Raw genomic sequence first — 108,793 nt, 5'->3', positions numbered from 1 at the left:
TTCCTATGTCTTCTGTCTGTCTATTCCTCCCTACGACTTTGTGGCCTCCACTCTATGGATCGCCACTACACTGGTGTCAGGTGTGGTCCATTTTGGTTTACCTTGCTATATATTTGCCAAACCATGCACATGGTGATTTTTGGCTACAAAAATCATCTCACCTGCTCTTTTAGAATCCTGTTTAAAAACTTTCTATTGACTTCAAGACACTAGAATTTTAAAGATTGTTCTTTTAAAATTTTTGCTTTTTAGTGTGTGTGAGAGATAGAGAAACACACATACCAGAGAGAGAGAGAGAGAGAGAGAGAGAGAGAGAGAGAGAGAGAGAGAGAAAGAAGAAGAAGGAGGAGGAGGAGGAGGAGGAGGAGGAGGAGGAGGAGGAGGAGGAGGAGGAGGAGGAGGAGGAGAAGGAGAAGGAGAAGAAGAAGAAGAAGAAGAAGAAGAAGAAGAAGAAGAAGAAGAAGAAGAAGAAGAAGAAGAAGAAGAAGAAGAAGAAGAAGAAGGAGAAAGGAGGAGGAGGAAGAAGGAAGAGGAAGAGGGGGAAGAATAAAGTAGGGAGGGAGGGAGAGAGGAGGAAGGGGGAGAGAGAGAGAGAGAGAGAGAGAGAGAGAGAGAGAGAGAGAGAGAGAGAAGAGCAGTCAACTGCCCTTAACCACTGTACCATTTCTCTAGCCCTGTTGTTAATATTTTATAATAAGTCACTTCCCTTTGTTTGTTGTAGCCAGGAACAGCCTCATTTGTTTCTCCTGTACATTTGTCAACCTCAAATACTGGAAGTGACATAAACAATCCATGTTTATTATCTATGATTTGAGATTTTTTTTCTTATCATGTTTCTGGAACTTCTTTATAGCCTAGCTTCTTTGTATAACCTGTGTAATAAGTGTAGTGATTATTATGTATTTTCCTTAGAAAATTCACTCTAAGTGTCTGTTTTGGTTAGATATTTTACCACTATCCACTGGTAAAGTAGCTACATGTCTTAGCAGCCTTAGAAAAGAACCAGAAGGGCTTAGATGCTGATGGTATATTTAGGAGATACAAAGCTAGTGTAGTAAAAAGATGGACTCACACAGTGGACAATTTTCAAGCAAATGAAAACTGAAGATAAATAAAGTTTGTATGTATAGTTGGACCATTGTATTGATTTAAAAAATAAGCATATCTTTAATTCCATCATTCTGTAGGAGGATCTCTATTAGTTCAAGGCCAGACTAGTCTGCAGAGTGAGTTTCAGAACCTCCAAAGATACACAGAGAAACCCCATCTTAAAGCAAAGCAAAACAAAACAAAACAAAAAACAAAACAAAAAACCTCCCAAACCAAACAGCAACAAAACAAAAAAGCACAACAAAACAATAAAAACAACCAAACTATGAACCAGCCACAGGTGTCACATTTAGCTATTGAAAACTGAATGTCTTTTCCCTAGATCAGGGAAGAGCAAATATGTTTATTTTTTGCAATTTCTATTCAGCATCTCGCCAGAGAAATAACTCATTAAATAAGATAAGAGAAAGAAATAAAGTAACACAGATTGAAAAGGAAGAAATAAGTGGTTGGTAAAGTGATTATGTATGTGCAAAAAACTTGACAAATCTGTTAAAAAAAAAAAAACTCTACTAGAACTAGTAAAAATAATTTAACAAGGTTCCAAGATATGACCAATCTGCAGAAATAAGTGTAGTGTAAATAGAAGTCTATGTAAGACAGACTTGGAAATATCATGCAAAATTGAGTTCCCTTTAATTCAAATATGTTTTTAGTTGATAATGTAATTTTAACTTACAGTGTTTTTTGAAAAGCAGACATTTGAATTCGTAAGATTAACGAAGAACCGTTTGTTAGTTGTATATATAATGTTTGGTGTAATTTTATCTTCTAATTAATCTCTCTCTACTTTAAAATACTAAAGAATTCTATTCTACGAGTTCTAGAAGGTTCAGAGTTTTAGATTTGGGTTGAAGTCTTCCATGCATCTTGTTCTAGCATCTGTGCATGGTGAGAGGAAGGCCATCCCTGTATGAAGGCCAGATAGCTTCAGCATCTTTCAAGAAGAGTACCTTCCTATAGTTAAATATTGACTTCTTTGCTAAAAATCACTTTGATGTATGGTTTTGGCTATGTTTCTTATATACTGCATGTCTATAAATATGTTACTCAAGTATTATCTATATTACTTTTCTAATAATTTTTTAAAAGCAGCAACATATTGTCTTCATCTTTGCTGTTCTATTTTGAGCTTGTTTTGTGCTGTGCTTGGTCCTTGAGCTTCGGCAGACATTGTCTAATCAGATTTCTACTTTTCTTTATATTTTTCCATCTCCCTTTCATGACCCCCCGTAACCCACTACATTCAGTGATTGCTTTCTGTTTGAATGATGATTGAGCTTGTCAGCTTAGTCTTGTGCAGGTGGCCATAGATACAGCAATCACAATGGCTATGTGAGCGTTTCCCAGAACCCTTCACTTTCCTCTGGCTCTTACATTCCTTCTGCCTCTTCTTTCACACTAGTCTTTACACCTTAGGTGTGGGTTGATGTGGATGTCCATTCATGGCTGAGAACTCTGATGACTTTCTCAGCACTCTGACCGATTATGAGTCTTACTATGAACTACTGATCACTGCAGAGAGAACGTTTTCTGGCCAAGGTCAAGGGCAGCACTAACCTTTGGATACAAACATAAACATTTAGAAGGTGGTTTGAAAACATGGCAGTTTAGTAAAGCAACAGTAAAAGGTCCTTCCCTCAGGTCTATCACATGCAGAGGCATAGACTTTTGGGCAGGTTTACAGTACTGGGCATGTATTTCCTCCTGTGGAGCAGGCCCCAAACTCAATTCAAAAGCAGTTGGTTATCTCCATAGTCTTCTTGCCGCTATTGTACTATTGAACAGAGCTTGCCTGACTGGTTAGTGTTAGAGAGTAACACGTCACTGATGAGGAATACCATGAATTGGCCACCCCATCCCCATTCCACTTGGAAGCCTGAGTAAGTACCTTCCAGCACCATGAAAGGTAGCCAACATGAAGGAAGGAAATCTTTAGGTTAGTTCTACCTTGATTTCTCTATATCTTGCAATCAGATGTATTGGAATGTACAGCTGTAGGGTTTGGGCAACTCAGGAACAAAAAATATAGTAATAAAAATACCCCCAAAACAGTTACAGCCTGTAGTGTGTTTTGGGAGTGTGGGGGTGTGTGGTGAGTTGGTGAGTGGGAGGTTCTGGTGTTTTTCTAACTAACAACTCATAGGGAGGTATATCTGGTGCTAATTTTAGTTTAATAAATCATATCTTCTAGGGGCAGACATATATGTGGGATGTCTCTGTTTAAACTCTGTTCTTTGTTATATTTTAAAATTAGTTTACAAAGTAATAGTTTTCTGTAGTGTTTTTCATATATTCTTAGTTTTGGTTAACCTAGCCTAACCCCTACACTCAGATTTAAATTTTCTACAAAAACAAAAAAACAAAAAACAAAAAAAAAAAAACAAAAAAAAAAAAAACCTTGAGCTACTTTGACTGATGCCATGGTTCAATTTGGAGAAAATGGCTTTTTTGAAACTATAAGGACATTTAATTACTGTATTTCTTCATTTTTTGTGATTTCTTTAATTTCTCTCAGGAATGTTTTAGGGGTTTTTCCTCTGTTATTCTTGCACCTATTTTGTTTAACTTTTCTCACTGTGTTAATATTCGGAAATGTAATTAATTTCACTAGATAAGTTCCTCAAAGGCTGCAAAAGTCTTTCATTTACTGCAGTTCCCAGTATGGCAAGAAGTCCTGGGATAGTTAAATTTCAATAACATTCTTTGTTTTATCATGAGAAAGCCGTGCCTAGTGTTATGTCACTGGGAAACTTCTAATGAGTGCTTCAATTTCACTAGGGGTTATATAGGTCTGTTAAAATTGCTTATCTGATCTTGATTTAACTTTGGTAGGTCTTATATATCAAGATAATTTGCTGTTTCTTTCAGGTTTTCCAATTTGGCGGAGTGCAGGTTTTTAAAGTATGCCCTTAAAATTCCCTGGATTATTTCAGTGTTGACTATTATGTCTCCCTTTTCACTTCTAAATTTGTTAATTTGGATCTTCTCCCTCAGCTCTTTAGGTAAGAGTTTGCCAATCATATTGATTATCAGAAACCCAACTCTTTGTTTGATCAATTCTTTGTATTATTTTTTCTGTTGGTGTTGGTACTTTATTGATTTCAGCACTGAGACTGAGTATTTCTTTCACTAAGGTCCATTTGAGTGTGATTTTCTTTTCTTTTTCTTTCTTTTTCTTTCTTTCTTTCCTTTCTTTCTTTCTTTCTTTCTTTCTTTCTTTCTTTCTTTCTTTCTTTCTTTCTTTCTTTCTATTTCCTTGTTGGAGTAGGTGTGCCATGGTGGGTGTGGGCTTTAATACCCTAGTCCTAGCTGCCTGAAAGTGAGTCTTCCACTAGCAGCCTTCAGATAAAGATATAGAACTCTCTGCTTTGCCTGTACCATGCCTGCCTAGATGCTGCTATGCTCTCATCTTGATGATAATGGATGGAACCTCTGAACTTGTAAGGCAGTCCCAAATATATGTTGGTCATGGTATCTGTTCACAGCAGTGAAACCTCAACTAAGACATTCATATTCTTGTGTGCATGTGTGTGTGCATACACATACTCATATGCCACAATGCTCTACTCTGTGTATGTAGGGGTCAAAGGATAAGTTTTAAGAGTTTCTTCTTTTTTTACCATATGGGATCTAGGGACTAAACTTAAGTCACAAGATTTAGCTACAAAAGCCTTTACCCACTGAACTATGTGGCTGACTCCTCTTTGTGTACTAGCTAATCTGATATTCCTTCCAGGAGAATTGTATTCTAGATGTGACCATTATGGGGTAAAATGGTATCTAGAAATATCTAGAAATATCATTTGGCTCTTGATCTTTAATTGTGTCCACTCATTTCTCCACTTATTCTTGTACTAAAACATACAGTATTGTCATCTGTCTTGGTCTTTCTCTATGTCTGCCCTTCATAACCGTTCTTTCTGTTCCTGTAGATCATAACTGTATTCTCTGTGTGTCTAGTAATGTCTTACTTGATGATGACAATGTAAAATCTGCATCATCAGGTGTACAACTTTCATTGGTGTCCTTTCTGAAATGTTAAGCTTTAATTTGTAAGCGTTTTAAGGGTAATGGAGAATAGTTTGTTCTTTTCACGTCTGATTTTTTACGTCTTGTTGTGAAAAGTGCAGTGCAACTATTAATCTAAACCAGCTTAATAACCAATTGAGTTGTGGCCCTCCTGAGATTTCAACTGGATTTCCAATTCCAATAAGTCATGGATTTGCTGCCTGCCAGAACTACACCTCCTCAGTGCAATGTGAACTCCAAAAGTTGTCACATCTGTAGCTTCACAGTGATTGTCCTCTGCCATAAAACTAATGGTAACCTAAGCTTGTACCATGTAGCATTTAGGAAAAGACTGAGGGATACTGTCATATAGACTCCAGAAGCTGTTTTTCTGTGAAGCACTCTCTTGTTCTTTAAACACCAGGTTTCTTCATCTTCTCAATATCTGTCCTTGTAATTTAGCAAGATAGCGAAGCTCAACATGCTTCTTCCACTCTTGTCTTCATCTTCCAGGAGGTGCCTCTGGGAAAGCAAGCTGACAGTGCTTTGTGCTTTATTTAGATGCTGTGACTCTGCTGCTCCCTGTCATTGTTTCCTGAAGAAGTTTATGATCTTTGTGTCTATCTATGCACAGCACAGCACACGTGCACATGCACACGCACACACTTACATGTCCTTCACTGCTATATTTCACATGTATGTGACATATATTTACATCATATATGTTCCTGCCCAACTTTTTTTTAGGTGTTTATAATAGAAGGGCAATCATAGTGCCAGATAGCCTATCAGGATAGAAGCAGAAATCTGTTTTGACTTTTACAGTTGTTATCATACTGGATATATTTTATTTACCCAAATGCTAATCCAGTCCATTCCATTATACTAGATTTCCTTATATTATATCAAGTCAAATGCTACAGATAAGCACCTAAAATACAATTTAAACACATTCAAATCATTAAAGTGTGTTTATATTACTGAGATATGAAAGAAATAGGGGTGATATTGAAACAGACAAACAAACAAACAAAAAACACCATGAGAGCATCAAACCATTTCTCCATGCTGAAGGGCTGGAATAGACAGATAATGGGAGATGATTAATGATCACTTTTGAGAATGGACCTCACATAAGCAAGGTAAACACCGTCACAATTATCTTTGTCATGTTCAAGCCTGTAGGCATTGCTCGAAGGTAATATTTTGTTCTGTACCTACATTCTTTGGCTCTTTTTGCATTCATTCTTAACTAAATTTCCAGATTTATAGCCCACCAGAACAAAACCACCGATTATTATTCTAAAAGAATGTAGGTAATTATATATACTTTTGACACTTCCATCTTATTTCTGACAGCTACACCTTTCCTTTCTAGAAGGCTGGGGGCTGGAGTGGCAGGTGCCTGGCATGCCCTCAGTGTGACATCTCTGTTCCCTTACTTACTCCCTTTCCTTGTTTCTTTGTCTTTCTAATGTTGAGTAGTCTTCCTTCCCTGGACTTCCTCTAGATGCCTTAGAGTGGAGGAAGGGTTACAGCAGTCTGGATCCATTTACATGGGCACAGACTTCTATTTCATTCCTTTCTTCTTCCAAAGGCTTAACCTTCTCTGAGTCATTAGCCATATAAAACCTAGCACATAGCCCTTTGAGGCTAGCTTCATTAAACCTCAGCTTACTTATCCAAAGTTGAGAAAGACAGCTTTAGGGACAGTTTGACCATGCCCAGAAAATTTCAGTTCTAGAACAATGTGACTTTTTGGTACACATTCTAATGTACTCTGAAATACTGCAAATTGACTTCAGTTTCCATTGAGATGTCTGAAGGAAAGATGGGATATACAGGGGGGATGTGCTTGCTTGTATATGTACAACAGTATTTATTGGCTAATGGCAATTGAATAAATGTTAACATTTTCTCATATCAATATCCTCACCCTCCTGCTAAATTCTCTGACACAAACATCTTCAAAGTTTATTGTCAACATTACAGAAACTGGATACTCTCACCAAAGTTATATTTTAAAAATGTTTTCAAAAATAAAATGCCCACCAATAATTACTCCCCCCAAACCCCTGTTACTGGTATTTTAAGAATCAAATGAGTTCTTTTAACATCACCGAAAATTTCATATGCGTATCTACCTGTTAGTGTTTCCATTCAGTTCAAAGGTCTTTAAAGACTACCCGTAGCTTCTACACAAAAGAAATATTTTGGGAGAAGAAATGCAAACTTTTCTTGAGGAAGGGAACAACAGACGTGCACTGTGCATCTATTTTGATGTGTTTTTCCTTTGTAGTAAAGTGTATTTTCTACAAATGGTGGCAACAACAATTTTGATCTCATATGGTCCTCCAGAACTGTGCCATTTGCTGACCTGAGGAATCTATGTTCTTTCACTTGAGTATTGGGACTTGTACCATTTTTTTTAAATTGAAAAAGCACAAGGCAAAAGTCACTAAAATGTGAATACAGTCTTTGTTTTTTGAGCTTCCTTTGAGTTGAGCATAGACAGACAACTCTCATGGAATTTTCCCCAAACTGCATATTTTGAAGGAAAATCAATGTCGATTCTTTATGGCATTAGGTTTAGGTGGTTTTATGGGAAACAGTAAATAGCTGGAACACACTTTGGCTTCAGGAGTGAAGTATAGCCCAAGCAGCTTAATCTAGGTGGTAGTGGATCTAGGATTGATGCAGGTGAGATGGGCAGTGTCTTTACAAGGATGCTAGCAAAAGCCCATAGAAATTCAGGGAGCATCAGAGCAAATCTAAGAGAGTTTGAGAAGCCTCCTGTTGATGACTGAAAGGAGTGAGTAAGATGCCACAGGAAGCAGGAGGGAAGGAACTCTCATACACACTGGCACAAAGTTTAGCAACAGTATCTCCTGTAGTGAGGTGAAAATAGGAAATGTACCTATTTCCCCAGCTAAAAGGCATTGCAGAAAGAGGCTCGAAAGTGGCTTGCCTACCGTCTGCTTCTAACTGCCTGGAGTAAAATCCAAGGAAGAGAGATGAGCTAAAGAAAGAAATGTTATATATAAAGTCTCCAGGGCTTGCTGGGTTGGAAAAGAAAACTGTATCTCATTCCCAGCCTCTCCAGATGGCAAATGATGCTAAATTAAGATGTGGCTTCTGAGCAGAGATCAAATCCAGGGTGCTGTCAAGAGAACATGAACGAAAGAGAAATACCTTTTGTTAAGGCTTCATAGAGTTCTGAGCCAGTGTGTTATAGGTCATTTTGAACAGACAAAAAATTACCACGTGACAATTTTGTGATGCTTCTCCCAGATTTCTTCCGAGAAATAATGAGGTTTCTGAGAATCTTAAGAGTGGTATTCTTAAAGCAAGCTTATGGTTTTTTTTTTTTTTTTTTTTTTTTTTTTTTTTTTTAGGTTTAACTTAATGAGGCTCATGCATGTGGCTTTTGTCTAAAGGGAGATATTATAAATTGATTCATAAGAAATCCACAAATGTTTAAAGAAATTTCACCACCTAGTACTGATAAGAATAGAGATGGTATCTCTGCAAGAGAGAAGCAGACGAGAGCATGATTCAACTACAAGAATGACCTACATCTTATGGCATAGTAAGAATGGGTTAGTAGATCGAGAGCAAAAGGCCATGTTGAATTCCTTGGTGGTGGGTTTGAGTCCTAATCAAGGAGCTAGGAACACGCATCTGGCTATAGTTGAGAATGATTATGAACCAATGCCTACTGTGTTTTGTCTGTTGGCTCCTTTTTAAGTGAGCACATTTCTTGCCTCACGATCTACCACACCATTATTTGTTAGGCATATGCAGAGTAGAGAAATCATCTTTTCAGTTCAAATATCTTCACATCAACAGGATTAGCATCCAGGGTGGAAACCTCAAGGAGCCTTGCTCTAAAGCAGTGATTTTCAGTCTCCCGAACTCTGGGGATACATTAATGCAGTTCTCCATGTTGTGGTGACCTGCCCTCCCCAACCATTAAATTATTTTTGTTGCTACTTCATAACTGTAATTTTGCTATGGTTATAAATAATAATGTTAATCTTTGTGTTTTCCAATGACCAAGGAAGTCACCAGGCAACTACTGTTAAAGGGTCATATGACTCCCACAGGGGGCTGTACCTCACAGGTTGGGAACTGCTGTCTAAAAGACTTTTTCAGATTTAGTGACTAAGGCCCCAGATTGTAATTCTAAGCTTGATGAGTTTGGGAAGTGTTCTGGATAAAGGAGTGAGAGTATTTTACTTGTGGAAAAATGGAAATTGTGGCCTGAAAGTGACATTGTATCAGATTTCCCCCAGTAGGTACCATAATGGTTTTGTGTCAAATGTTCTGCTAGAGCCTTCACACATCTGTACTAATAAACCCTTGCCCCATTTCCTGAAACAGGATAAGTCTTTACAGCTAGAATAGAATCCTAACAAAACTAGGTGGTGTGCTCTTGAGGCTAAATTCTAGAAAGAAACAGATCCTCTGCCCCTTCCTCTTGAAATGTTTGCCTCTGGAATTCAGGATCTATAGTGTGTGAGGTGCAAGAGGTCAAGTTTGGATGTTTTGTTGGAGGACACTAGCTCTGAATTCAGACAAGGACCAGAATCAGTTATTCAGTATGTGATCAATACATGAGCCAGCTCACAGCCTTTTGGTAGAGTAGAGATGAGCTATCCCTAATACTCTTTGGATGTTTGAAGGATAACTATCCCCTAGAGTCTCAGACACTTATATACTTGGCTGCTAGTTGGTAAAAATAGTTTGGGAAGGATTAGGAGGTGTGGTCTTATTGGAAATGGCATGTTGACTAGAGTTATAAGCTTTGGAGAATTGGAGTTTCCTCTTCTCTCTGCTTTGTTCTTTCAGATAATAATGTGATCCCCAGCCTCTGTTCCAGTCATCTGTCTCTTACTGCCTCCACTTCAACATTATAAATTTTATTCCTCTAGAAATGTAAGCCCAAATAAACTCTTCTCTCTATACATTGCCTTGCTCTTGGTATTTTATCACAGCAATAGAAAAGTCACTAATACAGATTACAGGTGTGGTGGTTTGAATGAAACAGCCCCCCCCATAGGGCCATATATGTAAAAGCTTGATCCCCAGTTGGTATAAGTGTTTTGAGAAGGATTAGGATTGTGATTTTGTTGAAGGAGGTGTATCCCTGGGGGTTGGCTTTGGGATTTGAAAAGCTGACACCATTCCTAGTCTCTATTTCTCTCTGCCTCATGCTGGTAGATAAGATGTAAGCTCTTAGTTATTGTCTCAACACTATGCCTGCCTGCCAGCTGCCATGTACCACCAGGATGGTCATGGACTCTAACCCTCTGGAACTCCCAATTAGATGTCTTGGTCATGGTATTTTCTATTCCTAGCAATAGAAAAGTAACTAAGATACCAGGATTATGAGCAAAATGATAGTTTTAATGACCTATCTGTTTACTAATGAGGAGATAGGCTGGCAGTCATGTGATCTGTTAGAGACAAAGCTGAGCTTAGACCACAGTATATATGAGAATTGAGATTCTTTCATTCTTCATGCTACTCTTCAATGAGGACATAAGATGACCAGAAAGACATCCATTCGAACTAGAAAGTCCATCAAGCTTTAGCTTAAGAAGAGTGAGCTCAGTAGCATAAGGACAAGTCTTGCATCTTGCACAGGTGGAGAACTGTCTTGAAAAGAAGAGAAACATGTTTTGTTCTCATTAAAACATGTGGTCATTAAGCCTGTGAGATGGCTTAGCAGGTAAACGTGCTTTGCACTAAACCTGATGACATGGTAAAAGGAGAAAACTGATGTCTGAAAGTTCTCTCTTGACATCCACAAGAATTCAACGGCACCTGAACACACACACACACGCACACACACACACACACACACATGCATATACACTAAAATAATTTTCAAATGTATACTCACTGTAAGTGATTAATTTACTTCCATTTGAAGAAGTGATTTCACTGTAGGTGGCTTTCCATTCAAGCACAAGCATTTCTCTGTGCTGATCCATGAAGAAACGTGATGCAAAAACTGCACAGAATAAAGCATAAAATTAGAAGGACTCTGGGAAAGCCGTTTGGTTCACTTGTTAAGAAACATGCATGGGCAATTTTCACAGCTCAGAATTATCAGGGAGAGGAAAAAAGGGAACAGGAGTGGATACAGCTTGTGTTGTATCACACATTTTTATTCATTAATATTGTCCCCAAAATATATGAAATGAAATGTAAAATACATTTCAATTTAATAAAACCATAAACATATTTTGTACAAACAATATTGAACAGCCCCTACCAGAATTTTTGGCTCTATTTATAGGTAATCTACAGTTGCCTGACACATGATATCCTTTTGGGAGCAATGAATCCACCTCCTGATATTTCAGAGACCAGCACAGAGAAGCACTTTGTGTTTGGGTGAGACAGTACTTGGAATGAAGCCACTTCTTCAAATAGCAGTCAAATAATTATGTGCATCTTCCTTTTGGTTAAGTTTCTTGTCTTAGGATATTTATTTTCCCCACTTTCTCTAGCTTCTGTCCTCCCTCTTCACCACAAATCTCTGTACAGGGGTCAGGACTTTCTGTACTTTTGGTACAGATGTCACCATCTGATGTCGGCACACATCACTCTCAAACTTTCCATGTTTGGTTGTACACAAGAATTTTCTGGAAAGCTTGGGAAAGTTACAAATTTCAAGGGCCCATTCTGAGCTACTGAACAAAGTGTTTTTGATATCTGCTCTTTCTTTTCATTCTCAATAATATTGTTCAATTTAAAAGCTTTTTTCTCCAGTATTTTGGAATTACATATTAACTGGTATCAAATCACTCTTCCAAGAATGCTTTTACCAAATTAATCTTTCTAAATGTCTACATCCTATATGTTGTCCCAGCATTAAGTAACCATTAATGAACCACTATTGCTCGTGAGAATACAACCAATTATCTGTAGTCTAGAATCCAGCACTGCCATCCTTGGCCATTAATGACTTTTCCAATATATCTTGATTATTCTATAATTTCACACCAGTAACTAAAGTAAGAATTTCTAGTTTCTTTGGAGACTTAATTGTGTCATTTGATTTTTTTTTTCTGGAAACTCTCTTATGAGAGGATATTTTGCTAAAGTAGACACATGAGAGGATTCTTTGCTGAGAACAAACATGTGGTGTTTTCCTGGAATCTGTCTTGTGAGAGGGCATGTGATATTTTGCTAAAACAGATACTTGAAAGGGCACATGATGTTTAGAAAGAATATAAATATAACTCCACAGACAATGAGAAGGTGCTCCTGCCATTGGTATGCCTTGCAACACTTTGCTTATCTTTTCTTGTTGTGTCTTCATAGACATGAACCTTGTGGTATTCCAGCTGCTTCTTGCTGCTTCTGTGGACTCATGCTGATTTGTCAGAGCCTCAAGGTTTCTTCTGGATTGAGGCACTAATACTGATTTGTGTTTGAGGTTTGCAGATTGGATGGACTGCTGCTACTGATTGCATTTAGTGTTTTGGACTGGATAACCTGATAATGAAGATTGGAATCAGCCCAAAGAACTATTTCTAAACAGGTCCACATTCTCCTTGTCTTATAAACCATCTTTTTTCTGTTATCTGTGGTCTGTGGGCTAAAAGAGAGGTTGAAGCATGTAAGAATCCTAATTAATGTAGTTTTAAAAAAAATATAAGTCTACAAATATCAGTTGACTAACAGACCTTTCTGTTTTGTTCCAGGATGTTGCCATAAAGCATTGTAGACTGTATAGTTCAAACAGTAAATATTATTTCTCACAGTTCCAGAGGGTAGCAGGAGACACATTTTCTGCTTTGAATCTTATTCCTGTTTCATATTAATTATAACAGAAGACCAGTAGGAGAGGTAGATATGGAAAAAATTGACATATGACACTTTCAGAAGACACAGTTTCTTAGATTTAAGAATATTGGGACCATGACTGGTCCTTGAGGTGCAAGGGAGGACATTAGACAGAAATAATACAACCTATAGAGAACTAAGCATGATAGAGCCTTAAAGGGAAGGAGGCTTCCCTTTAAAACTTGAAGAGATGATTCATTAATTGCAAGGATAAGGGTGCTGGAATGGGAGATTATCTGGCAGCTATGACAGGATGATGTTAGCAGAGTCCAGAGGGACCTCTTTGAAGAGCAGCCTTCCTTCAGCAAACCTCCTTGAGCAGATCTCCCCTAGGAGTCTTTGGACCAGACATGAGAACAAAGGGGAAAAAATGGACTTTTAATAACCTCTTTGTCGTTGCTAGAAGTTTCATATCACATGATTTGGTTCAACAGCGATAAAAGCATGAAAGAACAAGGCAATGTAAATTGATGCCTGTTGACTCCCAACACAGACTACTTCGTAATTCTCTATTCTATACAGAGCCAGGGTAGGCATATGGTTTGATTCTTTCAGGTTGTGAGATCTGAAGGCAGATCAGATATAGAGGTCTGGGTTCTAATAGATTGCTCAGAGAGTTTAGTACTCAAGCTCTGTCTCTCTCTCTCTCTCTCTCTCTCTCTCTCTCTCTCTCTCTCTTCATCGTTGTCTCTGTCTCACTCTTCTTCACTTCTATTTCAGTAAATATCTCTTAAATTCAGAGGCATACTATTTAAGATATATAGTGAAATTACCAAATAAGAAATAAACATGCACATAACATTGTCATCTGATCCACAAAACATGGAAAGAAAAATATATTAGATGAGGGATGACATAGGCAAAGTGCATACCTGTAAAGGCCTTGCATTCTTAATGTAAAATAATTATCAGCTCAGTTATAAGAGGACAAATACCATTTTCTGATTTGGACCAAAGACTGGAACAGGAAAAAATTAACAGATAATATACACAGCAAAGGATACTTAGTGTAGTGGTTTGAATGAAAACATCACCTATAGACACTGGCATTTGAATATTTGGTTTCTGGTTAGTGGCACTGTTAGGGAAGGTTTAGGAGGCATAGCCTTGCTAGAGGACATAAGTCACTGGGGGTGGACTTTGAGAATTCAAAGACTCTACTATTTTGAGTTCACTCTCTCTGTTTCCTACTTGTGGTTTAGTACGTGACCACTCAGCAGATCCATCTGCCATGCCTGGTGCTTGTTGCCACATGCATATTTCTCTGGAACCCTAAGCCAAATAAACCCTTTCTTTCATATGTGGCCTTGTTCATTGGACTTTCTGACAGTAACAGAAAAACAAAGACAGTTAGTGATAAAAATGCAAGTAAAAACCAAGAGGATAAACCTATATACATTCAAGAAGGTGTTGAAATTATGAAGACAATTTAATACTCCAAGAAGCTGGAAAAATACAGAACAATTTGATCTTTCATACATGAATTAGAGAACTATTCAACCACTTTGAAAAATTTCTTGCCTAATTCTTATAGTGACATATTTATATTTTGTCTATGACCAATTAATTCTATTCTTCTTTAATCACATAAAAATGTGAAAATGTACTTCCACATAATGATACCTTGATGTTTTTGTAGATGTAAACTAATAATTAGGATTCTCACAAATACCCATGATCTTGATGACTTATGTTCATATTGTAGAGCAAATACATGCAGTAAAGGGAGATAGTTCACAAAAATTGTGTCATATATTCCAGAGAAATGATGCTGAATGCAAAAGCATGGTACAAAGAGTAAAGGTTGAAACTGGACAAAAATAATTTATGGTTAAAAACGTAATAATTTATAGAAATAAAAGTCAGGCCAGTGGTGCATATCTTAACTGGGACATGAGATTTTCTAGATAAATATATTGGTAGGGTTTTAATCATGCCACATGTCATTTATACATTAAGAATAAATGTAAAACAAAAGCTGTGCATGGGATATATATGCAAGAATCTTAGTGCACCAGGATATCAGGCTACTAATATCTCCAGACAGGAAATGCTCAGGTAGTAGTAGGGTCCCAAAATTCAGAAGGACAGTGAGACCACTATACAAGCCTCATTTCCCTTCCATTAAGGGAAAAACATTTTAAACATGTATTTACTTTTATTTTGAGTGATGAATGTTGACCTGAATGCTTATCTGTGCTCTGTTTGCATGTAGAGCCCCTGGAGGCCAGATGAAAGCAATTGATACCCTGGAACTAGATTTATACAGTTCTTGTAGGTGATAGAAACAAATCTGGGTCCTCTGCATCAGGAAGAGCTCCCAACTACTGAAGAATCTTGCAATTCTTTGAGGCAATTCTTTTTCTGTTTGTTTGCTTCTTGAGACATGAGGGAAGTACAGGAATTCCCTTTATAGACCAGGTTATCCCCAAACTTATAATCTGGTTGCTTCTGCTCCACTGAGTGCTGGGATTAAAGGTGTGCATCATCACATTTAGCTAGCAAAGACAACTTGTAACAAAATCATGAGGACAGACTCAGTGAAGCAAATATCCAGAACTCAATTCTCTTCTTAGCATATTCTTTTATTTTTCCATGTTCATGAATAGACTCACAGCCATGTACTTACTAGACAAGGACTCTGCTGTTGACACATACCTCAGACCTTTGCTGTTTTGTATATAACTCCCCAAAGCACTATTTAGATATAATAATGGTGGCTTGGCTAAGAAAGTCTACACACCAAGAGTGACTTACAAGAAAGGAAATGAATATAGTTATTGAATTATACTTCATGCTGCCTGGTTGCAAATTAGGATATGATGGCAGCAAGGCTGGTGGAATTTCAGTAGAATCAGTGAAACATGAGGCCTGGAAGAAATAAAGGATTCATGGAGTTGTGCATTAGAAAAGGTGTCCTGCCCATGAAATTACAGAGGGCTTTCAATTAGTGATAGCAAAGTGTCAAGTGTATATCTAAAGATATACACACAGATATACACATATATCACATATATGTGTACACATGGAGTACAAAATGATTAAAGACGCCAAACTCAAAGAACTGAATAACTAGAATGATTAAAGGACACATCTGCGTATTATATAATATGTAGAATCTATTACACACACACACACACACATATATATAATATATATATATAATACATTATAATAAATAATTATTTATGGAAAGGGTTGAGAATGTAGCTCTTTGGTGGGAAGTTTGCCTAGATTCTGTAACACTGGATTTAATCCCTTGTACTAAAAAAATTCAGCAGTGATTCAAAAAGAATTATGACGATAGCTCAGTAGTAAAAGAGAATGCCATGAAAGTATGGTGATCTGAGTTTGGTCCCCAGCACTCACTTAAAAAGCGAGAACTGCTGGCTTTGCTTGTAAATGCAGTGCTGGGGAAATAGAGGTACAGATCCCTGGGACCACCTGGCCAGTCAGCCCAATTATGGAACTCTAAGTCCCAGTGAGTGCCACTCAAAAAGCCAAGTGAGTATCACTTAAGGATGATACTTAAAGTTGACCTCTGGCCTTCACACATAATCATGCATGTGCATATATCCAAACACTGATGTGCACATAAAACTGTGTACATATGCACCAAGATGAGAGACAGAGCTGGACTTTTTGACATTTGTAAACAAATGTGGCTAGTGTTCTGGAGAGAGTCCTAAGGAACCTGAAAGAGCAGTGGAGAGAACCATCTGCTGTTAGTGTGAACCACTGGTACAAGTTGGTCTGCTTCTTCTTCCCAGCCCCGTGCTTTCAGAAATAAGACTCCGACTCAGTATAGCTAAGCTCTTCTCTGACTAGCTCATAATTTAAAACAACCCATTTATTCTAATCTAAATTCTACCTCATGGCTGATTACCTGTGCTCACGTACCATGTGCCATATCTTCCTCGGGGGAATCTCCAGCACGTGGCACTCTCCCAACATCCTTTCTGTCTCTTGGATCTTTCACTTTCTATTTCCTGCCTAAGCCATAGGCCATCAAATTTATTATTGATAGGTGCCGTATCCATACAGACACAAGGTATTTTCTCTACAGCCATCCTTTATGCCTTTGTCTCTCTTGGCCCCACTAGTCAACGAGTGCTGAGTTCTGTCAATCTGTTCCTTTTCTCCTCTCTCAACATTAGTTCCACTTTAATTGCCAGTGGAGTTTTTTTTTTTTTTTCAAATCATCTTTCCCTGATTTAGAACATTAGTTTTCTAATTGGTTTCACAGTATCTTTTCTTGTCAGTCTAGAATCTTCATTGCTGCTACTGAACTTTCCTCAATAAATTTTAACATGTCTTTTAATCCACTTATCTTCTTTTTTTTTTAGATATTTTATTTACACTTCAGATGCCATCCCCTTTCCCCATTTTCCCCCTTAGAAAACCCCTATCCCATGCCCCCTTTTTCTTTTTGCATTTATACATTTTTTTAAAATGTTAATCATAGGCTTTATAAGTTTGGTATTGCTCAATCAGAGGTGTAACCCACTACCCAACCTAGATATATCAACTATCTTTGACTTGTGGAGATACATGAACATCTGCCTCCCTGTCTCCCCCCTCTTTCTCTCTTTCATCACCTAGCTTCTCCTCTCCTTCTTCTCCTCCTCTTCTTACTCCTTCTCCTCCTCTCAGTACTCCTCCCACCTTAGCTCCTCCTACATATCACCCTTCCTGTTAAAATGAAACTTTTCTTTCAAAATACAATTAGAGCATAATTATGCCAATTTGTACCCGTGAGGTACAAGATAGTCCTCATACCCAGTCCAACATTTTGTTGACTAACCAGAACCTCTGTCATCTCTCCTAACTAAAACACTTAGTTCTGAACCTGGCTTTTTCCTTGGCTTTAGGATGAATGTCAGCTGACGACCATGCACTCAAATCTTTTCTCTCAAGGTAAATAGCCAGAATTGGCTATGAGGCTATAAGTTTTCAACCCCGTCAGAAATCCAGAATGACTGAGTTAACTATAATTGTGGGAAGAACAAAGCATAGCTTCTAAAACTTAGCCAATTTATAGAGACCTCTGAACACCTGGACACTCCCTCTACTACATAACGTTGGAGCATCTATTCTTCCGCCTTCTGGCCCAGGATCATCTGACAGACCTTAGTGCTACAACCTAGAAAAAGCAAGAAAGTAATCTTCCAAAAGCCGTAAAAGAAGGTAGCTACACAAACATATTTCCACTGCCAATAACAAAAATAACAGGAAACAACATTCATTTCTCCTTAATATCTCTTAATATCAATGGACTCAATTCTCCAATAAAAAGACATAGACTATCAGACTAGATATGTAAGCAGGACCCAACATTTTGCGCATTCAGGAAACTCACCTTTGTGAAAAAGACAGACACTACCTCAGAGTAAAAGGTTAGAAAACAATCTTCCAAGCAAATGGTCCCAAGAAACAAGCTGGAGTAGCAATTCTAATATCAAATAAAATCATTTTTCAACCAGAAGTAATCAAAAAAGATAAAGAAGGACACTTCATATTTATCAAAGGAAAAATGTACCAAGAGGAACTTGCAATTCTGAACATCTATGCCCCAAATGCAAGGGCACCCACACAGATAAAAGAAACTTTACTAAAGCTTAAAGCATACATTGCACCCTACACAATAATAGTGGGAGATTTCAACACCCCACTCTCAGCTATGGACAGATCATGGAAACAGAAACTAAACCGAGACACAATGAAACTAACAGAAGTTATGAACCAATTGGACTTAACTGACATCTATAGAACATTTCATCCTAAAACAAAAGAATATACCTTCTTCTCAGCACCTCATGGTACCTTCTCGAAAATAGACCATATAATTGGTCACAAAACAGGCCTCAACAGATAAAAAAAGATTGAAATAATCCCTAGTACCTTATCAGACCACCATGGACTAAGACTCGTCTTTGACATGGACAAAAACAACAGAAAGCCCACATACACTTGGAAACTGAACAATGCTCTACTCAATGATAACTTGGTCAAGGAAGAAATAAAGAAAGAAATTAAAGACTTTTTAGAATTAAATGAAAATGAGGACACATCATATCAAAACTTGTGGGACTCACTGAAAGCAGTACTAAGAGGAAAAATCATAGCTCTAAGTGCTCACAAAAAGAAATTGGAAAGAGCATACATTAACAACTTGACAGCAAACCTGAAAGCGTTAAAACAAAAAGAAGCGAATATTCCCAAGAGGAGTAGACGGCAGGAAATAATCAAACTCAGGGCTGAAATCAACCAAGCTGAAACAAAAAGAACTATACAAAATATCAACAAAACCAGGAGCTGGTTCTTTGAGAAAATCAACAAGATAGACAAACCCTTAGCCAGACTAACCAAAGGGCGTAGAGACAGCATTCAAATTAGTAAAATCAGCACTTATCTTCTACAAAGCCACTACTTAACCATTTCTACAGCCCGGATGATCTGGACTTGGGTCTCCCATTTCAGTCCCATCTAACAGTAATTCCCATCCTCACATTGCTGTGCTCCAAACCTAAAGCCTTTTCACTCACTCTTCAGGGTCATTGTCTGTATAGTACACTTCTCTTGAACATCCTCTCCTCTAATATCTTGCTTTGTACAATTTATTCATAGTCTTCAGTTAAAGCTCAGGTAAAAAATAACCAGCCTGAGAAAGCTAGGTCCATTGCTTTTCAGACTGGGTTTGTATATGCATGTGTCTGCACACACCCATACATAGTTATACATGAAGGAGTTTTTAGATTGGCTTACACATGTGGGGGCTGAATAGTCCCATAATAACTATCTACAGACAGGAGAGACAGGAAAATTAGGACTTGCTCATTCTGTGAAGTTAGACATCTTAGAAAAAGAGGATTCAATGATGGAGCAGCAGAGCATAAATACACAGAAGCTCCTTGGAGATATGCTAGTGTAAGTCACAGAGAGAGCTGAAGAGGCAAGAGTCTAATAACTATAGGTGGTGGCAGCAGCAGCAAAAACAAGAACAGATATCAGTTCAATAACAGGTAATCACTACATGGCTGAAAGCTTCTCTTTTCTGAATTTTGCTTCATCTAGGTATATGTATGTGTTGTATACTATTTATATGTATCCATACATGCATGTCTCATCTATCTATCATTTATCATCTATCTATCATCTATCTATTTATCATCTATCTATTATCTATCTGTCTATTATCATCTATTTATCATGTATCTCTATCATCTATATATTAATCATCTATCTATCTATCTATCTATCTATCTATCTATCTATCTATCTATCTATCTATCTAATCTATCTATCTATCTGTCACCAATCTATCTATCTGCCATCATCATTACCTGTCACTGGTCTAGCATCTATATAATTATCTATAATTCCCCCTCTAGATTATGTCTTTAAGTGAAGAAAACACACAAGTTTATCTACAGCGTGGTATGAGTGGTACTGTTAGTTACAAAATGAGATATAAGAAAATCTACTTATCTTTGCTTATCTGTGAAAAACAAACTATGGGAGTGATTAGAGCATGAAGTGATGTGGCTGGTGACTGCCTGGGGTAGAAGGAATGAGGAGGAAATAATAAGGGACTGAAAATGGGTACAGGGGATGAAGTGGGACCCTTTTCTAATGCTGTTTGTCTTTCTTATATTGATAAATGAGAATCATCTCAATTCTTATAAAAATACCATTAATTAGTACGCAGGAGACACCAAAATAGAATGAAAACAATATCCAATGATCTAGTTGAACGAAAAATGAATAGCCTGACTATGACAAATGAGCCAAAAGAATAAATACAAAAAGTAATGGAAGAAAATATAAAAAGTTTGTGATGAGTAACTTTTTACTGAAGTGTCTTGTTCTTTGAAAAAAACCAAAGGAGCAAACACTATTAGCTTTCATACCAGGGCACAAGAGATACGTTCAGTACATTGTTTAAAACCCAAATTAAAGAACTGCACTGTACACCCTTTCTGAGCAAAGATATTTTTCACAGGGGTGTGTGCTAACAATCTTGACACAGTTGTGTATGTGTTCTAAGACTGCAAATGAGTGTGTTAGACAGTGAAAGCCAGTTTCTCAGTTCCTGAGAATACAGTAACAATGTTTGAAAGTAGAAAACTTCACTGAAGGCAATGGGTTATACTGAAGCATCCCTGTAATTCTTGTACATTTTCTCTAGGTACATTTGTGTGCATGTAGTCAGTAGAAAAGTAGGCACAGAAGCATGAGTATTGTGTATGCCTCCATGCACTGCTTTCCTCCTAGCTTTGTCACTTTGAAAGGCATCCCAGGTGAAAAGGATTTATCCATAGTTTGGGTTCTATCTACCAATTTTCAATGTAGGTTTGAAACTAGGCCAGAGTGCAGGCACACACAAGTGCACGTGCACACACACACACACTCAATCCCCCAAACAAGCAAGCAAGCAAACAAACAAACAAACAAGAACGTAAGATAAACTTAGATTGAGTTATGGTGCCAGAGTTCGTACTCAAAATGATGGCAGCAGATTAAAAAGACTAGAAGTCTATTTGAAAGACCACTTTGATGGCCAAACCACAGAAAGAGAGGACAACAACAACGTCAACAACAGTAACAACACAGCAACAATGGACTATTACTCATAGAAGGCAAGTATTCATGAGTTTTTAATGACACAAGAATATAATTGAATAAATAAGGAAACATGGGATAAAGAACAGGAAAACTTTGGAATTACAGTAGAATTCCAAAGAATAAGTTTGGAAGGAGTGGCAGAGGTACAACATTGTCATTTGATGATGCCAGAGAAATAACTGTTTTTAGGGAAGGCTAAAACATTGGTGGATGCTAAAACTAATGTGCAATAATGTAACTCAAAACGAGATGTTGTGTGATCTCAGGCCACATCATTTGTGGAGAAACTCGACGAACACTGGCATGACCATTTAGCATTTAGCATCATCAAGAATGTACACATGGACACCCTATTCTTCCTGATGTGATGTTCCAAGAAACTGTGCTTGTTTCTGTGATGTTCTTTCCACATATTTGCAACTCTCATCTAACCATGATTAATCATTGGATAAACTCAAATTAAAGAGTGTTTAACACAACAACTGAGTATGCTTTTCAAAATTGTCAAGGTTACTAATGAATGTGCCTGAGGAATGTTCAGTGTCTCTCTGTGTGTGTGTTTGCATCTCCCATGTTTTCTTGCTTATTCAATTATCTGCCTGTGTCAGTAGAAACTCATGCATATTTGTTTTCTATGAGTACTAGTTTACCTTTGTTGTTGTTGGTGGTGGTGTGTGTGTGTGTGTGTGTGTGTGTGTGTCAGCATTTCAGCAGACTATGTAGACCAGACAATTGAACTCAGTGTAGAGGACAGGGAAGGGCCAAAAATGCAGGCTACACTCTGGTTTTAGAGCAACAGATGGAATGGTTAATTGAACATAAGCTGGTGAGTAATCTAGGGGCCTTTATTGATCATAGAGCTTAAGGGTCTTCCCCAGTACTCTCTATTTATTTGACATGACATTTGTCAAGACATAATTTATGTCTGTTTTTCCTAGAATGTAAGCTCTATGAACACAGGTAAGTGTCACATCTATCTTGTTTACAACACCGTGAAAGTGCTCACTACACTGCCTTCTACATAGTAGTATTCAATAAGCATGCTTTGAGAAATATGCCCTTAACCTTCTGCTGACCAAGCCTTTCGGGAACTGCAGTATGCCTTGTCTTTGCTCTGGACAGCTGTGCTGCTTGGCTGCTGTGCCCGCAGGTGACCGAGAGCTCCATGTCTTTATAGTATGTGTCTCCCTCCTCTAAGCTGAACACAGGTCATTATTTTATTTTATTTTATTTTATTTTATTTTATTTTATTTTATTTTATTTTATTTATTTACTTTACATCTTCATCCCTGTTCCCCGCTCATAGTTCCCGCAGTCTCTACCCCTCCCCAACCTTTTCTCCTCTGAGAAAACGGAAGCCCTGGCTACTGCATATTCCCCCATGCTGGCACATCAAGTCTTTACAGGGCTAAGTGCTTCTCCCACTGAGGCCAGACAAGACAACCAAGTTAGGGGAACAGATTCCAAAGATAGGCAGGCAACAGCTTTAGGGATAGCTTTCGCTCTAGGTGTTTCGGACCCACATGAAGACCCAGCTGCACATTTGCTACATATGAGGACTGGGACTAGGTACAGCTGATGTGTGACCTTTGGTTGGTGGTTCAGTCTGCGAGAGCCCCCAAGAGTCCAGGTTAGTTGACTCTGTTGGTTTTTCTGTGGAGTTCTTATCCCATTTGGGGCCCTAAATCTCACCGCCAGATCTTCCATTAGAGTGCCCAGACTCCATTCACTGTTTGGCAGGTGGGTCTCTGCATTTATCTGAGTCACCTGGGTGGAGCCTCTCAGAGGATAGCCATGCTAGACTCACGTTTGAAAGCATAACAGAGTATCATTAGTAGTGTTAGAAACTGGTGCTTGCCTATGGGATGGGTCTCTAGTTGGGCTGGTTATTTGTTAGCCTTTCCCTCAGACTCTGCTCCATCTTCCTTCCCTGCATTTTTTGCAGACAAGAAAAATTTTGAGTTAAAATTTTGTGGGTAGGTTGGGATTCCTGTTGCATCAGTGAGGTTCCTGCCTAGCTACTAGAAGTGGCCTCTTCAGATTCTATACCCCCACTGCTGTGAGTCTCAGCTAAGGTCACTCCCATTGATTCTTTGGAGCCACCTTTCTCCTGGGTCTCTGGCACATCCTCGAGATGCCCCCACCCTGCTCCCTGAACCTGACAGCTGCAGATTTCCATTCATTCTTAGAAATATCTAGCTATCTCACCTGTCTCCCCAAGCCTGATCCTGAACCCCCTTCCTCTTTCTATCCCCTCTTCCACCCAGATCCCTCCCTCCATTTGCCTCCTACAACTATTATATTCCACCTTCTAAATGAGATTCAAGCATCCTTGCTTGGGCCTTCCTTCTTGTTTAGCTTCTTGGGTCTGTGGTTATCCTGTAATATCCTGTAATTATGGCTAATATTCCCTTATAAGTGAGTACATACCATGTATGTCCTTTTGGGTTTAAGTGAGGTCTGAGTTACCTCACTCAGGATATTCCTAAGTTCCATTCTTTTTCCTACGAAATACAAGGTATCTTTCTTTTTAAATAGACCAATAGTAATCCATTGTGTAGATGTACCACATTTTCTTTATCCATTCTTCAGCTGAGGGACATCTAGGTTGATTCCAGTGTCTAGCTATTATGAATAAATCTGCTAGGAACATTGAGCAAGTGCCTTTGGAGTATACTGAGGTATCTTTTGGGTATACACCCAGGCATGTTATGGCTGGGTCTTGAGATAGAATTATTTATAGTTTTTTTTTTTTTTTTTTTTTTTGAGAAAGTACCAAATTGATTTTCAAAGTGGCTGTATAAGTTTGCACTCCCACCAGCAATGGAGGAGTGTTTCCCTTGCTCCACATCCTTGCCAGCATGTGCTATTACTTGAGATTTTGACCTTAGCCATTCTGATGGGTGTAAGATGGAATCTCAGAATCATTTTGATTTCCATTTCCTTGATGACTAAGGACTTTGAACATTTCTTTAAGTATTTCTCAGCCATTTGAGGTTCCTCTGTTGAGAATTTTCTGTTTTGCTCTGTGCCCCATATTTTAACTTGTGTTGTTTGTCAAACTTCTTGAGCTCTATATAAATTTTAGATATTAGCCCTCTGTCAGATGTAGGGTTGATGAAGATCCTTTCCCAATCTGTAGGTTTCTAATGACGGTGGCCTTTGCCAAACAGAAGCTTTTTAGTTTCATGAGGTCCCACTTATCAATTATTGATTTTAGAGTCTGAGCCATTGGTGCTCTGTTCAGAAATTTGTCTCCTGTACCAACAAGCTCAAGGCTATTCCTCACTTTCTCTTCTATTAGATTTTGTTGATCCACTTGGACTTGAGTTTTCTGCAAAGAGATAAACATGGGTCTATTTGCATTCTTCTACCCAGAGACATCTAGTTAGACCAGCACCATTTGTTGAAGATACTTCTTTCTTCCATTGTATGGTATTGCCCTCTTTGTTAAAAATCAAGTATCCATATTTATTTCAGGGTCTTTAATTTGATTCCATTGACCAACCTGTCTGTTTGTATACCAATACCTTGCTTTAAATAGTTTTTATTACTATTGCTCTGTAGTACAGCTTGAAGTCAGGGATGGTGATACCCCCTGGAAGTTCTTTTATTGTTCAGAATTGTTTTATTCTGGGTTTTTTTGTTTTTCCATATTAAGTTGAGAATTTCTCTGTCAAGGTCTGTGAAGTATTGTATTGGAATTTTGATGGGAATTGCTTTGAACGTGTGAATTGTTTTTGTTAAGATAGACATTTTCACCATCCTATGTATCCATGAGCATGGGAAATTTTCCATTTTCTGATATCTTCCTCAATTTCTTTCTTCAGTGACTTGAAGTTCTTGTCATATTGTTTTTTCACTTTCTTGCTTAGAGTTACAAAAACCTATTTTATGTTATTTGTGGCTATTGTAAAGGGTGTTGTTTCCCTAATTTCTTTCTTAGCCCATTTATCATTTGTATAAGGGAGGCTACTGATTTTTTGAGTTAATTTTTTATCCAGTCACTTTGCTGAAGGTGTTTATTAGCTGTAGGAGTTCTCTGGTAGAATTTTTGGGTTCACTTATGTATACTATCATACCTGCAAATCACAATACTGTGGCTTCTTCCTTTCCAGTTTGTATCCACTTGATCTCTTTTAGTTTTTTCATTTGCTCTAGCTAGAACTTTAAGTACTATATTGAGGAGATAGAGATACAGAGATACAGAGATAGAGAGATAGAGAGATAGATTAAATAAATAGGACAATGTTGTCTTGTTCCTTAGTTTAGTGAAATTGATTTAATTTTTTATTTACTTTGATGTTAGCTATTGACTTGCTGTGTATTGCTTTTGTTATATTTAGGTATGTGCCTTGTATCGCTGATCTCTCCAAGAATTTTAACATGAAGTGGTATTGGGTTTCTCCAAAGGCTTTTTCAGCATCTAGTGAGGTGATAATGTGTTTTTGCTTTCACTTTTTTACATGGTTGATTACATTCATAGTCTTTTGTAAATTGAACTACCCCTGAATCACTGGGATGAAGCTAACTCAATCATGGTGGATGATGTCTTTGATGTGTTCTTGGATTCCATTTACAAGAATTTTATTGAGTATTTTGCTTCAATTTTCATTATAGAGATTGGTCTGAAATTCAATTTGTTGAATCTTTGTGTGGTTTACATATCATGGTTATGGTGGACTCATAGAATGAGTTTGGCAATGTTCCTTCAGGGTGTGTGTGTGTGTGTGTGTGTAATAGTTTGAGGAGTATTGGTATTAGCTCTCTTTTGAAAGTCTGTTAGAATTCTTCACTAAAACCTTCTGGTCCTGGTCTATTTTGCTTGGGAGACTTTTAATGACTACTTCTATTTCCTTAGGTGTAATACAATTAATAACAGCATTTACCTGACTTTGATTTAACTTTGGTAATTGGTATCTGTCTAGAAAAGTCTTCCATTTCATTTAGATTTTTCCAATTTTGTGAAGGAAAGGCTCTTGAATAAAACATGACGATTCCCTTTTAGTTTCTGATTAATTTGGGTACTGTCTCTCTGCCTTCTAGTTAGTATGGCTAAGCGTTTATCTTTCTTGTTTATTTTCTCAAAAAACTAACTCTAGGTTTTGTTGATTCTTTGTATTGTTGGGTTTTTTTCTGATTAATTTATTTCAGTCCTGAGTTTGATTATTTCCTGCTTTCTACTCTTCTTTGCTGTGTTTGCTTCCTTTTCCTCTTTTCTAGAGCTTTTACGTATACTCTTAACTATCTAGTGTGAGAATTCTCCAATTTCTTTATGAGGGCACTTAATGGTATGAACTTTTCTCTTAGCACTGCTTTCACTGTGTCCCATAAGTTTGGGTATGTTCTGCCCTCATTTTTTTTTTTTTAGATTGTAGACTGTCTTTCATTTCTTTATTTCTTCTTTCATCCAATGATCATTCAGTTGAGAGCTGTTCAGTTTCCATGAGTATGGTGGCTTTCTATTGTTTCTGTTGTTGAACTCTAGCTTTTGTTTATGGTGATCTGATAGGATGCAAGGCATTATTTTAATCTTTTTGTATCTGTTGAGGTTTTCTTTGTATCCAATTATATATGCAATTTTGAAGAAAAAGGTGCTGAGAAACAGGTATACCCTTATGTGTTTGGGTGAAATATTCTGTAGAGGTCTGTTAGGTCCATTTGTTTTATAATGTTTGTTAGGTTTTTTTGTTTTGTTTTTTGAGACAGGGTTTCTCTATGTATCCCTGACTGTCCTGGAACTCACTCTGTAGACCAGGCTGGTGTCAAACTCAGAAATCTGCCTCTCAAAATTTCTTGTTTTCTACATCCATGGTAATTGAGAGTTTTGCTGGATGACATCTGTGGTTTTTTAGAGGTTGCAAGGTATCTGTCCAGGCCTGTTTAGCTTTTAGAGTCGTTCTTGAGAAGTTGGGTCTGATAGCTCTGCTTTTGTATTCTACTTGGTCTTTTTCCCTTTCTGCTTTTAATATCGTTGTCATGTAGACTTTGTGTTTTGATTATTATATATTGGGAGAATTTTCTTTTCTATTCCAGGCTAATTGGTGTTTTGTAATCTTACTATATGTTTATAGGCATCTTTTCCTTTAGGTAGGAAAGGTTTTCTTCTATGATTTTGTTGAAAATATTTTCTGATCCTTAGAGCTGTGAACTATCCACCTTCTTCTATTCCTATTATTCTTAGGTTAGATTTTCTCATGGTATCCTAGATTTCTTGTATTTTTTTGTGTCAGGAAATTTTTAGATATAACATTTTCATTGACTAATGTATAAATTTCTTCTACTGTACCGTCTATGACTGAGATTCTTTCTTCCATCTCTTCTATTCTGTTGGTGATGCTTATGTCTGTTGTTCCTATTCTCTTCCTTATTTATTCAATTGTTTGTTAATATTGGAATATATATATATACATATATATATATACATATATATATGCGTGTGTGTGCATTTGTGTATATGTGCATATATGTATATATATATGCATAAAAGCAATAAAGGATCCTGAAGATTTTTATTTATTTATTCCCATCATCTGATTGTTTTGTATTATCCTGTATTTTTTCTTTTTTTTAATATTTTATTTACATTTTAGATGCCATCCCCTTTCCCCATTTTCCCTTCCTAGAAACCCCCTATACCATGCCCCCTTTTCCTTTTTGCTTTTATACATTTTTTTAAAATGTTAATCAAAGGCTTTATAAGTTTGGTATTGCTCAATCAGAAGTGTAACCCAATACCCAACCTAGATATATAAACTATCTTTGACTGGTGGAGACATGTGAACATCTGCCTCCATGCCCCCCCCTTCTCTCTCTCATCACCTAGCTTCACTCTTCCTGTTAAAATAAAACTTTTCTCTCAAAATGCAATTAGAGCATAGTTATTCCTAATTGTACCAGTGAGGTACAAGATAGTCCTAATACCCAGTCCATCATTTTGTTGACTAACCAGAACCTCTGTCATCTCTCCTAACTAAAGCACTTAGTTTTGAACCTGGCTTTTTTTTTCTTGACTTTAGAATAAATGTCAGCTGAAAACCATCCACTCAGATCTTTTCTCTCAAAGTAAATAGCCAGGATTGGCTATGAGACTATAGGTCTTCAACCCCGTCAGAAATCCAGAATGACTGAGTTAACTGAAATTATGGGAAGCACTAAGCATAGCTTCCAAAACTTAGCCAATTTATAGAGACCGCTGAACACCTGGAAAGCCCCTATACTACCAAACGTTGGAGCATCAAATCTTCAGCCTTCTGGTCCAGAATCATCTGACAGACCTTAGTGATGCAGAATTATTAAGGGCTGATTACTCTGTCTAGGCAGATATAATCAGCCGACTATTCTGCAAGTGTGTCCTTTTCTGGACAGTAATTTGTCTGTAGATGGAAAGAGGCAATTCTTGCCTAGTGGCTGTTACCTCACAACTGGAGTAACTCCAAGGATGCTCAATTTCTTTTTAGAATCCACGACAGGGAGCTGCCAGAAGCAGACAGGTCTCTAATCAAAATGAACATTAATATATAAATATTTGTAACATCAATTCTATGGACTTCTGACGTTTTGAAAACCAACTATTCATGTAAGGTAACCTAGACTGTTGTCTGTTAACTCCTCTCAGCTATTTCTAAGTAAAATATGGAAAACACCCTAACAATAAACTCAAAGCCATGAATTTGCTATAGTCCGTTAACTCATAGGCTAACCATATCCTGCATTTTTTAAGGGATTTATTTGTTTCCTTTTAAAGGCCTCAACCTGTTCGTTTGTATTTTCCTGTATCCCTTTATTCATTTCCTCTTTAAAGGCTTCTGTCATCTTTACAAGTTTTAATTTAAGGTCATTTTCCTGTGCTTTGGTTGTGTTGGGATATCCAGGGCATGTTGTAGTAGATCTGTGTTCTGAATGTGTCCTTTTTGCTTTTGCTGATTCTGTTCTTTTGAGGGCCTTTAGCCTTCTGGATGGCTTTTCCCCTGAATGTTCTTGTTGTAGTAAATATTGGGAGGGGGTATAACCTTCGTGATCCTGGTCTGACAGGTCTCTGATGCGTAGTTATCCTTGGGCTGCATGGTTTCCAGTCAGCAGGTCTGATGAAGGTGGGATGAGAGGTGGCAAGAAAATGGGAGTCCAGCTGGAATAGCAGGCAGTTAGGGCAGGTGGGGGTGCCCCAGAAATCTCAGTGGGCAGGGAAGATACGTGTGGGAAGGGAGTCTAAACTGCTTGGTTCTGGATAACAGGTCTGGTAAAGGTGGGTAGAGAGGTGGTGGGATAATGAAGGCCCACAGGGGTAGCAGGTGGCTCTGAGCAGCTGGGCACAAGGTCAAACTTATAGTGTCTGTGCCTTGGGGTTTAAAGGCTAACTAGATCTCTAAGTTCACTTCCTTCCCTTGCAAGTCTGTATTCTGGACCTGTACTCTCTCTTCAGGCTTGATCTCCATATTACTGATGGTAAAAATGGCTAGCTGATAATCAGGTCATATCAAAGATTGACAAGATGGCAGAGGTCTTTACCTTTGCTACCTCTGAGTTCTAGAAGCTTCGATTTCCATATCCAGATGCTCATGATCCTAAACTTTTACAAGTAAAGTCTTCTTGGTCTGAGCTAGAGGCTTATTGATCCAATTTATCTTCCTTATATATTCAATCATTTGTTAATATTGGAACACACACACACACACACACACACACACACACACACACACACACACCTCGATGTATAATCCAGAATTGTTACTATTTTGTTGTCCTCTACTTTCCCAGGCCTGGCCACTGGGAGGTCTTTCAGGCTGACTTCTTTTCTTTTCTGGGAGTGTGTTGCTCTTGACAGCAGCAAACTTGATAGCCTCTGAGCCTAAGTGTCAGGACCCTTGGCTTTTGAAGCCCACAGAGTTCTCTTGAACTCTTCCAGTGAACGAAGCTTTCAGGCCTTGTAGCCTTGGCTGTGATATCTGGTTTGTCACAGCCTCTCCTTCCACACGCTCTTTTCAGTTTCATCTCCTAATTACAACCATGATCACAGTACTTTATAGTGGAAGTGGAGGAATTCTTCCATCTTCTCCTGCTGCTACCTTCAGAGCTGAAAGGTGACAGTCTTGTCTTTTTTGTAACTAGCTCAGCCTCCTCTGCCTCTAAGTTTCACAAATAGGCAAATGGCCATTAGAGAGAAGTCTTTGTTAGGGTCTAAAGGTCAATATTTGGGATAGTACATAGAAGTGTAGCCTCTATTCTAAGACCAATGAAAAAAGACAGGAGGATTTTTACATAGCCAGAGGAGTGGCTGTACATAGATTACAATTTCACCGATCATAGTAGAACATTTACTTCCACCAGTACAAACTTTATATCAGGGCCAATCACAGGTTCCTATAGGCATAGCCTCTTCTGACAATCTCAGCTATGTTGCTGAGCCACTAAAAGCAAGTGCTGTTCTTCTTTCTGACATAATGAAGGAGTGTGATAGGGTCTGGAGCATCCAGAGCTGGGGCTTTCTGGAGGCGCAGCAGCTGGAAGTATCTGTAACGGGTTCTTAAGGCTTGGTGCTAGCTGGGACATTTAGGTTGGATTAAGACATTCTGCCAAGAGGATTGAGGCTTCCTCATGGCATCCAAGAGGTGTTCAAAACATTCTGTATGGTGTGTTGATAATCCAGCCAATGGTCAGAGAGGTTGGTCAATTACCACCTTCCTGTTAAAAGTTGGGCCTGGGCACAAAAGATGGATTCTGACAGTTGTCAAAATGCCACATATTACTCTGGCCCCAACATTTTAGCTCATTTAAGAAATGGTGAATATTAAGGGGGTGATTATAATAAACACTCAGCAGTAATGGAAATATTCTTAACAGAATGTAATAGTGTTTTGCTCCTAGATGTACCCTTGGGGAGAGCTGCTTGCTCTGATTTTTCTTACAAACATATTTTAGGTCAATGGTTTTCAACTTCTATTTAAATTTTTTTTGTTGCCATTGTGGTTTTTGGTGACTAAAGGGCCTATTTTTGCATCAAGTTTTTTAATTAAAGAAAGTTTTCAGTACTCAAAGTATACAGAAATAGTACAGTTGAAAGTAAATTTGCTTCCATCTTCCTGGAAAGATGGGAGAGAATGTCTTGGGAGGATGAAAATCCTCTCCAATTACCTAGTCCATCCACACACCACCCTATCCAAAAGTGTATACAGTACTAATAAGGAACTTCTAGTTCGTGATTTGACATCTGTGTTGTCTTATATTTTGCATCTACCTAGAATAGAATAAATACTCAAAACCTTGTGGGACTCAAGACCTGGTACAAAATGTCTCCCTAGTGGTCTGTATCACAAACATGGGAAAGAACCACTCATGTCCTCATGCCTGAGTTATATTTGTTAAGAGAGGGGGATTTGAGTTAGTGGTGAGTTTGTGTCCTATCTAAGGGGGTTGTGAAGGTGCGGCAGACAAGAAGCCAGTGGGAAGCTGCTGAGTTTCCAAGGGCGCCGTTACTGTAGGGTAACTGTAGCAGTAGGACTGAGGCAGGACATGTGTCTAGAATAACTCAGGTTTGACAAAGGCAGCAGTTAGAACCCCTAAATCAATTCTCTATATACCTTCTGTAGCAAGACAGAAATTGGCTACTTTCCAAGTTTTTTAAAGATGATATTTCCAAACAGAATGAGTGTATGCTCCAAAGCAAACTTCTCCTCACATCTCCAAGTCTATGACTGACAACTTCTGTTTTCAAGTTGATGGCAGATTTACTCAAATTCTTACAAGAAATTGAGGACTGTCCTGAGATCAGGAAAACGTTCTTTCCTTTGACTGAGTTGCAGTGTTCTGACTAGAGGCTGTAGTCAGCTGGCCCTTGGTGGAAGCATCCTGCCCTCTGCTGGATGTGGCTAGCAAAATGAGCCTGCTTTACCTTATAAAGAATTAATTAAAGTAGGAAGCATTTAGATTTATCTGAAAATAAATATTTGCTTGCATGCTGATGAGGTTTTAATTAGCCAGGGAATGCATTCCTTCCGTGATGCCTTCCTTCTCAGAGGATTGCAGGGTATCTGAGAAGAACATCTCTGTGGATCAAATGCATCCCCCCCCCCCCCCCGCATGATAAACAGTTTATGGCATCATTTCTAAAGAAATGTACACAATCAAAACTGAATCTATAATAGGTTTTTAAAGTGTTTTGATGTGATAGGAAAAAATCCCAGGAGATCCTGGGCTGATGAACTAATTCTCCAAGGTGTTAAAGCTCCCAGGCTCAGTCTGTCTGGAATAAGAAGTAGAGCTGCTGTGGGGCCTCAGGAAGCACCTCAGCATTTTCCCCTCCTCAATAAAAGTGTGGAGTTTAAGAACTCCCACAATGCACTGTTCACACATAATGGTAAGTGATCCATGTTGGTAACATTGTGGAATTAGTGATACCCTGAAATTCAGTTTGGGTAAAACAGAGACTCTGATACTAGTGTAAACCTAGAGAATAAAACAACTCTCCTAAACATAGATAAAGAAAGCAGGATGCCCTAACAATAACTGTTTGGTAAAGGTTGAGGAGACAGAAAGCCTTGCTATTCAGTGTTGATTGTGGTGTGCTCTGTTCAATGTATACGCATGTCTATACGTCTCACTTTCATTAAAAATTTGGCGAAATCAATTCCAAGAATAATATTTTTACAGCAGCCAATCCCTTTCCTCCTATGTTTCTCTTGAGCTTTCCTAATTTCCTTTAAAAGCAGAAAGAAGTGGTTTCAGCTGACACTCTCAGAGCTTTGGGGCCCTGAGCTATTCCTCACCTTCCAACCTCAGCACCACAGCTTCGGTGCTCCAGTGCTGTTGTTCTAATGAGAGCAGACAGCATATTATCCAGCTTCGGAGCTGCTGGCCACCTTAGGGGTGATGAATGACTGACAGTGACCATGGTATGAATATAGTCATTCTTTAATAACAGCAACAGACCTGCTTGTAACTTAATTTGTTTAATTGATTTTGTTGTCTTCATTAGCACTTCTCGCTAATGAAAGCTCTCTTAAACTCCCATCTGGATGTCCAACTGAGGAGTCAAGTATAATCGATCCCCTTGCCAGCCTCAGCAAGTGCTATATTGATGTGGTCACAAAGTTTTAGCAGTAGGTTGCTGAAGACACAAAGAAATGATATTCTCTCAACACATAAAATATTGGGCACTCATGTAATATGCCTAAATAAATAAAAATACAATAGGCATATTCAGGGAGTTGGGAAGGGAATAAGCAGAACGTGGCTTCTGAATTTTTTTCTTCTGAATTCTGTTTCCACTATTTATGCATATATATTTATTTATGCAGAGTACAAATTTATGAGATGCAGTGTAGGAGTTTAATATATCTTTACTATGTTTAATGATCTGATTGGAATGACTCACTTGTTCATCCATTCATATATAATTTTTTTTTGGGTGGGGTACCATTCAGAATCCTTTCCATTAGCTATTTTGAATGATGGATTTAGATGTCATCAACTGGCTACCCTGCTGTGGTATAAAACATTCCAAGTTATTCCTTCTGTCCAGCTGAACCCTTGTACCCATTTACCCCCTGCCTCTGTCCCAGGCTTGCTCCAATTTCCAGGCTCTAGTGTCCACAGATGTTTTTGTAGTTTTTTCTTTTTTCTTTTTTCTTTCAGATTTGAGATTTTACATATAATCACAAATACACTTGCCATCTGTCTATGGCCTATTTCCCCAATATAATGTTCCCCAGTTTCATCAGTGTTCTTTGAAAATGACAGAGCTTTGTTCTTGGTATTATCTAATAGCATTTCATGGTGTGTACATGCCACACTTTGTCTCTTCATTCATCTGTTGATGGCAACTGTGGCTGCTTCCATGTCTTGGCTCTTTGGCAGGCCGATTTCATTTCCTTATTTTCTTTGGGGCTATATCCAGTAGTGCAGTTGCTGGGTCATGCGAGAGTGCCATTTCTGGCTATTCTGAAGAAGTTTCACAATGTTTTCCACAATAGCTGTACAAATTTACATACCCATCAACAGTGTTGGAGGGTTCCCTTCTCTCCTCTCCAAGACCAGGATTTGTTCTTACAATCTTTTTGGTATGTCAATTGAAATTGAATAATAATGGTTTCTATGTTAACCAAGTTGTGTGTGTGTGTGTGTGTGTGTGTGTGTGTGTGTGTGTGTGATGTGTCAAATGACAGAATGATATTTTACTCCCGTGGTATGTTATGGAGTCAAACAACAAGTGTTTACTAAGTAGAAAAGATCAAAATCTTCTCGGTATGTCAATCGAACTTGAATAATGATGGTTTCTATGTCAACAATCTCTCTCTTTGTGAGTGTGTGTGAGTGTGTCTTAAATGACAGATTGATATTTTACTCCACTGGTATGTTATACAGTCAAGGAAGTGTTTACCAGGGAGAAAGATAAGTTGTAAGTGGTATTATACTTTCTTTTGACTTTTAAAATATGTATAAGTTTCTATCAGAGACTTGCAGGAGCTTCTGTGGTTGCTGAAAATTGGGCTGTGCTCTTGATTCCCTGAACACAAGAGAAATTTAGCCTGTGTTGCGCAGTAGAAGACAGCAGGGTGAATCCCTTTTGATTCATTAGAAAGTCATGTATCCTAAAAAGGAACTACCTACACCCTTTGTTCTGCTCCTCTTGCATCACTATATACTCTGTGTGCCGTTTGTTGTCCGAGGAAGATTTAGAAATGGTCTCAATAATTTTCTATATCTAGCTTGCCATTTTATAAGATAAAACAGCTGGGAAAGTCCCAAGGACAAAGGCCAGGCTTCACCAGCCATATTGGCTCAACTAGTTCAACATAAATATAGATTATTTATATAAACAGTTCAGCATGGCAACAGTGACCTTAATTGTCTCCTATAGCAATTCCACAAGCATTGAAAAAAACAGAGTATCCATACTAAACCTTTGTTTATGGCTTCTCGAAAGGAAGCACTTTGAATTTATATTTTTCAATTTCTGTAGCTGTAATAAGATTTATAGGTAATTTAAATTTTTTTCTCTTGTGCTTGCTCAGCGCTCAGCACATTAGGAACATTCTAAAGAATGAAGCATATTGCATTGAACAACTTGGCCAAAATAAAATGGAAATAAGTGTAATAAGTAGTTGTAGCTTGTTACTGAGTGACTCAGGCAGAAAAGCAAAATAACCAGGAGTTACGTGAAAGTCCCACAGGGGTCCACTTACCTCTAGCACTCTGCACACAGTAGGTACTCAGTAAATACTAACAAGTAAGGAAATAATAGTGTGGCCTTTTTAACGATTTGGCTTGCAGTCGTTATCTTAAGGGTGTATTCAAGTAACAGTTACCTCATGACTACTTAGCCTCATGAGTTAATGTTTACAAAGTGCTTTGAACTGCTTAGAAAAAAAAGAATGTTTTTGTTGGCACTGTGGCATACCTGCCAAGGTACATAAATTCTTCCAGCTTCTATCCTCCAGCTGCCAGGGCTGTGCTCTGCCTCCATGCAAGGCTTGGCTCTGCCATTTGTCCAGTCGTTTCTGCCTCTTCTAACCTGCTCCAGCACAGGTAGGGATGAACTGGGAATGGAACAAGCTTTGAACAGACTTCCTTAAGGACTCCAGGGAAAGTCTGGGAAAGTAACAATAGAGTCTGTATTAATGCCTCTTGGAACAATTTATGTTAAGAAGGGTTCAGGAGCCTGGTCAGCCATGGGGGAAATTATGGGGTACACACTCTTCAATGAGGCAGCATCAGACTCGATCCTAATGCTTATACAGAGGTGTAGAGACTGGAGTATTTGTTGAAGTTGGGTTTATGGATTTTTTAAAGTGGATTATACACATACTTTGACTAGTGTCAGGCTTCTAGTTCTGTTATAAAGTACTCATAAGACAGATATCCCTTAGATGGGCAGGACTTGTATTTATTATATTTCTCTTCTTGTAGTTTGTTTTTTTCTTTTTCATGTTTCATGATTGCGAACAGCAGTCTTCACGTCCACATGCAGTGAGTCAATGCTGGGCTGGTTTCTAACCTGCTTGTCACCGTCTCCAAACACACTGCCTTTAGGTTTAGGAATGTAGTGAGTAAACAGGCACACAGTGGTCTGAAGACCATACACTGTGGTTTCAATGGAGAATGGATGTCCACCGGAGTGAATTCAAACAAGAGCTTTTAGTTTGCAGGTTACAACAGATTAACTTTCAGCTAATCGTACACAATAAAGCTTTCAGAGCAATAAAGTAGCAGGCTGCAAATAAACAGAATGTTTCCCGTGGAAGAACTTACTTTAAAGGTAGCAACAACGCCTATTTTCTGCACTGAAGTCACTTGTTTTCTAACGCACACCGTGAGGTTTTCTGTGTGGGTGAAAATTTTCCATAATACATATTTATACCATAGCTGCTGTCCATGTGGCACATTTGCTGTCTCAAAACTGTTTCTAGGGACTCGAAATGAATGTCATGTGGGCAAAACCCAACATGGTGTTCTGTTAAAGCGATAGACCACAAAAAAAAAAAGAGAGAGAGATTTCTGTTCTGCTTCAAAGAAAACCTCAGGTATGCGTGGCTATAATTGAACGCTAGGAAGTTAACCAAAAGTAGGTCTTTAGATTTGTCAAACAAAAAATACAGACAGAAACTTCCTTCTATCTCAGATGCATTCATTATATACCTTAAAAAAAAAAAAAAAAAAAAAAAACAAGCAAAACAAAATTTGTAGTTAGAGGATAATACTCAGCTTTTGGCATTCCAAAAGCTCACAGTCCGCATGAAAGCAAGCCATAAGGAAAACACCTCTTTGGAAGGGGCTCCAGATACAAAATGTTTTCTTCCCCCTCCTCTTGGTTCACCAGTGAATGAATTTCCCTTTTGGATAGGGCTGTGGACTCACATAAGAAGCATTGAATTATATATATATATGTATATGTATATGTATATGTATATGTATATGTATATGTATATGTATATGTATATGTATATGTATATGTATATATCTGTCTATGTATAACTTTCAGAACTAGGGCCACACTGTGTTTCCTTTTCTGACGGTGTCTTGTGGCCTTGCAGGGGGCAGTGAACTCCCATGAGTGGAACAGACAAGACCTCATTTGCTCTAGGTTGGAGAGCAGATGTTCACTGACATTTGCCAGCTACAGTCCTATGGTAAGGTTGAGTGGGTCAAGCGGGGGTTGATTCTCATCATGTATTACTCTAGCTGATTTAAGGGAGGGGAGAAAGGGAACACATTTTAACCGAATGTTGTATATTAAAATAAATAAATTATTGCTTGGATTTCTTTCATTTGTGTGCTTAGTGAGTGAGGTGATTAGATCTTTGGGGTTTATTTTCTAAATATTTTGGACTTCTACGCTTTGTTTGAAGATCTGTTTATATATATGAACACATATACACGCATGTATATATGTAATAGAGTATGGTCAGTGGATTTGCTGGTGGATTTATTTTCTATCAAGGGAATGCTGAGCTTATGATATGTAGATAATGTTTTTTTTTCCACTGTCAAAAAGGCTTAATGAACATGAGAGTGTAGCATCATTGCAAGGAGAAGGGCAAAGATAAGAGACAGGTCTAGAAAGTGGATACGAAGTCACGTTTAAACTGACTGCACACTAGAACTCAAAAATGACATTCTGATGATTTAGACAGCACAAGGCAACTCGTGTGAATTCACTGTATGTGCATATGTGCACATGTATGTGTGTGTTTGTGTAAATTGGACTCCAACTCTTTTTGTTCTTTCAGCTCTGTATAATCTGCAAGGAACAGATAATTAAACATTTTAATTGACAAACTATCACTTTTGTGGCTGCTAAAAGAACAAGTAGGTGAATTTCTGACTGAGGTGGTCAGAGCTCAGGCAGGAATAACTGACAGTCAAGTCATCACCAGCAAAAAGATGAGCTTTGAGACAGACACAAAGTATTCCCTTAAGCCCTGTTGTGTCTGCATTGCTCTTTAGGGTTAGACTATCATAGGTCAGGCCATTGTGTCCAGAGAGCCTTTGTCAAGTACTCTTTGGTGTCTTAGAAGAAAGAAACAGCACAGTGGATCTCAAACTTTGATGCCTGTAGGCTCCTGAAGAGCATTTAAATAAGCATAGGCCTGAGATCTCAGTCCTGGTAATTCTGAGTTTTCAAATCTGAGTTGGATGATTTATGCCTTTAAAAAAATTTCGTAATGGATACAGGTATTAGAGAGAATGTGCCTCTTTTTCACTGTAGTCTCTGTCTGTCTGTCCCTCTCTCTCTGGCTCTGCCTCTCTCTTTCTCTCTGTCTCTGTCTCTCTCTGGCTCTTCCTTTCTTTGTTGGTTCGCTCTGTCTCTCTGTCTCTCTGGCTCTTCCTTTCTTTGTTGGTTCGCTCTGTCTCTCTGTCTCTGTCTCTCTGTGTGTATTCATGCACATACAAGTGTGTCTGGATGTGCTTACATATATAGAAACACACGGAGGCAAAAGATTTATGTAGGAATGTCTTTCTAAAGGACTTCTCCACTTTATTATTCTTGAGACAAGGTCTTGAACCTAATCGGAGCTTTCCATTTTAGATAGACTGTCCTAGGGAGAGTGCGATCTAGGGACCCATCTGTGCCGCAGCACTAGGCTACAATCATGCATTGCCACACCTAGATTTTATGTAATTATTGGGATAAGAATTCAGTTCCTCATACTTGTGCAATGATTACTTTATACACTGAGCTGTCACACTGAGCTGTCTCCCCAGAGGGTTTTTTTTTTTTTTTTGCAGGGGGGTTCATTTGTCTGAGATAGACTTAGACTCTCATTCTGTAGTACAGGTTAGCTTGCCCCTGCTGATCCTCCTGTTTCTGCTGCCAAAGAACTGAGAATGAACTACTGCACACTCAGATAGCTTGGCTTTGAAGGGAAGTTCCCCAGGTTCTCTAGCCATTCAATGTTAGAGGAGGAATGTCAGGTGTATCCTGTTTGTCAGGAAAATGTCACAGATACGGATGGTAACAATAACTAGGGGACTGGGTCTTAGGTCATGAAGGTCGAAGGGTAATGTACACTGGTAGGTTTTATACTGGACAGTGAATAAGGATAACCCTGGGGATGTAACTCACTGTTGGCATTCTTGCTTACCATACTTGAGTTCCTGGGTTAGATCTACTGCAAACCATGATTTAGATAGGAGGCACATTTCCTCACCGCTACATGATTTTTTTTTTCTCTAAGACTAATAGTAAGTAACCAAGACAGGACCAGTAATTACAATTATAATTGATCCCACAATGGCATGTCAGTCAATAGTTCAATTGATTTTCCTTGGGAAGATCATTATGAGAACCTCTAAAAGAGAAGAAAATGTAGTACATCCGATTCTGTGATTTGTTCACACCTACCACTCACCATGTACGGAGGTGGTGCATGGAGAGAAACGTGGTAAGATAAGGAATGGTACATGGATCAAGTTAAGTACTGTGTTGTGCACAGTAGGGTCTATGGAACCAGCTGCCCAAGTGCATGGTCCCATGTACTCTCTCCAAATTGCAGCTCTGGAAATAAAACAAACAACACTGATATATCTCATGTGCTCTTCTTAAAGACAAAAATGAAATTGGGGGAACTCATATGACCTAATCAGAAAAGAAACTGATACGTGCAGAACCAAGAGGACGATGGGGTGAAGGGTGCCTGTCATAGCTTCTCATCACTCAGACTAATCTTTGGTCTTCTCTTCCACTCTTCATTTACTGCAACATGGCATATTTGGTCATATTCAACATCTTAGTTTATATTTTTCCACTGACAGAATAGTTCTTGAACTACTAGCTAGCTATTTTAAGAAATTTTGTTTCCATTATTAATTTTTTAGTTTCTTTCTCCACAAACAAAATATTTAACTTAAATATAGTTCTTAGACAGCACATTGCCAGTCCCATTTTATCTCTGGATATTATTAGTATATTCTCATTTTCACAAAATCATTGAATGTAATGAAGAAAAAGGGGATACAACAGTAGCCACTGTTTTGAACCCCTGTCATGTGCTGGCTTACACTGCAGTAATAACCCCACTAGGAGGTACTGCTGTGGCTGTTTCTACAATGAATTATGAAATATCACATGGCTAGAAAATATTTAAGTATTTTAGATGAATAATTTTAATGCACCACTAATTTATCTGCCCCAAATGATTTCTAGAGAACCCTAAAATATAATGAAAAGGCAGTGCAATAGAAATTCCATCTAGGTTTGACTCTCTGTGTATAGTTTGTAGTCACTGATAAGCAAGACAGTTTCATTTCAGTTTGCCCCAGTTAACTTCATTAGTAAAAACAAATTTATATAATTATGCCATACTGTGTTCTTAGCTTATAATATTTCTGAAAGCATTTGAAAATCTGGATGGTATTCTTTAGTCATCCTGTGTCCCTGTTTCCTAGGTGTTTCTAACCCAGGTCCATTGCCTGTTGGATAGAAAGCTATGGACTTCTTAGGGAGCACATCTCCTTATGTCAAATCCTGCCTGGAAAACTAGAAGCCAGTCTTAGGATTAGACATCATTAGGGTTTGCCAGAGCCTTGCTGTTCTATGAATCATATTATTGTACTAGTGTGAATGTATGTGTTAATATATAGTAATATGTACACATTTATATATATAATCAGTATATCTACTGATATATATATATATATATATATATATATATATATATATATATTAGTTTTTCTCTACCTCAAATTAGAGTGAAAATTTGAATCCATTGCTTTCCTATTCTATAACCTGTTTTCCCTCCTATGGTACATCGTGAGTCTGCTTTTTTGAGCCCCATCATTGTTACATGATGGTTAAAGGACGTGGTTCTATTTTTCCCTGCAATTCTTCAATTGAAGAGATAGATATCTCATGTCGTTTCTACTTTTATTAATGAGATTATTATATAGTCAACTTGCCAGGAGCACAGGTATTGGAAGTAACATTTTCTATTCCAATCATTTAAACTTTGCCAAGTTTATCTTTTCCTTTGGCAGATACTTGAGGTGCTGTCTTTCTATAATTAAACAAAAACACAACACAATTCAGTACTATGAACGTTTCAATGTCAACCCATCTAAAGGTATCCACTCCAAAATTGTGAATCAAACACAAGGTTCTGGGTGGAAGACAGTGGTGTGTACCCCGTCTGGGATACAAACATGTGGTTAGCTCAGGGCTCTCCTTCCCAAGTCTTTTTCTTCCCTCAGAGATGTGAAGGAGGATTGTCCAGGTTATTTTAGGTGCATATGTGGAAGCTAGTACTGGCTCTTTTCCTTACAGGTTTAAGAATGCTTTTCTTATTGGCTTAGCGGTGAGAGGTTTGCCCCTGAGCAGCACTTCCTTCCTGTCTCCACCCAGGCTGCCTTGTTCTTTTCTCTTCTCAGTCTTCTTTTAGATTTTACTAATAAATGGAAGGGCACAATTTGGGGTGGTAGTTGAGATCAGAAAAGCCATTGGTCTGTGCTTTGGAGAAGGTGCCTTGCTCTGGGTACTCTCGTTTGCCCATTATTTCAATCCTGATACCAGGAACTCATGTGCTCAAGTGCATTTATGAGCTGGAGGTGTAGGGGGTTTTGACTGATATGAAATTGGACCTTTCTGGTTTTTATAAGACATTGTCAAGAGAACAACAATGCAGATGAATATGAGTGTGCACGTTTATACTTCCAGCATGTGGAGACAGAAACAGGAGGATTTAAATGGTGAGACATTCCTGGGCTACATAATGAGAACTTGTCCCCAAAATAAGAAAAGGAAGAAAAAGTCAGTTACATGCTGAAATATATTCTGAGAACCTATAGAACTCAATAATAAGAATACAACTTGGTGCTCAAGAGGATGAAAAACACATCCCCCAACAAGACATGAATGGAAAACACTCAACATCACACAATTGCCTTTAAACACTACACCCTCCCACACACAGTGTTATAATCCCCAAACACTGATCCAAAACATCCTCAGGCAGTGGGCTAGAACAACAGAAACCTTCACTGATTACTGGTGGCAATTCACAATAGCACAGCCACCTTGGAGGTGTCTGGCAGCTTGTTGCAGAACTAGATATAGTCTTAGTATAAAATCTAACAACTTGTTGCTTGGTGTTTTTCAAATCAGTTGAAAATCATGCCCTCCGCACACTTACATGTGCATGCACACTTGCACATGTTTGAGGAGTTTGGTTCAGAATTGGAAAACACAGAAGAGACTAGAGTATCCTTAAGCAAGTTAATGAATAGACAAATTATGATGCACACACTCATGGAAATATTATCTAGAGATAAAATGAACAGCTATTTCTTATTAGGGTGGGAAAAATACAGAGGTGACTTAGCATATCACTAGATAAAAGAGACAATATGAAAATGTTTTGCACACACATACACACACAGCAATATGACATTGTGGCAGAGATAATACTAGGGCACAGTAAAGGTCAGGGGTTAGGCAGGAGACAGAAATCAATGAGATGGAACTTAGGACTTTTAGAGTAGTAAAATCATTTTGTACAATGCTACAATGCTGGTTGTCTGTAATTATATATTTGTCAAATCTATAGAAGCTGGAACATTAGGAGTGAAAGGTAATGTGAACTCTGGACTTGGAGTGATCACAGTGTGTCAGGTGCACCCTCGACACCACTGTGATGGAGGATGCTGGAAATGGCAGCAGCTGCCTGCCAATAGTGGCTAAACACATGAGAACTCTCTGAACTTTTCAGTAATTATCTTTTTGTAAATCTAAGTCTGACTTAAAAAGTATATTACAACTTATTTGATATAGATAAGACTATTATAGTTAGCCAGACATAGCCGACTTCATCTTTTGTGTGAGACAGAAAGATGTTATATGACTCCATTCCTCGGATAGGCTTGACTATAAAATCATAGGCATTATTTGATCCTATACCTTCTACCAATATTTTATTTACTTTTTTGTTTGTTAGAAATGCTGTCTCATTGTGTAGACTGCACTGGCTTTGCACTCACAGAGATCTATCTGCCTCTGCCCACGGAGTGCTGGGATTAATGATGACCACCACTATACCCAGCTCTGACTGTGTTTCATTCTGAGGTGACTGGCCAGGAGCTCAGAGGGTGCAGAGAGCCCATCCCTTCCTGGAAACCTGATCCTAGACAGAAAGCACACTGTACCTTCCATGTTACAAAGAACTGTACATCACATTTACCCATTCCGAGTGATGCAATTCTACAATGACTGTTACTTAGAAAGAAAAAAAAAAAGGCAGTCCCTGGAATTCCGTTTTCTTAGAAAACTTCTTCTGTGTTCATAACTTGATTTGGCTTTTAAAGTAGGTTAGGAGAACCAGAAGCAACCTGAAATTGAAGCTGGCAAGTTAGACAGAGTGCTGGTGGGATCTTGTGTATTTTGCAAAATGTTTATAGCGAACACAGAGATAACCACGGGAGGTAGGGCTTGTTTAAGATAAGGGTGGGAGGAGAAATGGGGAAGTGAGTCAGATAGAGAAGAAAGGTCAGATTGGCAGGCATGGTGAGAAGTGCAGCAGGCGATCATACATCTAAAGCCAAGACAGAGCTAGGCAGGGTGCTTAGAGTGAATAAGCTCCTCAGAACATTGCTAGCTGCTCAAAGAAGGGCAGCACACAGCAGGACTGCAGGAGTGGCCAACACACAGCATGACTGTATAATTAACCAGTACACAACATAACTTCAGGAATGACCAGCACACAGAATGACTGCAGAAATGCCCAGCACAGGGCTGTGCACGGCATCTCTGCAGCAATGACCAGCACACAGTATGACTGCAGAAATTACCAGCACAGAACATGACTGCAGAAATGACCAACACACAGTATGGCTGCAGAAATGTCCAGTACAGGTCTGCACACAGTATCACTGCAGCAATGACCAGCACTTCTCTATGTGGGGAGTATGTTGAGAAAAGAAAGAGTGTTTCTAAAACAATTCAGTTCTCAGACAAACGTGTTTTTAATTGGTTATATAATTTTTCAGCTTTGTCTCTAAAATACTCTATTTTAGATGTTTTCAAAGGAATGAGTCTTGGGATTCAGTCTAGCATTTTTGCTCTGTTTTTGTCATTGACAAACTTTCTCATTTATGGTAAGTTATAAATTAGGGACTGGGGTAAACAGCAAAAGCAAATGTAACTTGTCGATTTGCTATTGCCTTACTTTCCAAAGCTTAAATGTGGAAGTTTTCAACTTTGTTTTCAGTTGGACTTTCTAAAACGTCTTACAGGACTTTAAGAGCCTAGCTATTCCATTCAAACATTTCCTTCCCCAGGAGCACGGATGCACTCTCCTCTTCTTGCCAACAGGCATTGCTCCATGCCTGGGAGAATTTATGGTCTTTATTATTATTTTTTGTTTTGTTTTTTTTAAAAAAATTTAAGATTTATTTATTATATATACAACATTCTGCCTGCATGTTTACCTGCAGTCCAGAAGAGGGCACCAGATCTCATTATGGATGATTGTAAGCCACCATGGAGTAGCTGAGAATTGAACTCAGGACCTCTAGAAGAGCAGCCAGTGGACTTAACCTCTGAGCCATCTCTCCAGCCCATGGTCTTTATTTTTGCTTTCATATGCTTATCTAGTTCTCAGCAAACGTTTCCAGAGTCAGGTCCTTATATACATGTTCTTATTAGAACACATCCACGATCGATACACTGAAGTTTCTACCTTTGGTTTCTACTTATCTTTTCAAATTACTCTGGGGCACAATCCCATTCCTTTATAAGAACCTACTTGCCACACTCAAAAGCACAAAGGCCAACAGAGAGTGAATGCTTAAATAGGTCACATGGAGAAGAATGATGTTTTCTTTTAGAAGACATCTACACACTTTTGAAAATTAAAACATAAACAATTATTTACACCTAATAAATTTGTATGGGAACAAACTATTTAAATTCTATTTTCCATTGAGTTATTGATTGCTGAATTATTGTTATAGAAAGAACATTTTCTTTCCACTCAGTCTCAGGAGACTGTGTTGGGTCCCCCAGTCAGGATGAGAAGTTGGCCTATGCAAACAAGCTGTCATTGAGTTCCGGGGCATTAATCATCACAGCACACACATTGCTCTGCTTTGCTGTGTTGAGCCAAAGAGATGATGCCTCTGGCTTCACACTCCTCCACTCCCATCTTCTCTCCTCTCTTCCTTTTCTCTGAAGGCAGTTTTGGTTGCCACCGTAAAATTATCACTAATGCCATATTTTCAAATGCAAATGGTGTTGTTTTTATTTCGGGGACCTTCACATCCCTCAGGTCATCAGGGCATATCCCTACTGGAATTTTGTTTGGAATTTTATAAGTATCAAAGTTACTGTCATGATTAAACAATGCTAATTAAAACTGAAATACGATGGGATGGACTCGAGGTGTTTCTCAAGTCATTAAGTGTTCATAAGCCTGGAGCTGTACCAGCCTCACATACTCTTTTACCATGTCTTCTACCTGCCTTTTACTTATCTTTTACCTTTTGGCAATTCATGCTGCTATTAATTTCTGATGTGTACACTGTCACCACTGCCTCTAGCTCTAGCATTAATATATTCATTTAGCAGAGAGCGTCAGAGGGTTTGAGAGCTGGGGAGTACAAGCAACCATTAGTGGTCACTCTCTTTAGAGAGCTAAGACTGAAAACCAAGAAAAAGATTTTTTGACCCTCAAAGAGTAGAAAACTTGTGTAAATAGACAGAGAGCCAACCTATCATAATAGGAGAGCTATCTGTGCTATGACATCATAGCATATAAGAAAGATAGTTCAGGTGCCTTTTGGAAAGAGTAGTCAGGGAGCATCCCTTGGAGCAGTGATCTAGAAGGAGAAGAGTTTAAAACCGAGAGGCATTCTGCTTCTAGGCCCCCCTCCATGGGATGCACTGGGATTCCAGAAACATGCAGACCACAGAACAGCTATCACCCGAAGTAACCAAGCCAAGTTTTGGCAAACAATGGAGAAATGAACGCCTTAAATTTCTATTATCTTGCTGACAATGTGCAGCATTTACAATCCCCCTGCCTCAGGAAGCTTGCAAGACCAGCTGAAGTTAGGACACGACTTTGGTAGTCTCGAGTCATAGAAGAGAAGAGGCAGCTGTAACACCTCCGTGATCTGAGAGGCTAAGAACACAAGAGGTGTTTAACCACAATGTAGGCGATGGGGGCTTTATTTCTTGATTTACTGAAGTAACGCCACACTTGGTGGCCTTCCTGTTGAAGTGGCCTTGAACTGATGACCTATGATTAAATGGTGCTTCAAGAATATCATGGTACTTGGCTCTCTGTTTCCTGGCATGGTTTCCTCTTCCAAATGAGAAGAAAATGACTGGGAAGCCTGGGGCTGATGGTGTATCATACAAATTCTATGAACAGTTTATCTACTGATGGAATTAACTGCTTTCCAAGTATCACAGAATCCTTGTAGGTGATTTCTCCCCTTCAATAACTTCATATAGGGCTAATTAAGGACTCTTCACGCCCTATGCAATCATTCCCCTGTGTCATTTAGAATGTTGAGTGTGTGATTTGCATGGCCCTCTCCATAGTTCTTATAATTCCCACACACATTCATTTATATTCACTACACAGAGACAGGCCAGAGAGATTTTGTTACTAGTACGTCTCTTTGTTTACTTAATATCACCTCCATTTTATACCAAAGGGGATTTCAGAGGCTAAGCTAATGAAATTCAGAAAGCAATCCCTTGACCACACTCTGCACAATTCCCCTGTCTTTTAGAAAGTTTTCACATGAAAATATTTATTGTGACGACAATTATGTTACAGCTGAGGAGCTGGGATCAGTTAGAGAATGAAGCCACAGATATATTTGCATGAGATGAAACACTCGGGTCACCAGGCACAAAGTCAAGGCAAGCCACACTGAGAGGACCAAAATAATGTTGCATGTGTTTCTAAGCTACACGGGTAGGTTATATCAAACAGGAAATAACAGGAGTAGCTGGAGTCACAAAGGAACTTCACTCTGAGTGTACAAACAGTGCTGTTATGCTACTGACCTGAAATAATAAAATTCAAGTGGCCTTCAGTGATGTAGTTACCATGGTTTCATTCTCATATTGGGCAATGTCCTGGGTAACTCCCCTGTTTCCTCTCCCTTAAACTCCAACACTTCATATTTCTAGGTAGAACATGGTTTTTCCCCTTTGCTTTTGGTTTTTGTTTTTTTTTAAACAAAATTTTTAAAAAACAGAAGATACTTTGTGTAAGAAGATAAATGACCCCACTCTGTCTTTTAAGCGACCTTTCCTACCCTTTAGAGTTTGGCAGGGGAAAACTACATGTAGAAAGAAATGAGAAGATCTGTGCTCTTTTGACACACTTGAAACTACTGAGTTTTTTTTTTTTAACTTGGGGGAAAGGTAAGTGTTAGGCTCACAGTTATTGTAAACACAGATCTCCTTGGTCTGTGGTTGACCAGTCATCTGTAATACGCAGACAACATTGTCACGCCCAATGGAAACAGTGAAGAAAGGGAAGCAACCTGGGGAAGTGGGAAGGCTGGCTGAGTGCACTGCTCACAGTGGTCTTTTGGCATTTGGAAAATGCAGAAGTTAGCATATTATTTTCAAAACCTGACTTGCCTCCCTTTGCAGGGACACCTGCGAATGCTGTTGGTCTTTAGATCTTTGCTCTAAGGATGCAAAAGGATGTCTTTCTTCCTAAAGCAAGTCTGATTCTGTCCACGTCAATAATCTGTACCTCTGGGTTACTTGAGGATTTCTACTAACATTTTTTTTGTGTGCTTGTTATTGTCTCAAGTATTTCAATAATCATTTAAATCAAACAATACCTGGAAACATTATTATTTTCATACAGACATAAAATGGAGGCATACAGAAACTGTATCTCCATTGCATGCTGCCCTAATAGGAAACTTATAGCATTATTTAGTCTTGTCCTTTATCTCACCATATACATTCTGTTTATCCCAGTGTCCATGTATCATATACATTTATTTTCTGCTTATGGTTTTCTCAAGACACTTAAGTTATTTCTTGCCATCTAATGGTCATTTGTGAATATGCTTATCTCCTTGAATTGACCTTAAGTTGTTGGAAGTATAGGAGATTGTTTTTTAATACCGGTCTGGTCATATGCTTATTAAGAAATGAGCTCAAGGGTTAACAGCTTACATGACCAACAATATTCATTTTGCCCACAGATCTGTAGGTTAGCCTGGGCTCAGTGAACACACATTGTCTTCACTATGGGATAGCTGAGGTGGTTCAGAGGCTAAGGGTGGCATTATTTAACAGGTCTATTGCTCACATGGTGTACTCGATCTTGTTCTCAGTTGGGACCTCAGGAAGGGCTAGAGCTGGGATCTTTATGCAGTATTTCTGGCTTTCTCAGAACACAGTGATTGGGCATCCAAAGATCCTAAAAGAATCAGAGAAAAATCTTTTATTTGCCTGTGAACTTCAAAATGTTTCCTTACTGTGGGCTTGGCCAGATTTCAGTGGAGAGAATGTCTCAAAACCCACCATGTAAGGATGGCAAGTGGAATAGGATATAATGATGGTACTGTCTTTGAAATATATCTTAAGACCAAGTAGACTTTCATCTCAGAATCATCTCTCCATGCTTTAGACTTTCATTTCTCAGTTTTATCAATAGTACATTTCAATTAATGTTTAGCAAATATAAGTGTTGAATAAAAATTTAAAGGAGGCAGCTTTCTGCTCTGGCTGGCTTAAAACAGAAGATGTGTAGCTCTTAGAGAAATCCTTGTGCAGAGTCTAAGATCCCACTAGGGACAACTGGTAGGGCTTGCCAGGAAAGGCATATATAGTTATGTCTTCATCTCAAAACTTCTTGGGGCAATGAAAGGATGTGCTAGTTTGAACTTCTAAAGAACACACACGTTCGGAATCTCAGTGAGTGAGACCATCCATAAACCTTTCTACAGAAGCATTCCTAAATTGCCCAGTGCCCTGATGTTTGAAAGTCATTACATCAGCAGAACAGAAAAAGTAGAAAAGATGAAAACCAAAATGTAAACATTAGTTTTGTGTTGACAATAAAGTTGGCCTTACTCATCATAGGTGCTTCTCGAAGTAGAGCAAGAAGAACTGCTATCACTGTTGGTCTTCTCACATCATGAGTAGGTCTGCAGCACCAGGTAAGGCTTCCCGTTAAAGAGCATCTCCTGCACCAGCCTTGCAGCATCAGTTGAGAGTGGGGAAAGTATATAGGTAGATGAAAGGGCATAGTCACATACCTGTTCCAGAACTTATCTCTGTTATGGCTTACCTTGTCTTTCTTATCCTTCTGACTTCTCTGCAAAGTTCTTCATCCTCTCTTTCATTGGATCTTCTAGACTATGCCAATTTTTGCTTCTTTCAGGGCATTGGTACAGTTGCTCATTCCTGGTACCCCATCACTTAAAATGATAACCTGCACATCAGCCTGGCTCCTGAAAAATCTCTCCACAATACACTTGTGTGTGTGTGTGTGTGTGTGTGTGTGTGTGTGTGTGTGTGTGTAAAACACTCTCTGTCTTCCTTCTTCAGAGTCTTAATTTGAACATGCCAATTCCATGGGCTGTTCTCATGTTTCTATTTCGGCTTAAGTAGAGTTAAGGCTAGCAACCAGTAAGCACCTGTAATAAGGACTTGAGTCAGATGTAAAGCTGAAAAAGAACTTAATATGTTCATGTTTAACTATATTTGGAAAAATCTGTCATATCAACAAAGACAATATCATTTCCTCACTTTCTCTGCCTAGGTGTGCACACAACTACAGCCAGGAGTCTGTTTTCTGGTTACTTGTAGCAGTGGGCTGTGGTGTAGTGTATGTTAGTTCCTCACTCAGATGGGCTGTCAGGGTGATGTTTGTTCCTGGCGTTTGTGGCTCTTTTAGTTTTTTGAAGCATTACCTTTGAATATACCTTAAAAGTAAATTTTACATACACATCCATCATTGTTTGCTTTGGTCTTCAAGAAATTATATTCAGCAGTAGAGTATGACTTCATGGTAGTTACTGGAAATTTCTTCAGATACAAAGAAGCAGCAGCTCAAACATGAGTGTCATAATATCATAATGTCATGAGAACCTTTGAATATTTGGGTCAGATTCCCTGCTAGAAAATTAATCTAGAGGGCTGTTTGGATTCTCAGTTCTCTAGCACAGTTCAAGTTGTGGCTTCAAGAATGATTAATTTTGGAAAGCTACAAGATCTTGGTACTTACTGACTTTTCATTGCCAATGGCTTCAGTAGGGTAAGAGGGAAAGAAAATTAAATTTCCCAGTGTGGCAAGGTTTTGTGGTTTAATTTCAGCTCTTGGAGCTGAATCCTGTTTGTTGGAGTTTTGTGGCAATGCTGGTAATAAAAAATTGAGGTCAGACAGCGAAGCATCTTCTTCAGACACATTGCCATTGTCATTGCTGATGATATCATTTTCCCAGTCCCTGATGATGAGTCAGAATTCTCGAGTCCCTCTCTTATGTCTCCTTAATTGCCAACATCACAAAGTGCTAACATCCCATTGCGTGTGTTTTGGAGGCACATCTCACTGCTACTCTCAACAGCCCACCATTGGTGTAATTCAAGTGATTATCACCCATTTTTAATCTTACATAGCAGAAGCTGAGCTGCCTTTAGCATCCCCTCCTTGCTATAGATCCACCACTAAATCAGTTATCCCAAAATTAGTTTACTTCTATTAAAAAAAAAAGTAATTTTTACTTTAATGGTAGAATCAAGTCCAAAGTACCTAACATGGAGATATGGACCTCATCCGCAATCCCCAGTAAGGTACTTAGTTGTAATCATGTACATACCACACTCAATGAATACCAAGTTGCATATGTTTCTGGTCCTTTCATTCAGTTTTCTCCTCTTGTCAGCTTCCCTGACAGCCCTCACTCTGGCCACTGTTCCTCACTGTTAAAACTGTCCTCTCTCAAAGACAACTTCTGTTCCTGTCTAGAGCCTTGGAAAGAAATTCTTTTGTCCTCCTCCTGCTCTGTCCAGGTAAACAGCAGAGACATTTTCCTAGATGGCCTCAAGCTTCTACATCCTTAGTGTCACTTTCTTAGAGTTGGAGGGTAGGCATCAGCCTTAACTCAGTGGAGTTCTTTGGAATTGAGTTTTCACAGATTCTTCTTGAGAAGAGGTTAAGTTTAATACAGCAAATGCTGTACAAATGTATAGTCGGATTGCTATCCAATTACTCAAATTACATTTTTAAAGAAAAAAATCCCTCAGAGTGTGATTTCATAAAGGCCGTTTAAAACATAGTAGACTATGAAGTTAGGTCATTAGGATCACATAACAAGCACCTTGTTATCTACTGAGCCATGTTGCTGGCCCATAACTAATAACCCAAATCTTCCCTCTACTCGAGGGTATAGCTTTCATAGCTGGCTTTCTTTGTACATTGAAACTGTCAGTTTCCTGCTTCAGTTTTGAATGGTGTATCATTTTCCCATCAGTACCTTTGAGTATTTCATAATGTTTTGGGTAATGCTATTCATAACAGCCCCGCTATTTGGCCTCTACAACATATGTAGCTAATGTATTGGGCACAGCTCTTCCTTTGAAGCTGGTGGGAGCTTTGTGTGCACAAGATGAAACATGCAGCAGGGAGGCGGGGCGTGTCTACCTTCACCTCTACTGGACTCTTTCATCACCATGGAAAAAAAAGTGTTCCACCCTTCTGTAGATAAGAATCTCTTTTTGTACATTTCCTATATTTAACACTGAGACTAAATGTAGTAAAGCAACAACAGCCTTTCTCACCACATCCATGCAGATAAGTGAGTCAGGCAATTAGGACATCATGGTAGAAATTGTGACCTGCAAACTGATAAATTTTGATAGTGTCTTTTAGCATGTTCTTGATGGTAAATGCAAGGAGACAGATTAAGGCAATTTCCTTTGCTCCTCAACCCCTCTTACAGAAGGAGGACAAACTCTATTTCATATTGGCCATTTTCTTGGTTCTTTGCTTGTTAGGACTTGAGATATGGAGGCTTTGGCTCAGCCACATGGCTTAGTTCTTCTGTTTGGTCACTGGATCATTTTCAGTCTTTTTCCTCTGACATCTTGTGTGGAGTTTCTGATGGTCTGTAAATTGCCTTGGAAGTCCTTGTCAATATTTAATGGACTTCTCTTTCAGCAAAGAGCCACCTCACCTTACCTGATTGCTCACCATCACTGCAAGTTTGTCCTTGTTTGGATTCTGAGAGCTTACTTCCTCTAAAAGGATGTATAACAGAAGGTCCTGTGAAAATCTGACCACTTTGGACCCCTGTCACTGAGGTAATAGTTTCTTCACAGTTTCACAGACCAGACCTCTACAACATGGGACAGGCTAAAGTGACTGAAGTTTTTATACTAAAGTTCTCCTAAGTGCTCTAGACTTACTGGGCAAAGTTGGATTTTTCCCTCATCCAGATCAGCTCCAGTTGCTCTGTTTAAGAAACTAACTAATCTGGAGCTAGGTAGTGGTGGTGCATGCCTATAATCCCAGAACTCAGTGGTGGATGCAAGTGGATCTCTGTGAGTATGAGGCCAGGCTGGTCTACAGAGAGAGTTCTAGGATAGGCAAGGCTGCACAAAGAATCCAAAATAAATAAATGAATACATACATACATACATACATACATACATACATACATACTCAATCTGGAAGGGATGCTCCAAAGACAGGTGTTTTTGTTGTGGGTTTGTTTTGTTTGTTTGTTTGTTGTTTTACTATAATAAGTTGCCATCAGATATGGTGGTGTATACTCGGAATCCTGCACTCAGAACAGAGGCAGGAGAATCATCAGTTCCAGGCCAGCCTGGAACACCTCAAAAAATTAAAAACAAACAAATAAAATGAACTCTGAGAATAGTAGTCTTCCAACACAATCTGCAGAGGACTGACCACTGGGAATAGATAGGAAGTGCCTTCTAAATACTCAGTTCTGTTGTAAGTATGGGATAAATCTAAAGGATGCTTCATAACCAAGACATTTTTATTGTGGAATATATTTATGCTTTCTAATTGATTTAAAATTATTTTCTACGTATTGTTGAATATACTTTCTTTAAAAAGACAGCTTTTGGGGGGGGAATGCAAATAGAAAGTTTTTGTAAAGATTACCCACAAATTCTTTCTTTTAAATAGACCAATGCTGAGCAGAAAGACTGTGTCAATGCTATATGTGCTTTAAAAAACTTAACATTATAACAAAATAACCTTACATTTTTTTCTCAGCTTCCCACCCTAGAAATCAAGAGTTCAGGATGGGGAAATATCCATTAGTGCATAAGAGCTCTTTCATAGCCGCGTGGTTCCTCAGAAAGGGTATGCTAATTCATGTGTGCATATTGACTATGATCAATTCTATTTCTTTGGTGTGTTTATCTTATTATTTTAGTTTTAAGTAAAAATTTACTAACCATGATTAAATATATTTCCAATCTTCTGTTAATCATTCCAAGTAGTTGAGTTAAAAAAAAATCAAAGCTCTAGATTTATTTAAATCCAAAGGACATGGAAGGGGGAAACCTGGATTTCATTTAAGGCTATTTTCAATGGGCTTCTTCCATGTACCTGAAGAATGAAGCGATTTCCCCTTGCTCTTCTATAATTAGATTTTAGCATGGAAGACTTTTTTTTTTGTCAGAATAGATGTCAAGTAATTTGGTAGATGTTGTAAAATCAATCAGAGTCTTTAAAAATTTTGTCCTGCCAAGACTGTGAAATACATTTGTACATATTCATTTTTGAATTGATGGATGGGTGACAGGCAGTAGGCAGCAAGACGGAGCACTAAACGCTCCTTGTGTCAGGCTTCAGCAGTCTCAGCAGTCGGATCTGCACCACATGAAAAGGCATAGGAAAAGAGCGAAACCAGAAATATGTATGAGAATTTGGTCTTAAGTCAGGAAATAGCAGCAAAGAATTATTTTTACTGGGAGATACAGAAAAATAGTAAAGCTAGAAGGCTGAGACTTTTGATGAATAAATGAACCGATTATTTTATGTTTTATTGAAAAGTTACATTATCTCATGCCATGTTGAAGTCTTAGAGATGAGCTGAAAGAGAATAAAAATGAGTGAAGGGCTGGAAGGCTGATTTCATGAGGCAAAATGAAAAATAGGCCAAGCTCAATTGATGATCTTCCAGTAGACGGCGGAATGTTTCTGTGGGAAGAGTGGTATTCTGGGAGGTCGAGGGCTGATCCTCACTGGACAGCTCCTTCCAGTGGCCTATTGTATCTTCATGCAAGTGGCTGTTTCTTTGTCAAACTGTCCATTTCAGTCAAATGTGGTGTTGCATAAGGCAAATGTCCTGTCTTCTCAGCTTCTAATTTCATCAAAATAATACAAAGCAAGCAGAGGTGCGGAGTGCCTGGAGTCCACCTTGCTAGAGAAATGCATCATTTGTACAGCTGGGGATGGATGCACGTAGGTGTTATGGAGCATCTTCAACCTGCGCTGTCGGCATGTGTGCAGTACTCATTTCTTTCCTTCTCACTACAGAATCCCTTGTGTCTTTTGTATTTGCAGTCATGTCCAAACATCAACTCTGAAACAGAAAGAATGAAAATAGAAAAATTAATGCCAGTTCAGTTCCTTCTGTGGCATCTCATCCTGTCCTACTTTTCTCTCAAACCTGGCTTGCATACCAATTTGGTGTGTTTCTTTGCAAATCTTGTTAGAGTTTCTGCAAGAAATAACATGTTTGTTTGTTTGTTTGATTTTTTTTAAGGAAAAAGAATTGCAGTTATAAACCTTTATAAAACTTACAGACTACAGTGCTTAAAGCAAACCACACTTAAATGTATTTCTCTCTGCACCCAAGTCCTTCAGGAGCCCCTGGAACAAGTAAATAATTAACCATCTACTGCTTGCTTGGAAAATGGTGCAAAGCTCTTCAGGGCACTGAGGCAGCACTAGATAACTAGATGATCTTGTGTTCTCTATAGTTCACAAATTTCATTGTATCATTTCTTCTCTCAGCGACATCACATTTCAAAACTGGAGGAAGGGGAAGCCTAGATTAAACCAAGGTGTTTCAATTGAAAACAACAGAAGTCACTCTACCTCCACCCTGTTTGTATGTCCCTAAACACTCCCAACATTCACAACAGACAAATTACACTTTATTTTTCAACCCGAGGGGTTCACCTGTTTAGGTGGTTTGGTTTTTCAGTTTCCTGGAACAGCGAGCCACCTTCCAACAGTGAGACTAAGAAGCAAAGTGTGGCAAGTGGCCAGCAAGGGACACGCTGAGGGGCTGAAAAACATCCAGAATGAAACTCATGAACTATTTATAATTTAAAGGGAACACTGATCTTTTTGGAAAAGTCAAATGAGATATACAGGCAATAAAACAGTGAAGGAGGAAATTTCAGATATAAAACAGGCAAGGCTACTTCAAAGGAAAGACTGGTGGTCCTAAGTCCACATGGACTTCAGTCATCCAGGGGAGTATACTCAGAAAAGCTTAGTGCTTCATGCAAATTTGAGAAAGGTGAGGACTATGTTAATGACATCACCTCAGTCTCTTTTGTTTACTCTCTTGGAGCCAGGCCACAAGGAAGTCATGGCACACTGTCAGGCCTCGCTGTCTCTTCCCCTTAATAAACTACCTGGGTTCTTATCTGTGTGTCTCTACAGACTTCTAAAGTACACAGGGACACGGAACCTTCAGTGTCTGACCTCTAGACTTACATCTGTATCCATGAGAGGATCAGTAGTTGCGAAATACATAAAGTTAATTATAGTATGTGTTGATTGATTAGAGCTATCCCTACATCTAAGAGAAGATTCCTAACACAGCTCTTCAAAGCATTAGTGAGCAGACTGTCTATGGTAAGGGAGTCCACAGGGTAGCAAAAGCCCACCTTGCAGTCCCTGGATTTGCAGGTGAAAACTTGGAGTGAATAGAAGAAGAGACACCCCTTTGTGGTTAAGCATATAGCATGCTGTATATAGAAAGATTTTTGTTGTATGTTATGAGCTAGAAAACATATGTGGCATGAACACAGAGGTCTTGAGACAGCTACCATTTAGAGAGATGTACAGCAGCATAAGAAAGACTGGGGAATATTAGCAAGCCTCTTCCTCGTTAGTGAGTAGTGTTGTCTTACACACTGACTGTGGAGCTGAATGCCATCTCCCAGAGAGGAGCGACAGATCGATACAATCTGGCTGCTTCTTCATTCAGTTTCTTAGCTCGTGGCTAAGAGCCAGGGATATATTTTGCCGTCTTTGTTCCTTACTGCACACGTGCTCTGGCAAGCAGCTGCTATGCCTTCTTTCACTGCTCAGCCCTGATCAGAGTCCTTCAAGAGGTCCTAGCAAGAATTTACATCAGCCCTGGCCAGTAATTACTGTCTCTTTCCAGACACAACTCTTACACGTTCTGCATTTTAATGCTCCAGTGCTGTAGAGTAAGCAGGGTGAGGCTAAAATGCTTACTGTCATAATTGTTACTGCCAGCAGCAAACAGTGCATCCTCTCAGCCAGGTATAGGGTGCATGACTGTAATCCTAGCTATAGGATGCACATACAGGAAGATCTGGAACTCAAGGTCAGCCTGGGCTATAGTACATCATGTCTCAAAATATCTAAAAGAAAGGGGTCAAAAGGCATCTTTTCTGTATGTAAAATGGTCAAGGACATCTTTTTCAGATGGTGCTAAGATAAGTTGCTGGCATTTAAATGATTATACCTGGCCTAGACTGTTATTTACTGGCATCCCAAGTATTTAATAATCACATCCACTTTCCACTTGTTCAGCTGTGTTTAAACAACATGAATTTCTAGGGGAGATATGATATCCCCGTGTTTCCCCAAACATGCCTATCTTTCATCCACCAAGCTGCTGAGTGTCCTACCAAAGGAGCATGAGATACAGTCTGAAATAAAATTCTTCAGTTTAGTCTCTTTTATCTGCTCCGTGTCCTTCCTCATCTCCCCAGAAGCCCCCTTGTGAGGTTTAATTAAATCAACTATTAAAAACTTAAAATAGTTTTATTTTTCCATTTATCATCTGGTCATCCAGATTTTATCACAACATTGCTTAAGGCAGTGGGGAGGTGTCACAAAAATATATAAAGTGAGGTCACTATCTCTGAATGGTGATGTGAGTAAGGAAGTGGGTATGCGTCAGAGGCTGTGTGTGTATAACTGAGGCAAATGGAGAATTGTTTAGGAGTCCAGGAGTGGTAAAGACACATAACCTGCTGCTAGTATAGACAGATACTTCAGAGGAGGGAGCATCTGAGGTGAGCCATGTAGCGTGCCTGCAATTCAATGATGAGTGATAAGAAAATAGCTTAAAGATACTGAGGTGTGCTTCTCCTAAGTGAGCCGTCAGAAGGAAGGTCATTACATCTTGCCACAACAAGCCCATGTGTTTAGATTAAAATTAGTAACTGAAAAAACATGTAAAACTACATTGTAGATGGGCTTGAATGTAAAGACTGGGAATTAAGACTTAATTTGGTAGGTATGTCACAATATGTTCAGGTAACAACATTAGAAAATAGATAGCTGGGGACACTAAATAGAGGAAGACCATTTTATGTTTGGTGTATGTGTGTGTGTTGTGCTGAGGACAGCCTTGAGTTCAAGACAAGAAGGAGCTAGATGGGACTGTGGGACATTCAGAGGAAGAGGTGATAAAATATGAGGTCCTATCATATAAAAAGAGACTCTGAGAAAGATGGGCTGGCAGATTGTATCTGTCACACAGCACTGCCCCAGATAGTCTGCTTCCATCTATAGCTTAGCGTATGAACATCTCGTGGCAAGGCGAAGGCTGTAAACTATACTTCCTCAACTGTGTTGCACATCTTCTGAACTTTATATTTGAGATATTAAGATACTTCTTATTACCTTTAAACATACTCAGTGCAATATTTTTTCTTCTTTGAATAGCAGTTAGTAAATCAATGGTACTTATTTATTACTGTATTTTAGATTTGCCTTAAAATAGTCATATTCATTGCAATTAAGACAAATGGTCCAGAGTATAAATTACATTTAAATATTAAAAACACCATGAATATTATTCAGCAAGAACATACATTGCCCTAAGTAAATAATCACAGGAAATATATCAACCTCCAGAGCTTAAAGCAAATTATGAATGCATTCATCACTACTTCCTGAGATCTCTGATGAATGTGTTTCTCTTTTAAGTGCTGGGAGGACACAAATAAAAAAGAGCAATTTCTTGGACCGGGGATACATGGCTGGAGTTCAGAAGAAGACAAGATAGACACACTTCACTTGAATAAGGCAGAATGTGATGAATCATGGGAGGTGTTTTGGAGTGTCTGTGGAAAGAGGCTTATTGCTTCTTGGGACATCAAGTGGAGCTTGGAGAGAGATAAGAAATTTAAGATGAGCCTGGGAAGATAAGTACCAATGTTGATAAAAATGTATGAATTCCAGTTAACCATGTGTTGTAAACAAAAGTGAGAAACTGGAAAAAACCCTGTGTGTTCATGAACAGAGTCAGGGTAGTGTCACTGGAAGAAAGGCTGTGGGTAATAGCCAGGGTAACGATCCTGGGAAACTTGGAGCAGTTATATGTACTGGACATTGTGTGCCCCACATGATGATACATAGCACCACTGGTCCTGATGTAGAAGCTGAGCTGAGCACAGTGAAGCTCAGATCAATGAAGTAGTTTGGTCAGCAGTGTAAGGACCTGTGTTTCACTCATTGACCTTCCTTATTCCTTTTCTAAGAAGGCATGTGAAAGGGTACAAGCACAGGGACATATGGCTGGGAAAGAATGCTGGCCAAAGGCCAGAGGAGTTACAAAACACGTGAAGAAATCTGAATTTAATTCTGCTGCTAAAATTATGTAATTTTCTGGACTTGAAAAATCATGTGTTCCCACTATTGTTAGTATAGTAAAATTATATCACAATGGTCTTAGTAATATGGTGTCAGGGAAACGTAGGTTGTTTAGTCTAGGGAACCTCTAAACCCTTGATTTTATATTTTACACTGTCTAAGACTTTCCTACCCAGTGTTATTTGATACTCATAGTAATGTGGCATTTCTCTATCCATTGGGTATATGGAGAAATATTCCAAATGACACTGGTCTTGAAAAAGTCCTTCAGATAGTGGGTGGTCCAGCTAGGGAAGCAGGAACTTCAGAAGCCTAGATAACTGTTGTTATCTCTTCGTTCTTGAGTTCACGTTTTTATCTCATCAAATTTCTCTTTGCTGTCAGTCATACAAATGGGTATGTATATGGCTTGGTTTGCTCTGGGAATAAAACTCCAGTGCAGAAAATGATGTCCTTATTAAGTGAAAAAAAAAATGGGCCACTCTGACTGGCCCCTTGATCCCTAGTATCCAAAGTACATGGACATTTCCCTAGACTTCATTGTTCATTACACAAATGTTTTGCTTCTCCCACCTAAGCCCCTCTTATTTTAAAGTCAAATGTTTATCATTGCTTGACTAAAGAGAAAGGGTCACTCACATGTCTGCATTGACTACAATTCACTATGTACTGTTTGTAACATTTCAATACCTTCCATTGTGTTTTGAGTCAATGCCTGGCATAGGCTATACCAGGAGTGAAGCACATGTTTCACTTTTAATACCATCTTGTCTTTAAAGAGTAGTAATGGATAGTATACTATGCTGCACATTAATCAAATGTAGTGGCTGAACCCAACAGAAAATCAATCTCTCATGGTCTTGAGGCTGGGAGTTTGAAGGCATTACTTTCTTGAGACTGGACAAAATCCTTTCATGGCTCTCCCTACTTCATGAAGGTGAGAATCCATCCTCAGTGTTCCTTGGTGTGCAAGTGCAAAGCTTCAATTTCAAAATCTGCTTCTGTGGTCACATTGGATTCTTCTGAACTGATAAAATCATTAGACCCACTAAACTAAAGCCTGTTCTAACCATGTCATCTTATCATGATTCCATCTTCAAAGGCTTATTTTAAACATATCCAGTCTTACAGGTACTAAGGTTAGGACTTCAGTCTTTACAAATAAACTTTTATATTTTCACTGGAGTCATAAACTTATGAGGACAAGGGCCTTATTTCCCATCTTCTCAAGGTTAGCACAAATGTTGGGTAACAGAATCGTAGCATAGTTTACTTGATCACCTTGGCTATACTAGGTCTTGGTTGTGTATCCTTGAGCAAGCTTGTTAGATCCTTTTCTGGAGAAGGAGCAATATAGTACTATCCTTGCAGTTAGTATGAGATTAAGAATATCTGGCAGATGCCTACCTGTTGCTGTGTCTATTCAAGTAGGAAATGCTTATTGAGTTCTGTTGAAGGAGACTGTGTGATACACGGAGGTGTTTACCACTAAACCATTGTCTTTGGCTTTCACCTCAAAGTAAAAGATGTTATGTGAGGTAACTCTGAAGTTTCTTCTACTCTGCATTTTGTAAATTTATTTTCTTGTTCCTTTAAGTAACAGAGGGCAAGAGAATGAGAGCAAGCAAGTGAGAGATTACTGATTGTATATATTTTTTTGAGTTTCTAATATGGATTCATGGAAAGACACATTGTTTGTTTATGTCTTATGTATAATACTTTGTACTATATCTATTTAACTTACTATTTTTAGTTATTAAAATTTAAGAACTATTTCTTGTTTCCTTAAGTCGGGCTTTGTGTTAGCTAAGGAATGACTAGAAATGAAGAATATACTGTTTTCATTGTATTGTATTTAAATCTCAAAGCAACTGAGACTTTATATCTACTTAAAATTGTAAATAGGCTCGGGTAGAAATAAAATAAAAGATTCTGGGTTTCTTAGAAGTTACCTTATTGCCCATCTGTAGCTCCTTCTGCTACACACACACACACACACACACACACACACACACACACTTCTAGATTATGAAAACAAAAATGGAGAACCCGATGCACATTCCATCAGTTTTTATGTGCTGACCCTCTTTGCTGATTCACTTCCCATGTTCAAAGACATCCTCTACAGGTGGCAGAATGACTCCCAGCAGCAGATGGAGAGCAGATTGGAGGGAGGACTATTTGGAGAACTCTAAGGGAAAGCTTCCTGGGAGCTGTTCCTTTTGGATGTGGTTTAACATCTTCCTCCATCCAATTGGGTTGAACTGATGCCTCTTCAGTTTCTTTTGAGCTGGAATTTGAATGGAGAGAAAAGATAAGTGAACTAGGCTTTGGGGAACAACCTTGAGGAACAAAGAAGGAGTACATAAGCTCCCTAAAGGAACTTTCTTCTGTAGAAAGGACAGAAGGAAGGTCACTATGACTGGCTGAGATATGATATGACGTCAGGTATCTACCAGAACAAGCAGGGGCAGGAAGAGTGGACTAAGGGGGAAACCACCCAGGCTTCACAAAAGTATTTTATTATTCCAAATGTCTTGTACAATTTCAGTTCCTAAGCAGGCCTCTAGCTTTCTAAGAAAGACTTTCCCAATTCTGTAGGGTTAACTGCCCACACCCAAGTAAAAGGGTGAGGTTATGTGAAAGGTGAGTCTTAGGGGGAGAGATAGGGGAAGAGGTAAGAACCACCCTCATTTGTTTATCTTGAATTCTTATGAAAGACTTGGTTTTGAAATGTAACTGCCTGAATGTGGTAAGGGAGGAAAAGGGTACAAGGTGACTTAAGGTAGACACACACACACACACACACACACACACACACACACACATACACACACACACACACACACACAATCTAGCTGGCTCCTTAAAATTATCTGTGGATTATTGAAATTTCAAAAGCTAACCTAACAATGTGCAGATGAACACATACAGGAAAGGTTAAAACCCTCTACAATAGAGGTTTTGATAGTCATCTTTCTTTCTTTTTCTTCTCCAGGCCTATCACCAATTGTTAATCCTACCAGTCTAGAGTAAGATCACTACCATAATTGAGAGGCAAATTTGAAGCAAGCTTTAATTAAATACTGGCCAGGTTGATGGACTTTCTGGCCAGGTCCATCTCTGGGTTTCCAGAAAATGGACCCAGTCACAGGGGCTTAAAAAGGCAAAACCTACAATTCACCACATTTTTTTCATCAGGTCCCATCAGGGGAAAGCATACATCCTGATGTGTTTTCTGCCTAGGTACCTTCCACTTACATCCAATCAGGGCAAGCATGCATCCTGATCCTGATCTTATTTCTTGCCCAAATGTAATCAAGCATATATGATGCAGATGGGTCAAAGAAACTTGATTAGGACAGTGAAAACATATTGCTTCTATCTGTCATAAACAATAGCTTCAGGAAGTATTGGTCCTTACACCAGGGGTTTACAGCTTAGAGGTATTTTTGCTTCATGAGTCTTTTAGGCACAGTAATTAAAGTAACTTTGGCTCTCACATGGTAACAGGGATTAATGGGTCAGTTTTATTTATTTTTTAATCTTTTCTTTATGTCTGCCTACATTAGTATTCATACATGTATTATTTTAAAAATAAAAGCAGTTCATACCACATACATTGCTCTTCTGTCTTTGACTCAGAAGTCTTGATCACCACAGGGATACTTGTTTTACACCTTCCAACTAGTGCAATGCATCCCATAGAATTAAAACATCACAAATCATTTAACAGCAGCCTGCATGATGCACAATTAAACCTGTTTTGGAGTTTCAAACAGTCCTCCTAGAATCATTCTTAGATTATTTGCAGATAGAGGGGTTTTCCAGGACTCTTAAAGTTAGAAATAGTAGTCACACACTCAATTTGATACTGTCAAATGACATCACTAACAAGGTTTATAGATCTATCTTCCTACCCTGATTAACTAACTGCCCATTTGTTTGCAACTTGGCCAGTACTATAAGTCATCAAACTCTTCCAGGCAATAGTCAGGTTTTTTTTTTCCTTCCCGTTTCACTAAGAAGATTGAACACTGAAAGGTGTACTGGTGATTCATATTTCTTCTCTAAATATTTGTTTGTGGCTTTGTAGTTTGAAAAACAGTTCTCTAAAAAATACAATTTGGAGCACTCTGTTTACTGTTTTCCTCTTCATCATCATTGTCCTCTTCCTCTTCCTGCTGCTGCTGCTCCTCCTTCTCCTCCTCCCCCTTCTCCTCCTCCTCCTCTTCCAATTGTATGGACTAAACCCATGGCCTTGCACTCATCAGCCTAAGCATTCCATTTATCATAACCACAAAGTAAGTGCTTCTGTCAAGTAATACCTAGCTGGCTCTTTATTTCATCTTGTCCACTGGAGATTTTCCTAGACAGATTTTTCTCATCTTCATGCTGTTGATACTGTCTGAGTTTTTATGAATTACTTAGGAAACTATTCGTGACCTTATCTTATTGAAATATTCTATATTTTCTGTTTACCATATATTCTAAATGTGTGCATGTCACTGCTTAAATATCAGGAGTTTATTCAATTCTGGTAAAAGGATATTACTTAATACTCCCCCAGTAGGTCTTGGTTTTGTTTATTCTTTTCCTAATGGATTAAAATTACTTGATTATATAAATATGTGCACATGCTTGGATATTGGGGGATTTTGGTATTCATTCGACAGTATTCAATAGTATATTTTTCCTTTATTTTTTTAAAATTAAATTATTTTTTATTCTCTCATATATTACATTGTGACTGCAGGCTTCTGTTCCTCCTCTGCTCCCCTTCCCTTCCCTATCACTTCTCCTCTCCCCCAGTTTTGCTCCTCTTCCATTTCCTTTCAGAAAAAGAGGTCTCCCAGGGATAGCCACTGAACATGCAGCTCTGAGTTACACTGCACAATGTAACACAGATATGAGTACACAATACTATTGAGAACAGTTTCACAATGCCTCACCACACCTCCACACACACAATCATTATTTTACAGTTTGTGTTGACTAGTCTTATGCCTTTTTTTCTTTCAGATAACTGTAAGAATTCTCGTTAAACATAAACAAAACTATGGATTTTGATTTGTAGACCACTGAATGTTTTAGAGCATTTGAGGATAGCAAGCATGGTAATCAGATAGCCTTTGCATATGGGGTCTATGCTTCCCTCCATCTAGATTTTAGAAAAAGTTGTCAAAATGCTTTCTTGAGTCATGCTTGGTTATGATGTTATAGCTGTTTTTGATAATGGTACTTTTACCCAGTATTTTAAGTCTCTTTGTAATATTGCAATATAAAAATGAAATAATTTTAATGATTAAGTATATTTATAACAAGAGCTATAAATTATCATAAATAACAGATGCTGTTGTTAAAGCAACTTACTTATTTTGTATTTTATTTTTGCATTTTACACTCTGGAAAACTATTTGCTAAGTTTGTTCTTTCCTCTTTTGAAAGTAGTTATTCTTGAAATTCATAAGCTCCCTATGTATCGTTAAAACATCCTGAGAGGTGATAGAATTATGCTAAATATACTGCCCATGTCATTAAACTTCTTCTTAATTATAATGACTACCACTGTAAATTATAGAACTAACATAAATCCAATGGTATTTGGCAAGACACTCAAGATGGCTCCTTACCCTTCAAATTCAGAACCTCCTTCCAGTAATTTGAATAGGATAAATCTTTTAACGATAGATAGGGAGCTTATGAATTTCAAGAATGCTGCTCTGTTGAGTGTTGATGTGGTAGATACTGCAGATAAAATTACCCATGGCCTGAGGTCGGTATTTTTATTTTGGTCAAGCTTCAAAAATGGCATATATAGCTTGATCATGCTAGCCCTTTTTGTCCTGGGAATACTTTTATTCCTGCTCATCATGTTAAAGCTTGTCTTTAACAACATCAACGTGTTGGCAGCCAAAGTACATGGTTTGAACCTGAAAATGGACCCCCAGATAGAGTTATTAATTTAACAGGCTGGCAAGCCAAGGACGGGTAAGATTCTATACAAAGCTTTACCAACCTAAGACAGAAGTGCATTGCTTTTGATAATGCATATTCCATGATGGGCAAGGAAGGCATTCTTGTCAGAATGACCTAAGACAGGCTCAGTCTTGTTAATGAATTAAAAAAGAGTGAGAGGTGGAGAGCCTTTGGGGCTGCTTGGCAAGAATCTGACATTGGCTAAGGACAAGGAAATGTGCTGCTTGGCAGGAATATGACATTGGCCAAGGACAAGGAAATAGGCTTCAGGCAGGAATCTGACATTAGGCTAGTAAAAAAAAAGTAATTTCAGACAGGAATCCAAATTTTAGGCTAGAACAAGGAAGTAGGCTTCAGACATGAAAATGACCTTGGAGTATGACAGGGAAGTAGGCTCAGATATGTTGGTCATCCTGATAAGCTCTTAGAAACAGTGATCACAGGAGTGTTCATGGAATTGAGTTTAATGCCTTGCTTTTTTTTTTTTTTTACTATTTGTGTTTATTGTATTGTTTGTTCCTTGACTATTTGCATCTATTGTATTGCTAGATCCTCAACCTAGAACTGACTTTAATACATGCATGCAATCAAAATGGTATAAAAGCATAAAGGAGGAGGGGGGTTGCGAGGGGGTTCTAGGGAGGGAAAATGGGGAAAGGGGATGACATTTCTGTTGTCAATAAATAAAATATCCAATAAAAAAAGAAAGTAGTCATAGTATGTTGACCAGGCTGGCTTTAACTCCTAGATCAAAGAATATACCTGTGTTAGTTGTCCTGAGAAGCTGAAATCCCAGGACTCTACCACTGTGCTCTGTTAACTTTTAGATCTATATTGAGCTTTCTATCATGGGGAGTCTAGCCATGGAAGTCTAGAATCATTAAATTATTTGTGGATATGGAGAAGCCTTTCAATATTTTGCATGCATTTGGGGGTATTTCTTTTTAAACTTGATTATATTATTTGTTTTTAATGAAACTTGCTTGAAAGTTTTAAAAGTAAAATGAATATCGGTAGTGCCTCAGTCTCTACTGAAAGGCAGCTCTGCACCACAAGGTTGTCTTTGCGAAGCAAATGTGGTTCCAATCCTGCTCAGATCAACTTGGTAAATGCATGAAAACGAATGGTTCTAGAAAGTTTTAGAGACACTCCAATAGGTTTCCTTTAACTGATGGTGACACTATTTGCTTTGTCTTTCTTACTGAAAGAAACTTTTTTCTGACCCAAGCCTTATCGCTCCAAAAGAGAACCATGTCTATGGAAACTGGGGGAGCTAGTCCTGGCCCGGACACTTTGCTGCAGAGGAGTCAATAGGCTATTGTTCTCTGGACACTGTGCAGCCTCCTTTCTGTCTTCTGTTTCCACTTGGCTTTTATTTTTATCACCTAAGTGAATTGGGCAGAATGGGAGGAACACAGCACAAGGGACGAATAGCCCAGCTACTGCAGGTCACAGCCAGAACTTCTGTTACTCTATCTTTCTCTTCACTAGGATGGGTAATTTAAGGACTTCCTTTCATCTGGAAGGGCACAACTTCAAAACTATTGCCTTGATGGGCTCTAAAATTCTGGAGAACACTTGTGCACTGCCAGATAATTTTGGGTAACTGGAGCTGTGTACAGGCCATGGTGGCTTTCAAAACATACACATATCTCTGTCTCCAAGTGACACACATACCACTTTACACTGACAGCATAATGTCTTGCAGACATATTTCTGCCACACTCCTTTCCACAGCTGAAGCAGGGAGAAATGCGAATGCAACTATTATGAAGGCGTCAGTGATGTTTCTCTGTGATAAGCAAGTGAATGGACGTGGAAGAACATCTATTTTTACACTTGAAGAAGAAAGAGTTAGCTTACCAGATTACTTCAAGAAGAGTTGATCTTGATAAGGCTACATGCCACAGGTGAATTTAGGGCCCTCTTTGGCGTGATCTTATGGTTCACTCATAGCTTCATGAGCAAGTGAATTGAACATGAATAGGTTAGAAAATTGTTTCCTTACCTGTAATATTAAAAGTAGTGTTCATTACTATTTATGTTAGGGTTAAAGTTTTTCTCTTTTTTACTTTAATAGGAGAAACTCCAGTCATTTGCTTGGCGCTTCTTCATACTGCAGTTGCAAAGAGCTTTAATGAGCTGCCTCGGTTATTCCTCTTCCTTGAACTACTCTCTAAAGAGAGCCTTTCTCTATAATTTTAGGTTGCCTTTTTCTGAAGATGAATACTCTCTTTTGGAGAGTGGTATCTAATTCCCATTGATTTAGGGAAAATGGAAATGCCCAAGCCAGTCACTAGGACAAGCATTGGAGACTTGGCTTAGTGAGAAAGAGCCATAGCCACCTTTCTAGACTATTGGAGTTCAGATCTCAGCACCCATGATTGGCCATTCACAACCTTCAGTTCCAGGAGATTTGACACCTTCTTCTGAAACCTGCATAAAATCATGTGTATACACGGACACTAGTGCACTTTCTCACACTCGCGTGAACCATATCTTAGTACGAATTTTAAAAGAAACATTAAAGGCATTTAGATGACCTTTATATTTAAAAAAGAAACTAAGTAACTTTCTGAAATTAAATGTGCCTTCTAAAGATTCAAATACACAATAGTCCACTTTCACCTAAGTATCTCTGACTCATTTCTCATGTCCAGAGAGTCAAATAAACGATTTTTATACAAATAAAGGGCAAAAGGGCAAAATATGTATATATATATATATATATATATATATATATATATATATATATGAGCCAACAAAATGAAACCAAATGCTATGGTAGTCTAGAATGCCAAGCAAAACCTAGAACAAATAATGTCGCCAAGCCAGAATGAAAACCTAACTAGATTGTTGCAGAAATGTCTGTCAGTGAACACACTCTTATTCCATGTTCATGTGAAAGACTAGAATTTTTTTTTTTTAAGCTAAGAGGTGTGGCTCCCTGGAGGAGCAAACTTGGATCAAATGTGGGGTCAAGGCAGGACCCAACCTCAGAAATGTCATTGTGAGATTGGCAGGAGTAGGATCTTGTCCTCCCCAGCCCTGCTTCATACCTGCCTGCCCTGGTGCATGTAGCCCTGTGCTCTCCCTCCCACACCCTCATTTGCCTCACCAGAGGAGGTCACGTACCTGGTTAAACTTCCTTTACTTTTATAGGCTCATATCCAGCAGCACCTGGAATTCCTCCTCATGCGAAGGAGGCATTCCCAGCCCCCAGTTCCAGCCTATGATGTTCACTCACCCTGATAGCCCCTCCTTTCCCTCTCAAAGGTTTAAGAAGCCCCCTTTCCAATAAACCAAAACAGCTCTTCAAAGCTGTTGGTACCCTGCACACTCACCACTGAAGACCATGATCTTGCCTGTACCCACAGGCCAGATTAAGTTTCCTTCCCTCCAGTCTAGCCCGGTGTACAATAGGCCTGGTTACACAGAAGGGGAAGCAGACACAATGTAGCAAAGAGGAGCATGGACATCTTACAGGAACTGGCTCTAACATTGCTTTGTGAGTACATCTTGTTGAGTCACTACAGGGACTGAGCATTTTCTAGTTTTACAGTCTGTGAGGGTGATAAGGGCCTCTGCTGTACATGTGGACACTGGGTAGCTGACAGGATCAGTGGTTCATTTGAAGAGTTCCCTTTCGAATTCTTACTTCTTAAAACAAAATTCACTAGTAATAACTTATTTTGTACTGTGTGTTAAACATGGACTCTTACATCTGTTCCTTCTAAATGCTGTGTTTGTATATGTGGAAAATGAGAGTATATGAATCCTATGTAGAGAGTATATGAATCAGTTCGGCATGCTGGAAATAGACATAGTATAACAAGTTCCATAGCGTAAGACATACCATTGAGTGGTTGGCTGTACACACTAGGAATTTTTGTTTTCAAGATCCTGGAGGCTTCCAAGTCCAAGATCAAGGTGCTGAATGATAAATCTGGGATTGCTTCCTCCCTTTAGATGGCTGCTTCCTTGTGTCCTCATAGGCAAAGAGACCTTTCCGATGTCTGTTCTTACAAGGATATGGTCCCTTAGATCAGGGCTCCATCCATTTGACCTCAGCTAACCTTGATTACCTCTTTATCCAATGGCAGTTGACACCAGAAGTTAGGTTTTGTTATCTAACAAAATATTTTATATAAGAGGGTTACTTGCCTCAAACAATGGAAAATCAGTTTTTGGAGCACACGGCACACAATCTTTTAAAGAAATCTGTTCTCACACTCAGATCACCCTTGAGGAACATCTCTCTCTCTCTCTCTCTCTCTCTCTCTCTCTCTCTGACTCTCTCCCACTTCCCTGCTTCTCTCCCTCCTTTTCATCTATCCTTTCTCTTTCTTTCTCTCTCTCTCTCTTTCTCTTCCTCTCTCTCTCTCCCTCCCTCCCTCCCTTCCTTCCTTCCTTCCTTCCTTTTCACTAGGGTGTTTTTACTTCTATGATGAATCAGCAAATTACAGTTTAAATAATTTTTAAAATATAACTTTTTAAACTAACCTTTCATTCTCACAGACAGGCATTTCTTTTACAGTTTGTACATTTAAGACAAAATGTAAACTTAAAGTTAAAAGTTGTCTCCTGGTCTCTCAAAAAATGAGAGGATGGGTACATTGATGTAGAAACGGTCATGAGTGTATCTAACTATGACCCACATGTGGTATTTCGATCTTAAAGAGATTATCGGAAGAAGTGTGACAGGCTCCTTCAGAGAGTAGAGTACAGAAAGACCTTTGAATCTGTTTCTTCTGTCCTGTGGACACTGAATTACATCTCAGACCTACATGGTAGACAGTGGGAGAGGATCATCTGCATCCCCTTCTCACAGTAACATAGAGGCTACAAGGGAACGACAACCAGGCCCTTAGCATTCTCTGAAGGTAAATCCTAGATGATAAAAAAAAGCACACAACTTCTAAAAATCTACATAGCTACACACCCATGTAAGCCAACAATTTGGTGTCAGAAAGCTACCTTGTCATTAAAGATGAGTCACTTTATCACAAATGACACTTCTGATGGGGATATTATTTAAAGCATGTAGTAAGTGGCATGATGCAGGCCTCAATCATTAGAACAGAGAGCTGGACCATCGGGATTGGCCAATTCATAAATCCATTCGTGGGTGTGACCTGACTGATGTGTATGGGCAGGGGTCAGACCCACTATTGATTTTATATTAATGGAATATAAAAGTAAATGTACTTATTGAGAGATTCAGCTTGTTAAGTGCAATTTACAACATATAGTGAAACATGCTTCCTCATTTTTCCAGTTAATCATTAATGTCTGCCATCTACAGACTGACACCTTATAACACGGAATTCATAGAATTACCACTTTCATCTATAGAACTTGGCTTGATTCAATGTTTAGAAGTATTAACACATTTACCTGATGGTAAAATTCCTAGAAGAAAAAAATGATGTTATTCATTAATTGTGTTACATGTTTCATGTTTCTCTAATATCTCTATCATACACACACACACACACACACACACACACACACACACACACACACATACATTTATATTATATGCATGCGTAGATACACAGGGACTATGGGAGCATCTTTATGATCCATTTTTTGTTAAGCTACCAAAGTCAGCGACACTTTCTTTCGAATTACACATACCTGTCCCCTAAAAGAATGTGTGCTTGTAATGTCCGGCTTCGACTTTATGTTTTAGGGGTCACCATTTTGTTTCTATCTTAATTCAGTTCTGACAGTAAGGAGTCAGGCTATGGTTGAGCTTCACTGTTCTCTGGTCTCGCTTCCTCTTTTCATTAATTCTGAGGACTTTATGACTCACACCTGGCCAGTTCTGCTTGAGCTGAACTCAGCTCGACTTCTAGTACACACGTTCCATTCTAGCCTGAAGCTTTGCTAATTCTTGTAAACTCTAGTAGTGACCTTCCAAGTGACTTTTAAGTACACGTTTGACTTCTGTGCTATTTAAAACTTCTCCCTTTTATTTTTTGCTTTGCTTCTGCCTTCTTCTTTACTGCTTCTCTGTGAAACCCGTTATCTTCAATGACTTGAAAAAAAAATACAAGATTGAAAAAAATTTAAAAAGCAACTGTTTTCAAGCACCCCGTGATGGCACACTGCCCCAATGGAGCCATCCTGTGTTATCTTAGCTTGAATATCTAGTCCCTTCTTTCCCATGGCTTTCCTTCCCCCAACGCTGCAGCTATGTTTAGTCCCAGATATGAACAACACTCTGCACTAAATACGCTGCCTTTTCTTTCCCTCCCTATTATGTTCTTATAGAGATGATGGATAATTTAAGTGAGAATAAAGCGGCAGAAAGGCAATTAGGTGAATGTCAAATGGCTACAGCTCTAGGGACAGAATGCATTTTTGATGAACTTTAATGAGCTAGGGTGTACTTCAGGGAGGAACACTACAAGGACTTTACCGGAGGACAACCTGGCCAGCACCTGTGACATTTACAGCCCAAAGAGTGAGCGAGGGCACAGTCTGTCTAGTGCACGGAGGTGCCGATATTAAAAAAAGCTCATGGGTAGGAAGCAAATGAGCAAACTCGAGCGAGGTTGTTTTCTTTTCTTTCTTTTAAGAACTTAAAAATTCTGTTTTGAGTACCTGTAGCCATAGTGTGTCAAACTCTATGTTCCGGCTGTGTGAGGGAGGAAAAGTACATTGATTTTTCTTTTCTTTTCTTTTCTTTTCTTTTTTTAATTGTAGGAAAGGAGCACTCGCAAGAGCACTGGGGAGTAGGAGTGAACTCCTAGCTAGGCTTTGTGTAACAGTGCCTCCAACCACAGCCGTCACATGGGTTCTTTCTGCTTTGCTACTTTTTTGACTGCGTGTCAGAGGGCTGTGCATTTCACTTCCCCCCTTCCTGCAAGGCCACTGAACCATGTGTCGGCGGGATTAATCTTTGTCCACAATGTCTCTGCAAAGGCTTCTGCAGCAGCAGAGCAGCAATGGCAATTTGGAATACTGTACTGACCCTGCCTATGGCTCCTACTCCACACTCACAGGCCCGCTCACGATGGAAGACAACCGAAGGATTCAAATGCTGGCAGACACTGTGGCTACTTTGCCCCGGGGACGAAAACAGGTATGGTTGCAGTGCTGTCTGGAGTGTTCATGTTTGTCTCCCTTCTGCTGAAAGTGGTACCGACTCCTGTGTGTCTCTGTTAAGTATATGACTCTTAGCCTCACTCCCCATTCTTAAGAGTCATTTTGGTTCTTATTCAAAGGAGAGTTCTTTTCCCTGAGGAGAACTCTGTCTACTATGCCAATTAACTTAGGAGTTAATGACTGAGAGTACGAGTGAGGGCAGAGGTGACATTTCTACCAGAGATAGTGTCATAGTGGAAAGATGGAAAAGCAGTCACATTCAAAAAAAAAAAAAAAAGTAAGACACATATATTTCTCTTTATTTAATGATGTGCTTAGGTAAAATGAAAGTTCTTGAGCCCAGTGAACATGATGGTTGTTTACAGGTACACACCGGCATGGTCAGCCCTTCTTCATTTGTGTACCTGTTGATTCTCTCCCTCTAGGCTCCCCTTCAGGCCTTATCAGTTCACAATCAAGAGAAGACTGCTCCTTGAACATGAAATTTGTAAATCAAGTAAATTCTTCAGTCCCAGAACATAATACAACCTTGGGCCATTAGGAAATGGGACTTTTGTGGGGAGGTGAATGTTGACTAGAAACCTAGCTGTGGCATCTGGAGTGAGTTGGTAGCTGCCATTACATTATGTCCTCCTTAAAGGGAAGCTATCAGACTAAATTCCCTTCACTTGATTAGGTAACAGCAGAAACAACCTCCTTGAACCCTATGCCCTTTAAGTAAGGAGATGTACAGGGTGCTTGGCACTCAGTAAAGGCTGTTTGAAAAATTTTATTTCGTAATATTTCTTTAGAGATTAAAAACTCACTTGGGAAAATCTGTCTAGTGAATTTGTTCTGAATTTTTGGGCTTTCATTTTTAATACATAAAAATTAACTATCTACCTCCTTATGTATTTTGATCATATAACTTGCTATAAGGTCCAAAGTGTGTATTTGAATTTACATAAGCCACTGTGCACAAAATGTTTAGAACTCATAGAGAGCACGGCTTTGTGGCCTACTACATTATGTATACCATCTTCTCCTCTGAGCGCGTCTAACTTCAGCATTACAAAGTTCAAGCTTAAAGGAGAGTCAGGACCTGATGTGCTGAACTGATTCCTTGGAGTTTTCTGCAGTGATGAAGATCATAGCATTATTTACTGGTATTTGCTTATCATTCTCAATCCAAAGTGCTTTCATGATACAAAGTTTGGTGAACATCTGTATCAATTCATAAATGAGCAACACAGGAAATGCCAACAGGTTTGCTCAGATTCTAAATAGAGAGCAGTCAGTTTCTCTTTCTCTTTGCTACAAAGCCATTAAACCAAACTCTGGTCATTTGTTATTCTACAATTTTTTTCTCTGCATACATTACTTACCAGAAAAAAATACTTGTAATATTTGCACCAAGGAGGGATCTTTCCAGATCTCTTTTTCCACTCAGGCCTTACCTTGTGCCGGACCCCTGCAAGGAGAATCAAACTAGCAATACCTTTCTTTCCTGGAGAAGGGTTACAGCGAGGGGACAGTTTGAACAGGTGTTGTATAGCATACATGTAACATGTCCCTGAAATTCATCTTGCAGGCTGTAAGGTATTACTAAGTATGGGAATCCCTAAATGTGGGGGCACAGACTCTGATGTATGAGGAAAATCCAGTGTGCCTGTGAGAGGTGAGAGGAAGGACAGACATGTGGGCAAATTTCCTTGAGAAAATAGTGCAATTAGCTCTTGCTATCCACAAAGCATTGGTTCCAAAACCACCATCTTTGGAAAATCAAAGATCAGAGATGTTGGAGTCCCTGATATAAAGTGGCAGCATATTTGCCTATAAACTACTAAGATCATGTCTAATACCTAAGACAATACCATTGTCTATGTGAGTAGCTGTCCCACTATAGCATTTAGAGACTTAGGGCAGAGAAGAAACTTACACATGTTCAGTACAGATGTCATATGTTTTGTTCCTATAGAGTATTTTCATTGTCAGCTGATTGGATGGACAGATTCAGGGCTGACTATGATTTGACCAGCACCTAGAGCCACTGAATAATAGGTCTGAGATGTTGTGGATTTGGGGAACTTCATTCTAGAAGTGCTGCAGGTAGGTAGCAGGACTTCTACTGTAGCTGACAGAAGAGTAGACGAAGCAATGGAGATAAAGGGTAAAGACTTGGTGATCAGTGGCACTGAGGACCAAAAAGGGTCAGCTGGCTTTTAAGCCTGAGCTAAGATAATACAAATTGGAAAAGGACAGTAAGAAGGCCTGGATGGATATTAAAGGGGACAATAGAGGGACTTACGCATATAAAATGTGTGAGCACACAGACTTCCTATACTATCCACTTATGTATGTGTCCTTCTGTATATCTTCTCCTCTCATTCTTTTTAACACACTGTGTGATGTACTTCTCCTATCTTTAAAACCTTTTCTTACTTTTCTATTTCCTTAAGGAAAAAATAAAAAGCAAGTCTAAACCAAACCTTTGGGCATAGATTCCCGTAATCCTTGTCAGTGAAACTTCACACAGGTATATGTCAAGATTTTATAATTTTCCATGAGGATATTTGGCTCCTATTAATTTTTTTCTTAGAAAAACAAACAAACAAACAAACAAACAAAGAACAATAACAAAAACAAAAGCCCACCCCTCTGGGACTGTGTGAATGGTCTACACCAGGATCCCTGTGAGGCAATTGTGGTAACAGGTGTTTCTCTGTCTGCTGTTATTCTTGCCACTCTGAGGGTGACGTCAGTGTTCATACTTCTTGTTGTTGTGGCTTTGGTTTCTGCAAAGCTATATCTGGCTAGCTTCTAGCTTCAGCTTAATCTTCAGACTCCACTGGTTGTTTGCACTCAGAGTTGTTTAAAATTAGATTTCTCTGTGTGTGTGTGTGTGTATTATTTCGGTACCTGCATTTATAGGAAGTGCCAGACACACCAGGAATGCTTCTAATTTTGAACCTTGTTTCTTGGGAGGCAAAGTCCCTGCAACATAAACTCCTGAGGGAGGGTGATGGAAGGGAAGGGAAGTTTTACAACCATGCCATTCCCCAGGAGTAGATACTGTGCCTGACTGCCTCTCCCACAAGACTGTAATGAAGGCGGCTCTTACCTAGTGCTTCAGTGACAACCAGGAGTCTGGCACACAGGTACATTTGACTATGTATTAGATCCAAACAGATCATCATTGTCTAATTTTCTTTTAGTGATGAAATTATTTCTAAATAGGAAGCTTCTAGATGGCTGGTTTCACATACAATTTTGGTTACAGATGGTACTAAATGCTTGTAATGGGTATAGTTCTGGGTTAGGTTTTGCCCACAGGGACTTTCTTTGTATTAGTACCTCATCAATAGACAATATCAATACTGCAGGGTAATGTTTGGGCTAATACCCAAGCATTCTTTAAAAGAGGTATGGGGCTGTAATCAGACCCTCCTCGAAGCTGAAACATGCTATTCATCTCCCACATGGGTATAATAATTTAGGGCATTAATTTTACTTTCATTATTTTGTTATGTCTTTGGATAGTTTGATAATCCTTTCTGTCTTAGAGGTCTGACTTTCAAAAGTTGGGGAGAGCTGTATTCATGAAACAGTTGGGAGTAAAAGTGAGATAGGCAGGCAATTGGAGAGAGCCAAGGACATAATTTGAAACAAAATACTTAAAAACAAACAAAGAAAAGGAAAAAGTCCACTTCTGAATCTGTACCCTCTCTTTACCACACCCACATCTTTTCGTGTATAGGGGAAGTAAATCCACAGAGCCGGGGCAAGAGCATAACAGTCTAACCTAGCAGCAAAAGTGGCTTCAGTGTTAGTCTCTAAGCTGCTCTGAGGCAGGTTATCCATCAAGCTGTGTTTTTGATTTCCTCTCTACTCTGCACACTGACAGCTGCTGTATTTGGTCTTGATTTTGCACTAAAGAGAGACCCGTGAATCACACTGCATAGCAGGAGACATTGTGCGTGGAATATTAATGCCTTGTCTCTTAAGTCATCTCACTGAAAGCAGAGGAGCCTCCCTCAGATCAGCCCCAGACAACACTAGGCTCCTGGCGAGTGAGGAGCTAAGGAGCCTCCTCTACTGCAGTCAGGGCTGAATGTGTAGCTTTCCTGCCAAATTGCTAAGCCTAGACTTCTCATATTAGATAATGTGTAATAAAAGACAGCTGTTGTCAGCATATGCTGTAAATTGCACACCAGTTCTTCATTCATGAATTTGGGGGAGGGGTTGAGACATCATTACAACTCAGAAAATCTCTGGCTGGGAGGGCAATCTGGGGAACATCTACTCCATCCAAGTCTACATCTTTAAATAGGGCTAGTGCACACTAGGGAGAGGGAGACAAAGAAAACTTGATTCAGAAGACTCTGGCTAAAGCCTTGGGCACGCTCCAAGTAACACAGGCAGTTTAGCAGGTGAGCAAGGTAGAAACTTGGGAGTTTCTTTTATGTGATTCTTTAGGTTAGCCCAGATCAAAATTAAGAAGATGCTGTGTCAAGATGTAGCTGTTTCCTCCCGCACCCACCAGAGAGTATGATGGTAGCTATCATGTTTAAATTGCTTTTTTATTTATATGGTCACTGCTTAAAATAGCCTCTTTACTAACCCATAATGGAAGATAATTTATAATCTGATTTAGTTTGAACTTTTTGTGTCACTGATAACCTCAACAAATCAACTGCAGGAGGGCTCCCATGTGGCCTTATCCAGAGAGCTACACAGAACTGTTAAAAAGAGGGAGACAAGGGACACCCTCTTCTGTATAGAGAACGCTGATTGGTTTGGTAGACTTAAAAGACTATAGACTTGAATCTATGAACAATAACCAGTCACTTAAAAGGCACACTGAGAAAATCTTGAGGCTCTCAACAATTCTATGAATACTGGGCTAGGAAAGGACATTTAACATTATGGTAGCCAGACATTTAATTAATTCTTGCAAACATTTGATTTGTGAGGAGTGATTACGTCTCGCCAAAAACCATTCATTTAGCATTAGTATTAAGGTATCCCCATTTATTTTGTTTTTCATAGCTCTCTTTCTATACTGCTTGATTTTTGAGTAGTTAGTTCCTTAGCATTCTGTTTGTTTCTTTTGGCTTTTTCAATCCTATATTGGAGATTTTCATTTTTTTTCTTTTAAAAATTACCTTTGGAGTTTTTCCACAAACATTTAATTCCATGAAGAACAAAGTTAGAGAGGGATCTTAGCACATCACTTTGATCTGAATGTCTCACCATCATTCACTTGCAGATGGCATCTGAGGCTTAGCTGTCTGTCTGATTTACTATTTTTAAAGTCATAATCTACCCTTGGCCTCCCGTGAAGCACTGGGGTGGAAAGTGAAACGGTGTATTTCCCCAGAGTCTCAACACATACAGACGGTTACCTGCAGAAGTGAAGCACTTCTTCAAATATGCTCTATGCTCTTCATATCCACGCCCTTGTGTAGACTTGTGTAAGCCTCTAGGTGAATGATAAACGGAATGATGTGACGAACCAAAATGGCAAGAGCAACGTTTTAAAAACATAAAGCCCTTAGTTGTGGTTATAGTTAACAGAATTAAAGATAGCTGAAACAAGTACCTGACAATATGAATTAAGTGTGAGATACAAGGAAATGTTCAATAATGAAAACAGATCAAGAAAGTCTGAGCACACTGCAAGGGTGAGATGGACAACACCTGAAAATATTACCCTTTTAGAAATGCCTTTCACAAGGATGGAGCCTTCTGATGGAGCCTTCTGTCATATGACATAATTGAAAGTTACCATTCTTGTTAATCTCTCTCTCTCTCTCTCTCTCTCTCTCTCTCTCTCTCTCTCTCTCTCTCTCTCTCTCTGTGTGTGTGTGTGTGTGTGTGTGTGTGTGTGTGTGTGTATACATTTGCACATTTAATATTTTAGGCACATAACCAGATTATAACAAACCATTCAAATTGCTGTAGGTATAATTACATAATCCCATAATTACTCCGTATAAGTCAAAAGTCAAAATTTATTATAAGCCTAGATGATAATTTTAGGTCTGAGCCCTTCTGCTTGAGATTCCAGGTATAACTGACAAAGGAACACAGAGCAATTGTCACATATAAAATCTGTGGATGACCTTTCTGTTATGTATCGTGACTGGTCACTGAATTCCTAACACTGAGGCATTCCAGAAAATTGTGCAATTTTTGGCATTTAGTGTCTGGCAATTTGAGTAATGCAGGATTCTGTGGAACTTGTTCTGTATATATTAATTTCTCCTATACATTTTCCATGTGTGTTTTTATTCCTACATCATTTTTATTTATCTGTACCAACAGCTTGAATCTACTATTTTATTTATTTGCTTATGAATGACAATTACAGGATGTTGGCATTTAAATGCCAGGGCTTATTGGTAGAAAATATGGCCCCTCATTAAAATCACTTGTGCTGTTGTAGAGAATCTAGGTTCAATTTCCAATGCGCTTATGGAAGCTTACAACAGGTAGGCCTTAATTCCAGTTCTAAGTATCTGGTGACCCCTTCTAACCTTGCATATATCAGTCACCACAGAGACAGTGTGTGTGTGTGTGTGTGTGTGTGTAACAAGACCTTCAAAAATATAATTAGGGGCAAAAGTTATATTTTGTCCTTGGAACAATATTTAAGAAAGGATTAATTAATAAGTAACATTTATTAAATATTTCTTTAACAAAACTACAACAATGTTAGTAATTGACCACAGTCCTTACAATTGAGGTCTTCCCTTTTTCTGAACCCCTCTCTTTATAAGAGGGTCTGACCCAGAAGCTTATGCTTATATGACTTTCCCCAATATGTGCAGAGGAGTGAATGTTATGTTATTTATAGCATTATGAAGTTTCTTCCCATTTTTGGCAGGAAAGCTTACTATATTCTTCCAAAACTATTGTGAAATAAATCATATTTAGGATTGAGGTTTGGAGTCCCTCCCTCGTCTTTCTGAATCTATTTTTAATTTTCTAACCTAACTATTTGTGCGTGGGTGGTGGTGTTGGGGACTGAGAGTCAATGTGTGTGCACGCGCATGCAATGCTGTGCGTGTGGAAGTTAGAGCACGAACTACAGCTCATTCTTCCCTCTCACCAATCAAACCTGGGGGGGGGGGGTGAGCATCCACTGAGCCATCTTGCCAGTCATCGTCAACCATGTTTTTGTATGTAAGCTTTTCTTTGCCTATAAAGAGTAACACACTGGACTGTTATAAACATAAGCATTTCACCAGCGTAGGAGAAAATATGGACTTTGTGGTTTTCATGCTATTCTATGGAGGTGTTTCAGTGTGGTTGTAAATTGCTAATTTTGAGAAGTTGACATAAATGCAATTTAGGCGTAAAGCCATCCCTGGAAGTTTGAGGTCTGCTACAAGATATGAACACCCAACCCACCAGTATCTTACTGTTTAGCTTCTCCTCATCTTCTCAACAGAATGTCTGGGAGTCCCTGGTCTCTCAGACTCTCCTTTGCTATTAAGAGAGAATGGGCATTACTAATCTTATCTAACAAGGTTTCCAGGATGTTGAGAAAGAATAAAGTCCTTTGTAATCCAGAGCATTTGCAGACACATCTTAAGGACCTTGCTTTTAATATTTTTCAGCTTGCGTTGGCCAGATCAAGCTCTCTAGGTGACTTTTCCTGGTCTCAAAGGTAAAGAGATTCCTTTCCTCTTCCCTCCCCTCCCCTCCCTCCCCTCCCTCCCCTCCCCTGCCCTCCTCTCCTCTCTTCCCCTCTCCTCCTCTCCCCTCCCCTTCTCCTCCCGTCCTCCCTCCTTCCCTCCCTCCCTCCCTCCCTCTCTCCCTTCCTTCCTTCCTTTCTTCCTTCCTCCCTTCCTTCTTTCCTTTCTTTCTTCCTTACTTTCTTTGCTCTTTTTGAGTCTCTGCCTGAGATAGTGCTACCCCCCACACACACTCACCCACTCACATGTTGCTAACCCATATAACATTTGTAGAAATTAAAACTAATTTTCATTGTGACAGTTATTGTTAATGTTAAATATATGCTAAATATGATATTTTGATATTTATGCAGTTTATTTATTTATTTTTACTTACAGGAAGGTTGTTACTGTGGAAAAGCAGGACAATGGAACATTTGGATTTGAAATTCAGGTGGGCAGTTTTTAAACATTCTAGATTTCCAAGAGAAAAACAAGAATTCCATCAAGAAAAACACTAATTCCATCATGCTATTTGTGAAGAACAATAAAGTCAGGACAGGGTTAGAAGGACCGTGGAGACTAGATTTTATTTAGTATGTGGATGTTTTCCAGTGTGTTGAGTATTATGGGGAGAGAAAATGTTGAATTTCTAGGGAAATGTTTATTTCCCTAGAGATACACCTTGCTCCTTATGTATCACTATGATTCTTCCTTAAGGAGAACTCCCCACAAAGGTGCTTGATATTTTATGCCCTTAAATAAGAAAGCAAAAGACATTTACAGAAGTTTATTTTCATCTTATTATATTCTTGTATGTATGTAAATCAGATTCTAAATACTTGAATTGGGCATGATGGGTCATGGCTTTATCGCCAGCACTTGGGAGGCAGAGGCAGGGAGTTCTAAGCTAACCAAGAGTACACTGTGAGACTTTGTTTCAAAAAATAAAGATGAAAATAAAAAAATGCTTGCCAGATGGTATCTCTGTGTATATAGAATCCATACATGTTACAATTGAAACCAATATTTTGGAGAGTATAGTGAGAAATTTATAACACACACACACACACACACACACACACACACACACACACACATCATAATAATAACACTTAGAAACCGCTGGTGAAAATCAGTACTGGTCTTCATAGGTTTCGATGTGGCTGTCCAAGAATATTTATTGCCTGTCTTTCATAATTCTATTTGAGAAGATAGAGAATGGAGTCACGTGGACTGTAGTCTAATTTGAGTAGAGCAACTTAAGTCTCATTTCCCCCACTCCATTTCTGCATTTTTCCCCTCGTGCTTTGCATAATCATATTCTTATGCTATATGTCAGAGTTTAGATCTTCGCTTCAGTGAATGCTGCTTTCAGAAAACTTTGCGATGATAGCAACCCCATAAAAGGGAACTCAGTCGTATTTTAAGATCAGGAGCAGGAAGCTGCTACATTAAACATGTTTTGTGAGTGAAGAAACAACATGGAATGAATGGGGAAGCCGTGGGAGCAGAGGTTTCTGCTTTCTGAGCTCCACTTCTTTAAAATTTGGTGAAATCTGTAATTTACCATAAATTGTTGAGACATAATTTTCTACAAAAATGTGCTAAATCTATCAGATTTTAGAAGTACAAGCCCCTCACATGAGCTATTCAACTTTCTCTGAAGAGATACTGCCTCTGCATCACCACCTCTTCAAGGTTGCCTATTGGTCGTAACTGGACACCCATCACTGCTTCCTTCTGTTTCTCTCTCACCACAAGGATGCGCGCGCGCGCGCGCGTGTGTGTGTGTGTGTGTGTGTGTGTGTGTGTGTGTGTGTGTGTGGTGTGTGTGTGTGTGTGTGTGTAGAACCAAAGTCAAAATCATTTTTACTAGATGACAAGCCACAAAAAACATGAAATCTGTGGAGCTCAATGAGACCTGATGGCTTCACCTCTACAGCACATACATGCCACCTCAGAAGTCAACACTTCACAGGGACTCTAGTGACAATTTCTTTGTGAGCCAACAGAACACAAGGATGGGAGATGTAGGTGGGCCTACATTATTTGACCACATACTCTTTTCTGTGCCTTCATGGCTTCTGGTTTTTCCTTTCTATCTCTAATCCTCAAGTTCACAGCTGGTATGGATTGCGAATTTGCACATGAATCCAAGTTCTTATTCTGCTCTGTGCTCACTTTGAAACCTAGGGATGGAAGGCGGGTCTTCCTGTTGACATGGTTGTTGTAACAGTGACTTCTAAAAGGTTTATCAATCAGTTTGTGGCTCCTGCAGCACTTGAATTAGGCTGGCTTCCATTTCTACAAGGAGCTGAGCTCTGGTGTGGTCTGAGGCAGGACACTTTCACAAAAGGTTTCTGACACAGGTGGGACACTCGTTATAGGCCACTTAAAGCTCCTCTGCTTTTCAGATAGAGGATTCTAAATGTACTATATTTCAGTGAAAAATCAGCATTTAACAAAACCAAGTGGCTAGCTCTAAGAGTGACCTGATTATGGTGCCTCCGGTGTGGATTCCTCTTGACGAAAACAATACTCTGGAGTGGCTGAGTTTTTAGCAAGCAGATTTTAAAGGACAACTCAAAACACTGATTTATTTCAGAGTTACAAAATTGCTATACAGAGCACATTTTTTTCCTAGTTTTTTATGCAGTTTTAAGTAAAAAGCAAAACCACAAGCAATAGAACCCACTGAATTCTTTGTGTCAAACTGAGGCATCTGGGAAAGCTTGTCTCTTTTTTATTTAGTTGAATGACTGAGAAACTGGTGAGAATTCAGGGCAGGAGGGGTGTGTGTGCTCAGAAAGGAAATTGATTAAGTCAATTAGAACAAACCCAGGGCAGATTGTCACTATTTGCAGAATTCTGACTTAATATAATTACTGTTGGTCGGCCTCCCTGCTGAATATTTTGTATCTCATACTCTCTCCCTCACTGCCTGCTTTAGCCTGAAACACCCATAAGGATCTTTCTCTTTCACTTGGCTATGGTTGTTTCACCCCACTGAGAACTAAGACTCTCAATATTTTTCTTAATAAATATACAATGATAACATCAGATGGTCTCTGGTCTCTTAGGCTGAAAACAGAACATTTGGAGACACTCACATCTCACTTTCTTTCTCATGCCAGATGTTCTATGAATGGAACTGGCTGCTGCTGATCTGGTAGAATTGCAAAATTGGTACCTTCCATTCAGTGTACAGTGAGAAAAGCTTTTCCAAAGTTGTCCTTTGCATTTACCTATTATGCCACTTAATGCTCTTGGCATGGTTTTATGTTTTGATAAATATTTGTTGACCTTTTGGGAAAGTTACTATGTATCCACTTATATTTTTTAGACTTACAGACTCCAGAACCAGAACATATGTTCCTCAGAAGTATGCACTATGATCTGCAAAGTGCAGGAAGACAGCCCTGCTCACTGTGCTGGCCTGCAAGTTGGTAATGTAGCTCTGCTCATGCTAGAAGCCATTTAAATAGCAAGAAACTCTTTGAAAGTGAAGGTTAGGAAGCAGTTGGTGTTTTGAGTTTTCTTGAGTGACATTGTGGTTTGGGAGCTTGCTTGTTTTGCTTCATTTCCATGTTGGGGGGATTGTTTACATAACTAATAAAATACTCATTTTTTTCTGGGCATCTCACAGGTGACATCTTTGCAAATGTCAATGGCGTGAGCACAGAAGGCTTTACTCACAAACAAGTGGTTGACCTGATCCGATCATCAGGAAATCTGCTAACGTAAATATCCACTTAGTTGCTGTGGGGTTTCAAAGATGTTTTGGTGTCTGAGAATACCTGACAAGTGGGTAGCTTGTCTGGTTTTTGTAGACACTATTTGTCTGTGGCACACAAGAAGGAATGCAGCATACACAGCTTTGGTGTGTGGACATTTTTATAGGCCTCTTTTGTTTCCCGAGGTTTCATGAGTCAACATCTGAAGTCAGGGGATGACACTAGACAAAAGTCCTTGTGGGAGAGACATCAATTACTAATGTATTTTTAATGTCAATTCAATAAAACTGGCACACATTTCTTTGAGCCAAGAAAAATGGTCCTGTTCCCACAGTTCATGAAGTCTTTTAGCTACAATATTTTTTTCTCTCTCTCATATGCCTCAAACCTCTTGTTTTTTTTTTTTATCTCTGTCACTGTTTCATAAGAAATAATGAAATGATCCCACCTTGAAGTATATATAGTCATATGTACAAATGTTCAATTTATCATAAAGACCCTGGTTTTCTCAGCTACTCAATGAATTTAATCTTGGAGACTGCTTTTAACAATCTCAAGGAGATATATCTACAAACACACCCATTACTATCTGAAAAGTCATAACTATTTAAGAAAGTAGACAATATTGGGCTTGCCTTCACTGTCCCAAGGACCCAATAGGACTTTAATTATCAGTTATAGAGGAATTCATTATTGTATAAAAATCATGTATACTGAACAAAGATTAAGGTTTTAATCTCTATGTGTGGAGAGGCAAAAGTAAACACTGTAGGACTCTAAAAATTATAGCTTTCTAAGAAAAGCCTGAATTTTTAAAAAATTACATTTATTGATAACCACTATAGGAACAGCAGAATAGTGTAAGAAGGGAGTCCATTGAGGAAGACGGTGGCCAGTTGAACTTAGATGTTCAAAGTGCTCCATTCACTCTGAGAAAGTACTGTTGGAGCTGAGACTAAACAGAGGGAAGAAATGGTTGTTTGAAGTCCTGGTAGGAGCATGTAGGCAAGAAAGATGTCTTTGAGCCCTGGAAATGGATTTGGCATATCCTAAGGATGAACTGAAATTGGCGGCTGGTGGATTAGGGAGACTGTATGAGTGGTGAAGTCACCGTTGGCCAAGCATCAGATCATGAGATGCATTGCTGTGCCAGGGCATTTGTATTTTGTTCTGAGTTGGGTGGTTTCAACATTACCTAATTCATTTTTCTTTGCAGCCTCTTTGCCAGTCCAGGTTCACTCCTTTAAATAGATGAAGTGCCTGGGGCTAAAGAGGGGTTAGTTGAGTTCAAACCAGGCAGTGAGTGACACTGGGACCCAGTGTGCTGAGGATATCAGAACTGGCTCATTCCAGTTACAGCTGTGCATAGTGAGCTGCTAGTAGAATCTACTATATTCTTCATGGTACTTCAAAGAAAGTGTTGGGTGGGTATGTTGAGGCAAATTTTAAAGATGACTGATGATGGTAGAGCTGAGTCCTTTGAGTTTTAAGGAGTAAAAGTTAGGAAAGCTTTGTCTCAAAGAAGCCATGTGGTATCCAAGAGAAAACACTAATGGTTAGAGTCTGAAAAATATGTCCCATGTAGGTGAAGCAAGAAGACCATGGGTAAATAAGGGTAGAGATAGTTCCTAGAAGCTCACAAAAAGATAAAGTGTGAGAGAAGGAGGTAGACAAATACTGAAGGAAGGGCCCATCTTTACAGTTGTGTGAATCATTGCTTAGACAGCATAGAACAGCATTAAGAGTCTTACGCAGCTTCTTAGTGAGTCTACTTTCCCAAAACCAGACATTGTCTCAATCAGAAATCACACAGATTTGCTGTACTACCTCTTATTCTGTTGGATCTGAGACTGGAAGAAAAGAGAAAATGTGATTTCACATTTAGAACTCCTACCATATCTTTAAATTTTTCTTACGCTTTCATAAATATAACTATAATTTACTTGTCAAAAAGACTTAGAACAAATACTTCGAAATGTTTAAGAGTATGATTCCAAGGTGAAATTAACTATCATCCTCTGGCGGGGAGAATTTGTCGTCAAAACAATGCTCAAAAAAACCAACTCCAGAGAGAATAAACCTACTATTTTTAGAAAATCTTTGATGTAGGAAGAGAAGAACATTGTCAAACCAGTTATTCTAGATGGCCATTTGTAAACTAAAGGTTTTGAGATAAAATAGTCATACACTGTTGCAGAAAATCTTCCCTATTTCAAGAAATAACACAATGAGTCTACTGTCGTTCATATCCTGTGCTCTGTTTTTTATTGCTGTACTAGCTGGTTCATAGTAGATGCCCAGTGAATGTTCACCAAATAACTGAGATTGATGATCCTGTCCAGGCAAGAATAGATTCTGGTGGAGAGCAACATTGAATCTCAGTGCCTTAGTGCCATTAGCACATTATGCCTTCTAGAAAATGAACTATTGTTTATAATCAGCCAGGATCTTTCCCTCTACTCTTTGCCAGGCATTTGATTTCCTTTGTCCCTTTTCTTTCCCGCATTGTTGTTCTGAAATTTGGCTTAGGTCCAGATATTCAAGTATCCATACTCCATAGTCAAGAGCCTCAAAAAGGGTGTCATTTATGTTGCATTTCTGGTATAGTCTGCTCTCCACTTGTAGCTCTTCTTAAGGATGGTACCTCTTTGAAGGGATAGCTCTGTTATTTAACCCACCTTTCCCTCCTCTTCAAACAGGATAGAGACTCTTAATGGAACAATGATTCACAGAAGAGCAGAACTTGAAGCAAAGCTGCAGACTTTAAAGGTAACTTGACTTAACAGAGCACGACATTTTTCATCCATGAATTTGTGAGTAGAATAATGATCTATCTTGGGAACCAAGATAGTCCTTGAAAGGGAAATATCAGGATGCAGGTAAACTACTGATGGGTCAAGGACCACACAATTACCTTTGCAGGAATATCTGAGACTGTGAATATGTGTAAATCACCCTCTTCCTTCCCCATTCAGAGTCTATGAGTCTCAGAAAGCCAGCGGGAAGGCATATTACCTGAAGAACTAGTCATTGATGCACCTGTGATCACTCTTGATTTACATTTTGTTTAAGGAGGAAAACAGGAGTAGTTAGCATTGAGTGCTGCTGAGTGCTAGCGGGCCCACACTTCTGCTTTCCCAGGCTTCTTCTTTGCCTCTTTCCCTTCTGCGATGTTTGAAACCGGACTATCTACCACTAATGCTGTGGCTGTCCTTGAATCGGCCTTCACGTGAAAGCACACTATGGCCTTGAAAGAAAAAAAAAAAGGAAAAAAAAAAAAAAAAAGGTCACAAGGGTCAGTGCCTAATGCTCAATCCTCTGGCATGGCACTTTGAAGGTTTTCAAAATTTCAGTTCTCTAGGTTGGTAAACCTTCCAGGCTATGAACTCCAGACACTTCTGGAGTGAGTTTAAAGGTACTCTGAATCCTCCCAGGTCCCGGTACTGCTCCCATGCAGGACACTGGAGCTGCCAGCTACTAAGGGATAGCTTGGCTACAGGCAAACTACTTAACTTATATTTTGTAATAATCTGAATTTCTTACTTTTTCTCATGAAGTACACTTATAAACTACTAATTTCAAGAGGACAGTTCCCTGTATTTACATTTTATCGAGAACCTTTCCCTCCTACTCTATTTATTTATTCGCAAGCTTCACTAAGATTACCTTTGATACTTTTGACATCGTGCCCATTCCCCATGATTTTTCAGATCTATTATAAAATAAAATAATAAAGAGTCCCTTCTAACCAGACTTTGATAGGAATTGAAGTTTGTTCATAAAATAAGTGAGAACAGTTGAAATCTTTGTGGCTTTCATTTGTCTCATTTTGAATATGTTTTTTAATTTTTATTTAGCACTTCATATACTCTAGAATAATTTTCTTCATGGGTTTTCAAATACATTCTCTAGCTAAAAATGAATTATCTTTTTTATTCTAAGTTTTGCCTTTAGCTCAGTTATTCAACTAGTTTACTTTTCTTCTCTTATAGCTTTGGCTAGGATCTCAAGTCTGTAAACTGTTGTATTATTCTTGAGTTAAAGGACTGCTTCTGGAATTTATATAAAATTTCAATATCTATATTCTCTTCTAGAATATAAGTAGTTTCTCAATATACTTTGAACATTTACTTAAGAACTCATCTTCCTGACTCTAATTTACTTTAGAGCATTTCATCAAATCAAACATACATAACAAGAGATTTTATTATAAACAGCATGAAACAAAAAACATATACTAATGTGTTCCACTGATGTGCGTGTGTTGCTCCTTCATTCTACTCTTCTCTGTGGGTTTTTGTCATCCCTGCATATTATTTCATTAAATGATCATTCTGGAAAGATCTAGATCTTTCTAGAACAGTCCTCATATTTCTTTGCTACTTTTGAAGAACTGTTTTCTAGGTAATTGAAAATATTCTAGGCTTATGAGATCCAAGTTTTGTTTTCCTACTTTTGTGGAAATCTTTTAGATATTGTCCTTAAAAGAGCTTCTAAATGTTGATTAGTTGTCAGTCATCTACATTAAAAATTTTCCTAAAAATTTAGTTTTCCCCTTTTTGCATATTGAAGTCTTTAATTCATTCAGAGATACTTTCACCATATACTATAAAGTATGAGATAATTTGAATTTTTCCATATGCATAGTCAGTTTTCTCAATATAGTTTCTTTTGAACTTTGCTTTTCTTCTCACCCCAATTGCTGTGAAACTTCTATTTTAACAAAGTCTCCAGGTAAGTCCACATTTACTTACAAGCTCTCTAATGTGGTCATTTTGAATTTTATGTCCAACTAAGTTTGTAATAGAGAGTGATACCTAACAGAATAATGTTCTTAGTCTGTTGATCATCTGTCAAGTTGTCAAATTCCGTGAGTAAATGCAAAAGATTTGACTGACATTTCATTTTGTATAGATAACTCAGTGCCAAGGGTATTAAATATTACATGGTATTTCATTTTATTGTTGCTAGGTTTTCTTAACCATTTTGCTGTTTTTCTTTCCATCTTTCATAAAACCTGATAACTTACACATATGGGTCATATAGTTTTTTGTTGTATTGTCTTTTGTACTTTAGAATTTTATTATAATTTTTTTCTATAAAAATAAATTTTACGGTTAGTGAATAGATATACATAGATAATTTTATGCTGTTGTTAATAGTCAAGCACTTTGTTAAAGCACATAATCTCTACTAAGTTGTTTGTATATTTTTTGGTGTGCTTTACAAGGATAATAACTGTACAAAATGAATCTAGTTCCCTTCTCCTCTGGATTGTCTTTGTGAGGATTTTTGCTTAAGGTGAGGGGAATAACCTTGGCATCCTTACTTTGTCCTTTAAGGGTGGGTCTTCAGGCTCTTTCACTTTCTGAAAAACTGCCATAGTGATTTCCAGAGTTGTTGTACTAGTTTGCAATCCCAGCAGCAATGGAGGAGTGTTCCTCTTTCTCTATGACCTCATCACCATGTGCTGTCACCTGAGTTTTTGATCTTAGCCATTCTGATTGGTGTGAGGTGGAATCCAGGGTCATTTGCATTTGCATTTCTCTGATGACTAAGGACTTTGAACATTTCTTTAATGGCCATTCGAGATTCTTCTGTTCTGAATTCTCTTTTTAGCTTTCTACCACATTTTTTAATTGGGTTATTTGGATTTTTTTTTTTTTTTTTGAGTTTAACTTCTTGAGTTCTTTATACATTTTGGATATTAGCCTTTTGTCAGATGTAGGGTTAGTGAAGTTTTTTTCTAATCTGTAGGTTGCCCATTTGTCCTATTGATGGTGTCTTTTGCCTTACAGAAGTTTTTCAGTTTCATGAGGTTCCATTTATCAATTGTTATCAATTAGATCTTAGAGTCTGGGCCATTGGTGTTCTATTCAGGAATTATGAGTTCAAGGCTCATTTCTACTTTCTCTTCTATTATATTCAGTATATCTTGTTTTAATGTTGAGGTCCTTGACCCACTTGGGTCAAGGAATGAGTTGTGAGAAAGTAGGACTTGAGCTTTGTGCAAGGTGATAAATATGAATCTATTTTCATTGTTCTACATCCAGACCAGCAGTTAGACTGGTACCATTTATTGCAGATGCTTTCTTTTTTTCCACTGTATGTTTTTGGCTTCTTTGTCAAAGATCAGGTGTCCATAGATGTATGAAAATAGCCTTGAATGCGCTACATTTTTTCCCTAAGGCTCCTTTTTAGGTTTAGTGTTAAAATTACTAAGTTTATGACATGAGCTGGGTTGTTCCTCTTTTTTAAACTCTAGTAGAATTTTTGTGATGCCATCTGAATCATCAGGACTTGGGGTTCTTTCTGGAGAAAATATTTTCAAACCATGGATTCATTTTTTTTTTTTATTATTAGTAGAGTTACTCAGATGTCTTTGTGGAACAATTTTAGTAAGATCTGTGTTCATCAATAAAGTACTATAATTTTCAAATATATAATGGGGCTTGTCTGATTGCCTGACAAAACTTCCATTCTTAACCTTTAATCCCTGCTATAGCTGTGATTTCTATCCTCATTTTTACTTACTCTATTCATGCTGTCTTTTTACCTTCTTGGTAAATTGTTTCTCTAGCAGACTTTCTAACTACATTTTCCTTACTCGTATGCGTTTGTCTGTCTGTGTGTGTGTGTGTGTGTGTGTGTGTGTGTGTTTATATATATGTGCCTATGTGCTTTTCCCTCTGTTTCCTGACTACTTTTCACTACAACTTAATTAGGTCCAGACTCATACCTCAATTCATACTGTTTAAAATTGGCTCTGATCTTTATATCTATAGACATGTGACTCTAGCTCTGTGTACTGTCTTTATTACTTCCCACATTATCTTGTGGAATTCCATTAGAGATGTATTAGGGACTTTTGATTTACCTTCCCTAATAATGACTTCAGCAGTAGCCTTGTTATCTGTATTCCATATAGAATGTGTTCTTTCTAAGGAGCTTTTAAATGTGATTTATATTTTTGACATGAAACTCTTTTTTTGTACCTGTCTTTTCTTGTTTCTCTCAACTTTTTTTTGCTTATGAATATTGATTTTATCTTACCATTAGAACTTATAGCATTCTTATTTTGGTGTCTGTTTTGAATTCTTCCTGTTTCTATGTTTCTGGGAGCGATCCATGTCCTGATAGCAGCTTACTGCTTTTCTTGTCATTGAGCACCTGAGAATGCTGTGGGCTTGAGAGTTAGCTTCATCTCCATGGAATGGCTGTGCAGTTTCCTCCACACAAGGCTTCAAAGCTCCCCTCCCAGGTTCAGGTCCAGTAGCTGGGCTGCCTCTCTGAAAGAGTAAATTCCCCCTGTGGCTCGGGTCATGAAGAGTTGCTGTGTTTCTGTCTTAAAGGTGCCTCCAGCTTCAAGCAACTTTTATCAGTCTTTTTTTTTTTTTTTTAGTACCTAATATTCAGCCAGGGTTTATTTCTCAAGAAGGACATTTAACTGAGTTCTTAGTGTTGAAAAGACACGTTGAAGCCACATATTACCTCAGGATCTAAATTCCTAACTACTAGTTGATGCTTCTACTTGATGGCTCTTGAAGTTCCATTCTGTTTCCAACCTCACATTTATGTCTCACAACCAATCTTGAATTTATGAGATATATACTTAATTCCTCAGGGCAGAAATGACTGGGTCTGGCATATAACTAAAGGCAGGCTGGCTTCCTTTTTGCATGATGACATTTATTTTGCATCTTATATATGTGAGCATTCTATTCGCAAAGACTGTACAGAGCCCTAATCTCTTCATTGGAAGAATTTTGTCAGTTCTGACTCACATCTTCAGAGATTCCCTCTATCTTATCCTGTGCTTCAGATACTTAGCATAGATAGTGAACTAGTTAAAAGAGCTATTTTTAAATGTATCTCTGCTACTTGCTAGGCCTATTATATGCCTTGAGAAATATTTTGCCTCAATAAAATTTCATTTTCCAGCCTATAACAAAATTATAAAATTAAGTGACATATTATCTTAAGAGCAAAATAAAAATATTAGGTGCTGGGGAAGTTGATATTTGGCTTATCTAGAATGAAAATACTGGGGCCATACCTGGAACCAGTTTGCCTTGTGATAGCTTAGGGTTGTTTAAGGAAGCTGCTTTTTGCATATTCATTCAACAATATTCAGTCATTCCTTCAGCTGCCATGTATGGGCCCAGTGTCAATGTGGTGTCATGAGGCCAGATTCATATACACTTTTAACACTCATCTGATAGAAAACATTTAGATGTGACTAAATGTTTGACTTTCTTGAGGAAAATAGAAAAATGTCTCAGATGTAAGACAGTCACTTTGTTACCTCTGCTCTTTATATTGAAGTCTTCTTGGTGTAAGTCATAGCACACTTAGATGACTAGGCTAGACCAGCAAATCAGGGATCGTAAAACCTGCAGACACTAGATATGAACTATTTGGAAAGCTCTGTTCATGAACTTTTGAAAACCAAAGTCAGAAAGATAATATTTTTTGTCTTTGTGTCTTTCATGTTGGCAAACAACCTACCTTTTTCCTTTACTTGTTCTCTTGTAGGAGATAAATATCTTTAGCAAAGAAGAAATGTGTAAGTCCATATGCTAGCTCTGGCTAGTCCTGTGCTCCACAGGCCTCTGGTCTTGGTCTTCACATAACCACAGACTTATAAGACGATAAAAGTAGTCACTAATGCAGTCACTCATTCTATGACCACTATAGAGTATTTCAGAAAAACAAAAACAAAAATAACAACAAACAAATGAACAAAATACCCAGAAAAACAAAACAAAATGCAACAAAAATGAGCTGAGTTAAGCTATTCACTGCTTTCATTGTTCAACTGAATATTGACAACCACGAAAAGGATGCTCACAGATGCTGCTGTGAGCCTTAGTGTTTTGTAGACTAAGGAACAATCTGTACTCCTAATACTCATTCAATGACGTTCTTGAGATTTTATTTTCTTCCCTTTCTTCTATTTCCTTTTAAATTCACATTAAAAATAATCTTTCTATTTTAATCATCATATACTCCCTCCAGGTGGTGATGTACAGAGGATTGCTCTTTTCCAACTAGGCCATCTTTCTTGTGGATAAATGTCCTTGGCAAGCCTGAGCTATGGCCACATGGTGGCCTTGCTATTGGGACCTAAAATAGCAAAGGCAAGGTGAATCAGGGGGCAGGAAGCCGGAAGGAGAGTGAACAAATAACACCTGCCTTTCCAGATGGCTTCTTCTCAGTTGGCTTTGGCTTCCATTGACTTGGCTAGCCTGTGGACTGGACCAAGCCAGGCCTTCTGTGCTGAGTGACTGTTCTTACAGTCAATTCTTTCTCATGCTGGTCACATTCTTTTCATTTGCTATAGTAACCAAGGGAAGAAGCATTTTTGAAGTCAAGGGGTGGGCTGGAGATACAGCTCAGTTCGTAGAGAGCTTGCTCGGGCATGCATCTTGTCTTAGGATTGCTCCCCAGAACCTCATAAATGACACAGTGGAGCATGTACTTGGGAATTGAAAGTAGGAGAATCCAAAGTTCAATATCGTCTTCAACTGCCTAGTGAGATCAAGAGTCCAGGTTAGCCTGAGCTACATGAGATGACATTTCAAAACAAGCAAATAAACAAAGTTAGGGTGCTTAAGTGTATTCTAGATAGATGTCAAATAAAATTTTGTTTCTGAGCCCAGACTCATTGGTTGGTAATGATATTTATTAAGCATTTACTAACCTCTAGTTGATGGTCCAAAATTTTCCATCTGTTAACTTTCTAGCCCCCAAACACTAGGATTTCTATCCAGTGTTATCTGTATCACTCATGTAGAAATGGCTAGTAAGCACTTTAAACCTAAACTGACATGAACTTTATCAACTTTCTTCTTTTTTTAAAGAGAAGGTTTGTGGATCCTTGAGAAATCAGTATTCCTAATATCCTCCATAATTCAGCCAAAGTCTCTAAAGAATGGGAGTGGGTCTGGCGATGCTGGCAGTCTCCCGTGCTTTGCCCACTTGGATTTCCTAAGACTCAGAACCTTTCCCCCTTATCTCTCTCACAGCAAACCTTGAAGAAAAAATGGGTGGAGCTCAGATCTCTGCACTTACAGGAACAGCGCCTGCTACATGGTAAGTTCAATTTCCTGCCAGGAAACCACATTCTCGTTACACCCTCTCAGCATTTCTGCCTCCAAATATTTTCAGAGCATCACTATTACAGTAAAAGTTTGCTTAGTACTAATGAAGGCTACTGGTCTGTGTTTTGCTGGGATGAACGCTGGGGTAACTCTACTTGGAGGAGGTTGAGTCATATTACACTCTTCTCCATACACACTACATATGCATATGAAAACACGCATGGACACAGGATTGTATACATTTTGGAAGAAGTGACCAAAGGTTGTAGAAGAGCCAGAGGCTACATAGCCTGCCATTTGTACCACATCAGCCAGTGAATTAGACTCCTGAGAACGAGTCTGGCTGGAGCTATTCACACTTGAATAACTGTGTACTTTCTAGGTAGAGCAACAACAGTTTTCCAGATTCCATTATTTATATATGCAGAGAATCTCAGGACCAAGACAGAATGCAAGATGATTATGTTAAGATGCATTTGCTCTCTTTGCATTCTGAAGCAAGGAGTTGAATCTAGTCAGCTGGCTTGCTCTCTGCTATGTCACTTGAGGTGTGAACTTCTTTTTTAAGTCAGTTGAGACAGTGTCCTGCTATATGGCCCTGCCTGTTCTGATGCTTACTAAGTAGTCCAAGGGAAACTCCTTATGCCTTACCCTTCCAAGTACTGAAGTGTCAGGCATGCACCACCATAGCTGGCAGGATGGAACGCTATGCACAAATAATTTACCTGAGTCATTAGCTGTGTGGGCTGGAATGTAGGTCATCTCTTCTTTAGGTAACACTCAGCTAACCTCTATTTAGCAACTGGAGTAAGAGTCAACTTAAAAATCATTTAAAATTGAGTCATGAAACCATGAAAACTGTACAAATTCATGAATATCATTATATATGTGTGTGTATCTATGTATATATACATATCACATCACAATATATGTATATATTGTGATGTGATGTGGGCATTGTATAATGTTTAAGTCAAGATAAACTGGCTCCTCCGACATTTATTTATTTATTTATTTTGATGGTAAAGGCTTTTACAATATCTTCCTTTTAGCTTTTTGAAGTTACAGTAGATTCTTGTGAGCTGTGATCACCCTACCATCTAACCCACCACACTGGTATCTAATTGTAACCAGTGCCCATGGATCAAAGTTTCAGGAACCCTCTCTCCTTGCTGCCCAGCCTCTGGTAACCATCATTCTATCCTCAATAACCATCAGAACATTTGTAGATGGCACCCATAATGAGATGATTTCATATTTGTGTTCTTGTACTTTTTTTTTCATTTAAGACATCCATGTTTATACATGTTATCACAAATATGATTTTTTTCTTTTTTGTGGGTGAATGGTATTCTACTATGCATGTACAGTATTTTTTCCCTCCATTTATCAGTTGATAGATGTTTTTGCAGATTCCATGTTTTTGCTACTGTGAATATGATGTGCATGTGAGCACAGGTTTTGTTGAAACACTGATTCTGTTTCCTACGGATATACATACACTAGTGACAGTATTGAATTATATGGCGGTATGTTGTTTAGTGTTTTGTGGAGCCTCCATACTGTTTTCCATGGCAGCTGAACTGTGTGAGGTTGTTTTTTCTCCACACCATCGCCACTGCTTTTATCATGTGTCTATTTGTTGTAAGCATCTCATAGGGGTGAGAGGACTCTCACTGTGTTTTTATTTGTGCTTGTCAGTTGATTAATGATGCCAGACATTTTTTTGTATACCTGTTGGCCAACTTCATGTCTTCTTCTGACAAATATCTCCCCAAGTCGATTCAACTTTGTATCTTATAGTCTTTTATTTTTTTCTGAAGTTTCTTTAGCTTCTTAATTAGCATTTAGGCATTGATTAACTGTTTAGAGACTTGATTTTCATTTTTTACTAGACAAGTTTGAAACTTGGACAAGTTAATTTCTTTTTTTAATTATTTATTTATTCTATCTGTACACACACACACACACACACACACACACATACACACACAGAGAGAGAGAGAGAGAGAGAGAGAGAGAGAGAGAGAGAGAGATTCTTGAAGCCTTGTTCAACTTCCTACTTTTCATAGACAAGGAGTGTTTTAGAAGACCTTGCTGAACTACCAAAGGTTCCTGAGCAGCACAGCATACAGTTCCACATGTACAAGAACAGTCTTCAGTAGATCTAATATCAGGAGCTATATTGTTGCACATTTTTTTTGAGGGACTAGAGGTGTTCTTTAGTCTTCTTTTTTCTAGAACTAGAGGAAGTACCCAGAACATTAGGGTCTAGAAAGCAATTGCTCTTCCATCCAGATTTGTCAGCTCATTGTAAGATGAAACAACCCAGTTGTAGCAGAAAGGAAACATTATCTAGACTGGCTGTGCTTGGCTTCATAGGTCAAACGGAGACAGAAAAGAGTCTCTTTCTACATTGTCAACCAAAGCTACAGGAGAGCGGAGTAAAGAGAACTAACACAGGACGCATTTTGGAGGGCTTGAAACCCTGTGCCTCTTTTTTTGAAACAGACTCACATTCTCAGTTATGGTTTTCTGAACACAGTAGCTGGCCAAGCAATGAGAAGCAGGTGGGCAGGAGAGAATGTGACTCATAACTTAGTTTGGGGAACCCATTTGTGGGTTATGAAGCACTGACAAAAAATAAACTTGGCCAAGCAACTAGAATTCTGAGAACAGAGATGCTTTCTAAGCACAGCACCATCCTAGAATGTTCAGCCATTCTAAGATGAAATTTGGAATAGTGAGGCTGGAGGGTAAAATTGATTTCATAAGCCTTTTATAAGCACGTGTTCTGATTTGTAGCTGATTTCCCCATGTAAGTTAGATAGCTTTATAATAAACTTCCGATTTTTTACAGTGACAGATAATAAGAACCAGCATAGAATTTTCTGAGCATTCGTTTTGACCTCACTTCTGTGAACATTTTCTGGGGTTACACAATTTAAGACATTAGCAATTGGGGGTTTCACAAAGTCACATTGTCTCAGTGTCATTTGCATTGAACTGATTTCAAGTCAAGTACACTGCTATCTGCCACTAATACAAGTCAGCTTACAAAAGTAGAAGTTTTATTTGTCTCAGCGTTCAAAGGTTTCAGTCCATAGTAAATGGCTTTGGCCTGTGACTGTACATCGTGGCAGAAACACTCAGCAAACTAAAATTGCTCTGTTAGTGGCTAGAGAGTGAGGGGGGAAAATGGAGCAGGACACAGTTTTAATCCAAGACTGTGTCCCCAGTGACCTAAATTTTCCCTGGATGTAGCATCTTTTAAAGTTTTCACCATCTCCCAGTAGCATCTCCATGTGAGCCTCCTGGATCTAAGCTACGGGCATGAATTATCTTGTTTAAATGTATTCTAAATTATAATTTTCATGACCTTTCCCTTAATAGCTAGTCCATGAATGCTAGTTTGGATAACCCTCCTAACCATATTTGTGCAAGTGAAAACTTGGGCCAAAGTATTTGTCCTTCCTCTCCTGCGGTCTTCAAAGTTGGGTGTGCTTTCTTGTAGGGACTGGTAGTTGTATCCATCTCCCAATAGACTCTTCTCTGTATTGTAGGAGACGCAGCGAACTCCCCGAATTTGGAAAACATGGACCTCGATGAGTCGTCATTGTTTGGAAATCTGCTGGGGCCGAGTCCAGCCCTCCTGGACCGACACCGACTGTCCAGTGAGAGCAGCTGTAAGAGCTGGATGAGTTCCCTCACAGTGGACAGTGAGGACGGCTACGGGACAAGTGTGTCTGAGGACTCTATCCGGGGCGCCTTCAGCCGACAGACCAGCACCGACGATGAGTGCTTTCACTCTAAGGATGGAGATGAGATTCTGAGGAATGCTTCTTCCAGAAGAAACCGAAGCATCAGTGTCACTAGCAGTGGGTCCTTTTCTCCCTTGTGGGAGAGCAATTATTCAAGTGTGTTTGGGACTCTGCCCCGGAAAAGCAGACGGGGAAGTGTCCGGAAACAAATTTTGAAATTCATCCCTGGTCTTCATCGTGCAGTGGAAGAGGAAGAGAGTCGCTTTTGATGGGCTGCAGAGACCTTTTGAATAGGCTTGTTTCACAATTCTCTCTCCACCCGCTAAGATGAACTCCTGGCTTAGTGGGAAAGTACAGATAGACTGCAAAGCTCACATCCCATTTCACAGCAGCGTTGACCTTTAAGTTCTTCTATTGTTATTTTCGGGTCTTAAAACAGTGGTTTTTTTTTTTTTTTTTTTTTTTTTTTTTTTCAATCAATAGAGCTCAGGTTCTAAGCAGACATCAGGAGAGGAAAGTAGTAGGTTAAATAATGTAATAATATGTCTGTTCATTCTAATGCTGGCCACGAAAGAACAAAAATATTTATTATATTGACTATGTATGTAAAATGTAGAGAAATCTTAGAGTCAAGTGTGAATATAGACTGACAGAATATAATCATTGGGTTGCTTTTCATATGTTAATTTGATAGACTACAAATCTTTATATTTGCTTAATTTACTCTGTAGCCTCTGGGGGAACTTCCACAAGAGGAATTAAAGTTGTTTTTAAACCATTAAAAGATTATAAAAAATATGACTGTCAGCATCTTCTCACTTCAACAGTGACAGTGGGGCAGGAGAGAAGCATGGTGTCTGGTACAGAGGGAGCACTTGGGACTGGTACCCTAAGCTACTCCCCCTTTCATCTCTAAACAAAATGAGTGAGACTCTTTGCTCAATTCGATTTTTATTATCTGCCTGAACATGGATGACAAGTCCAGAAATCTCAAGATCCTAAAGATCTGTGATTATATTTTGCTGCAAATGTCTAAAATTCTAAAAATGAGAATGGGGAAAGAACTTTTCTACTGTATGTTTTTCTCCTCCTACACCTTATTAAACATTCCACATAGGTATCGCCTCAGCTCTCAGTTCCTCGTTAGCTGTGCTTATATTGTATTCTCACCTGTCAATCATGCTCTATGTTATTTCAACATCCATTAAATTCTTTGTTCTGGTGATAAAGTTGGTCATTACCTATATGCTCAAGTAAATAGTCTGAGCCATGTGATAAAAAACTTATGTTGATTTTAATCTCTCTCTCTCTCTGTGTGTGTGTGTGTGTGTTTGTGTGTGTGTATGTGTGTGTGTGTTCAACAGAGCTGATAAATTTAAGTGAGTTTCTAGTTGGTCTATTGAAAGCAATTTTGAAATTTTGATTTTAAAAAGTGAGGTAAGGTTTGTAGGATAATATGTAGTAAAAGATGTCTAGGTGAGACCTGCTGCCTATAAACTTTTGGAACTAAGTCACATTTATTTGTGTCTGTCATGGCTCATACTTCTCAGGTATACCAGCAGTACCGCCTCCCAGATATGGACTGTCAGCAGTCTAAAAGCACCTTACATGTGAACAGGGAACAATTGGAGACAAAACACACACACACACACACACACACACACACACACACACACATACACACACACACACACACACACACACACACACACACACACACACACACACACACACGGAAATCAGGGATGCAAAGCCTGTGGCTACATGCAGAGTCTTGGCTAGAAATGGAAGCCATTTCTTCTTGGATCTACCCAATACTCTTGTCCTCTTTAGAAATCTTTACTCTTGCTGGTTCTGGTGGAGTTATAGTAGGACAACTGGAGCTTTCTCATCGTGGTTGTGCATGATACAGGGACTTAGAAAGTCAGAAACTTAACTCTCACCAAAAAAAATCAACAGTGGCTCTTGAGTTGTCTCAGATGAATAGGAATGACACAGACACATGTGGGAGTAGGACAAAAAAGAAGCTTTACCGTGGGAAGATGGAGAAAAGTGACAAATTAAAGGGTGGAACTCCTGAAAATGGGAGGGGTTCCAAAGAGTGAAAAATCCCTAGAAAGGCCTTGTCTATAAGTGTTTTTATTTTTATTTTTGTTTATAGGATTTACAGCAGAAATTGACAAAGCCTGAGATCATTTCTATTGAGATCTGTCAGTTCTCTAGGGTATCAGTGCCCATGGTAATAGAGAAATAAAACACTGAGGATACCCTTCTGCTCCAACCACAGGGATGATCATGCCCTGTTTGCAAGCTGCCCACTCATCCAGAATACTTGTGGAGATACTGCTTTGTTCATCTTTGAGTTCTGTTAGAGGTCTGCCTTGACCTCTGTCTGTTAGCTGAGAGCTCTCTAGTAGCTGATATTGTAGGTATATTGGCAGCTGCTAATTAAATTACAGTCTTTATCTGACCAGCATGCACCTTTATCTTTTCAGAGGAATAACTCAATCAAAGCCACAAAGGTGCAGCTGCGGTTGTCCCTATTATTTCAGTTTTAGGTTTTTGCTTACGGGTGGTCTCCCTTCTGAACTAGATGGAAGCTTCTTATTAGATGTCCTTATCCACAATTCAGTCTGTCACCTGAATAACAAAGCAAGAGTATGGGAATGGGAAACTGCTTTGTTTATGTTCCCCCAGTGGTGCAACCAGCAAGAGACTGACCTGACTCGGAGAAACTGGAATAAAGTAACAACAGACACATGTACAGAAAAGCTGGATGGAACAGGTCATATGCTTTGACAAAGATGCACCAGCATCCAGGAAACTCAGCAGGCTTGAGACACAGCTCAACAAGGATGTGTGTTAGCTAATCTTGGTAAGAGGTCTCTGCAGGGGAACAGTCTAAGGCTGCAGGAATCCCAGAGGAGAAAACTTTACCATTTGTATTCTGACCTTGCCATTCCTGTGGGTCTTTTTACATGGCAGCATTCATGTCAACAATATGCATCAGTTCTAGACTTTATCCATTCCCCAGGACGTTGGCTGTTTCGCCTGCCAGTACTGACCTTGCTATCTAGAATTTGTGTTTTTTTGTGTCTAGTCAATAGGGTTGTCTCATGATCAGTTCTCAGCTGTCTTCATCTTCCTTGTCACTTTTGACCACATTGTTTTAACCCCAACCTTTATTTTAACCCCGGTATCTCTTTTGACCTTCCTCTTTGTGATTAACAAGGAATTTTCTCATGAGCCCCTTTCCCTTACTACCTTCAGAGTGATAGCTCCAGCCTCAGCTCTAGCACTGCTCACTGTAATACTTTTAATTCACATTCCAGAAAATATTGAAATATAAACTATAGAGGCAATACAGAAGAAATATCACATTGTCTCTGGAGAGTTGGAAAACCAAACATTTAGGGTGATTTTTTTCTTAGCTTTCATTAGCAAGCTTTCACATAGAGTACATAAGTACTTAAATTCTACAATACATTGCATTTTCCTTATAATACATTAATCAATTACAAGACATTAATGTAAAACAGTTTGTAAGAGTTTGTAAGACAGTTACCATTGAGTTAATACAGCATTTTCCTTTCATCTTTTAGGACTATTGTGTTAAAGATCAGCTTACATGAATACAGTATCTTAATCTTCCCTCATGACGTACAGGGAAGAAACATGCATTTATATGGGTCAAAGCTTCCCAAAAGTGAGAACCTGTTTCAGTGTCACTTCAGATCATCTGGGAAAGCAGAGCGTAGGTTACCAGGCTTCTCTTGTGGCTTTAATGCAGAAGTGCAAACTTCTGTTAGTAAATGTCAAATGCAAAGTGGGGACAAGGAAGGGACAGAGCAAGTATCAAGTTCATCTGTGTTGAGAAGAATTAGCATCAAAAGGTAGATCTGTGTTCTTGGGGTTGGGGGAAAGGAAGCAAAGCTGGTTAGCCAGAGGACAGGAAGGAAGGCTGTGCCATACACTTAGTGTTCGCAAGCAGTTTAATAGAAATGTGGGGGGATTTCACACCATGTTTTAGTCTGCATCTGATCTGAGTGGGGCATTAGAAGAAGCGTCTGTGGCACTGTGTCCCAGTTGGATGTAATTTACTGAGAAAATACCTTAAAAGCCATTTTACTTTTTTTTTTAATTCTGAAGTTATCAAATATGTAATTTTGCTGCATTGCATTAATTGACAAATGGTTATAAAGATACTGTTTTCTAGGTCGGTGTCTGATAAACCAATTCTGAGTCATATTCTCAACTGCATAATCATTGAACTGAAAGAATATGGCAACAAACAAGTAGGAAAGGAAAGATTTTCTCTGTTAGATTTTGTCATTTTATGGGTCTGGGTGTGGTACCTGCACCATGTGTGTACTGAGTGCTAGCAGAGATTAGGAGGCATCAGAATCCTATAGAACTAGAGGTACAGATGACTGTTAGCCTCTGTGTGGGAACTGAGCCTAGTCCTCTGCAAGGGCAGCCAGTACTCTTAACCACTAAGCCATCTCTTCAGCTCACATTCGGAAACACATTTTTTTTTTTTAAAAAATAAACTTTAACTCAAAAGATTCTACTTTTAATCTTATATATCTTAGGTACATGACACAAATGGTAACAGAAATATCAATTTGAGTCAAAGAGACTAAACTTGGACGTAGTTCATATGCACTCTTCATGAAATGTGTTCCTGCATGTAAAGAAAGTAGAATAACCAATATGAAAGTAGATTGAGCCCTTCAAGTCACAAACACTGTTGCTTGATGTCTACTTACATACAGAATTATGGACTACAAAATGAAAGTATTTACATTTTGAAATAATGAATGCTTTTGTTGGGTATCAGCATGTTCCCTTCTTTTTCTCCTTGTCCTTCCCTATTGGAAGTGAAAAGTTCCTTTTAAAAGCAGATTTAAAGATATCTGTGTGACTGCCTTGAGACTTCTGTGATGTCATTTGTGGTAGTCTGAATGAGAGTGGCCCCCATTGGCTCCTCAGCTTGTGGAACTATTCAGGAAAGATTAGGAAATGTGTCCTTGTTGGAGGAGGCATGTCACTGGGAGTAAGATTTGAAATTTCAGAACACTCAATCCTTCCATAATGTTTTCTGTTTTTTTTTTTGTTTTTTGGTTTTTTTTGTTTTTTGTTGTTGTTGTTGTTGTTGTTGTTGTTGTTGTTGTTGTTGTTGTCTTTCAAGACATGAGCCCTTAGCTACTGTTCCAGAGACAGGACTGGATGTGTGCTGCCACAGTCCTCAACAAGTTAGTCATAAATTCTAACCCTCTGAAACCATAAGTACCAAATTAAATGCTTTCTTTTATAAGTTACCTTGTTCATGGTGTTTTAATAGAAAAGTAACCAAGACAATATTAAAGGCATCACAGCTGTAGGGGTATAGATCAGAGGAAATCCATTGCCTAGTGTGTACAAATCTATTGCCTAGCGTGCTCAATCTTATTTCTGTAAATAACCAAATCAAACCAAATGTTACCTACTTTTTGAAAGCTTGCGATCATTAATTTTTAACCATGACTCAAAAAAAAATTCTGACAAATGTGGAGACTGAGCTGGGTCACATGACCAGGCACAACTATGGGTCTGCTTAGTGTCTCAGAAACTTACAGTTAAGATGCTGCCCAAGTTCAAGTTCTTCTTTGAATTCTAGAGTGAGAATTCATTTGTAAACTCCTGGTTATTGTCAGAGTATTGCCCTTATGGCCATTGGTTCCAGTCATCTTATTTCTTCGAGAGGCCACAAGCCAGGCAGGGTTTTAAGTAACTCAGTTTAGTCATGGATGATAGATCATAATCTTTGTTGTGTAACAAAACTACTGAAATGTCTTTCCATGTTATTTGCTTAGACAGTATAAGATGGAAGTGGCATCTTGGCCCTGGTGCTGTGTGTCAGAATATAATCATGGAACCCCATCCTATCAAAGTCTGTGCATTAGAAGCAAGACATGGGATCCATCTTCTAGAAGCAGAATACTTGATTTACACATTTTTTTTTACAGATAATTTTTACTATAAGTTTGTATGTATGAGTGAATGCCACATGCATGGGCACCTACGTAAACCATAAACTACCCTGGAGCTAGACATAAAAGCATTTTGAATAACTTGATGTGGATTCTGGGATTTGAACTTGTGTCTTTCTAGAACAGCAGCAAGTGCTCCTAATTGCTGAGCAACCTCTCTAGACACTAGAAGAAGAAATTTGAAAGAGGCACATCACCCCAGGAAAAGTCACACACCACTGCTTATTACAATATAAGATGAAAACATCTGGGAAAACTGTGCATGAAGTACATGAGGTAATGACATACTGTCATCAATTATTTGTTATCAATATAATACTTTGAAAGTATAGTAAAATAAGTAGATTTAAATTAGTGACTAGTTATTAAAAAATGAAGGGGAGCCATGGTAGAGGATTACAATGGGAAAATTAATGAGGATAGTTCAAATAAACGTAAATATATTTATTTCGAGAACATCTGCAGATTGTTGATTTTGAGGCCAAAGTTTAAGGAACTTGGAGGCACTACTATGACTGACCCCAACAAATAAAAAGTTGAAAAAACCCAAGCTAAACATCAATTGTTTTTAGATATATCATAAACAATGGTTACAGGACAAAGCATGGCTTCTAAGTTTGAAAGAGAAATTAATATACAGAGTCATGGTTCAATAGAGCAATGCACTTAGGAGAACCTAGACTCTAACTGACATGCATGGAGGGCAAGGACCCTTCATTGGCTCAGTCCAGGATAACTAATAAATTAGCCAATCTCAATAGAGATTACTTCAGCATCTGTCAGGTTTTTGCCATGGCTCTGTAATAATTCCTAGATAAAGGAATTCTGTGGATCTTTACTCACTAGAAAGAAAACACTCTCAGGAGTTGCTTTCATTTCATTACTTCCTTTTCCGTAATTCATCTTAATAATGCTTGTTTCTGCTTTGCATGCTCCCTTGAGAGTTCTTGTCTTTAATCTTGACTTGAGACAATGAGCTGTCTCTGATTGACCATTATGAGTGTATAGCACTTTAGGACCATGGGTCAAACACAATTGAGCAGAGCAAGTTCTTGCCATACAAAAGCAAAACAAAGCAACAAATGTCCCAGCCTGCGGGGATTCGACGAGACCCTAGGGAAGGGGGCAAAAGAATGAAGGGACAGGAGACACAAAGAATATGAGCAAGTCTGGGGTTCTGATCAAGTTCTGAAACTTTAATTTCAGTGGAAGGCTATAAAGACACAGCAAAATGGGAAGTTTAGGTGAGGGTCATTGCTTAGGGCTATCCCACTATTGAATCATCATTGTTTAAGACCATCCCGCTGTTGTATCCTCATTGACCAAGACTGTCCCACTGTCATCTCCTTATTGCCCAAGACCATCCCACTGTCATAACTGGCTCCCAGGAAATGCCAGATGTTCTTTAAGTTCCTGGGACCTGAGACCTGTGAAAGTCCTTTCTTAATCTTGTACTGACTAGGCTTTCTAGAACAGCAGGTAATTTCCTGAGGTTCTCTTAGAACAGCAGGTAATTTCCTGAGATTCTCTTAGAACAGCAGGTAATTTCCTGGGTTTGGCTCCCAGCAAACAAGAACAGCAAAAACAACAACAACAACAACAACAAAACCAGAAACAAACAAACAAACATCCTGTACAAGCACAAAATTAACACAAAATTAGTTGTGTTTCTAATAACTAGCAATATGTTATATGAAGAGGAAATTTAGAAAGCTACACTACAGTAGCATCAAAAAAAATCTAGAAACAAACTTTAAAAAAATGCAAGAAGTATACTGATAATTCAAAATAGGAATATACTAAATAAGATGTAGTTGCTAGGAATTGGACATGAAGGCATTGTCATACATACAACAGTTTAGAGAATTCATACCTAGTAGAGCTTGATTTATAGGATGTGTCCGGAAGAAATCTTTCAGAGGAAAAACTTGGTAGGCTCATGGTTTTGTTTTTGTTTGTTATACATTTAGTCTCCAGATAGTGATGCTATGGAATTGTAGGAGGTGAAACCTTGCCTGAGGAAATGGGTAACCAGAGGTGGATCTTAGGCTTTTTTCCCCTTCTGCCATGGTTTCCCTGCCATGCTGAACTTTGAAGTGTAAACTAAAGTAAAGCCTTTCTTCCCTTCAGTCACTTCATGTCAGGTGTTTTAATACTTTAAAGTAAGGCAACTAATACAGAAAAGTGGTACGAAGAAGTGGTGGCATTCTCAGCAATGAAATCGAAACAATAATAAAGACTAACTGAAGAAACAAAAGCCTATGACTGGTCAGAATCAGATTCAGATCCTGCCAGACTTTTAAATAAGAGGTAACACTAATACATCTAAATTAATTCAAATATGAACACAGAATTATCAAGATATTAAAAGTATAGTGCAACCCCTTAGGAGGAGCAATGCCAGCTGGCTAGACCACCAAGTGTTCCCAGGGACTAGACCACCAGCCAAGGAGTGTACAGGGAGGGATCCATGGCTCCAGCTACACATGAAGCAGAGGTTGGCCTTGCCTGACATCAATGGGTGGGGGGAGAGAGGCCTTTGGTCCTGTGGAAGTTTGATGCCCCAGTGTAGGGGGATGCTGGAGTGGTGTGGCAGGAATGGGTGGATAGGTGAGGCAGCACCCTCATAGATGCAAAGGGGTGGGGGAGAGGGAGGATGTGGGATGGGAGGATTTGTGGAGAGGTAACCTGGAGGTGGGATATCATTTGAGATATAGACAAATGGAATGATTAATTTAAAAAAGACACAATAATAATAGCAAAGAAAAATAAAACAAGTGCTCAGATAAACACAGACACAAAAATTCTAACGAAAATATTTTCAAGCAGATTTAGAGAACTTGTTAATAAAATTGTGCTTCACAAATAAACCGGTTTCATTTCGGGAATGTAAGGGTAGTTTAACATATGCATATCAGCAAATGTAATACACTTAAGGACAACATTCACAAGATCATCACAGAAATACAGAAAAATACCTTAACAAAATTCAACACACTTTCCTGATAAAAGTTATGAAGAAACTAAGAATAGTGAAAGCATGATTCAAACAATTTAAACTACATATCACAAACCAATAGCCAACATTATTCTAAATAGAAAAAAATATTACCTCTACAATGAGACATTAGATAAGCGTGTCTATACTCCAAACTATTATTCAATTCGGTACTTGAAGTCTTAGGTGCACAGATATTACAAGAACAAGACTAAAAGAAATACAAGGGTTCCAGAGATTTCAGCAAATAAAGGCGTTAATGTAAAACCTTGTGACACGAGTTTGATCCTTGAAACCCTCATAATTAAAAGAAAGATTCAATTATGACAACTTGTGTTTTTATTTCTGTATTTAACTGTGGCATACATAAAACTGCCCCCCACTTTAATCAAGAAATATATGTAAGATAATATTCAAAAGGATTATAAATTGGAATGAAAAATATAAGTACTCCTATCTGCATACAATGTCTGTACTGAAAAGACTCTAATGGCTCAGCCAGAAAGCTCTTCAGTCTGATACAGAGTTCATCCGAATAAGGGATATAAAATCTACATATAAAAATCAATGGTTATTTTACATACTAATGATGAACTTGCCATGAAAGAGCTTGCCATGAAAGGAATCTTGAAAAACAAAACAACCTTCTCTAATTCCATTCACAAAAGCCTTAGAAACAATCCATCTTCTAGTCAAGTAATTAACCTAACCAAGTAGAAAGCAAACAAACAAACCAAAAAAAAAAAAAAAAAAAAAAAAAAAAAAAAAAAAGAAAGAAAGAAAGAAAGAAAAGAAAAGAAAAGAAAGAAAAAAACCAAAATAAAAAAACCCTAGAAGCTAGAAAGGCCTTTAAAGATCATGGTTTGGCTGATTCAATATTGTGAAAATGGCTATGCTACAGACAATAATCTGCAGATTTAATATAATTTTTATAAGTAGTCCCAACAACATTCTTCACAAAGTAGGAAAAATAGTCCTAAAATCCACATGGAGGCAAAACATGCTATGCAGCCAAATAATCCTAAACAGAAGGAGCAATGCTGGAAGTACTAAAATCCTTGACCTCAAATTATACTACAAAGCAATAATAAATGCCACAGCATGCCATATGCATAAAAATAAGACATAGAGTGCAACAGAAAAGAAGATATAAATTCACATATGTATAAGCACTTAGGTTTTGATGAAGACGTAAAAAACACATTGAGGAAAGACATGTTTCTTCAACAAATATTACCAGGGAAAGCAAGTATCTATGAGTAGAAGAATGAGACTAGATGCATGTTTCTCACCCTGCATAGTCAAAAACACTAACAAGAAGAAAGACCTTAATGTAGGGCCCACTGCTCTGGCCCTGCTAAGGGAGTGCACTCTGAGATACAGGTGTAGGCCAGAACTGTGGGCAAAGCATGCCAACAGATTAATAAATCTTCCTGAGAATTTACAGGATTTATAGGGTTTCTGAAATTGCAAAGTGGCACAATAAAGGAAGCAATCAGCAGAGTGAGGAGAGTCTGTAGAATGGGAGGAGACCTTTGTCATCTACACATAGTCTGGCAGGGAATTATTCTTTAGAACCTATAAAAACTTCAGAAATTACCTTTCTCTTAGAAAGCCATATAAACTAACCAATGAGACGACAAATAAGTAGTCTTCAAAAGAAGAAATATTAGCCAACTTTTGACTAAAATGCTCAATGTTTATCCATGAGGGCAGAGTAAACCAGAAGAGTCAACATCAAGTAAACAGTCCCAAAACAGGCTGGTGAGAAGTTGGAAATGAGAGGCTGATACTCCACTGGTTGAGGAGGGGCATCCTGGCAGTATTGCTATAGAAATTAGAATGCAAATTCCTTAGAAAACTAAACATACAATTATCACACTATTCATCTATTCTACACCTGGGTATGTACCCCCAAGGATGTGAGTCCTACACCACAGTTAATGTACACATTCATATTTATCACTA

The 108,793-nt window shown here is 38.6% G+C and overlaps 1 protein-coding gene across 4 annotated transcripts; it reads left to right on the top strand.

Annotated features, from left to right (window-relative positions):
- Positions 1-36,005: 36,005 nt before the first annotated feature.
- On the top strand, positions 36,006-98,264 carry Cytip (cytohesin 1 interacting protein). 4 transcript variants are annotated; one of them, XM_076928758.1, is made up of 11 exons: positions 37,638-37,733; positions 49,664-49,740; positions 52,743-52,885; positions 72,132-72,510; positions 80,138-80,187; positions 80,594-80,648; positions 83,541-83,643; positions 83,844-83,937; positions 86,631-86,700; positions 93,960-94,026; positions 97,598-98,264. In XM_076928758.1, the coding sequence occupies exons 4-11, from the start codon at positions 72,337-72,339 to the stop codon at positions 98,062-98,064; spliced, it is 1,080 nt and encodes a 359-aa protein (XP_076784873.1). In that variant the 5' UTR covers positions 37,638-37,733; positions 49,664-49,740; positions 52,743-52,885; positions 72,132-72,336; the 3' UTR covers positions 98,065-98,264. The 4 variants fall into 4 exon arrangements, with proteins under 4 accessions (XP_076784875.1, XP_034351495.1, XP_076784873.1 ...); XM_076928760.1 differs by lacking the exons at positions 49,664-49,740; positions 52,743-52,885 and adding an exon at positions 36,006-36,132 and having other exon boundaries at positions 72,431-72,510; XM_034495604.2 differs by lacking the exons at positions 49,664-49,740; positions 52,743-52,885 and adding an exon at positions 36,063-36,132.
- The last annotated feature ends 10,529 nt before the right edge of the window (positions 98,265-108,793 follow it).

The sequence above is a fragment of the Arvicanthis niloticus genome, chromosome 2 (assembly GCF_011762505.2).
Source record: "Arvicanthis niloticus isolate mArvNil1 chromosome 2, mArvNil1.pat.X, whole genome shotgun sequence".
In the NCBI taxonomy this organism is placed as follows: Eukaryota; Metazoa; Chordata; class Mammalia; order Rodentia; family Muridae; genus Arvicanthis; species Arvicanthis niloticus.
This window is presented reverse-complemented; position numbering and strand designations above follow the sequence as displayed.

Bases quoted from the DNA above. Each gene is read 5' to 3' on its own strand.
- Cytip (XM_034495604.2), top strand. From the start codon at position 72,337: ATGTCTCTGCAAAGGCTTCTGCAGCAGCAGAGCAGCAATGGCAATTTG. The intron at 80,188-80,593 runs GTAAAGAGATTC...TTTTACTTACAG, and splicing joins GACTTTTCCTGGTCTCAAAG to GAAGGTTGTTACTGTGGAAA. The intron at 83,938-86,630 runs GTAAATATCCAC...CTCTTCAAACAG, and splicing joins TCATCAGGAAATCTGCTAAC to GATAGAGACTCTTAATGGAA.